Source organism: Pristis pectinata, chromosome 2 (assembly GCF_009764475.1).
Source record: "Pristis pectinata isolate sPriPec2 chromosome 2, sPriPec2.1.pri, whole genome shotgun sequence".
NCBI classification, from domain to species: Eukaryota; Metazoa; Chordata; class Chondrichthyes; order Rhinopristiformes; family Pristidae; genus Pristis; species Pristis pectinata.
In genome coordinates this window covers 24,899,024-25,020,919 of record NC_067406.1, presented here as the reverse complement: position 1 = coordinate 25,020,919, position 121,896 = coordinate 24,899,024, and the positions used below count along the sequence as shown (strand labels likewise).

Below are 121,896 nucleotides of genomic sequence, written 5' to 3'. Positions count from 1 at the left end.
GGAGAAGAGAGAATGTCTGGGGTGGCTGGAGGATTTGATTATGCTTTACCGAGGCAGCAAGAAGTATAAGCAGAGTCCATGGAAGGGAGGCTGGTTTCCATGATGTGCTGAGCTGTGTCCACAACTCTCTGCAGTTTCTTATGGTCATGGGCAGAGCATTTGCCATACCAAGCTGTGATGAATTTAGATAGGATGCTTTCTATGGTGCATTGATAAAAATTGGTGAGGGTCAAAGGGTACATGAAAAATTTCTTTAGCCTCGAGGAAGTAGAGGCGCTGCTGAGCTTTCTTGGCTGTGGCATCTATGTGGTTGGACCAGATAGGCTATTGGTGATGTTCACTCCTAGGAACTTGAAGCTTTCAACCCTCTCGACCTGAGCACTGTTGATGTAGACAGGAGCATGTGCACCAACCCCCCCCCCTCCCTTCCTGAAGTCAATGACCAGCTCTTTTGTTTTTCTGACATTGAGAGAAAGGTTGTTGTCATGACACCATATCACTAAGCTCTCTATCTCCTTCCTGTACTTCAACTCATCATTATTTGAGATATGGCCCACTACGGTTGTATCATCTGCAAACTTGTAGATGAATTAGAGCAGAATCTGGCCATGCAATCATGAGTGTATAGGGAGTAAAGTAGGGGGCTGTGGATGCAGCGTAGTGGGGCACCAGTGTTGAGAATAATTGTGGCAGAGGTTTTGCTGTGTATCCTCACTGATTGCGGTCTGTTGGTCAGGAAGTCAAGGTTCCAGTCGCAAAGGGAGGTGTTGAGTCCCAGATCTTGGAGTTTGGTGATGGACTTGCTTGGAATTATAGTATTGAAGGTGGAACTGTAGTCAATAAACAATAGTCTAACGTAGCTGTCTTTACTGTCCAGATGCTCCAGAGATGAGTGTAGGGCTAGGGAGATGGCATCTGCTGTAGACCTGTAAAGGGAGCCCAAGACCTTGGAAAGGCTGGAAGATAAGTATGAGAATTCAAAATGAAAATATTGCTTAACTAGGTGCCAATATGGATTAGTGAGCAAAAGGGATACATGTCAGTGGGACTAGGTGCAACTTTAAATACAGAGTTTTTGTTGCCCTCAAGTTTTCAGTGGGCGAGGTGCAGGGAGCTGTTTTCTGTTCAAACTGTCAGGTCTCGAGGTAAAAAAAAGGCAGATCAGTGTTTCAGCAACAAACTGAAGCAGGAACAGAGACAGGCAAGTTCTTAAAAAGTTACCTTCACTGAGAGGTATGGAAACTTATTGGTTATAGACCAGTAATCCAGAAGGTTGGACTAACAATCCAGATACAAGTGTTCAAATTCAAGCACTGGAGCTTTGGAATTTAAATTGTAAATTATATTAGTCTGAAAAAAGAGACATTATCAGCAATGATGATCTTGCAACTGTCAGATAGTCTTAAAAGCTCATATGGTTTAAATTTTAGTTATTTTTGATTCTTTAATAGATCATTAGTAAATGCCTAGCAGTTATCTTCCTTCTGGTTTGCATATTCCCCACTTTCTCAAATTTAATCTGCTGCTGTTCAATCTTTTGTGAATTAATAAAGTGTGCAAAATAAAAAGCATGACAAATATTAAAGCTTCTTTCACAAAGTTCCTCTAATAACAAAAATGTTTTGGAATATAATAACCTGCACTGCACTTTCTCTGTGACTGTAACACTTTATTCTGCACTCTGTTATTGTTTTACCTTGTACTACCTCAATGCACTGTTGTAATGAATTGATTTGTATGAACGATATGCAAGATGTTTTTCACCGTACCTCGGCACGTGACAATAAGAAGCCAATTTACCAAATTAGTAAGAAAACATAACCCATAAAGTCAAATTTAATCAGAGCAAAGTATTAGGTATTTTCTATATTACTTTGAACTTCAAGACGTGTACGTTCCTGAAGTATTTTAGTCTGTTTTTATTAATACTTGGAGAGAACTGGCAGTTAAAGGTAGGTTTTGGAAGCTTATTTTTACCAGTAATTCAGTACAAATTAGTGTAAGTTTGAAAAACATCAGGATTGAATCCATGGATTTGACTTTAAATACGAAGATATAATTTGATTTTCCACTAGAATCGGTGTTAGGAATTCACCCCACACAGGCCTGGAGGCAGGACAATTTTAGTTTTACAACAAAGTTTTCAAACCACATTTGTCTTGAGTTAACAGTGAATTATTCGTGAATTTTTCCTCTACTGGGAAGCAACGTGAATTATTATTTTAAGTAAATCTTCATTAACAAACTCTAAATTAAAAAAAAAGTGCATTAAAATCCAAACAATTTCACCTCAGTTGACAATTCAGTTGTGGGGTTTATTTGTATTTAAGGTGGTCTGGCGGAAGAATACCACTAACGCCAATTAAACAATGAGTTTGGCAACTATGAACCTTAACTAAGTGGCCCGAAATAACAACAATAATTTTATACGAACATAATTATTTTTTCTTACTCCAAATCAAGACATTTTCTCATTCAAAACACCCCCGGAATCATTTAAAGATAGTCCCCTGAACTATTTTTAAGCCTGGTGGAAGGACACGCGTCCTGATTTGCTCTCCCTCTTCCTCCCCCACCCCCACAGGGAGAAAAAAAGTTTTACTGCTGCTTCAACCAAACCTCTTAGCCGGACGTTCCCTCTGAGCTAGAATGATTGACGTCGACGCTGTCCAGTAGCCGCTCGCACCCACATCCAATGGGGAAGAAGCCTGCACCCGTGCCCCAATGGACGCGCAAGAAGCGGGTTTAGGGCAGGATTTCCAGCAGGAGCGTTTTGAAAAAAGGGCGAAAAAAAAGACCACGTTGGGTTGAGAGGTCGCGGCGCGGTTGATGCTCGTTTCTGGCCGTCAATCAAAAAAAGGGAGCGAGCGACGCAAGGAGAGAAAAAAAATAAAAAATCAAATCTCCTTGTAGGAGGATGTGATAATTATTAATAAATTGACAGAGAGCAACAGCGACATATTTGAAGGGAAGCCCTGGTTTATCTCTCGCGATTCTAATCGTTTTGATTGATGTAAGCGGCGGTTAGCGAGCAGCGCGAGGCACAATTGTTTGAATTTTTGAATCGTGGTTGCCGTTGTCCCCCCTTCCCCTTCCCCTCACCCCTTTACCTCTGCTGGGACTCGCCTTCAGCTTCCTTTTTATTATTTCCCCTCTTTTGCTCCCTCTTGTTTTTCCCCCCCCCAACCCCCTCCCCCTGCCTCCCCTCTCCTCCGCCCCACCACCCTCCTCCTCCTCCTCCTCCTCCAGTCCACCTTCTCTCTTCCCCCCCCCCACCCCCCCCCCCCCCCCCCCCCCCCCACCCCCTTCCCGGCTCCACCATGTCCATCTTGCCGTTCACGCCGCCCATCGTCAAGCGTTTGCTGGGCTGGAAGAAAGGAGGCGAGTCGCAGTCGCCCTCCTCTCAGTCGCCGAACCAGCAGCAGCAACAGAACAACGGGCAGGACGACAAGTGGTGCGAGAAAGCCGTCAAGAGCCTGGTGAAGAAGCTGAAGAAAACCGGGCAGCTGGACGAGCTGGAGAAGGCCATCACCACTCAGAGCTGCAACACCAAGTGTGTCACCATCCCCAGGTAAGGGACCAACTGCCAGCTCCTGGCTCCCCACCCGCCAGGCCTCCCTTCACTCTCTCTCTCTCTCACACACACACACACCTTTCCTCAAGTTACTGCAGACCTAATTTCTTCCTGTTTGTAGTTAAATCTTTACCTTCAATCACCTGACTAAGGCCAACCCTGGCCCTTTCGGTTTTTTTTCCTGACTTTACAAATTGCAACTCTGGAGAGGTTTGTTGCAGATTAAGAGAATGAGGAGCCGCTGATACGTACCACCAACAGGTAGGATCAGGATAAAATAGTGGGGGAAGTACGGCTAGACGTTGTACACTGGAGCTGAACGATGACTAACAGGGAAAAAGATGACGGAAAACCTAATGTAATTATAGGCCACTCAGTAATCAAGGTTGTCGTAAGGTACCTTGCCCTAATGCCCTGTTGAGGGATATTTTGATATGGTATTGGAGAAGAGGGGCAAAACCTTTGTGTTGTCCATATTGGAACCATTAAACATGATGTTCCTTCCAAACTAGATAATGAGAAAGTAAAATTAGTATTTAAGTGAAGTGAGATAGAAGATATTTTATGGGACAAAGGTATCTGGGAGTCCTGGTGTATGAAATGCAACAAGTTAGCATGCAGGTACAGCAAGTCATTAGGAAGGCTGATGGAATGTTGTTCATTGCAAGGGGTATGGGGTATAAACATAGACACGGTTTGTGGCAAACTTACAGGGTGCTAGGAGACCATCTGGAGTTCTACTTGCAGGTTTTGGTCTTCATTGCCTGTACATCCATCCTTAAATATGGAGCCATGCAATGAATGTTTACTAGATATATGGGTGTAAGGGTTGACATTTGAAGAAAGGTTGAGCAAATTTGGCCTCTACCACTGGAGCATAGAATGAGATGTGATCTTATTGAAACTTACAAGATTATGAGGGTTGATGCTTTGAGGATGTTTCCCCTAGTTGGGGTATCTAGAATTTAGGGTCATAGTTTCAAAATAAGGGGTTCACTGTTTAATTATGAGATGTGGATGAGAATGAATTGTTTTGAGTGTCATGAATCTTTTGAATTTTCAAAAGCTGTGAAGATGTGATTGAATTTGGGCAAGGCAGATATTGACAAACATTGATCTACAAGGGTTAAGGAAAGTGGCGTTGAGGCTAAGCCATGATCTTATTCAGTTGTGGAGCAGACTCATGGGTGGTGGGCCAGAAATAAGTTTTAAGCAAACGTGGAAGGAGACGAATGAACAAAGTTCTGTGATAGGGTCTTGGGAAAGAGGTGAATGGCAAAGGGATGATGTTTCTAGTTAAAAAGGAATGATTTGTTAAGGGTAAAAAGGAACAATAGCATTAACTAACAGTAGCAGTTGTGGAGGAAAAATTGAAAGCAGTGGTTATGATCCAAAATTGTTGAGCTCTGTATTGAGTGTGGAAGTAGTACTTAGCTGAATAGTTCCTTGAGTGTACTTTGAGAATCATTTGAACAATGTTGGAAGTTGAGGGCAGAAATGCAAGTGTCCTTTTGGCATTTAATATTTCCTTCCTAATCAAAGACATAGTTATTAAGGCATAGGAGGACGCTTGTCTTGTTTAATCCTTGCGGCCCTCTTTAGAGCATTTCATTGCTCTGTTCTTTCAGAACTGAAAGTTCATTTCCCCTCAAGAACCTATCCAATTTACTTTTAAAATCATTGATTGTTGCTGTTTTTACCATACTGTTTCAAATCATTACCACATGCCATATTTAAAAAAATCTTTCATTCCACTGTAACTCAAAACCTAAAATCTGTGTCTTTATTTTAAACCACCAGCTAATGGCAATAATTTTGCACACCGCTATTAAATCTCCCCTCATCCTCTTTTGTTTCCAGGAGAACAACCCTGACTTCTCCATCCTTACCATATGGCTAAAATCTGGTAAATCTCCTCTGCATCCTCTCAAGGGCTTGGCAAACTGTTATTTTATTCTTTTCCCTGCTTGCATATCAGATTAAGGGCCATTGAAGATTTCTGTCCAGCATTTTCTGTTTTTATTTCAGATTTCCAGCATTTGTAGTGTATTACTTTAGTTGAATCAATAGGTCTTGTTGGGAGTGTAAGGAGGAAAAATAAAGAAGGAGGACTATAATTTATAATTTCTAGATTATTAAGAGTCATGTGCACATTAATGTCAGAATAATATTAGGGCGCTGAACACATGGCTAAAGGAGTGGAATTGGAAAGAGGAGTCGACTTGACAGTTTCCACCTAAACAGGAATTTGGGTCCTAAAGGAAAGGATAAGTAGGGCAGTTACAAGAACTAAAGTACAAGGAGACACAGGACATCAGCGGAGAAGGGTTCAGAGCACAGGTTCCCCTACTTTTTTATTGCACAGCCTCCAGATTTACCAGCAGTCCTATACCTCTACAAACATTTCAGTTCCTTGAATGCCATTTTGTTTTTAACCACTAAATCTTTAAAATCATCCAGGTTTGTTTTGCTGTTTAACATCTATGTGCAGTGTGCTGTGTCATCTTTTCAATGGTATTGCTTAGCCATCAGTATGATGGTTCATCTGCCTGACCATCTCCCAAGATTCTGTCTCTGATAACCGATGTTCTAATGCATAGTAAATACACGGCATTACAAATCTCTGCCTGTGCACAACTTCTCCTGTATACCACCTCCCTCTGCTCTTAGCTACCATAGTTTAAAAGCTTCTGGTGCAGATGAATAGAAAATGTATAGATGCTACAAGCAAAAAAAACCCTAAACGTATAAAGTAATTAAACCGAGGGAAATGATTAATGTTTTTAGAGAGAAAGAACAGCTTGGGTTCAGTGGCAGGAATAAGTATTGTTGATTCAAATTCATTGGACACACAGATAAATAGAATTTCACTGCATTTTATTCATCTTGGTTGGTATTCCATGGTAACCATTACTGAGACAAGTCTGAGAACTACATATACATGGTCTAAAGAAAATATGAAGAAAACAATAGAGGAGGTAGATGGTTGTGATTAAGGATCACTTCAATGATGAAGACGTGGTGAGGGAGAAGCAGGTAATGAAGATTTTATGGGTAGAATTACAAAGTACAAAAGGGTTTAACATTGTGGGATTTGTGTATTGATTTCCCTGGAGTAGCAGTGAAGTGATATGATTGAGAAATGTGGAATTTTATAAGCAATTTGCAAAAACAGTGGTTTTAATAGGAGACTTTTCCTGAATTTGTTTGTTCTGCGACAGATTTCTTCCAATCAAGGTAGCAAACCATACTAGATTTAGTAATGAGCCAGATTTCACTAATAGGCTACTGCTTGAATAGGCTAATATGTGAGTATTTATCTAATAGTAACCATGATATCAAATAAACATTGTTTAAAAGCAAAGTACAAAATACCCACAAAGTTTCTAAATTTAGGCCAGTTGACTTAAGAGTATCTGAGCTTTGAATATACTCACCATACCGGGGTCAATCTGCTGATTATCCAGTGAGACACAACCTGTGATGACTGACCATGCTACCTTTTCTCTAAATTGGTATCTTAATGGCTGATAAGCCTTTAAGGTAAAAATACCACTAGCCGTAAACAACTGTAATTGAAACTTTCCCTTTGATGTAATACTATTTTCAATTCTATCCCCAGCATGAGGCAATGTGGCTTTACCTTTCCCCTCACCAGTAAGCTGTGCTTTTTTATATATAAAAGTTACAAAGGCTGTATTGAATTACATTTGTGGTGATCAAAGACAATTTCAGTTGTACTGACTTTGGGGGTTTCCACTGGGAAGCAATTTTGAAATTACAGATTCACAATGAGGTTTCATTTCAGGTAGAAAAATACAGACTTCAATATTTCCCTGCATCTGCTTTGTTGTTGAAACCATCTAACTGTGTAGTGACATGAAACGTCATGTGTAAGCAAAAATCCTTCGGATGCACAGCTGCAGTGCTTCCCTGATGATTTATAATTCAATAATTTCTGACTGTGGAGCCTATTCAACAACAATGTAAATGCTATAGCCATGTGAACAGACAAAAACCATGAGGCTAAATGCATGTCTCCTCACTATTTTTTGCGTCTTTTTGCCTTCATAGTCCTTGGTTCTCTCTTGTTGGAATTTTATAGATTTGTCATTTGTTGGGTTTGTGGGCACAAGTCTTTGTCACGTGGCCCTGCTTAATGTATGCACAGTTAGCCACTCCTGCAAGCATGACTGGATATTGGGAACCGCTAATGTTCAAGGGGATCTGGGTGTCCTTGTACATAATACCTAATGCAAATATGCAAACACAAAAGGTATTTGGAAGGAAAGTGGTGTATGGACACTAATTGAAACAGGATTTGAGGTCTTCATAAAATTATTTGAAGACACTGAAGCATTTTGTGTTCCTTGCGGGGGGGGGGGGGGGGGGAGAATGCAGGGGGAAGGAGAGCTCTACCTGTTTAAAAAGTCTATGGTGATGAAGCTCACTGACATTTGAGATGTTCAGTTTGTCTTGCAATGTGGGTATTGCATAAACTTTGTGAAAGTGGAGCAGATTTAACTTTTTTCCATTGAAGGAATAAGATTGTATATTTGCCCAGCCATTGTAGTAAGCTGTTTGTTGTTACCTTTAAGCTGCTCAGCAGCTCTGGTCCATTGTCAGTAATTCACGCTTTTGGAAAAGTTTTTATAATTGTAGGCTTCTTCCACAAAATGAGCTTTGATTCTTGAATACATACGATGAGTGGCCACCTTGTGATAACTAGGCTGTGCCATGCAGGTAGTGGGAGAATGAAAATCTATGGCCAGTATGGAATAATGTGACCTTGGAATGAAGTTGAAAGAAACATGCTGAGATCTTGGCATGTGATTGCTGGCTTATGAAGCAATTAATTGATGTGCTTTCTATATTGTTATATGGTGCAGAAAATACTCTGAAATTAAGAGTTAAATTTCTGTAAATTTTACTATCTTAACAGCTTTGTCCAGCACCATCTTCAGCTTGATGGGAATACTTTTTGGTAGTGAGTACTCTTGCATACAGTGTAATATATTTGCATCACAAAGGTGACAGCTCTTGTAAATATCACTATGCTGATCAGCACTTGGCTATATTCAGTTGGTGCAAATGCCAACCTATTGTGACCAGAAGATGTTATGTTGACGTATGATGTCAAGCAACCAGAAATTCAACTGGAAAAGCATTTTCTACTATGTTATGTTTGTAAATGTATAGAATGTATCACGCCTTCTGCTGTATAAGACAGCTATTTCTCTGGATTCATTTGACTGCAAATGATGTGGTTCACTAATCAAGGATACAGTTTAATCACCATTCATCAATAATTGGTATTAATTCAGTATGCCACTAATTGAATTACATTTTTACACATTTTTAAGTGTAGTTCTTGGGTTTGTATTATGGTGCAGAGGGTATTAGATTATGCATGCTACTTTTTGAATTCTAGAGTATAGACTAATACCATTTGGCCCAATATATCTATACCTGCCAGAAAAGAGGACATAACATTAAAAATAATAGGAGTAGGCCATTTGAACCTTGTCCAACATGTCATGGCTGATCATTTTCCTACAGTGCTGCTTTCTGTAATCCTTTAGAGTCATAAAGTAATACAGCATAGAAACAGGCCCTTCAGCCCAGCCATCCATTGGTGCCTACCAAGCTAGTCCCATTTGGCCCATATCTCTCTAAACCCCTCCTAGCCATGTACTTATCCAGATGTCTTTTATATGTTATTGCACTTGCCTCAACCACTTTCTTTGACAGTTCATACCATCCATTCACCACCCTCTGTGTGAAGAAGTTTTCCCCTCTGGTCCCTTTTGAATCTTTCACCTCTCACCTTAAACCTATGCCCTCTAGTTCTGTCTTTTTCCCTGGGAAGGGGGACTATGGGCATTCACCCTATCTGTGTCCCTCATGATTTTACCACCTCTATAAGGTCACCCCTCAATCTCATTACATTCCAAGAAATTATGTCCTAGCCTGTCCAACCTCTTCCCTACAACTCAGGCCCTCAAGGCCTGGCAGCATCCTTGTAAATTTTCTCTGCACTATTTCCAGTTTAATGATGTCTTTCCTATATCAGGGCAATCAAAACTGTACACAATACTCGAAGTACATCCTCAGTCTTGTACAGCTGGAACTTAACATCCCAACTCCTATACTTGGTGTACTGACTAATGAAGGCCAGTGTGCCATATGCTGCCTTCCCATCCCTATCTACCTTTGGTGCCACTTTCAGTGAACCATGTACTGCTCGGTCCCTTTGTTCCACAACACTCTTCAGGGCCTGACCATTCGCAGTACAAGTTCTACCCTGGTTTGATTTCACAATGCATCACTTGTACTTATCTAAATTGAAAGCCATTTACCTAGCTGATCAAGATCTCCCTGTAGTTTTTGATAACCTTTTTAACTGTCTATGATACCACCTATTTAAGTATCATCTGCAAACTTACTAAGTATGCATTGTGTATGTATATCCAAATTGTTTATATAAATAACAAACAAGGGTCCCAGAAACAATCCCTGTGACACTCCACTAGTTCGAGGCCTTCAGTCTAAGAAACCAGGTGATTAGTGGAGACACACAGATGCTGGAATCTGATAAGTAAGGGAAGTGATAAGGGAACGATGAACCAATTGTGGAAGGGGCTATGAGACCCAATAGGTTTACTGTGTGGGTGATGGGCAGATGGAACCAGGTGGGGGAGGGGAGTATCTGTGTGGATCTGAAGGAGAAAGAAAGGTGCACAGGGAGTATGGGTTACCTGAAATTGAAAAATTCAATGTTCTTACCATTGGGTTGTAGACTACTGAAGCAGAGAATGAGGTGTTGTTCTTCACCCACCATCCTGTTTCCCAACTCCACCATACCACCCTCTTTTTCCACCCCCCCCCCCCCCCCCAATCTTTAGGACCATAAAGATATAGGAGCAGAATTAGGCCATTTGGCCCATTGAGTCTGCTCTGCCATATAATCATGGCTGATTTTTTTTCAACCTCATTCTTCAGCCTTCTCCCCTTAACTCCCTTATCAGAACCTATCAATCTCTGTCTTAAATGCCCTCAGTGACTTGGACTCCACAGCCTTCTGTGGCAATGAATTCCACAGATTCACCACCCTCTGGCTGAAAAAATACCTCCTCATCTCAGTCCTAAAGGGGCACCCTTTATTCTGAGGCTGTGCCCTTGGATCCTAGATTCTCCTTATGGAAGCATCCTCTTCATATCCACTCTATCCAGGCCTTTCAGTATTCGGTAGGTTTCAGTGGGATCCTCCCCTCATCCATCTGAATTCCATCGGATGCAGGCTCAGAGCCGTCAAACACTCCTTGTACGTTAAGCCTTTCATTCCCAGAATCATTCTTCTGAACCTCCTCTGGACTCTCTCCAGGGCCAGCACACTTGGTTCCATCTGCCCATCATCTCCCTCCTCACCTGATCCCACCTATCACCTGCCAGCCTCTGCTTCACCCCTCCCTCTCAGCTCTTTATACTGGCTGTCTCCCCTCTCCACTCAGTCCTGATGCAGGGTCTTGACCTGAAATGTCAACAGTTCTGTACCTCTACAGATCCACTGACTTTCAGCAATTTGCTTTTTGCTCCAGATTACGGTATCTGCACTTTCTCGCGTCTCCATTGTGAGGGTGGGCTAGAATGGTGATGATGCACGGCCACAGCCTTTGGAATAGCAGGAAGGCTCAAGGGATTAAATGGTGTATTTGTGTTCTTCAGGCCTCTGTTCCTGCTGGTTATAAATATGATTGATACCTTCTTTGCCAATATATTAAGTGTTAATTGTTTTAATCTGACACATAAAAGTAGGACATCTATTCTTTACCATAACTATTAGGGCTGTTGAATAACTTAAAGGAGTTGCAATTTTGAACAATACTAGGATACCAATAATTTTGAAAATGCCCCCAAAATATTATAGCACACTAATACCTGGGGTGCTATCTATTTTTCTGCAATATCCAAAGTTGGGGACACATAGCTATCTCTATTTTCTAATTCCCTAAGCCTAGTGGTGCACCTATTATGGGTGATAGATAATGGACAAGATTGAACTGGACCTGGCCTGAGCTTTGTGATCACCTGTTGCAGGATTTCCAGAGCTACATTTGCCTTTTTGCTGCTACTTGGCTCCTCACACACTGCTGACCTCGCTGCTTCAGCCAATCTGATAGGCAAAGTAGCTCTTGAGCAATTTATTTGCAGCTGGGGGATGCCAAAGCCCCACCCAACAACCACACTCTTGGCTCATGCTGTCAGGTTTGTTTCAATCCAGGATTTGTTGATGCCAGGTTTGTCATATGAGGAGAGATTAAGCAGACTGGGACTATACTCTCGAGTTTAGAAGGATTAAAGTTGATCTCATTGTAATGTACAAAATTTTTATAGGGCTTGATGGGGTAGATACAATGTTGGTTTCCCTGGCTGTGTTCCCCAAAACTAGGGGTCACACTCCCAACAAGCAGTTGGCTGTTCTGCATAGACACAAGATTAAATTAATCCACCTGGGGGCTATGGAGTCTCAGTTGTTCAGCAAATGGAAGACAATTTTCTTCAATTATTAAGTAAATCCAGGGATATGAAGTTAATACAAGAAAATAACACTGAGGTAAATTATTAGCTGTGATCATACTGAGTAGCAGAGCAGGCATGACGGGTTAAATAGCCTACTATTATGTTCTTATTCTGCGATTCTGAACGTCTCTGATGCCATATTGAGCATTTTAATTGTTGCATTTGGTAACCACATTGGATATTTGAAACATGTACAGAAAATACTAAAAATAGCTTATAAAGAAGAGCCAAAATATATTTGTAGCTGTAATTATTTATTACATTAAAAATGACAACTATGTTTAAAAGTATATTCAACTTGGATGTTTCTCATTAACACACTAAAGTTTTTTTTTGAAGAAACAAACCACACTTGCCTTTTTTCTGAAGGTCAGCAACCCTATTCAATTGAATGGCACCATAGTAGAACATCTGTCCCTTTGGCACTGTGTTGTGGAATGTGCTTAGACTCTCCAGCTCTGGAACAGAATGGAGCAGGAGGTTAGATACAAAACTAGCTGGAAACTGCTTGCAGGTGTAATTCTGTGCTGAAGTGTGCAGGCACAGAAATCCAGAATTAGCTGACAGTTGCTGGCCAGCAATCCTCAGCAGAACTGCTGGCCATGAAAATTCTGATAGACATTTTCCCTTTTTTTTGATGGGTTTCTGTTGAAATAGTAATTCACTCATTGTATTTGTATGCTGGGAAACAGATTTGAAAATAACACTGCAAATTTTTGTACTTTGCAAACTGAGCATTTTTAATTTTGCATTTGGTGGCCATTATTGGATATTTGAAATGCATTGAGAAAATACTGAAAGTAGGTCGTATGTTATATTTTTAAAAAAGGGTTGTTAGCTCTGAGGAATGGAGTCAAAATTTTTCCATTTCAGCTGAAACTACTGATGTAGTTTGGCACTTTGCATTTTTCCCAGTTGCAACAAAATGAATAATTATTGAAACTGTTAATTATCACTCAAATTTCATTCCTTTTAACTTAGATTCAAACAAGATGCATTTATTATCCTGGATTTGGTGAGCAAGAATTGAATGACAGTGTGCAGCCATAATATGCATTTTGACTTAATGTTGTTAAGAGGCTTGATGTAGTATTGATTCATAAATGCTGTACTGTGGCGACTCACCATCTAGTCGGGCGAACCGGCTCGGCAGTCGGGTCGCGCGGCGTCGGAGCGACGAGGCCCAAGATGGCGGCGGGCCTCGTCTTTCCGAGCGACGGGGAGAACCCGCGCGCGGGAAAGTCCTGATGACGTAGGACTTACGTCATTGCCGGTTTTTTTGGGCGGGAGTTTTTCTCCCTTAAAGGGCCCGCACAAGGCGGGAAAATAAACCAGTTCTGTTTGGCAATCCTCCGAGTAGAGTCTTGTTTTATTCCGCGGTAGCAACCGCTACAGTACCATTTTTTTTATCAGGCTGAAAAAGGGGAAGTGATTGTTCATAATGTATTTTGTGTTGTCTTTTTCTGAAGATACTTGGTATTGTAGTTGGTTCATTGACAATTGTGAATTGGATCTGGTGTAGATGGAATTTTGTATATTTTTATGTAGTGTGAATATTTCAGTTTCATAGAATCATAGAATGTTATAGCATAGGGTATTTGGCCCATCATTGCTGTCCAGCTAGTCCCACACCCTTGCTCTTGCTCTCTCCGTATTTTTAAACCTTTCAAGTATATATCTACTCAGTATTGCCACCCTTTTGTATCTGACCATAACATTTTGCTGTGTAAAGCACTTTTTTTGTTCATTTTGTTTGGTCTTGTTTCCGGTTGCCTTAAAACTATACGCTTGGTCATCAACCTTTCCAGCAAAGAAAATAAATTTTCCAATCACTCGAAGATCTAAGCTCTTCAAATTAGTTTTCCTGATCTCTCCATGGATCAGTCTTTCAACTTGCACAACATTTGAGTAAATTTTTTTGCTCTAAAAATCTTTTTAAAAAAAACTGCAGATACTGGAAATCTGAAATAAAAACAAATGCTCTTATTTCAGCATCTATGGAAAGAGAAACAATTTATGTTTCGAGTTGAAGATTCTTGAACAGAACTGGGATAGTTTGTTTTAAGTTGCAGAGAGGATGCAGGAGGATGGATAAGATAAAAGGAATATCTTTGCGATGTGGACAGAGATGCCATGGGGATAAGTCATGGAGGTCATCTGATAGGCTAATGAGGGCAGTTGCGAATACAAACAAAGCAACATTTTAAACTTGCAAAATTCAGGGCTGCAGGTCAGTCCTGATGTGGGGTTTTGATCTGAAATGTCAACAATTTCTTTCCTCCCACAGATGCTGCTCGACCTGCTGAGTTGCTCCAGATTCCAGCATCTGCAGTCCTTTGGACTGCAGGTCACGTTGTGCTAATGGAGAGAGAGAATCCTGAGCAGAAAGGACTAATTCTGATACAGCGACAATACAGTTCAAGTGAAGTTGTAGAATTTGGTGTTAAGTCCATGGGCCGCTATATGCCCAGACTGAGGATGATGTTCTTTAAACTTGCACTAGGTCTCATTATTGTAGTGCAGAAAGTCACAGACAAGTCTGAGTGGGATATCAAATTAAATTGGCAGGCAAATGGGAGCATAGAATCACCCCTGTGGAGTGAACACAAGTGCTCCGTGTTCACCCAATCTGCATTTGTTTTCTCTAATGTAGAAGAGACCAAGTTGTGAACACCAAATGACAGTACCCTTAATAGCATTGATGTACAGAGGGATCTTGGAATCCAAGTCCATAGCTCCTTGAAAATGGCCGCACAAGTCAATAGGGTGGTAAAGAAGATGTATGGCATGCTTGCCTTTATTAGTTGCGACATGGAGTTAGTCCGGAAGTAATGCTGCAGCTTTATAAAACTCTGGTTAAGCCGCATCTGGAATATTGTATTCAATTCTGGTTGTCCCATTATAGGAAGGATGTGGAGGCTTTGGAGAGTGTGCAGAAGATGTTTACCAGAATGCTGGCTGGATTAGCGGGCATGTGCTCTAAGAAGAGGTTGGACAAACTTGGGTTCCCTCTGGAGCAGCAGTGGCTGAGGGGAGACCTGATAGAAGTTATAATATTATGAGAGGCAAAGATAGAGTGAACAGTTGATATCTTTTTCTCCAGGGTCGAAAGATCTAATTCTAGAAGGCATGTGTTTAAGGTGAGGGGGGGGAAGTTCAAAGGAGATGTGCGGGGCAAGTTGTTACTTAGAGTGGTGGAGGCAGATATGATGGTTATTTAAGAGGCTCTTGAATAGGCACATGAATATACAGAGAATGGAGGGATGAGGACTATCTGTAGGCAGTTTAATTAGGCGTCATTAGCTTAATTAGTTCAGCACAACATTGTGGACCGAAGGACCTTTTCATGTGTTGTATTGTTCTATGTTCAGATGCAATATACTCTCTTGGAAGAAGTGCAAATGAATTGTTGCTTCATCTGAAGGAATAATTGGGTTCCTGAATGGAGGGAAGTGATGAGGTAAAAGGAAAGTGTTGCATCTCTTGTATTTGCATGAGGCAGTAGTTGGTGGAGATGGAGAAGTGGATTAGGGAGTCTTGAAGGGAATAGTCCCTTCAAAATGTTTAAAGGGTAGGGGGAGATCATAAAGGATGATCCATTGAATGGAATGTGAGAACCCAGGTGAACTCTATTCTGTCCAGTTCTCCCATAGTAAAGCAGCATTTTGCATGCATGCACTTGCAAACTAGTATATTTCATTTTGATATTCACAATGTCATATCCTGTAATTTGAAGAAATCAAATGCAGGATGGGTCAGGCAGAGACACAAATTGTGCCCATCAATTGTAGGTGAGGTATTGTAAAATATCCTAAAGGAAGGAAGAATGAAATGTCCATTTCAAGAGGAAGACCTGTTCTAAATTTGTGAAATTCAAGAAATGGGGCCATGTTGACGTATGCAAGAATCTTCAGCAAGATTCTTCGATGAAATGAAAATTGAACATGCCAGACTTGATAAAGTGGTTTAAGTAAAATTGTATTTCTATACCAAAGGATCACAAAAATGATACAGTAATCATTAGGGCCAGTAGAGGACATGGAGAAAAGGAAACTGAGTGATATAGTCAAAGTGTAGTTGATACTGTGATTGAGGTTAAAAGCTTGGCATGGGGGGACAGAATCCTTGGGGCAAGTATACTCAAAATTACTGAGTTAATTGATCTGTGGTGGTATGTTGGAAATTGGCACAAGAAGCTAAGAAAGATGTATTGATAGTTTTGATTTTACTGTTTTATACAGAAACTGGCATAGTTGTAGGATCTATTCACAAGTCGGTGGTGGCAGATAGTGTGAAAAATTTTAAGGCAAAATTAAGCTGTTTGAGAAATTAAGTTTATGGTCTTTGTACAGTGACTGCTTTGGCTAAGGTGCAGAGTCATGGTTTTTCTTGTCTGTAAAGTAACTATCTGAAGCAATTGTATTGATTTGGTGGTTGAATATATTTGAGCACTGTTGTGCTTCAGACTTGCTGAACATAAGTTTTTGAATCCCTCTATCCAATTTCATACTATGTTTTTATTTGTAGAACTTGAATGAATGAAAAGAGAGCTTTGCTTCTACTTACCTGAGACCACTCAAAATGAGAGAACTTACTGTGGTGTTCTAGAATGCAAGTATATTTTATGACCTTGCATTCTTTATAGTAGAGTCTCTTGGATTCTCCAATTTAAAAAATGTTGGTGGCATATCCTTTATTAAATATTTCTTGAATACACAAGACTTCAATTTTAAAGTCATGATTATGGCCCTAAACTCAAATATCAGGATTGTCAGTGCTCAAATTTAGTTTATGATGGACTATTGACCCAAAACAAATGTCTTTTTTTAACCTGATTTTGGTTATTATGTGGTATTCACAAAATATATTTGAAGCACGTTACTTAGGACCAGCTTTTGACAAGTTGCACCTTATTACTTGATACCTAAAATATTTTGAAGTATTTGAATTCTGTTTTCAGTTATATACGATCTCGGATCATATTGTGTCTTTTCACGGGGATGCATTAAAGAGCCTGGCTGATTTGTAATATTGACAACTTTGAAAATTGTTTTTCAGGTTATGGAGAATTGTTTATAATTTAGGCAGTGATGCTACCTTTCGTAGTGATGCATTTTGGGAAGTCAAATAGAGGTAGGACATATAACAGCAAATGGTGGGGCACTAAGGAATGTTGATGAACACAGACCTAGGGGTTCAAGTCCATTGTTCCCTGACAGTGGCAACACAGCTTGATGGGGTGGTGATGAAGGCATATGGCATGCTTGCCTTCATAGGTTGGGACGTAGAATATAAAAGTTGGGATGTTATGTCCCAACTCTGCAAAATACCTGTTGGGTTGCCCTTGCAGTATTGTGTGCAGCCCTGCCTGCCACACTATAGGAAGAATGTGGTTGCATAAGTGCAAAGAAGATTCACTAGGAATTTGCCATTCACCTGGATTGGAGGACTTTAGTTATGGGGAGAGGCTGGAAAAGCTGAGCTTGTCCTCCTTGGAGTGAAGGAGGCTAAGGGGTGACCTGATAGAGAAGTACATAAGATTATGGAGGCATAGATGGGGTACATAGTCAAAATCTCTTTTATCCCCCATGATAAGGGTATCAAAAATCCATAGAGGAAGAAGTTTAAAGGGAACCTCTGGGGCAAGTTTTCTACATTGTGACTAGTTGATATGTGGAACGTGCTGCCAGAGATGGTGGAATCTGATACAATTACTACATTTTAGAGGTTTTTAGACAGTTAAAAAGACAAGGCGTGGAGGATGTGGTCCTAATGCAAGCAAGTAGGATTAGTGTAGATGGGGGGGGGGGGGGGGGGGGGGATGGGGGGGGAGGAAGGAGATAAAGGTTGGTATGAATGTAGTGAACTGAAGGGCCTGTTTCTCCCCTATCTGTTTCTGGTTCCAACTGCCATTCATCTCTCCATCAATGGTTCCCATTCTCACCTTAACTGAATCCAGCACTGGTAGCCATTGTTCCTGCTTACTTCCCTCCAGTAGCTGTCTCCAATTTTTGCTCTCGCGCTCTCCATCATTCACCTGCCACTGTCCCCCAACTCCACCCTTGCTCCCCTCCCCTACCTTGCACAGCCTGCCTATCATCTTGTACCCCATCTCAGTCCACCAATCACTTCTGGCCCATGTCACTGCACTGTGCTGCTTCACCCCCCTCGTACTGGCCATCTTGCCTTTCTGCTCCCAGTCCTGATGCAGAATTTTGACATGAAATATCAACATTTCCTTTCATCCCACAGATGCTGCTCGACCTGCTGAGTTCTTCCAGCAGATTGTTAGTTGGACCCTTTCTGTGCTGTATAACTTTGACTCCAAAGCTACATGTAATATATTTCTTGCATGGCCTAGATTGATTTTTGTTACTGCTTTCATTTTGTAGTTTTTGAAATGAGGCTGCTTTTTGCTACCAGTTTGCAATGTGTTATTTCACCAGCTGAGAACATGCTGGACTCAGCCCATGCCTTGTGGCTGTACTAACCTCCTGAGACAATGTGGCTACTTGTATCCTCACCAATATGGCTACTCGGATGTGGAGCAGGCCATGAGCAGTGAATAGGCTTCCATCAGCATAATCTTGGCTCTGCTCACAGTTGATCCTTTTGGTCATTTGACGGCTTGTGTTGTCAGGCCCATTCACTACTTTCAAATGTCTGTTGATCAGAGGCATTTAGAAATGCCAGAAAAACTTCAAAATAAGTAAAATTTAAAAAATAACAATCTGTTGCTGGTAAGCTGAGAGGCCAGATGCAAAAGCCAGCTAAACCCTCAGCTTTGTGTTACAGAAAACTTCTGATGGGGAGTATAAAAAATTAGTGTTTGATGGTTGGTGCAGACTTGATGGGCAGAAGGATCTGTTTGACAGCTGCAAAATAAAGGGCTGGTCATTTAAAATTGGGTTGTGTAGAAATTTCTTCTGGGGGTAGTGAATCCCTGGAATTCTTTGCTTTGGACTGTGGAGGTAAGGTCATTAGATACATTGAAGGTGTAGATAGATAAATATTTGAAAGATTGAAGAATTGAGGGTTATGCAGAACTTATTAAAAGAGGAGTTCCAGGCATAGATCAGCTATGATTGTATTGAATGGCAAAGAAGGGTTGAGGGACCTAATGGCCTTCTATGTTCTTGTTTCTTGTACTGAATGACTGTAACATCCCTAATATTGAGGCCCAAGTTGTACTCATTTGGTTTAAGCTAGTCATTATCAAATTGCTATGTCCAAACTAGTTGCTGAGTTCCCTACATAACTGGTGACTATAATTTGAAAACACTTTATTCTTGTTTTGGGTGACAGTAGTATGAAGGGTGTTATATCAGTGCAAGTCTCAAGTTTCTTGTTTTCTTTACAGTGTTTTCATCTGCAACATCTCTGAATATTTGGCAAACTAATTACTCTTTAAAATGCAGAAATCAACAGAAGGCAGAAGTGTGTGACTTTGAAGGCAGAGAGTCTAATAATTGATTTGCTGTTTTAGACACTACAACAAAGAGTAGCAAGCATCTTGTTTATGGGATTATGGTGGGAGTACCAGAGTCTCAATGTAATACAGGAGGAGGCCATTTGACCCATCAGTCTTAATTCTGCTCACTCCAGAGCAATCCCACCAGTCCCAATGTGGAAGAAAACAGCACTTGGCACAAACAATATTATCATGGGAAAAACTTTTACCTAGCTGATGGCACCCAAGGTCTGGATTGATTCTTGGTAGTTTTAGCTGTGAGGCAGCATTGTGGAGTGCTGAGCCACTGTGCCAGCATCTGGTCACCTAATCTTATCCGAGGCTAACCCACCCAGTTCAAATTTAATGGAGGCAGGGCAAGTACCTAACTTGTTCACAGGAGGCAATTGGGCCAATACAACTTCCGTATTTAATCTGTTGCAAACATTGCAGCTATCGGAGTAAGAAAAACTTCAGAGAGATTTTGGGCAGACATAACTATCCCTATGCCTGGAGGTTGGGGAATCCAACTCCATTCTTTCAATGACAGTGGTAGGTGAATTGCGTGTCTGAGCTTAATGGAAGCAAGACTGATAATCTAATATTTAGACTGGGAAAATGTTCTTAAAAAAAAATCTTCAAACTGTAGAATCGAAAACCAGCAGTATGTCAGAAATGCAAACTTTCATGTTCTGGTAGAAATACTGCTTATGCAGTCCTTCTCTACTGAGAGTGAGCATAAGGAATTGAGCTTGACATTGTGGTATGTGGTGCTTGAGGTGGGATTTGAGGGTGTTGATAATTAAGCTGAGACATAAAGAACGATAATACCATTTTTAAAACTGTTTATAATAGCACCCTCTACAAGGCCAGCAGGCATTTACACAAGAACCTAGAAACAGGATTGGGTCATTCACCCATCCTGGGTGCCCCTGCCCCCCCACCCCCCTAAATAACTTAGTTAGATTCTGGCTGATCCATATGGACATAAAATAGAAGCAGGAGTAGGTACTTGGCTCCTAAAGCCTGCTCTACCAATCAATATGATCATGGCTGATCTGTCCCAGGCCTCGGGTCTTTGTCTATGCCCCATAGCCCTCAATTTCTGATCTTTCAAAAATTTATCTACATCAAATACCACTAGTGATCTAGCCTCTGCAACACTTGGGGTAAAGAATTCAAGACATTCATCACTTTCTGTGTGAAGTTCCTGTGCGCCTCAGTTTTAAGTAACTGGCCCCAATTTTGTATGTCCCCTTGTTTGAGGTTTTCCTGCTAATGGAAACATCTTGATATCTGCCCTGTTGTGCCTCGCCATTGTCTAAGGATACAAATCTAATTTCAGCTGCTTGTGATAGGACAACCCTCTCTTCCCATGAATTAGCCTAGTGAGTTTCATTTAGTCTACTTCCAATGCCATATAATCATTCCTAAGTAAAAGGATCAAAACTGCATCATACTTCGGGTTTGGCCTCACCAGTACCTTGTATAATCATAACAGTACTTCCCTATTTCTAAGCTCTAACTCCCTTGCAATAAGGGCCAATGTGCCATTTAACCAGTTCCTAACCAGTTGCTGCATCTGTCTGCTAACTTGGTGATTTGTGCACAGCACTTGGAAGCCTTTGTATTTGGCTTATCTGCAATCTGTCAATTTAAATAATAGTCTGTTTAAGATTTCTCTTGCCAAAGTGTAGAATCTCATTTTCCCCACATTAAACTCCATTTGCCAAGTTTTCACCCACTCATTCAATTTGTCTATATTCTCATCACAATGTGCTCTCCCACTTATTTGTGTCATAAGCAAACTTGGGTACCTTGCACTCACTCCCCTCCAGGTCACTAATATAAATTGTAAATAATTGAGGGCCAAGAATCAATCATTGAGACACTTTACTACTTGCATCCTTCCAGACTAAAAAATATTTTATTCTAACTTGCTGTCTTCTGTGTCATAACCATTCTTCCCCCATACCACAAGCTCTTGTGCACCAACTATTTATATGGCGCCTTGTCAAATGCCTTCTGAAAATCCAAATAAACTACTACTACAGATTTCCCTCTATCAACTCTCCCTGTCATATCCTCAATGAATTCTAGCATGTTTGTAAACCATGACGTACCTTTCTTAAAACTGTTGAATTGATATTAAACTTCTCTACATGACGTATTATTTCTTCCTTGATTATAGATCCCAGCATCTTGCCAACACTGTTATCCACCATTTGCCTGCCTGCTGCTTTGAACAATAGAGTTGCATTTGTTTTTTTTCCAATCCACCTGTACTTTTCTGGAACTCTGTTTAGAAAAACTTTGGACAGTGGCTCCACTATCTCTGCAGCTGCTCCTTTAAAATCCTAGGGTTCTGACCACTGGGACCTGATGACCTGTCGGCCTTTAGTCCCATTTAATTTTTCCAATACCTTGTCCCTCATGATGTGATTGTTACAGGTTCTTGCACACGGTTTGAAACTAGCCCATCACATCTCTTTGGATATTGGCAGTGATATCCAGTGTGAAGACAGCTGCAAAGTATTGATTTGACTTGTCTGTCATTTACTTGATTCCTGGCTTGCCAGTTTTCTCTTGTAATCAGTTTTCTCCCTCCTTGTTAACTTAGTCTCTCGCTGTTGGTTCTGTACAATTCCCAGAACTCTGGTCAATCAACCACAAGCCCTTACAACTTTATTTACTGTAGTCTTTATTTAATAGTTGACTGCCTTTAACCACCAGTCTTTCTCATAGTCATACATCACAGGACAGAACCTTGGGCTAACCCCATTTATGCTGACCAAGTACTAATCCATTTTACCAGCACTTGTTTGTCTAGGTTCTTAAATTTTGTTAGTCTTCCCTGGGCAGTGTGTTCCAGATAGCAATCACCCTCCCTAGGTGGAAAAATTCTTCCTCTGATCTCCTCTTGCATCTCACCTTTAAACCTATGCTTTCTGGTCTTTCTGCCATGGGGAAAAGTTTCTTAATCTACCCTATCTATGCCTGTTATAATCTTGTATACCTCTGTCTGGTCCTTCCTTGGCTACCTCAGCTCTAAGGAAAACAAACTCGGCTTACCTAGTCTCATTTTACTGAAACATTACATCCTAGGCAGCATCCCTCTGAATCTCTTCTGTATAACTTGTATGACAACTTCCTTGCTCTTACTCTTACTCTGTTCTCCAGGTAATGAAATTGAGCACCCTCTTGGTCACCTTCACCACTATCTATCTTTGCTGTCACCTTCAAGGGTCTTTTGGACTGGGACCCCAAGCTTCCTTTGTTCCTCAATGCTCCCTATCATTCCTCAATACTCCTACCATGAATGAAAGGCCCTATCATTTATGGTATATGACATGCCCTTATTTGATCTCCCAAAATGCATTATTTCACACTTGCCAGGATTAAATTCCATCTGCTAAAGCTCTGCTCGATTTACCAGCTGATCAGTATCATTCTGTAGCCTAAGATTATTCTCACTATCAACTCCACCACCAATTGTTGTATTGTTTGCAATTTGTTAACAATATCTCCTACCTTTACATCCAAGTTAATGTATATAACAAACAGCAATGGATATAGCACCCATCCCTGTAGTACACTGCTGGTCATAGGCTACCATTAGCAAAAAATAACTCCACCATAACCCTCCCTCCTAATACCAAGCCAATTTTGGATCCAACTTGTCTTGAATACTATGAGTTTTTAATCTTTCGGACCTTGTCTATGTAGTCCATGTAAGTCACATCAACTGCACCAATATATTTAGTCACCTCTTCAAAAAAAAAACTCAATTGAATTAGTTGGACAGGGTAAATCTGTGCTGGTTATACCTGATCAGACCTTGCTTTTCCACATGTAGATTAATCCTGTCCATGGTCTGAAATAACCTGGCTTATCCCTGCTGCCCATTTTTTATAAAGGTACCATATTGCTGTCTTCCAGTCATCTGGCATCTTGTCTTACATTCCCAGGCTGCTGTTGAAGGCAATGGATCTACCTTTTATGCCAGCTAAGACATCTAATACCTTGGTTTTTAACATGTTCAAGAATTTCACTGTCCCAACCGAAATCTCCAACTACAATGTCTTTCTCCTTGGTGGAAAAAGTATTGATTTAAGAACAAATTGCACCTTTGATCCATTATGTGGCCTACTCTTTCCCTGGCTCTATACTTGAGATTTTCCTTAATCTTAAGGTCAATAATCTCTCTAGAGTCAATATGGGTAGAAGTTAGGAACAAGAAAGGAGCAGTTACTCTACTGGGAGTATTCTATAGGCCCCCTGGTAGCAGTAGGGATACGGAGGAGCAGATTGGGAGGCAGATTTTGGAAAGATGCAAGAAAGGGATGAAGTATGAGAGAAACTCAAGTGGCTAAAGGTGGGCAAATCACCAGGACCCAATGGCTTGCACCCAACGGTTTTAAAGGAATGGGCTTCAAGGTAATGACTTATTTTGACCCATTGGTTGAAACTTTTCAAAACTGGCTAAATTCCAGGAGGTTATCAAAAGATTGGAAAACAGTCAATGTGACTCCATTGTTCAAAAAGGGAAAAAGGCAGAGAAGTATAGGCCAGATAGTTTAATGTCTACTGTTGGGAAGATGCTAGAGTCAATGATCAAAGAAGAAATAACTAATCATTTAGGAAAGCTGAATATAATCAAACCTAGTCAACGTGGTTTTATGAAAGGCGAATCATCTACACAGGTAGACAGGGTGGTTAAGAAGGCTTATGGAATGCTTGCATTTATTAATCAAGGTATTGACTATAAGAGTCAAGAAGTTATGATGCATCTCTATAGAACTCTGGTTAGGCTGCATTTAGAGTATTACGTGCAATTCTGGTCACCTCACTACAGGAAGGATGTCGAGGCTTTAGAGAGGGTGCAGAGGAGGTTTACTAGGGTGCTGCCCGAATTAGAGGGCATGTGCTATCAGGAGAGGATGGACAAACTTGGACTCTTTTCTCTGGAGCGGTGGAGGCTGAGAGGTCATCTGTTGGAAGTGTATAAAATTAGGAGGGGCATAGATAGGGTGGACAAGCAATATCTGTTTCCCAATAACAGGGTTATTATAGTGGGAGACTTCAACTTCCCAAATATTGATTGGCACCTGCTTAGTGCCAAAGGTTTAGACGGGGCAGAGTTTAAGTGTGTACAGGATGGATTCCTGTCACAGTATGTTGACAGGCTGATTAGAGGGAATGCCACATTAGATCTAGTTTTAGGTAATGAACTGGGTCAGGTGACCAATCTATCGGTGGGTGAGCATTTGGGGGACAGTGACCACTGCTCCATAACCTTTAGAATTGTCATGGACAGGGGTAGGAGCAAAGAGGACGGGAAGATATTTAATTGGGGAAAGGGCGAATTATGGGGCTATGAGGCGAGAACTTGAGAGTGTAAATTGGGGTGACATTTTTCAAGGGAAATGTACTATGGAGATATGGTCGATGTTCAGGGATCTCTTGCAGGATGTTAGGGATAAATTTGTCCCGGTGAGGCAGAGAAGGAATGGCAGGGTGAAGGAACTGTGGGTGACGAGAGAGGTGGTACAACTAGTTAGGAAGAAGAGGGCAGCATGCATAAGGTGTAAGCAGCAAGGATCGGATAGGGCTCGTGAGGAATATAGGGTAGCAAGGAGGGAACTTAAGGGGCTGAGGAGAGCGAGAAGAGGACATGAAAAGGCTTTGGCGAGTAGGGTTAGGGAGAATCCCAAGGCTTTTTACTCATACGTGAAGAGCAGAAGAATGGCTAGAGTAAAGGTAGGACCAATTAGGGATAAAGGTGGGAAGATGTGCCTGGAAGCTGTGGAAGTGGATGAGGTTCTCAATACTTCTCTTCAGTATTCACCAAGGAGAGGGGCCTTGATGACGCTGAGGACAGTGTTGGTAAGGGTAATGTTCTAGAGTATGTAGATATCAAGAGAGGAGGTGTTGGAGTTGTTGGAAAATATTAGGACAGATAAGTCCTCGGGGCCTGACGGAATATTCCCCAGGCTGCTTTGTGAGGCAAGAGAGGAGATTGCTGAACTGTTAGCTAGGATCTTTGAGTCCTCTTTGGCCACGAGGATGGTACCGGCGGATTGGAAGGTGGCGAATGTTGTCCCCTTATTCACAAAAGGTAGTAGGGATAGTCCAGGGAATTACAGACCAGTGAGCCTTGCGTCTGTGGTGGGCAAGCTGTTGGCAAGGATTCCTAGAGATAGGATCCATGAGCATTTAGAGAATCATGGACTGATTAGGGACAGCCAGCATGGATTTGTGAAGGGAAGATCTTGCCTCACAAGCCTGATAGGGTTCTTTGAGGAGGTGACCAGGAAGATTGATGAGGGTAGTGCAGTAGATGTGGTCTACATGGATTTTAGTAAGGTGTGTGACAAGGTTCCGCATGGTAGGCTTGGTCAGAGGCCAAGGGATCCAGGGAGGCTTGGCCGTGTGGATCCAGAATTGGCTTGCCTGTAGAAAGCAGAGGGTAGTGGTGGAGGGAATGCGTTCAGATTGGAAGGTTGTGACTAGTGGTATCCCACAGGGATTGGTTCTGGGACCTCTACTGTTTGTGATATTTATTGCGGCACAGTAGCGTAGCGGTTAGCGCAATGGTATTACAGCACCAGCGATCGGGGTTCGATTCCCGCCGCTGTCTGTAAGGAGTTTGTACATTCTCCTGTGTCTGCGTGGGTTTCCTCCGGGTGCTCCGGTTTCCTCCCACATTCTAAAGAAGTACGGGTAGGTTAATTTGGGGGTTTCAAATGGGCGGCGTGGACTCGTCGGGCTGGAAGGGCCTGTTACCACGCTGTAAATAAAATAAAATTTAAAGTTAAATTTATTAATAACTTGGGGATGGAAGGGTGGGTTAGCAAGTTTGCAGATGACACAAAGATCGGCAGTGCTGTGGATAGTGTGGAGGGCTGTTGAAGCTTACAGAGGGATATTGATAGGATGCAGAGCTGGGCTGAGAAGTGGCAGATGGAGTTCAATCCGGAGAAGTGTGAGTTGGTACACTTTGGAAGGACAAACTCCAGGGAAGAGTACAAGGTAAATGGCAGGATTCTGGGCAGTGTAGAGGAGCAGAGGGATGTGGGGGTTCATATCCACAGATCACTAAGTTGCCACTAAGTAGTTAAGAAAGCTTATGGGATGTTAGCTTTCATAAGTCGTGGGATCGAGTTTAAGAGCTGCGAAGTAATGATGCAGCTTTACAAAACTCTGGTTAGACCACACTGAGTACTGTGTCCAGTTCTGGTCGCCTCATAGAAAGGATGTGGAGGTGTTGGAAAGAGTGCAGAAGGAGACTTACCAGGATGCTGCCTGGTTTAGAGAGTATGGATTATGAGGAGAGACTAAGGGAGCTAGGGCTTTACTCATTGGAGAGAAGGAGGATGAGGGGAGACATGATAGAGGTGTACAAGATATTAAGAGGAATAGACAGAGTGGACAGCCAGTGCCTCTTTCCCAGGGCACCAGTGCTCAATACAAGAGGGCATGGCTTTAAGGTAATAGGTGGGAAGTTCAAGGGAGACGTCAGAGGGAGGTTTTTCACCCAGAGAGTGGTTGGTGCATGGAATGCGCTGCCTGGGGTGGTGGTGGAGGCTGATAGGTTGGTCAAGTTCAAGAGATTGTTAGATAAGCATATGGAGGAATTTAAGATAGAGGGATATGTGGGACAAAGGGGTTAGAAAGTCTTAGGAGTGGTTTGAAGGTCGGCACAACATGGTGGGCCGAAGCACCTGTATTGTGCTGTATTGTTCTATGGTTTAACTACCAGTGATATTTGGCAGCCCCTCTGCTCTCCCGAAGGCCCTCCCTGGCTTTTGGTGCTTTCTACCTACCATAGAATTTTTTTAAAATCAAGTCCTCTGTCCCTTGACATCCAGGGTTCCCTGGATTTGTCATCTTTGCCCTTCACCCCTACAGGAACATGTTGGCCCTTAACACACTCTCTGGTTCACTTTTAGAGTGCTCTCACTTGCGGAATGTAGATTTACTTGCAGATAGCTGCTCTCAGTCCATGTTTGTTCTGTCTAATGATACTGAAAGTGGCCTTCCCCCAACTTGGACACTTGATTTGCAGACTATTCTTATTCGTTTCTGTAACTACTTTGAAACTTGCCAAGTATTTTGGATGCTGATCATAACTTGCCCACTAACATTCTATCTACTTGCCAGCTTCATTCCCTAGGATTAGGTCTGAAACTGCCCCATCACTAGTGGGACTTTCTAATTACACATTCAGATACCCCTACTAGAAATGGGGTAGTGTTAGACCTCTCTTGGATGCATTTTAAAAATTCTGCCCCATCCTAATCTTTTCAGACTAAGGCAATCCCTGTTAATATTGGGGAGGTTGAAATCCCCTACCACTGTAACCAATTCCTTTTACAGGCACGGATAGGATGAATAGTTAAGTGTTTTTCTCAGGGTGGAAGGTGAAAGGGGGAACATTTAAAGGAGATTTTGTGAGGCAACTGTTTTTTAGACTGGTAGGTGTCTCAAATGTGTTGCCAGGGGAGGTGGTAGAAGCAGAAACAATTACAATGCTTGAGGTATTTAGACCAACAAGCTTAATGGGGCAGGCTGTGAACAGATCTAGCAGCTCTGGACTGGGCATCTGTGAGGCACTGTGGGCATTTGCAGCAGCAGAATTGTACTCAACCACAGTCTGCAACCTCATGGCCCGACTTATCCCTCACTCTACCATTACAATCAAACCAGGTGATCAACCCTGGCTCAATGAAGAGTGCAGCATGTCATGCCAGGAACAGCACCAGGCATACCTCTGAATGAGGGATCAACCTGGTAAAGAACCACGGCAGGACTGCTTCCAGGCCAAACAACATAAATGGCATGCAATAGACAGAGCTTCGTGATCCCGTAATGAAGGGACCATTTGGAAGCTCTGCAGTCCTGCCACTTGCAGTTGTGAATGGTGGTGTTCAACTAAACACTTAGACCAGGCTCCACAAATATCCCCAGTCTCAACAATGGGGGAGCTCATCACATCAGTGCAAAGGAAAAAGCTGAAGCGTTTGCAAGAATCTTCAGCCAGAAGTGCAGAGTGGATGATCTATCTTGGCTCCTGCAATGGTCCCCAGCATAACAGATGCCAGTCTTCAGCCAATTTAGTTCACTTCATCTGATATCAAGAAACAGTTAAAGGCATTGCATACAGCAAAGGGTATGTGATCCAACAACATTCTGACAGTAGTACTGAAGACTCGTGCTCCAGAACTTGCCATGCCTTTGGTCAAGCTGTTCCAATACAGCTAAAGCACTGACATCTACTTGACAATGTGGAGGACAAGAAGCAGGACAAATCCAACCTGGCCAAGTACCACTCTATCATCAGCAAAGTGACGGAAGGGATAATCAATAGTGCTATCAAGTGGCACTTGCTCATAGGAACTCAGTTTGGGTTCCATCAAAGTCACTCTGCTCCTGACTTCATTACAGTCTTGGTCCAAACATGGACAAAACAGCTGAACTCCGGAAGTGAAGTGTGAGTAACTGCCCTTGACATTTGATCGAATATGACATCAAGGAGCCCTGGCTGAACTGGAGTCAGTGGAAATTGGGAGGGTGGGGTGGGTGGCAGTGGCGGTGGGAACCCTAGCACAAAGGAAGTCTGTTGTAGTCAATTATCTCAGCCATAGGACATCTTTGCAGGTGTTTCTCAAGTTAATCCTAGGCTCGACCATCTTCAGTTGCTCCTTCAATCGTAAGGTCAGAAGTAGGGATGTTTGCTGTTGATTGCACAATGTTCAGCACCATTTGTGACTTTTCAGATAATGAAGCAGTCCACATCCTGATGCAGCAAAACCCGGACAATATACAAGCCTGGACTGACGAGTGACAAGTAACGTACGTGCTACACAACTGCCAGGCAATGTCTACGTCCAACGAGAAAATCCAGCTATCACCCCCAGACATTCAATGGCATTACCATTACTGAATTCCCCACTTTCAATATCTCAGGGGTTACCATTGACTAGAAACTGAACTGGACTACCCATATACACAATCTGCCTACAAGACCAGGGCAAAGGCTAGGAATCCTGTGGTGAGTAACTTGCCTCCTAACTCCAAAGCCTGTTCACCATCTCCAAGTCTCACACTGGGAGCGTGATAGAATACTCTCCATTTGCCTGGGTGAGTGCAGCTTAAACAACATTCAAGAAGCTCGATACCATACTGGACATAGCAGCCTGCTTGATAGGCACCCCATCAGCAACCATTCACTCCTTCCACCACTAATGTACAGTAGTGGTAGTTTGTACCATCTACAGGATACATTGCAGCAACTCACCAAGACTCCTTAGGCAGCACCTTCCAAACCCATGACCTCTACCAGTAGAGGGGCAAGGGCAGCAAAAGCATGGGAACATCAACTGGAAGTTGCCCTCCAAGCCACACGCCATCCTGATTTGGAAACATATTGCTGTTCCTTCAACGTCACTGCATCAAAATTTTGGAAATTTCCACACCTCAAGAAGGCATCTTGCCACCACCTTCTCAAGGGCTGTTAGGGGTGGGCAATTGAATGCTGGCTCAGCCTTGAATAAATAAATAAAAAAGGCAGGGAATAGAGAGATACAGACCATGTGCCGGCAGATGGAATTAGTTAGATTGGATCTTGGTTGGCACAGGCACGGTAGGCTGAAGGGCCTGTTTTTGTGCTGTACTTCTTTGTTTTACACCTTTCCCATTACTTGTTGGGAAGCTTTTAGTATAATCCCAGCAAAGTAATCATCCTTTTATTCCTAAACGCTACCCATTGGACATCTAAGACATCATCTAAAAGCCATCCAATACATCCTCTTTGTTTGTTTGATTTCTGGCAACTTTTTTTTTGAATTTTAATAGAAAATGCTGAAAAAGTCCTCCAATTAAATTTTCTCCTTGTACACCCATTTCATCTGCAATTACTGACTTCAGGCTTCCTCTGTAAATATTTTCAAGACCTTTCATTGCTGAATCTCTGCAGCGTCTGCTAACCATACAAGCCTTCAAGATTCCCTGTGCTTTTCCAAATCTGGCTTCTTGCACATCACTTTTTGTTCTTGTTCCATCATTGGTGGCCATGCTTTCTGCTGTATTAGTGCCCAGCTCTGGAATTCTCTCGGTCTCCTTGTTTCTTATTCTTTTGCTGCTTGCTTAGTCTCTTATCTGTCTTGTGACTTGAATGTTAACTTCTGATAATCCTTTTGTGGCTTGTTACATATGTTGCAATGTATAAGTCTTAATCAGTACTGTATTTGTCGATCTTGATAAATTGAGATATGATTTTGAATGCGCACATTTGTGATCTAGTGATTTTAAAAGTGCTTCCATTGAGCCATGACTTAGTGGCTTTGGATGAGTTTGTCCATTTGTTCAGCTTTTTAAAAAAAAAAGTTGCATTTACAGTGTGAAGTGATGTATATTTTAAATGATGTTGCTACAAAGTTGTTTTTCTGTGTCATAGTTAGTGAATTTGTTAACTCGGTATACATTGATCAGATGCAAATGCAATATGTCCATAAAACAGCAGCGAGCAACCTAATGTTCACCAATGGATGAGGAGTAGTTTAAAGAAGAAAATCCCTTGGATTCAAAGATTTTGCAAGCTGTGTCACTAGAATCCACTGATTTAATACTAATTTTGATTTAAAGCGGGTTATTCAGAGATCAAGCTGTTCTCTATCCATCTGTGGGATGAGTGTGTCATTTGAGAAGGCTATCTTTTGTTGCCATCCTCAATTGCCCTTGAGAAGGTGGTGATACAGGTACTCCTACAGTGCTTATTGCCCCTGGAATTTCAGGATTTTGACCCAGCCAGTGATGAAGGAGCTGAGATATCTTTCAAAGTCAGGATAAATGTGACTTGCAGAGAAATCTGTAGGAGGTGGCTTTTCTCATTTGCCTGCTTCCCTTGTCCTTATTGGTGGTTGAGGTCACAGGTTTACCCTATATTGTCAATGCAGACTTGGTGAGTAATTTTTGCATATGGCAAATTAGAGAATGTTACTTGTTGCTTATGCGCAAGATCTGAGATGCATAAGTTGCAGAGAAACGGTGTGTGGTGAGAACTGAAGCTTCTGCTATTCTCTGCAGATACGGCTGTACCGCCATTTTAACTTCTACTTCTTTCAGCTTTAACTGCCTCTTGTTGAAGTAATTGTTACCTTGATGACTTTGGTCTACCTCTATCACAGACATCCCTTTCATTTTCTCCAAACTCGCTCTCGCTCCCTGCAACCTGCCATCCTCCTGGCTAATGTACAGTCTCTGGAAAATAAAATTGAGGACGGCCAAGCAAGACTGCTGTACCTGAGGGACATCAGGGACTGTTGTGTACCCCGCTTCACAGTGACATGGCTCACTCCGGATGCAATGCTCCAGTCCGAGGATTTCACCATCCACCGTGTGGACCGGATGGTGGCATCAGGTAAAGGCAAAGGCGGTGGCGCCATGATTAACCCTTCATGGTGCACAGACATGGCGGTTCTGTCACAGTCCTTCCCTGACCTGAAATATCTGGCGGTCAAGCGTGGTCTGTTTTATCTGCCAGGGGAGTTCTCTGCTTCCACCCTGGTAGCTGTGTACATTTCAGCCTGGCAAATGTCAAGCTGGCACTGGAGGAGCTGAGCACTGTGATCAACAGTCATGAGACAATGCATCCGGATGCCTTCCTGATCATCACGGGATTTCAACCAGGCTAGCTTGAAGTCTCTGGCAAACTGCCACTGACATATTACCTGTGGAACCAGAGGAGCCAACACACTTGATCACTGTTGCACCTCCATCAAGAATGTTTACCGTGCCATCCCGTGCCCCCACTTTGGCAAGTCCGATCACCTAGCTGTACTTCTACTCCCGACATATAGGCAAAGACTGAAGACTGTAGCACCAGTGGTTAGGATTATGAAGGTATGGTCAAGGGAGGCAGAGGAACATTTACAGGACTGCTTTGAATCAGTGGACTAGACCATATTTGGGGATTCCCCTTCAGATCAGAATGAATATGCCACGGCTGTCACTGACTTCATCAAGACCTGCGTGGATGAGTGTGTACCGTTGAGAACATACCGAATTTTTCCCAAACCAAATCCCTGAATGAACCAGGACTAGATCTGTGGTGTTCAAGACCAGCAATCCAGAACCCTACAGGAAGTCCAGGTACCAACTATGGAAGGCCATCGTGAGAGCGAAAAGGTAATTCCATGTGAAGTTAGAGATACAATCAGACGCACAACAGTTGTGCCAGGGTTTGGATGCTATTACTTGCTATAAGACGAAACCTAACAATGTAAATGACAGTGATGCTTCACTCCCTGATGAGCTAAACACCTCTTATGCATGCTTTGAAAGAGAGAATAACACCACACCTGTGCGAATCCCCACAGCACCCGTTCACCCTGTGATCTTTGTTGCAGAGGCTGACGTCAGAACATCCTTCAAGAGGGTGAACTCTCGCAAGGTGTCAGGCCCTGATGGTGTACCTAGCAGGGTACTGCAAATCTGTGCCAACCAACTGGCTGGCATGTTCAAGGACATCTTCAGCCTCTGCTGCAGTTGGAGGTTCCCACCTGCTTCAAAAGGGCATCAATCATGCTGGTGGCCAAGAAGAGCAGGGTGAGCTGCCTCAACAACTATCGCCTGATAGCACTCACATCTACTGTGAAGTGCTTTGAGACGTTGCTCAAAGAATTAACTCCTGTCTGAGCAAGGACCTGGATCTGCTGCAATTTGTCTACCACCGCAACATGTCTGCAGCGAATGCAATCTCACTGGCTCTCCACTCGGCTTTGGAGCACCTAGACAGCAGCAAAACGTGTCAGGCTGCTGTTAACGATTAGAGCTTGCTGTTCAACACCATTATATGCTCAGTACTAATTAACAAACTTCAAAACCTGGGCCTCTGTACCTCCCCTCTGCAACTGGATCCTTGACTTCCTTATCGGGAGAACAGTCAGTGCGGATTGGTAGTAATATCTCCTCCTTGCTGACAATCAACACAGGTGCAAAGATGCGTGCTTAGCCCACTGCTCTACTCTACACTTGTGACTGTGTGGCTAGGCACAGCTCAAATTCATGGATGACACCACTGTTGTTTGCAGAATCTCAGATAGCAGTGAGGAAGTGTACAGGAGTGAGATGGATCAGTTGGTTGAGTGGTGTCACAACAAGAGCTGGTCATTGACTTCAGGAAAGGGGGTAGTGTACATGCATCTGTCTACATCAATGGTGCTGAGGTCGAGAGGGTTGACAGCTTCCAAGTTCCTTGGAGTGAACATCACCAACAGCCTGTCCTGGTCAAATCATGTAGATGCCACGGCCAAGAAAGCTCACCAGTGCCTCTACTTCCTCAGGAGGCTAAAGAAATTTGGTTTGTCCCCTTTGACTCTCTCCAACTTTTGCCGATGCACCATAGAAAGCATCCTATCTGGATGTATCACAGCTTGGTATGGCAACTGCTCTGCCCAGGACCGCAAGAAACTGCAGAGAGTTGTGGACTCAGCCCAGCGCATCATGGACACCATCCTCCCCTCCTTGGACTCCGTCTTTACCTCTTGTTGTCTTGGTGAAGCAGACAGCATAATCAAAGACCCCACCCGGGACATTCTTTCTTCTCTCCTCTTCCATTGGAGAGCCTGAAGGCATGTACCACCAGACTTGTGGACAGCTTCTACCCCACTGTGATAAGACTGTTGAACAGTTCCCTTGTACAATGAGCTGGACAATGACTTCACAATCTACCTTGTTGTGACCTTGCACCTTATTACACTGCACTTTCTCTGTAGCTGTGACACTTTGTACTGTTACTGTTTTTACCTGTACTACATCAGTGCACTTTGTACTAACTCAGTGTAACTGCACTGTATAATGAATTGACCTGTATGATTGGTTTGTAAGACGAGCTTTTCACTGTACCTCGGTACAAGTGATAATAATATACCAATAGCCTCGCACTCAGTGTCAGCGAGACCAAGGAATTGATTGTGGACTTTAGGAGGGGGAAGTTGGGAGAACACACACCAGTCTTCATTGAGGGTTCAGCGGTGGAAAGGGTGACCAGCTTCAAGTTCTTGGGCCTCAACATCTAAGGATCTAAATTGGGCCCAACACATTGACGTAGTCATGAAGAAGGCACGCCAGTGGCTCTACTTCATTAGAAGTTTGAGGAGATTTAGTAAGTCACCAAAGACTCTTGCTAATTTCCACAGAGGTTTCTGTCCTTCCTGAGCTCGCCTTAGGACAGTGGAGAGTATTCTGACTGGTTGCATCACAGCCTGGTATGGAGGCTGCAATGCACAGGATCAGGAGAGGCTGCAGAGTGTTGTAGACTCAGCCAGCTCCGTCATGGACACAACCCCCCCCTGCCATTGAGGACATCTTCAAGAGGCGGTGTCTCAAAACGGCGGCATCCATCATTAAGGACCCTCGCCACCTGGAACATGCCCTCTTCATGTTACTACAATCAGGGAGGAGGCACAGGAGCCTGAAGACCCACACTCAAAGAATCAGGAACAGCTTCTTCCTCTCCGCTATTAGATTTCTGAATGGTCCATGAGCACTACCTCGTTATTCCTCTTTTGCACTGTTATTTATTTTTGTAACTTATAGTAATTTTTGTGTCTTGCTGTCACAAGACAAATTTCTCAACATATGTCAGTGATAATAAACCTGATGCTGAACTTGAAACTTTCTACTTCTGAATGGTTCTTGACCGAAAATATTGACTTCATTTAGGGTTAAGAAAACATGTATTCCTTTTTCATGGAAATATTTGTGGATAAAACATGATAGACATTTTAATGATGGTCTGTGAGTTCATATTCTTGGATGATAAATGTTTAAGAAATGCTTGATTCAGGTTTGCCAAAAATTTGCAAGTATTCATGTTCTTTGCATGTTACAAATGTATGAAGACAGCCAAGATTTGATCATGGCCAAAAAGTAGAAAAAAAGCAATTGTTTGTGAGAGATAGCAAGAATGTGGGCATGAGCAATTAGTGTAAAGCGAACATAGAACTGTACAGCATAGGATCAGCCCCTTCAGTCCACCATCTCTATGCTGACTGTGATGCCAAATTAAACTATCTCAACTGCCTGCACATGGTCCATATCTCTTTATTCCCTGCCTTTTCATGTGTTTGTCTAAATGTCTTAAACATTGCTATCATACCTGCTTCTACTACCTGGCAGTGCATTCCAGGCAATTGTTTTTATAAAATCTCTATACTTCCCCATCACCTTTAAATCCACACCCTCTAGTATTTGACATTTCCACCCTGGGAAAATGATTATCTACCCTATCTGTGTTTTCTCTGATGCTTCTGTCAGGTTGCCCACTTAGCCTTCACTCGAGAAAGCCGTTTGTTCAACTTTTCCTTGTAACTAATACTCTCCAGTCTGTGCAAAATCCTGATGAACCTGCACCCTCTCCAAAGCCTTTACATCCTTCCTATAGTGTGGTGACTAGGAATGCACACAGTATTCCCAAATATAGCCTAACCAGTTTTATGCATTGCAACATGACTCGCTGACTTTTATACTCTGTCTTGACCGATTGGAGACAAACATGCTGTATGCTGCCATGACCATTGTATCTGCTTGTATTGTCACTTTCAGGGAGTCATGGACTTGCATCCCAAGATCCCTCTGTACATCAATGCTTCTAAGGGTCCTGCCATTCACTGTATACTTTCCTCTTGCATTTGACCTCCCAAAATGCATCACCTTACAATTGCCCAGATTTATTTCTGTTTGTATTTCCAACTGATGTATATTGTACTGTATCCTTTGACAACTTTCCTTGCTGTCCACAAGTCCACCAATTTTCATGTTGTCTGCAGACTTACTAATCAGACCACTTTTCATCCAAATCATTAATATATATTACAAACAAGAGGTCTTAGGACTGAACCTTGTGAAATGCCACTGGTCACAGACCTCCAGCTGGAAAAAACACCCCTCTACCACTACCTTCTATCTTCTATGACCAAGACAATTTAGGACCCAATTTCCCAACTCGCTATGAATCCCATGTGATTTAAACTCCTGGACTAGCCAACCATGAAGGACCTTGTCAAATGCTTTAATCCCGTCCATGTAGACTACGTCCACTGCCCTGCTTTTGTCAGTAATCATCATCACCTCAAAACACCAAGCTTGAGAGACAGGACAACTCCCACACAAAGCCATGCTGACTATCCCTAATAAGTCCATGCTTTTCCAGATGCATGTAGATCCTATTCCTAAGAATTCTCAGTAATTTCCCTGCCACTGATGTAAGACTCACTGGCCTATAATTTCATGATGTGTCCTTGTTGACCACTTTAAACAGAAGAGCAACATTGGCTAGTCTCCAGTCTTATGGCACCTTGCTCATGGCTAAACAGGATACAAAGATTTGTGTTAAGGCACCAGCAATTCTTCCCTTGCTTCCATCAGTATCATGGGATAGATCTCATCAAGCCTTAGGGCCTTTGCCACCTTAATGTTTTTCAAGACACCCAACACCAGCACCTTCAAAATATCCACCTGTCTTAGAATACCATTGTACCTCTCCTTTAATCTCACCATCATCTGTGTTCTTCTCCTTGGTGCATACAGATGTGAAAACTCATTAAGGACCTCACCCACTTCCTCTGCCTCCATGAATAAATTCCCTCCTTTGTCCTTGATTGGATCTACTCTTTTCCTAGCTATTCTCTTACACATAATAAATGTATCAAAAGCTTTGGGATTCTCCTTTTATCCTTCTTGCCAAAGACATTTCATAGCTCCTTTTAGCCCTCCTAATTTAAGTTCTTTCCTGCCTTTGTGATCCTCAAGGGCCTTGGCTGATCACAACTTCCTAAACCTTGTTTATGATTCCTTTTTCTTTTTAACTAAACTTGCAATATCTCGAGGTTTATTAACCTTGCTATCCTTGTCTTTCACCTAACAGGAACATGCTGGTCCTGAACTAATCAACTGGCCTTTAGAAGACTCCCATATGGCAGATATGGATTTGTCTTCAAACAGCCACCTTCTCCAGTTTCTGCCTAATACTGTTGTAAATAGCCTTCCCCAAATTTAGCTTTTTCACCTGAGGACCACTTATCCATAACTATCTTTAAACTTGTGGAATTATGGTCAGAAGGAAGGGAGTAATTGAAAGTAAAACTTTAAGCTCACCTCCACACTTACCTGATATCAAAATGTATGATGAAGAGGGGGATGTGGTTGAGATGAGGCAAACAATAGAAGGTTTATACAGAACCAAGCACATTAGTGCTGAGGAGGAAATTGTGCAGTATGATCATCATTTCAGAGAGGTATGGAGAAGGAAAATGTATTCCATGAGCTTTTAAGCAGCTCCTTCTGAATTCACACTTGTCAGAGTGTCACAAATACAGCACTGAAATAGGACTCTTGGCCCACTGTGCTGACCACCAAGCACCATTTTATATAATCCTACCCTAACCCATTTTATTCTCCCCACCTAAACCCCCTGGATTCTACAACTCATCTATACACCTAGGGGCAATTTACAATGTCACCTTACCTATCAACTCATATGTTTTTGACATAATGGAGGAAACTGGAATACCCAGAGGAAAGCTATGTAGTTACAGGAAGGACGTGTAAACTCCACATGGACAGTACCAGAGATCAGGATTGTGGTTGTGAGGTAGCAGCTCTACTAGCTGTGCCACTCATAACTTGTATCAGGAACATAATTGTCTTTTCAATTAAGAAGTTGTCAGTGTACAAGCACTCACCTTACACATATCTCTCATCAAGACACAAAATAATGTTCTCAGTTAGACATTGCTTGCGGAACAAAAAGGAAGCTAGTGAGGTGGGACAGTCTCATTTGTTGCTTGCAGGATTTCTCTGTGATCAAAGGTTTTTGTGCTCCACTGCTCATCCACCAATGTAGACTGGTGCATGTTTGCCCACGTTCCCCTTCCTGAAGTCAGCAATCAATTCCTCAGTTCTACTGATATTGAGTAAGAGGTTGTTGTTGCGGCACCGCTCAACTAGGTGTCCTATCTTGTTCTTGTATGCTGATTCATCGCTGCCTGTGATTTGTCCAACAACAATGGTGTTGTTGGCGAATTTGTATATTGCATTGGAGCTGTGCTTAGCCACACATTGTGTATGTATAGGGAGTGGAACAGGGGGCTAAGCTCGCAGTCTTGAGGTGCACCTGTGTCGATTGTCAGTAAGGAGGAGATGTTGCCAATCCTCAAAGGTCTACCGATGAGCAAGTCAAGGGTTCTGTTGTAGAGGGAGGTACAGAGGCCTAGATCTTGAAGCTTGATAAATTTGGATGGGGTGATTGTGTTGAATGTACACATTAGTCAAATGTTCTGTCTACTGCTGTAGACTAATCTTCAGAAATATGAAGTTCATCAGGCTTGACCTGCCCTTCACAAATCCATTTGGTTTCTCTGATCAACTGAAAAATTTTGAAAGAGTGCAGTCACCGTCCAAAATTATGAGCTCTTAGTCTTCTGGTAGCAATTGTTTGTTTCACTGGCCTGAAATAGCTGAATGATGTGCTTAGTTTTCTAATCTAAGGGGACTATTCCTGAATCAAGAAAATGTTAACTCTCTTCCAGTCTTCTCATCTACTACATTTAAAATGCAAGATAGAAACCATCTTGTTCTTGGGATGTTTCACTCTTAATGCCATTATTTCTTTCAATACTCTTATGTTACTTAGGCTGTGTTGCTGATTTAATAGCTTCTCTGTATCCTGGATGTTGTCATACTCTATTGTAAATACCAAAACAGACTAAATATTTAGCACGTAGACTAAAGTGCCTTTCCACTAATTTTCCACTAATGTTGTGTTCCGCTAATACTGGCCATGTTGTTATGTGTACTATTTTTTGTTTATTTAAAGACATTACTGTACGGTAGGGTTTAAGAATATTTCTGTCTATAATAAATTACTTGAGTGGCATTGTGATTTGGTCTTTTTTGATACATTTTTTGAGTTTGTGATATCATCTGATTTGCCATGCTTTAATAGAAAATTAGAAGAACAAATTATTGTTTGCTTTCTCAAGGGAAGTGTTTATTGTATTTTACATTCTTATTCACAAATTTACTACCTTATGTCGATAGGTCAGATATAATTCAACAGTAGCAAATTAATATATGCTATCAGATCTTTAAATTATATTTGTAATGTATAAATCTCTGAGATGTTTTGTGTTATGACCTGTTCAAATTCTCTATCTTTCTCTATAAAGACTCCAATTGTAAATAACTGAATTTTGCTGAGATACTTGCTGTACTTGAAATATAATATAAATATATAAATGAGTGTAACCCATAATAGTGATTTGCTCTAAACTGCTTACTGCTTGATGTTGTATACAGGCGATCCCTGTGTTACGGCTGTTTGGGTAATAGAAATTTGCCCTTGCAGAATTTGCAAATCACTGCCCAAAAATTTGAGATACGGGGGGAGGGGGGAAGGAAAGAAAATAATAATTTTTTTTCAATTTGAATTTCTTGATTCATGTGCAAATAATGTGGCTTTGCATTCCCAAAAATTGGGATATGGTAGAAACAAGAAACTAGAAAAACTTCTATAAATGTCAGTTGATTGATCAATTGAGAGTTTACTAAGAATGCAAACATGCAAAACCCCCAATCCCCAGGTAATGTAGGGGTCGCCTGATTTCTGCTAAATGTTTTCTAATATTATTCATAATGTTCATTTCACATCAGTAGTGAAATCAGTTGCTTAAAGGGCTGTACAGTTTTTTTGGATTAATAAATTTGGGGTCTTCCAGGAGATTGCATTTGTATAGTGCCTTTCATAGCCCCTTCTGGATGATTGAAGATAATTTGTAAACATTTAAGAAACATTTGACATACTTTCACTGTTGTAATGCAAGAAATAGCCATTGTGAGAATGGGCAGGTAATCTCTTTCAGAAATGTTGAAGTGTAAGTATTTGAAACATTGCTCTGATTCTTTTATGTCCTCCTGAGAGAGAAGATTGAAAATTCTGGCTCAGGACAAAAGTGGTGGTTTCCTACCCTTGTTATTAGCTATTTGCTAAATTTCAATTTGCTACCCTTGGAATTTTGTCCAAATTTAAAAAAATCACTAAGTCACTCCTCCTCCTGCCCCCTTCATTCTCTTATGAAGTCCCACTTTCAAATTTGTATATTACCACTGCGAGAATGAGTGTTCCCATTATTATTATCTCCCTAAGGATGCCATAGTTAGCCCCAGCAACTTCAGTTCTGAAAATATTATCCAGATCTTGATTCTAGTTCCTTATCCAGTGACTCCTCCTTTTGATAATATTTAGGACAAGAATAGAATTAAGAGTTGAAACAAAAGGATTTTATTATCACATATCCCACTGACATTAATGTCAAGCCTTATTCCTGGAGAAAGGCTAACTTGAACTGAAAATCAGGTGCTCCTTGCAGAAGTATATCAAAGCAATTGTTACCTCAGGGTAGTTAGAGTACAAGCAAGGGGGTAATGTTTTGTAATTAATACTTTAGTCATCCCTATTAACTCTGTGGAAATTAATCTAAATTCTAGTTTTTATTAAGTTTATTGTCAAATAAAGGGTATAAAGTTCTTGGATTGAATTAGTTGTATGAACTGGAATACACTCAGTTCAAAGGTGGTGGAAGTTGATCAACTTTGGGGAATTGAATACATATTTGGGGGGAGAAAAGCAGCATCATCATGGCTATGCAGATATGAGTGGAGTAGGTCAATGAATTCTTCCTGTGCTCAGTGGTTTCATTCCTGGGAATGAATAAACTGTTTTTCATCCTTTACTACCTCTTAGCATTTTGCAGCATTTTTAATTGCATTAAGAAATTACATTTTTACTTTGCTTTGTGAATTCAGTGCATTAAAGCTTCATGTGGCAAAGGAAATCATTATCCAGATATTTTAAATTGACAGCAAATTGGGAAGGAGATAGGGAGAATTTTTTTAAAAGTGTGCTTTGCTGACTAATTCAAACTAGTTCTTCCACTTGTAATATTTCAAGCTTTTGTCCTGAGTGGTAAATTTTTCAGATTTTCATTTGAACACTTCAGCTGAGTGCTTGTTAGAGTTTATTTTGCAAGGTGTCATTAGCTCCAGTGCTCCGCACACAAATCAACTGCTATAACTATACAGAAAAGTAAATAAACTAAATTGTATTGTAGAGAAATGCTTTGAAGACAACCTGCATGACTTTTTTTGCTCTCTGGCCTTGACCTTTGGGCATTTGTTTTTGAAGTTCTATATCAAATGCTAATTGAATTGAACATCTGAAAATTGGGTTTTTCTACATCACGGCACTAAAGAGTTTCTTCAAGTAATGAGCTATCTCTTTTGAAATTATGAAATATTTGCAATAGAAACGTGTTTCCCTTGTGGGGGAAATAGTTCTGCAAATCTCAAAATGGATAGTATTTTTTTAAATAAGCAAGTCCAGTTTTAAAAGTAATTGTGGTGACAAAATAGTAGCTTTTGGGAGGCCATCATAATGGGAAGGTTGGTAGAGAAGAAAATTATTTTGTTGCTTGGCTGAGAAATGAAGTAATATTCTGTCAACATGATGGGAAATAGATCTGTTAGGAGAGAATGGAAGGCTGAAACTCTTTTGGAAAAGGCACAGTTGAACAAACTAGATGGTAGAAAGATCCTGCAGCAAAAGGGAGAAGAAATGTTTACATGAACTGTTTTGCTCGTTCCTGCACCCTTTTTTTTGGTTGTAAAGTTAATTGTGTTCATCTAGCATTGCATATGATTTGTTTTTAATCAAATTTATTAGGATTTCAGTTGGAGAACGAGGAAAGTCAAAAAGAAAAATTCTCCTTTCTCCAAGTGCTAGCAACTACCATTTGGATGAATAGCCTAGAATATTCAATGGTATTGCTCCAGAAGAATCGGCAAAGATATTTATTTGGCATATCTATCATCTACTGAAAAAGCCAATATTGATTAAATCTAAGTAAAACTCAGTGTTCAAAGAAGCAGTGCAAGATGCAAATGGAGGAAAAGATACTTGTATGTGTGTGGACAACTTGAACTAAAGGATAAAAATATGATGCACTTCTACAGTTGCTTTCTATTTTAATGTTGCAATTACCATAGAAATCATAGCTTTTATGCAATGTTTCAAAAGATATTTTCATAATTTAACAAAATTTTAATGCCCATTTTTAGTAAATACTTTGTTCAATATTTGGTAGGGTAAGGGTTTTTAATGAAGTGCCTACTTGTTTATGTAAAAAAACATTATTTTGAAGTACATTTGGTGGAAAATATCACTTGTTCCTGGCATGCATTGTTGGTAAAACGGCCAATGTACAATAAACTTCCATGGTAAGTTGAACAAATCAATTTTTTTTGAATAACGTTGTTTGAGTGGAACCTTGACATTTCTTAATTTAAAGAGATTTATTTTTATGTTTGTCTACATGTATTATCCTCCATCAGCTTTTCACTACACCATACCCCATGTTTACCCTTTTTTTTTCTAATTTTATGCACAGCACATGCTCTGAAATTTGGGGACTGAGTACACCTGGTACAGTAGATCAGTGGGATACAACAGGCCTTTACAGCTTTCCTGAGCAAACCAGGTGAATATACAGTGACTAAAAGCTCTTCTTCCACATAGTGGGATGTTGGGATTAACTGGTGTTGGTCATTTAAGAATTGTCAATGTTTGAATTCACTCTTGGTGTCTTTTGGTGGATTAAAAAATATGCAAAAAAAAGCAGTGGTTAAAGTATGGAGGTCCATCAACATCTGAAAAGTGGGTCTACTTTGGATAGTAAACCTGTTGCTTTCCAGATGCAGATGTACCTGATATTTACATAAGATTTTTCTTTTTTTAAAACTCTGAAAAATCCCTATAGTTTATATGCAAATAGTAAGTGTAACTAACAGTTTTTCAAAAAGGACTAAATTTACTGGAAACTTCTGATAACTTTTTGTTAACTTTAGGTTAACTTTTCAAGCAAAATGTTTGCTGGACTTATTTTCTATTTCTGATTAACGGGAATGTATAGATGTAATAATGGACAAACTCTGTTTTTACATAACATTGGCTGTTTTATGAATAATGGGTAAGTCTGACAGTTGTTGGGGACTTCTGTGGTACTTAGACTTTTAATTTGTTCTTTAGCTTTTTCATACGTGCTTAAGATTTTGATTGTTTATCGTATTCCAAGCTGCAACTTTACTAGTGCTCCTTTTATTCCACATTTCGTTCTTTATGGTCATGGTGCAATCTGATTTAAAAAATTTTGGCACAGGTTTAAAAATATTCCACCTTGATAAAATTCTAAAACTAAATCAACATGTAGGTGACCCACATGACTTGTTTATTAGTAGCATTGAGAAAATAAGTAACTTGTGGTGAATCTTGGGTGTATATCATTAAATGTACAATTGCTAATCAATCTGAAATTATAATTATCTACAAAAAAGTGCCTTCAGTGCAAGGAAGGAAAATGTCTTTGTCGAGAAAAATTCTCGTCTCATTTTATTATGGCTTGAGGAGATTTGGACTTTGAGGTTCATTGTTGCTATGCTGATCAACCATTCTTGAATGATCATTGGTAAAATCAGTTAATCTATATCTTTTCCAAAAATATGTCCACATCTAGATTAGCAAAGTTATGACTTGTCTTTAAATTTCTCTACGTGATCTGAAGAAGCAAGAACATTTTCTTGCACTGTCCGTGCTAAGCATCATTCCGCACTTAATTTGCTGGAAGAGGTTCTCCTGAAGAATTAATTTTTTGGAGTAGCTATCTAGTTATTTTAAGGATTATAATTGGAGGGACTGGATAGGCTGGGTTTATTTTCCTTGGAGTAGTGGAGGCTGAGGGGGAACCTGGTGGAGGTATACAAAATTATGAGAGGCATTGATAGGGTAGATGGTAAGAAACTTCTTCCCCATGGCAGAAATGTTTAAGACCAGAGGCCATAGATTTAAGGTAAAGAGTTAAGAGATTTAGAGGGGATCTGAGAAAATAATTTTTCACCCAGAAGGTGGTTGCAATCTGAAATGCACTGCCTGAGAAGGTTGGAGGCAGGCACTCAACATTTTAAGACTCATTTGGGCAAGCACTTGATTTGCCAAGGCAGTTAATGGGCCTGTGTTTGTATTGTATGACTCTGACCAGTATACTTGAGATTATGTTGGAAATTTGATGCTGGAGCTTGTTTGCAATTTGGAGATGAAAATTAAAATTGCTAGAAATTTTCAGCAGGTCAGGTAGCATCCGTGGAAGACAGTTTATTTCAGACTGATGACTACTGGAACTGGAAATTACAAATTCAAAGATCTGGAGAAGAGGAAGGATCAAAGGGGAAGGTTTCTTATAGGGTCCAAAGGAGGCATTAAGGAAGAAAGATGGGTAGAAAGCATTAAGGGATGATAGGGTGACAGCAACAAAAGAAGTGCTTAAGAGGAGGTAAAAATAAGTGTAGCAATAATCATTTGAAATTATTGAGTTAAAGGTTGAATCTTGAAAGTTGGAGTAAGAGGGAGACATGGCCTTGGGAAGCAGCATTAAGGAGAATCACAAAGCCTTTTATAAATATATTAGAAGCAGGAGGGTAGCTGGGGAAAGAGTAGGTCCCCTCAGAGGCCAACAGAGAAATTATGTCTGGAGCCAGGGGATGTGAGTGGGGTCCTAAATGAATACTTATCAAGGGGGAGGATGTGAAGCAAGGAGTTAGGAGAAGGGTACACTGGTATTCTGGAACATGTTTGTATCAGGAAGGAGAGCATGTTAACACATTAAGGTAGATAAATCCCCAAAGCCTGATGGCAACCATCCCAGAATACCATGGAAAGCAAGTGAGGGGATTGCTACATCGCTGACAGAGATTTTTGCATCTTCATTAACCTTTAGTGACGTACCGGTAGACTGGAGGATAGTGATGTTATTTCCTTATTCGGAAAAGGCAGTAGGGATAAACCAAGGAAGCGCAAGCCAGTGAGCATTACATTGGTGGTAGAGAAATTATTGGATATATGTTCACTTAGAAAGGCAGGGGCTGATTCAGGAAATCATCATGTTTTGTGCAAGGAAAATCCTGTTGCACCAATCGGAGGTTTTTGAGGCGACAACTAAGAAAATCAATGAAGGCGGGACAATAGACAATGGACTTAGCAGGGCTTTTGACAAGGTCCATGACAGTAGGCTAATCCAGAAGGTTAAAGCACCTGGATTCAAAATTGGCTTGGTGCTAGGAGGCAGAGCGTAGTAGTGAAGGGTTGTTTTTCTGACTGGAAGGCTAACCAGTGTAATACCAGTCTAACCTGTCCTATGGGGATCGGTGCTTCGGACCTTTGTGTCATAAGAATGTAGGTGGTCTGATGAGTAAGTTTATTGGCAACATGAAAATTGGCAGAGAAGGTTGTCTGAGGTTACAGAGGGCCATAGATCAACTTAAAAGTTGGCTGGAGTGATGGCAAATGGAATTTAATCCAGATGAGTGTGAAATAATGCATTTTGTGGTCATCAAATTCTGGCAGGGCATGTACATTAAATGACAGGAACCTTAGTGGTGTTGATGTACAGAGAGACCTTTGGGTACAACTTTATAATTCCCCAAAAATGATGACAGGTGGATAAGTAGTGAAGAAGGTATTTGGCATGCTTGACTTCATAGGCTGAGTTATTGAGTACAAGTGTTGGGATGTCATGTTGCAGCTATATAAAATATTGGTTAGGCAGCACCTGGAGTGTTGTGTACATTACTGGTTGCCATGCTATAGATAAGATTTGGTAATGATAGAGAGTGCAGAAGAGATTCACTGGGACATTTCCCGGAGTGGAGGGCTGTAGTTATAAGGAGTGATTGGATAGGCTGGGTTTGTTTTCACTGGAGTGTGGGAAGCTGACCTTTTATAAGGGGTTTATAAGATTGAGAGACATAGGGTAGGTAGAGTCTTTGTCCCAGGGTAGAGGAGTATAAAATTAGGGGGACACAGGCCTAATGCAGACAAAATGGATTTGTATAGATGGGCATCACGTTCAGCATGGACAAGTTGGTTGTGTACAGTTCTATGACTCTGCTTTAACGTGACTAATTGAAATATGTGGTGCTGTTCCTGGATCATAGAATACTATAAGAGGTCAAGAACAGTGTAGTTTAGAATGAGAGGAAGAAAATTAAAGCTATAGGGTCACTTTTGTGGAGTGACAGGTGCGTTTCCTTCAAGTCGCCTAGTTTGCATTCTCATTTTTGGAAATATTTAACAATTTTGTTTGTGATACTTGGCTGGATTTGTTATTTGGTCACATGGTAATTGCTGCAGAATACTTGAATGATGAGTTATGCATATTATTCAGCCAATTTACAGTGTCTGGCAGCTACTAGCTTAATTATATTCACATGCCTGCCAACTTAACTTTCAGTCACTATTATTTCTATTGTGCTTTGCAACAGTTTACTCAAAATTCAGCTGATAGTAGAATGAGTGTACAACCGATTTTTTTTTTCCTTTCATTTAACTATTATACAGTCTTGGCATTCTTAGAGACCCCTTGGAAAATGTCCTCACGGAAGGGGTGCAGCTGAATCTCTTGTTTTTTTTTTAAAAAATCGTCCTTCTAATGTAATATCGAAATGTTCTCAGTATTGTAATTCATGTGGCAGGGACTAATATGCTTTTTGCCAAGTTCAAACGTTGAGTTGCAGGATTCATCTGGAGGGTCTGGGTGGAAGTGTTAGGATTTGATGGTATGTTCAAAGAAGCTAAGAGGAAGGAAACTGAGGTAATTGGAAAGGACAAAAGGGGCAAGGGTGGAGATTAGCTGGCAGGCAAAAAATATATGCAAACATTTGACGTTTGTGGGCAAATGGTAGACTCATCACCACTGTACACTTGTGAGCCCCTTCCATAAAAGCATTTTGTATCTGACTGACATTCAAATTCTTTGGTTTCTTTGCTCAGTAGCAGCTAAGTTTGTCCTTTGGTTGCCTATTTTCTTCATCAGATTTAATGTCACTCTTTTTTGTAACTGGTGCAGTGGTTTCAATTCTCTAGTTCTCTCAATATTCTTCTTAAAGTCTCCTAGACTTTCCATATTTACCTTGGTTCTCTATTATGAAACTTGCAATTGTCATGGGCCTCCTTTCATTTGTTTCACATTAACCTCTATATCTTCAGTCATTCAGAGACCAGTAATTATTACTTTCCTTTCAGAGGGTCATGTCCACTCTGCACATAAATTGGTTCCCATTGAAGGCCTTTGATTTGTTCATGCTATTTTGCCTACCAGTATTTGATTCCAGTTTGCCTGAGTCAAATCCTTTAGTATTTAATTGTCCTTTTAATGCCTAATTGTACATTGTCCTTTTTCATACCTACACAAAAATCATAAGATACAACGATGGGTAGGCTTCACTCCTACCATTTGGTGAGTTCTTGGCCTCAGCTCCACTTTCCAGTACTTCATAAGCCTTGACTCCTGTATAGACTCCTCTGTCTGTCTCAGCTGTCAGTATATTCAGTGTTTCAACCTCTAACTCACCGAATAGAGAATTCCAACAATTCACAGTTCTTGAGAGAAGTTCCATCTCCTTACCTTGGATTAGGGCCTTTAAATTCTCAATAGCATATATCTTTGAGAGTTATAAAATGCTTCAAATATCTGCCACACTTATCTGTTGATCTGCCTTTTAATCCATTTTCCCAGTCCACGTTAGTCAACTCTGGCTTCGTATATTTGCTGTGACTTTTTAAGTTTAAAACTCCTCCTCTAGGCAACCTTTGCTAATATCTATTCTGAACCTGATGACATTACAGTTTGCTGTCCTTGTCCCATAATCTCTGGTTTATTATGTGCAAATTAATAAGGGAACAAACGTGGGCAAGATCAGATACAGCTAAGAGAATGGTGTGGGAAGGAGAAATCCTGTTTATTTTTATGGGACACTAACATTGTTGTTGGGACAGAAAGGTGGTTCATGTAGTCTGTAGAATGGAGATTTTGGGAAAAAATAAATGATTAATAGTGAACTTAGGAATCGCAAATTACATCAAGAATCATGGAGTGAATAGCAAACTAAAAATCTAATAAAGGTGATAATGCATTAATGGAGATTGGATGAAATAATAGAGGATATTTCAAAAGAACTAATTAAATTGGATGAATAATTAAAAAGACAAGCTGTTTATACAGCAATACTCAGTATTCAAAACAAATTGGATGAACTAAATGTGTGGAGTGGATTCTGAAATGGTGAGGTTGGTATAAGTAGATGTAAAACTAAATACTGCTGTGTATAACTAGGGCTTGAATTTTTCAGTGTTAATGAATTTTAATATAAAGATTCTTGAAGGCCTACTAGGAAACGTTTCTATTTTCCTTCACAAATAAAATGTGCCAACCCATACAAATTTTACAATTTGAATGCTGCATTTGCTTTCCAGGACATGCAAAGTTCTACTAACCAATCCCATTTGTCTCGAGTGTGTTGGTCAGTACGAGTGTTGGTAGAAATGGAGGGGGGCAATAATTAAAGTTGGGAATCTCTGGATTGCAAGCCAACAGCCCACGCAAGCTACATGCTTGTCTCGATGGTATTTAATAAAGGAGGACAGCATGTCCAATCATCTACCACTTTGGGTAGTAATAAACAAGCATAATCTACGTGAACAGAAAATTATTGGAGTAGTCAGGTTAGTCAGAATCTGTGAAGAGAAGCAGTTACTGTTTCAGAATTAGAATATGTTATGGATGTAAAAAGGTTTTAAGAAATTAGTGATTGGGGCAGGAAGCATAAGGTGGTTAATCTATGGTAGGGTAAAAGGTACGTGGTGCAAGATAAAAGGGTAGGTAATGGGACAAAAAATATAGAAGGTGATGCTGTAAGGTGCAACAGTGAGGTGTAGTGGTTCAGATCTGAAATTGTTGGCTTGAAATTGAGCTTAGAAGGCTGTAAAGTGCCCAGTAAAAAAATTCTGAGCCTTCAGCTTCTATTTATCTAGAACCAAGCCTAGAATATTCAAAATGCATTCTTGAGTGAACAGAAGTGCTCAGAAGTGTTTGGGTGTTTAACAATCCTGCTGAAGATGATGGAGGTGTTTAAAATCTGTTGAACATAGGAGCTGGTGGAGTAGAAGGTAAGGATGCTAGAAATCCATTCATGCTGGGGGAGTGGATATAGAGAGGAGGAGGCAAAAGATTTGATATGTGAAAAATGGTTATGCAGAGGCCACCTTTAATCAGTCTGAATCATCAGAAGCATATGTTTGGAGCATTGTACTGTGGGGAAGCTGGGTGAAGGGATTTGGAATTGGGTGCGAGAAAACGCATTCAAGATTGTTGTGGGAATTATTGAGGTCCTACTGAGCGACAATACAAAAACAGAAAATGCTGGAAATACTCAGCAGATCAGGCAGCATTTATAGAAAGAAGCGGATACTAGTTCAGATGAATGACTTTTCATCAGAACCAGGAAAGGGTACAGCTTGAACATGTTTGAACCTGCAATGAAGGGGGAGGAAGGAGAGCATAAAGGGAATGTCTGTAATAGGATGGAGACTGAATGACAGAAGTTGTGGATATGAATGGTTGTTAATCACAGCTGATTTGTCAAGAGGATCTGTAAATGGGAAGAGGCAATTGAGATAAAGAAAGTGCTAGAACTGCAGATGTTAGAAATACTATTTGGGTTGAGAGAGCGCGCATGCAAGACACAATTATATCGGAAATGGCCAGTTTAAAGAAAGATAACCTGGAAAGACTGATTATACCAATAAAAATATCTGAAATTATTGAATTCATTAAGACCTGAGGGATGTAAAGTGCTAGGTCATGCTGTTCTCAGGAATTATGTGGGTTTCACTGGAACAATGCAAGAGGCCAAAGACAGGTTTTGGACTAGGATGGAGAATTAAAGTGATAGACCACTGGAAGTTCAGAGTCACCTTTGCTGAGTGAAGGGAGGAGTTCCACGAAGCAGTCAATTTAAGTTGTGTTTGATTTCTTCAGTGTAGAGGGGACAATGCTGTGAGGCTAGAATGCAGTACATTAAATTGAAATAAATGAGTTGCTGCTTCACCTGGAAGGAATATTTGGGTTCCTCTATGGTGGGAAAGGAGCAAAAAGGACATGAATTGCATAGGAAAGTGCAGTGAGTAAGCATTGATGGAGATGGAAGACAGAACCAATGAGTTGTGGAGGAAATATTTCATTCAGATTGGTGAAAGTGGAGAGGTTTTAGGGGGATGGGTTGTTGGGTGGCTGTCCAGTTCTGATGGGTGATCATCAACTGGAAATAATTCTCTTTTTCATACGACAGCTCCCTGATCTTTTTTTTGATGGCGAAGTGGAAGATAAGGGAAGAGACTTAAAAACATCTAAAGGGGAGGGAGGGGTAGAAATTTTGAAACAAGGTTGATGGAACTTTCCTTGAAGTCACTTTGTACTTTGCAACTCAACATTGAATTCATCAGTTTCAAATCATAATTTCCATTTTTTTTTACTGATAGCTTTTGACAATGATCCTGGTATTGGCTTTTTGCACCTCTTCTGGAACTATTCAGTTATTTGTAAACTTTAATCATTACTATTTGCTTTGCACCATTAGCCTTTTTATTGTTTAATCATTGCTGCCTTCCCCTTTCTGTTCTTCTAATTTTCCATGCCTCTGTGTTTAAAACTTCATGCATTCTTAAGCATTGACCTGTTTTGACAAAAAAGTGCAATTCTGGAATGTTAACCCTGTTTTTTCACACATGCCAATTGATCTGTTGTGTGCTTGCTGCATTTTCCATAAGTGTTTCTGATTTTTAGCGTTTGTTTTATTTTGCCTTCACATTTGAGTGTGGTAAAGCAGTTTTATCTTTAACCCTCCAATAAGACAAAACAAGTTCTTTTCATTGATTCTGCATTTAACCATGACAAAGAAGTCTACTATCTTTAGCCTTCACGCTTTATATTCAAATCAACTGTTTTAATCAGAAGTAGAGAAAAATGATTCTATGATTCTCCGACTAGAAATAATTTTAGGCTTGTGGGGTTGGATGTTTTGTCTATTGATGGGCTAAAAATGGATACTTTGGTGTTGTTGAGTTACTGTCACATTGATGTCAGAATCCAATCTACATTGTTTAACTGTTTGAGCTTGAATTTTAATTTGCTTTGGGGTAAACCTGTATGTGAATTGAATTGTTTGCTTTCCTGTCCTGGTCTTCCCCCTCCTTTCTTTTCAGTGAAAGCTGCCGCATCCCCAAAAGTTTCCACTATTAGTATCAGTTTGCTGGTAAATGACTGGTGGTCTGGTGAATCATTTTTAATAACCATTCATGAATACTTCATAGTAATCAGGAGCCATAACACAGACTAATCTTTATTTTTCTATCCCTAACTTCACAATATCTGAAATGCAAGTAGAAAATACTGGAAATAATCATCAAATCTGATTGCCTGTGGAGGAGGGAGCAGTCTTAATGTTTTGGGTCAACAACTGCTGTATGAACTGGAATAGAAAAATAGATAAATTTTTAAATTTCTAGAAAAGCAGAAGACCAAAAGGAACAGACGAGAAGATTTGTGATCAAATAAACGAGTTAAATGATGCTGCAAGCGATATTAATGGGATGTATAAAGAAACAAAGGGTGTAATTGGGAGTACATTACCTTGCTAAATCCATTGAGTCTGATAGGCTATAAATTGCATTATTAAAAGAAAAGCTAGATATTCCAGAAGACCCATTCAGTCTTGGAGCCTTGGTTTTGGGAATGGGAGTATAGCTGAGGAGGAGACCAGCGATCAGGGAAAGGGGATGGGTTGGGTGGCAAATGATGTTTGTAGATATAAGCAGATGTGTGTGGGAAAGTGATTGAAGATTGGGAGGAAGAGAGAATCAAGGTCAGGTGGGGAGTGGAGTAATAAATGTTTGGGTCAGAGTGTTGCTTGGAGATCAATGGATATTGGAGGAAGTAATTTTAATTTGGTGGGTAAGAATGTATGTTAATAACTTGCCTCCCATGTTGGCACTGTGGGAGTATGCTGTCTTGGATAGTTCATGATGGGCATCTGCAAACCACCCCCCACCCCAAAATATAATCTACATTCTGCTGCATTGTTGCAAAAGTGTTGTATCAGGGGTTACATCGTTGGGTGAACCCCAAAAGCAGAAAATGCCCTGGAATGTCAAATTTGGCAACAACCAGTTGAATTTTAAGAGTGAAGAGAAACAAATTGGAGCTGATGGTTACCATGTTTAATTCATGAAAAAAAATTCAGTTGCACAATGCTGAAACCAAATCAGCATTTATGCAATTTGAATTTCCAAGTAAAAAGGGGTTTCTCAATTTTTTTTTTGCATTGCTCCAATGAAGTTTATTGCAAAAGACCAAGTTGGAGAGTTTAGAGTATGGCTGAGAATTAAAAGTTATTGGGCAATTGGAAGTTAGGGTTTGCTTGCAGACTATTTCAGCAACTATAATGTTGGCTACATCTTTTTGTGAGATCCAATAATTCATCTGTGGCCAAAAATTAAATCTAGGAATTTCTAGTGTCTTTTACTTACATTGAAGATAAATGATAGTGGTATCATCAAACATAGAAGATATTTCTGTGCAGCTAACTGTAAATGGCAATGAAATAAATGACATTTAATTTTTTTGTGATCTTGGTTGAGAAAAATGGTTCCATGTGCCATAACAGTCCAACTGCAGTTCCTTGTTAGAAATGCCCAGCAATTTGGGCAGCATCTGTGGAAAGAGAAACAAAATGAGTTAACATTTAAGGTTGATGACCCTTCATCAGAACTGATGAAGATCATGCCACGATGCAGTTTGACCTGATTGCTGTTTCCAGCATGTTCTGTTTTTTTGTAACTGGAGTCAAAGATGTCTTTTGAATTTAACCAGGGCAAGGTTGTCATATTTTTTTAAAAAAAACACAATCCAAGTTGTAGTTTTTTGGCGACTAATTTTATCTTCAGGGGATAATTCTAACTTTAGGATGGGTGGAATGATATCTTTTGATGGTTCTTCAGCACATGCTGTTCAGGGAATATTCTGTAATTATACAAATGCAAATTGTGAGAAGCTTAATTATCTTATTTACTCACTACATTATCCCTGTTCCCATCCTCCAGATGCTGGAGAATGGTTGGTTAATTTTGAATTTGAGTAAGTTTCTTCATTAAGAAATTTTGTTAACTGTGATTTAATTCAAAAATAAAATGTATAATGATAAAACTTGTAAACTGTATCCTAAGCATTCCAGATCGTATCTCTTCTTTACGTGCAGATCACTTGATGGCCGGCTGCAAGTTTCACATCGTAAAGGATTGCCTCATGTTATTTACTGTCGCTTGTGGCGCTGGCCTGATCTTCATAGTCACCATGAGCTACGAGCAATTGAAACTTGTGAATATGCTTTCAATCTTAAGAAGGATGAAGTGTGCGTTAACCCATACCACTATCAGAGGGTGGAAACGCCAGGTTAGTGAAAGCTTTTGTTGGACTTGAAGAAAAGAATTTTTAAAACTAAATTTAATTTCCCTTTTGTATATCTAAAGGCAGCACAGCTGATTATTAGGTTCCATGTGGACAATTTTGCTTGTAGAAAAAGTTGAGGCAATTAAAATTCATAAAATATGAACAGCCAAGATGACACTTAAATAGAAAACCTCTTTGTTTTCATGGTGGAAAAAGTGCACACAACATGAAGCAGAAAATATGACTGATTTTGGATGAACTTTAGCATTGGAATGATAGTTTGTGTTAATGCTAAGAGTGTGTCCACAGGTACTTGAGAAAGAAATAGTTGCTTTTCCCAAACTTGCATTTTCAAAGCTTGTATAATTCATGTTGGAAAAAATGGTTTTTCCAGAAGTCACTTTAAATACATATTGCATTGATTGCACAAAGTTCACTTTGATAAACAGTTATGCCAATTGCCTCCTGTGTTAACTCTGCAAATGATGAATCAGGATGTGCTTGAATTAATTGTTGTCAGATGATCCTCAGAAATTGTACAAGCCAAAGGAATTGGCAAGACGACAAAGTTGGTGTCAATAATTGATAAAGTTGGTGCACGGTGACCACATCTGCAGTAAGTGCTTGAGGCTGGAGGAACTTCGGCTCAGAATTGATGAGCTGGAGTCGCAGCTTCAAACACTGCGAAGCATCAGGGAGGGAGAGAGTTATGTAGATGCTGTGCATTGGGAGGCAATCACCACCACCCCCCCCCCCCCCCCCCCCACCCCTTTTTCTTTTAGGGCAGGTACTTCTAGGGTCCTGAAGGCAGATAAACGGGTGACTGTCAGGGAAGAGAAAGGGAACAGGCAGACAGAGCAGAGGACCCCAGCGGATGCTCCCCTCAAAAATAGGTATTCTGCTTTGGATGCTGTTGAGGAGGATGACCTACAGGGATCAAGTGGCAGAAGCCAGGTCCCTGGCACTGGGACTGGTCCTGCTGCTCAGAAGGGAAGGGAGGAGAAGAGAAGGGCAATAGTGATAGGGGACTCGATAGTCAGGTTCTGTGGACATGAGCGAGAATCCCAGATGGTTTGTTGTCTCCCAGGTGCTAGGGTCCAGGATGTCTCTGATCAGGTCCACAGCATTCTTGTGCAGGAAGGAAAACAGCCAGAAGTCGTCGTACACATTGGTACCAATGACATAGGTAGAAAGAGGAATGAGGTCCTCAAGAGTGAGTTTAGGGAGCTAGGCAGAAGGCTGAAGAACAGGACCTCAAGGGTAGCAATCTCAGGATTGCTGCCAGTGCCACGTGATAGTGAAGGTAAGAATAGGAGGAGATGGCAGATGAATGTGTGGCTGAGGAGTTGGTGCAGGGGGCAAGGTTTTAGATTTTTGGATCATTGGGATCTCTTCTGGGGAAAGTGGGACCTGGACAGATTGGATGGGTTACACCTGAACTCGAGGGGGAGCAATATCCTTGCAGGCAGGTTTGCTAGGGTGGTTCGGGAGGGTTTAAACTAGTTTGCGAGGGGGATGGGAACAGGAGGGATAGGTCAGTGGAAGAAGTGCATGGAGTAAAGCCAGATCTGACATATAGAGAGGCTTTAAGGAAGGAGAAGTAGAGTATAGGGTATAAAAGTAGTAAGGTGAATGGGCTAAAGTACATTTACTTAAATGCAAGAAGCATCAGGAGTAAGGGTGATGAACTGAGAACTTAGATAAATACATGGAACTATGATATTGTGGCTCTTGCAGAGACTTGGCTGTCACCAGGGCAGGAATGGATACTGAATATTCCCAGATTTCAGTGTTTTAAAAGGGACAGGGAGGGGGAGAGAAGAGGAGGAGGGGTGGCGTTACTGGTCAGGGATACTATTACAACTGTAGAAAGGGTGGATAATGTAGCAGGATTCTCTCTAGAGTCAGTATGAGTGGAAGTTAGGAACAAGAGAGGAGCAGTTACTCTACTGGGAGTATTCTATAGGCCCCCTGGTAGCAGCAAGGATACTGAGGAGCAGATCGGGAGGCAGATTTTGGAAAGGTGCAAGAATACAGGGTTGTTATCATGGGAGACTTCAGCTTCCCAAATATTGATTGGCACCTGCTTAGTACCAAAGGTTTAGATGGGGCAGAGTTTGTTAAGTATATCCAGGATGGATTCCTGTCACAGTATTTTGACAGGCCGACTAGAGGGAATGCCATATTAGATCTAGTATTAGGTAATGAACCGGGTCAGGTGACAGATCTCTCAGTGGGTGAGCATTTGGGGGACAGTGACCACTGCTCCCTAACCTTTAGCATTGTCATGGGCAAGGATAGGAACAAAGAAGACAGGAAAATATTTAATTGGGGAAGGGCAAATTATGAGGCTATAAGGCTAGAACTTGAGTGTGAATTGGGATGACATTTTTGAAGGGAAATATACTATAGAGATGTGGTGGTTGTTCAGGGATCTCCTGCAGGATGTTAGGGATAAATTTGTCCTGGTGAGGCAGAGAAAGAATGGCAGGGTGAAGGAACCATGGGTGACAAGAGAGGTGGAACTTCTAGTTAGGAGGAAGAAGGCAGCATACATGTTTAGGCAGCAAGGATCAGCTAGGTCTCTTGGGGAATATAGGGAAGCAAGGAAGGAACTTAAAAAGGAGCTGAGGAGAACAAGAAGGGGACATGAAAAGGCCTTGGCGAGTAGTGTTAAGGAAAACCCCAAGGCATTTTTCACTTATGTGAAGAGCAGAAGGATGACGAGAGTAAAGGTAGGACCGATTAGGGATAAAGGTGGGAGGATGTGCCTGGAAGCTGTGGAAGTGGGTGAGGTCCTCAATGAATACTTCTCTTCAGTATTCACCAATGAGGGGGGCCTTGATGACGCTGAGGACAGTGTTGGTAAGGTTAATGTTCTAGAGTGTCTTGATATCAAGAGAGAGGATGTGTTGGAGCTGCTAGAAAATATTAGGACAGATAAGTCCCCGGGGCCTGATGGAATATTCCCCAGGCTGCTCTGCGAGGCGAGGGAGGAGATTGCTGAGCCTTTGACTAGGATCTTTGAGTCCTCGTTGTCCACGGGAATGGTACCAAAGGATTGGAGGGTGGCAAATGTTGTCCCTTATTCAAAAAAAGTAGTAGGGATAGTCCAGGGAATTATAGACCAGTGAGCCTTACGTATGTGGTGGGCAAGCTGTTGGAAAGGATCCTTAGAGATAGGACCTATGGGCATTTAGAAAATCATGGTCTGATCAGGAACAGCTAGCATGGCTTTGTGAAGGGCAGATCATGTCTCTCATGCCTGATAGTGTTCTTTGAGGAGGTGACCAGGAAGACTGATGAGGGTAGTGCAGTAGATGTGGTCTACATGGATTATAGTAAGGCATTTGACAAGGTTCCACATGGTAGGCTTCTTCAGAAGGTCAGAGGACATAGGATCCAGGGAAGCTTGGCCATGTGGATTCAGAATTGGCTTGCGTTTAGAAAGCAGAGGGTTGTGATGGAGGGAGTGCATTCAGATTGGAGGGCTGTGACTGGCGGTGTCCCACAAGGATCGGTTCTGGGACCTCTGCTTTTCATGATTTTTATTTATAACTTGGATGATGGGGTAAAGGGTGTATTGGCAAGTTTGCAGACGACACAAAGGTTGGTAGTGTTGTGGATAGTGTAGAGGATTGTCGAAGACTGCAGAGGGACATTGGTAGGATGCAGAGCTGAGAAGTGGCAGATGGAGTTCAATCTGGAGAAGTCTGAGGTGGTACACTTTGGAAGGACAAACTCCAAAGCAGAGCACAATGTTAATGGTAGGATTCTTCGTAGTGTGGAGGAGCAGAGGGGTCTGGGGGTCCATATCCACAGATCCCTGAAAGTTGCCTCACTGGTGGATAGGGTAGTTAAGAAAGCTTATGGGATGTTAGCTTTCATAAATTGAGGGATTGAGTTTAAGAGCTGTGAGGTAATGATGAAGCTCTATAAAACTCTAGTTAGACCACAGTTAGAGTACTGTGTCCAGTTCTGGTTGCCTTATTATAGGAAGGATGTGGAAGCATTGGAAAGGGTGCAGAGGAGATTTACCAGGATGCTGCCTGGTTTAGAGAGTATGCATTATGAGGAGAGACTAAGGGAGCTAGGGCTTTGGAGAGGAGGAGGATGAGGGGAGACATGATAGAGGTATACAAAATATTAAGATGAATAGATAGAGTGGACAGCCAGCACCTCTTCCCCAGGGCACCAATGCTCAATACAAGAGGGCATGGCTTTAAAGTAATGGGTGGGAAGTTCAAGGGAGATATCAAAGGGAGATTTTTTACCCAGAGAGTGGTTGGGGCATGGAATGTGCCTGGGGTGGTGGTGGAGGCAGGTACATTGGTCAAATTCAAGAGATTGTTAGATAAGCATATGGAGGAATTTAAAATAGAGGGATATGTGGGAGGAAGAAGTTAGATAGTCTTAGGCGCGGTTTAAAGGTCGGCACAATATTGTGGGCCGAAGGTATTATTAGAACACAGAATACTATTTTATGTTCTAATAATACCAGTATGTCACCTTTCAGATTAATAATGCATATTGAGTTAGACCCATGCAGACAATATTAGTACCTGCAGGGACTTGTACTGGTTTATTTTTTAAACTCTTGCAACTGGAATAAAAGTGCCCTGATAAAACAGGAAGAAGCTATTCCCAGGGATAACATCTTAAATTGGACTTGCTGAACATGAAGTTCTTTTTTTAATATTATATAATGTGTTTGTCTTGTATTTAAACAAGGAAACTTCATATTGTGTGCCTTTTTTGTATTTTGATTTGCTGGTGAATACCAGTAATCAATTTTGTTTCTTTTGAAGACCCAATGCAATTTCAATTCATTATACGTTTATACATCTGGAATATTAGACTCTAAGGAGTGTTCCATGGATATATTTGAACCATTTGGGGTTGGTAGGTTGCTCTAAAGGCACTTCAACCCAAAAGGTTCATAGGAATGGAGATGCTCTTTATTTGTCTTCAGTTGCAAGAATTTTGTGCTGGAAGATATTTTACTCTTTTTAAAAAAAAAGTCTCTTAGCAACTAGATTTGCATAGAAATGAAAATGGCTGTTCAGTGCATATCCCTCCTGACACTGGAGTTGGAGAAATCTCTCTTCCTTCCCCCACCACCACCACCCCCCCCAACCACCTCGTGGGGGGAAAAAAGAGAAAACACCTAGCCAATAAATGAAACACTACCACCTTCAGGTACTCTTTGATTTTTCTATATGGCACTGATTTATCATTTATGTAAATGGGAAGAATGGATAAATTCTTTAACTAGATTATGCTGCAGCTATCTTGCTACTGTTACTGTTAAACAGAAAATCTAAGTTCCAGAACAGAATATAAAGTTTCAGCATTATTAATTATTTGTACTATTGGTTTCAGTTTTGCCTCCTGTACTGGTGCCACGACACACTGAAATTCCAGCAGAATTGCCCCCACTTGATGACTACACTCATTCCATCCCTGAAAACACTAATTTTCCATCTGGAATAGAACCACAGAGCAACTATATCCCAGGTATTAATTTTTTTTTAAAACAGTTCCACTAACTACAGTGGAGTTAACTGCTTTGCACTCTGAGCAACCTTGTTTCAGCATGAAGGGAATGCAGCTTGATGTACCACATCAGGAATAGTTATTGATAACTTGAATTCTAAATTCTGTTCCATTTTAAGTTTTGTTAGGTTTTTTTAATGTTAGAAAGGGAAGTTATGGTTTGGATGAAATGGGTCTCTGTTCAACAATGAAAAGATGGACAAAGTAGTGGATGAAAATATTCCAGTGTTTTCAAAAGATGTGAGGGTCTGCATTTGTCTTAAAGTTTTAAAGTGATTTAAATTACTAGCGAAATGAAGGATAAGTAGCAAGTTGATCTTGAGAATTAGAAAGCAAAGGTGAAGAGTTTAACTGGTATGTGCTCTTTTGAGGGACAATGTATGCAACTTTGAGGTGGGTACAATGTTCAAAATTGTCCTTGATAAAATAATTGTTTCTAGTGAAAATCTTTTAAAAAAAAAGCTAAATTATGAATATAAATTATGCAAATGAACAAATGGAAGTTAAATGTGATGAAGTACAAGATAACACATATTATTGGGAAGATAGTATTTCATATGGAATTACTTTCTATTGCTAGAAGTGGAGGAGAGAAGGAAGGAGGTTTGAGATGGTGGAGGGTGGGAATTCTGGTCTGACGTTACATCAAAGGCATTTTGTTGCAAATCATACATTTAGTAATTGGTCATGTAGATTTCATTGCTATCTTCGGTGCGTTGGAAAGAATGAAAATCCATATGATTATACCAAAGGAAATGAAAATGGTTTTTGAAATGCTGAAAATGTATAGATTTTTCTTAAATTTTGATGAAAAGACTGCATTTCTTTAAAAGTTATTTAAAGTTTGGGTAAAGTTAATCCATTCAGAATGCAATTCATTCAGTGTATTGATATATAAAAAGGAAATTTGTTGGTTTGCAGTGACTGTATAGTTGGACAAATTGTATTACAGGTAATGTATCATACCTTGTCTTCCAAATTCCTGTACAAGTTCCAATTCCTGTGTAAACATGGGTTGATGAATGGAAAGAGACATTGTGTGGTGCATGAATCTCCAATGAGAGAATGCAACTACCCCAGGCACTAGTCATGAGCTGAGGAAGTAGAGGGATAGGCAGAGAAAATGGGGAGTTGGTGCTAAGGCCAGGATAGGATCAGCCATGAAATTGTTTAATGGGTGCAGAAGACTTGAGGGGCCGATTGACACATTTCTGTTTCTGACGTTTAAGTGGGAGATGATGGAATATTGTACTCTTTCCTTTTGAGAGTGACATCAACGACACTCTAAACTGAATACCATACAGGAAAAAAAGTTGCCTGCATTATTGGATTCCATTTCACCAGCATAACCTTTTTTCTTCTGTGGCATGGTTAGAGTGTGCTCAGTTTACAGGATGCACTGCAGGAACTCACCATGTTTTTGACAGTACCTCCAAAACCTACAACCACCACCTTGAGTTAATTTAAAACTAGGACCAATTTTTGGAAACTGAGCCTCCAGGGTAAAGAATTCCAAAGATTAATCATACTTTTCATTAAGAAATTTTTGCTCCTCTCAGTCCTACACTCAAACCACTTAGCTTAGTATCATCAGTAAACCTGGAAATATAACAATTGGTTCCCTCAGCTAAAATTGTCAATAACTGCACCTCAAGTACTCCTGCAGTACCCTATTAATCAAAGCCTGAGAACTTAAAGATCTGTCCAAGACACCGCAGCCCAGGTCGAGGACTTCATTCAGGTGCCCCTGGAGGAGGAGAAGTACGATAAGTTCAAGACCTTCCTTCTCGAGACTTTCGGCCTTTCCCGACGCAAATGAGCCTCCCGCTGCCTCTACCTCGGTGGGTTGGGTGACAGACCCCCCCTCTGCGCTCATGAACGAGATGTTGGCTCTGGCTGACGACCACAAACCCTGCCTGATGTTTGAGCAGGCTTTCCTGGAGTAGTTACCCGATGATATCCACCTGCTCCTGGCAGATGCTGATTTCAGCGACCCCCGGAAGGTGGCTGCCCGGGCGGATGTCCTTTGGCGGCCGAGAAAGGAGAGCGGGGTGTCTGTTGAGCGCTTTGCCATGCCACGTACCCAGTGGTCCAGCAGGCCAGACCCGGCTATCGAACGCACCCCACCCGCCACCAGATCTGAGACACCAACCGACCAATGGTGTTTCTACTACCAGCGGTGGGGCGCTGACGCCCGCAGGTGCCGGCCACCGTGTAGGTTTCCAGGAAACGCCAGAGCCAGCTGCCGCTGATGGCTACGGCGGCTGGCCACCTGGATAGCCACTTGCATGTGTGGGACAGGCGTTCCGGACGTCGTTTCCTAGTGGACACCGGAGCTGAAGTCAGCGTCGTGCCTCCCAACAGCCACGAGACTCGCAACTGCACACCAGGACCCGCCCTCAGAGCTGCCAACGGTAGCGCCATTCGGACCTTTGGCACCTGTTTGGTGCACCTCCAGTTCGGCACCTGCAACTTTACTTGGAAGTTCATCCTGGCCGCTGTCACACAACCACTCCTTGGGACAGACTTCCTTCGCGCCAACAGTCTGCCGGTTGACCTGCGGGGTAAGCGTTTGATACATGCCAGGACCTTCCAAATGTTCTCGTTGGGTGAGGCCAAGCTACCAGCCCCACATCTTGACTCCGTCACCACGTCGACCAACGAGTTTGCCAGAGTCCTGGCAGAGTTTCCGTCAGTACTAACGCCCCAGTTCTCCTCCACCTTGCCCAAGCACGGCGTCCAGCATCACATCCCCACCCAGGGCTCTACCCTCCACACTCGCGCCCGGTGGCTACCCCCGGACAAGCTGCACCTCGCGAAAGAGGAATTCAAGAAAATGGAGGAGTTGGGGATCATCTGCAGGTCGGACAGCCCATGGGCCTCTCTGTTACACATGGTCCCCAAGGGAACCAGAGGCTGGCGACCCTGTGGTGATTACCAACACCTGAACGACATTTCTACTCCGGACCGGTACCCCGTGCCGCATATTCAGGACTTCACTGCCAACCTGCATGGGCGGTCCATTTTTTCCAAGGTCAACCTCGTCCGCGGGTATGGCCTGATCCCCGTGCATCCGGACGACATTCCAAAGACAGTGCTGATCACACCTTTCGGCCTCTGAATTCGTCCGGATGCCCTTTGGCCTCGAGAACGCTGATCAGTCCTTCCAACGACTGATGGACGTGGTCGGGCGCGACCTTGACTTCGCCTTCATGTACCTCGACGACATCTTGATCGCCAGCAGCAGCCGCCAGGGACATTTCACGCACCTCCACCAACTTGTTCCTCGCCTGAGGGATTTCGGCCTGACCGTCAACCCAGCCAAATGCCAGTTCGGGCTTGAGACAATCGATTTCCTGGGCCATCAGATTGACAAACACAGCGCCATGCCCCTGCCTGCAAAGGTCGACGCCATCCGCCATTTCACCAGACCCATCTCCATCAAGGGCCTGCAGGAATTCCTCGGTATGGTAAGCTTTTATCACCGGTTCATACCATCCGTGGCCCGCATCATGCGCCCGTTGTCCGCTCTCCTGTCGGGCGGAAGCAAGGACATTGTTTGGTCGGAAGAGGCTCGCACCACATTCGTCGAAACCAAGCAGGCCTTGGCGGACGCGGTCATGTTGGTGCATCCTCGTACGGACATCCCGAATGCCCTCACGGTCGCTGCCTCCAGCACAGTAGTCGGAGGGGTTCTAGAGCAGCTTATCGAAGGGCGTTGGCAACCGCTGGCGTTCTTCAGCAGCACCTTCGACCACCAGAGCTCAAATATAGCGCCTTCAACCGCGAGCTGTTGGCGTTGTACCTGGCCGTCAGACAGTTCCGACACTTTTTGGAGGGCAGGCCGTTTACAGCCTTCACCGACAACAAGCCGTTGACCTTCGCTTTCAACAAGGTCTCAGATCCCTGGTCAGCACGGCAGCAGTGGCACTTGTCATACATCTCAGAGTTCACCACTGACATCCGCCATCTGTCTGGGAAAGAGAACGTGGTCACGGATGCACTGTCACGGCCCACCATCCAAGTTTTGTCCTGGGGGTGGATTTTGGCACCTTGGCAGAGGCACAGCGAACGGACATGGAGATGCCCAGCTATCGCACCACAGTCTCGGGCCTGCAACTGCAAGACCTACTGGTAGGCCCCGGTGAGTGCACCCTGCTCTGCGATATCTCCACAGGTAGACACCGCCCCATCGTCCCAGTTGTCTGGCGCCGACGGGTGTTTGAATCCATCCACAGCCTCGCACACCCATCCATCTAGACTACTGTCCGGATGGTGTCCGACAAGTTCGTCTGGCATGGTCTGCGTAAGCAGGTTTCCGAATGGATTTTCAACCTACCCGCCAGAGGTTCCACCATATCCATGTCGACCTGGTCGGCCCCCTCCCAGTCTCCCGAGGAGCGCGGTACCTCCTCACGATTGTCAACAGTTTTACCCGCTGGCCTGAAGCCATTCCCCTTGCAGACACCTCCACCCAGTCCTGTGCACGGGCCCTTTTGTCAACTTGGGTGGCCCGTTTCGGTGTCCTGGCGCATATCACCTCAGATAGGGGAGCTCAATTCACCTCCGGCCTGTGGTCTGCCGTCACCGACTTGTGGGGTTCCCGGATCCACCTCGCCACGGCCTATCACCTGCAATCTAATGGGCTGGTGGAGAGGTTCCATCGACACCTGAAGTCAGCACTCATGGCCCGCCTTAAGGGGCCCAACTGGGTAGACGAACTCCCCTGGGCCCTGCTGGGGATACGCACCGTGCCGAAAGAGGACCTGTATGCCTTGTCTGTGGAGATGGTCTACGGGACGCCCTTAGTCATCCTGGGCGAGTTCCTACCAGCCCTTTGGGGGCCAGAGGAATACCTGCTGCGGCGCTCGACCGGCTGCGCGAGCGTCTTGGAAACCTGGCCCTGATACCCACCTCGCGACACGGACAGGCCCCGACCTGTATGCCGACTTCCCTCCAAGACTGTAAGTTTGTCTTTGTCAGGAGGGGTGTGCACCGAACACCGCTGCAGCAGCCATATGAAAGGCCATTCCGGGTCGTCAGGAGCAATGGGTCCACATTTGTGCTGGACATTGGTGGGGGGGTGGTGCGCAAGGAGGTTTTTACAATTGACCGGCTGAAGCCGGCTCATTTAGACTTGGACCAACCTGTGGTGGTCCAGTGAGTGCGACGCAGGGGCAGGCCACCCAAGTCATAGTTTATTTAATTCTGGTTTTCGCGACGGTATCGCCGGTTCTGGGGCCGGGGGGGTTATGTAGCAACTCACCACATCGACATGGAACCAGCTCCCGACGTAGCAAACGTCGTCGGAGGCCCCGATCCAAGATGGCGCGGGGCCCTCCTTCTTCCCCATCGTCGGGCTAGGAAAGCCCGAGCGCGGGAAGGTCAGGTGACCCGCGCGTGACGTCAGTGCGGGAACTGTAGCGCGGGAAGTTTTCGGATATTAAAGGCACACTGCGCCCCTGTCGTTCATTCGACTTCTGATTTCAAACCAGCGACTCTGTGTCTTCATTTCGTAATGTGTAGCTAGCCGCTACACTGTCATAAATCCAAGGTGACTGCTCAATCCTCTTGTTCATTTGTGTTCTGTTATGATATGATATGTTATAGATTCCAGCAATATTTTGCTGCCTACTGATATTTTTACTACGTCATTAAATAGTGGGGTTGTGTTTGAGACCCTCCAATCCACAGGGACAATTCCAGAATCTATAGAATTTTGGAAGATGACCAGAGCATTTGCTATTTCTGTAACTCCCTCTTTCAAAACTCTGGGATATTTAATCTAGTTTGATATTTAAAACAGTTGAATGTAATTCGGACTTTACAGGTGTTAATATTGTAGTAAATTGTTCTCTTACTGGACGCAGTTTAAAGTGGCATCTGATCACTTCAACAACAATAAGATAGCTCCTCTTTCACTATAATAGAAACACCACCCCCAGGCTACATCAGTGAAGATGGAGAGACCAGTGATCAACAAATGAACCAAAGTATGGATACAGGTTGGCATCTATTTTCTGTTAGTGAATTTACAATCAGTTTATTTATGCTAATATATTAAGACCATTAACCTTGGTTTTGCATTTAAAAGAAAACTATAGATTGTGGTACTTTTCTGCTAATTCACCATAAAGAGAAATGTATTTTTAACTCTTTGGACCTTATGCTAGACGTGACAAAAATTTAGTTTAAGATACGTAAATTTAATCTGTAATAAATAGTGAAGGAACTGAATTGTATAAAATTGAGGTTGGTGCAATTGCTTTGTTTTGGATATTTCTAAAATGACCAATGTTTTCATCTTTAGGGTCTCCTGCAGAAATGTCGCCAAGTACCTTATCACCAGTTAACCACAGCTTGGGTAAGATCAATTGTAACTTTTCTTTTATACAAACCTATTAATAAAGATTTCCTTCTAACATAGAAAAAGGTCATTTAGCCCTTTGAATCTATGCTGGCTCACTGGGAAATCCCATTTCCTGATTTTTTTTTTGTAATTTATCCTCTCCACATTCCCATTAATTCCACTACCCACCTACATAAGAGGCAAATTGCAGTGGAAATTGGGAAACTGGCACACCTGAAGGAAACCCAGTTGATTACAGGGAGAACATGCAAACTTCAGTCAGTACTGGAAGTCAGGATTGGTCGAGGGTTGCATGAACTGCGAGGCAGCAGCTCCTCTCGCTGTGCCACCTGTAATGACTTGAGTAGTTCAAAGAGACCACATCATGAAATAAGAGTTGAGGTTGTATTTGTTTACTTCTCTACTTAAATTAAATGAAATCTCTATGAGTAATCAGTAAAAAGGAGAGATGATATTTATTCAGTTCTAAATACCAGAATGTTTTTTGATATGAAAGTCATGTGAATTAAATAATCAAATCTATTTTCAACAAATTCAATAAAGGTGATGTCCTCCTGGAGATCCACTTTGCAGTGCACCTGCATTTAAATTAGATGACATGAATTTCTAGAAAGCTGTTGCATTAGTGAGTCATCACAATGTACCCTTGGAATTGAAAATGTTCTGTGGTAATCTCTTTAAAGTGCTTATATTTGCACGTTATTGCTAGTTTAAAGAAAATTTAACTTTAGGAATACTCAAGTTTTTTTTTGGCAAATAGTGTCTATCATGGAAACTGCACCGAACCTGATCCTCTTTGAGGTGGTGGAGATTTTTTAAATTTACAAAGACAAATTTCTTAATACAACTTTGACAATTTGCCATATAACATTTTGGAAATCCCAATGGTTCAGCACCTGCTCATTGGGGCTGTGGTTCCTGTGATCGCCATGACTCCTGCCTTCCCTTTTGAAATCACAGGGTTCAAGAGAAAATATTATGTCACATTTTCTTTAAAACAAAATAACTAAATATGTGGGAGCCACAGTGTGTTTAAAGGCAATCGTGGGAACTGGGGCACCGGCGAGTTGGATGCCAAACCGTCCGGATTTCTGAAAAGTTGGATAGTGGATTGTTGGAGTTTTACGATTTATTAAGAAATATGAACATGGAATGTAGAACAATACAGCACAAGAACAGGCCCTCCAGCCCATGATGCCTGTGCTGACCACAATGCCAATTTAAACTGCACGTTTGACTGTACTTAGTCTACGTCGCTCAGTTCCCTGCCTGCTCATGTGCCTGTCTAAATGTCTCTTAAACATTGCTATTATATCCACTTCCACCACCTCCCCTGGCAGCATATTCCAAGCACTTACCACTCTGTGTAAAACAAAAACTTGCCATGTAAATCTCCTTTAAACTTCCCCCCTCTCATCTTGATGGTGGATTGTTGGGGTTTTACAATTTATTAAGAAGTATGAACGTGGATCGTAGAACAGTATTTGACATTTTCATCCTGGGAAAAAGACTCTGACTATCTCCCCGTCTATTCTTCTTATAATTTTATATGCTTTGGTCAGGTTGCCCCTCAGCACCTGATGTTCCAGAGATGACAATTCAAATTTGTCCAACCTTTCCTCATAGCTCATACTCTTCAATTCTGGCAACAAATACTGGTGAACCTCTTCTGTACCCTCTCCAAAGCCTCCACATCCTTCCCGTAATGCAGTGGCCAGAACTACCAACAATACTCCAAATGTGACCTGACCAAATTTTATCCAGCTACAGCAGACCTCCCTGGCTTTCAAACTCCACACCTTGACTGATGAAGGCAAGTATGCCATATATTTTCTTTACCACCCTATCTACTTGTGTTGTTGCCACTTTCAGGGATCTATGCACTTGCACCCCAAGATCCCTCTGTACATCATTGCTCCTAAAGATCCTGCCATTTACAATATACTTTCCTCTTGCATTTGACCTCCCAAAGTGCAACACCTCACATTTATTTGGATTAAACTCCCATCTGCCATTTCCCTGCCCACTGTTTCTAACTGGTCTCTCTTTTGCTGAATCCTTCAACCTTCCTCACTATTCACAACCCCACTAATTTTTGTGTCGTCTGCAAATCTACTAATCAGCCCATCTACATTTTCATGCAAATCGTTTTGTATATATCACAAACTGATGTCTCAGCACTGATCTTTGAGGAACACCACTGGTCACAAGCCTACAGTCAGAATAACACCCCTCCACTACTACCTCTGTCTTCAATGGCCAAGCCATCTTTGAATCCAATCTACCAAGTCACCATGCAACCCATGCGCCTTAATCATTTATGATGTGTATAGAGTTTAAAAATTCTCCACTGCCTAAAAAAAGATCCAGTTTGGGTCTAGTTTCCATGGCAGTCAAGGTTTATTGCTGAAATCCTCTAGTAGAGTATTCCTAAATATCTAGGAATAGCAGCGTGATATTCCTAGATAGCATGCTGGAGTGAGAATTTTATTGAATGTAAATAATTAAAAGGTTAAAAGCAACCAACGGAGAACTTGGAAGGGAATCTGATTAAGCTTTGTTTTAAGGAAATTGGGTAGAGAAATGTTGGAAGTAGAGTACATGTCTTGGACATGGACTTTCAAAACTCTAAGGTACCATACATAAGCTGATTTTCAGGGCTGGAGGCTGTGGTTTGATTTGTGGAGGGGAATGAATAAGGAGGGAATTTGGATAAGAGTTATAATGCAGGAAACCTTGGGGAATCTCTTGGTGATTGGGTATTCCACATGGTTCTTTTATGGCTGCTTTTGCTTACTGTTGAATTGATATAGGGCTGAAAGGTGTGCAGACATGCAACTGCTTATAAAAGATATACTGAGTGGCAAAGAAAGTATTTTGGTAAGATGATAAAATTGGCAAAAGAAAGTCACAGATCTTTTAAAACAAAAAGTGGGTGGAAATGCAGTTTGTTGAAGAAATTTGAGTAAATAGACTTTGGAGGAAGCCCAAGAAAGAGCAAAAGACCTGAGAGTTTATGGTCAAGTGACATTATGGCAACACTCAACATGGATGTGCTGTTTTAATTGATTATATCTTATGACACATTTATCTTTGGAGAATTAAGCACCTGCTGATTCCCATTTGGGTCGTAAATGGTTGGTAAACTGAACTAAATTAAAATTTCATCTAATGTGGCATTAATTGTAATTGCTTAAATGATTAGTGGCCTGCAGAAAAGAACAAACTTTCAAAAGGTGTTTTTCACAAGTTGAAGGTCTCGGTAGCTAAAATTATATGCAAGTGGAGTCGCAATTATAACAGCAAAAGATTGAAACGGCACTGGAAGATCCTACAAATTAGAATTACATGGTAAATAATCAGGACATTGAGAACTGCCCTGCTGTTTTTTCAAATAATACCACAATCTTTTATTGACACCTGAGAAGACGGATGGGCTTCAGCTTTAAATTTTAAACTGAAAGGAAATATTTTAGACATTTCAGCACTTAAACAATATTGCCCTAGTGTGTCAGTCTAGGTAATATGTTGAGGCTACAAGAATGAGTTTTGAAATTGTTAACTTTTAACTCTGAGAATGTTAAAACTGATCAAGATTTGACACTATCGATGTGTTTACCTTCATATGTACCAGTTCAGAGATTACCAACAGTGGCTATTTCTGGATTTAAAATGTAGTTGCGAGAATGAAGTAATTTGTGATTCTTTCTCTAATTCCCCACCCATTATTTTCCCCATGCTTGTCTCGTGCAATATGCTGCCAAGTTTTGGGAAATGCCACGTCCATCACACTCACTAATTCTATAAAAAGCACTCAATAGGGTTGATGAAGCATGACCTAGCTCTAGATTATGTGTTGGCTGCTTTGAATTAACCAAAAAGATATTTGACCAGTTTTTCAGTTCAGCAGTGTGAATGTGGGTTAAACATTGGGCAATGACTTCACTTACTCAGTGACACTCAATAGAAGCACATGTTAGCAAATTTTATCACCTTGATTTGTATCTGTAATCTTGAATTGATATTTTGGAATCATCAAACAATGTAATTTTGGTTATGTGACAGCCAACTCGGACAAACTCAATGTTTGTATTTTGAAATTGGTTGTATTTGCTTGAAAATCAAGCCTAGTATTCCATATCCTGCTGAAGTGGCACATTTGTTTATCGGCAAGGCGTTTATTTAAAAACACAATCCTTGTCTACGTGCACTTCTAGTCTTGCAACTTGGTAATTTATTTTGCATATTATGCTATGGTTCTTGCCCAGTTTTGTATGTAATTTGGAACTTGTTCACATTAAATTGCCATGTTGTAGTTATGCAATCTGGTTGTAATGGTCCATGAACCAAATCGAAGGTGCTCCTCTATTCTTTGTCACCAAAGTTTTCACTTTCTGAAAAAGAAATAAGTATGCCTAGGTATTTAATCATGTGGTGCTGTTTGTCAGTACAATATGGTTGAAGGTGGACTTAATCCCAAATAAATTGCACTTCCATTTTCAGATGAATCACACTGTTGAAGTGCAACCTGCTGGTAAATCTAAATTTCAACCCCAGGTGTTTGAAACTTTCAAATATATTTTTACCAAATATTTTGTTTGCGTATTATTCCTTTCCGGCTGTCTTAGTCTGGTGGCCAAGCTGCAGTGTGACTGCTGTTGGCTGTACATTGGTCCATAAAATATAATTTTATTGCTCATTTCAAACTCTGTAAAAACACTTGATACCATAATAAAGCCTAATAAAAATTGTTTTTTTGTCACACAATCAGACCATATTGTAACATAACCAGGTATCTTCACTGGGCAAAGTAGAGCAGATCTTACTTTACTGATCCCGTAGATAAACTTCCTAACCGGCTACTTTTCTACCTTGCATAATCTAGCTAAGATGACTGGTGGGACATCTACCTTCACAAGGTTATGCAAAAAGAGTTGAGCATAATTACAGTGGCATGCAAAAGTTTGGGCACCCCGGTCAAAATTTCTGTTACTGTGAATAGCTAAGTGAGTAAAAGATGACCTGATTTCCAAAAGGCATAAAGTTAAAGATGACACATTTCTTTAATATTTTAAGCAAGATTACTTTTTTATTTCCATCTTTTACAGTTTCTAAATAACAAAAAAGGAAAAGGGCTCGAAGCAAAAGTTTGGGCACCCTGCAGGGTCAGTACTTAGTAACACCCCCCTTGGCAAGTATCACAGCTCGTAAACGCTTTCTGTAGCCAGTTAAGAGTCTTTCAATTCTTGTTTGGGGGATTTTCACCCATTCTTCCTTGCAAAAGGCTTCTAGTTCTGTGAGATTCTTGGGCCGTCTTGCATGCACTACTCTTTTGAGGTCTATCCACAGATTTTCAATGATGTTTAGGTCGGGGGGCTGTGAGGGCCATGGCAAAACCTGCAGCTTGTGCCTCTTGAGGTAGTCCGTTGTGGATTTTGAGGTGTGTTTAGGATCATTACCCTGTTGTAGAAGCCATCCTTTTTTCATCAGCTTTTTTACAGACGGTGTAATGTTTGCTTCCACAATTTACTGGTACTTAATTGAATTCATTCTTCCCTCTACCAGTGAAATATTCCCCGTGCCACTGGCTGCAACACAAGCCCAAAGCATGATGGATCCACCCCCGTACTTAACAGTTGGAGAGGTGTTCTTTTCATGAAATTCTGCACCCTTTTTCTCCAAACATACCTTTGTTTATTGTGACCAAAAAGTTCTATTTTAACTTCATCAGTCCACAGGACTTGTTTCCAAAATGCAGCAGGCTTGTTTAGATGTTCCTTTGCAAACTTCTGACACTGAATTTTGTGGAGAGGACGCAGGAAAGGTTGGAGAAAAAAGGGTGTAGAATTTCATGAAAAGAACACCTCTCTAACTTTTAAGCATGGGGGTGGATCGATCATGCTTTGGGCTTGTGTTGTAGCCAGTGGCACGGGAAACATTTCACTGGTAGAGGGAAGAATGAATTCAATCAAGTACCAGTAAACTCTGGAAGCAAACATCAAAAGAGTAGTGCGTACAAAATGGCCCAAGAATCTCTCAGAACTAGAAGCCTTTTGCCAGGAAAAATGGACAAAAATCCTTCAAACAAGAATTGAAAGACTCTTAGCTGGCTACAGAAAGCGTCTACAAGCTGTGATACTTGCCAAAGGGGGTGTTACTAAGTACTGACCCTGCAGGGTGCCCAAACTTTTGCTTTGGGCCCTTTTCCTTTTTTGTTATTTTCAAACTGTAAAAGATGAAAATAAAGTAATCTTGCTTAAAATGTTAAAGAAATGTGTCACCTTTAACTTTATGCCTTTTGGAAATCAGGTCATCTTTTACTCGCTTAGCTATTCACAGTAACAGAAATTTTGACCAGGGGTGCCCAAACTTTTGCATGCCACTGTACATATAAGAAAAAAATGTCTACAATTCAGTTAATGAACAGAATTCCTTTCTGCAAACTGATATGCCATTTGATGAGATCAATGCAATTATTTCAACTGCCTTATTTCACAGAAATTAATTTCTGCAGTTAAAGTTAAATAAAATAACTTCACAGGTCACTCTTTGATTATTCTTCAACCACACCTGGTTCAAAGGCAGTTTTTGATTCTGTCTTGCTTCAGTGGATGGATTCTCTTTTGTTATCAATGTTACACTTCAGGACATAAATTCTAAAATTTGAGTTTTAGCAGGGAAAAATGATGGTATCTGTTAGTACAAACTAGCCCAATGTGAATCCTCAAAATGTGTATAACTGGAAGTGCAACAGTTGTTTAGGTTTGGAAATGAGAATATTTTAAATTTCTGAATGGGTACCATTGCTTTAATTTAGTTTGCAGGCATCTGATATTTGTCAATCCCAATTGGATTCTTGGCCCAAAGTCATTTCAAGATCTATATCAAGTTATATTTTGAAAGATCTGTAACTTGTACATTATAACCACATGATTGTAGCCTTCAACCATGTCTTTATTGATCAGGTCTCCTAGTTTCCAGCATGCTAGTTTAAGCATCTCACTTTCATTTCCAAAATCTTCCAATATGTTACTTATTTATATCCTCCTCATTTTTCTAAACATGAGTATAGGTCACATCTGCTTAATCTCTGCTTGTATAACAAGCGAACATTCCAAGAATAAATCTGGTGAACCTTTTGCAGTCCCTCTTTTGCAAGTATATTCTTCCTTGGTGAGGGAGAACAGACTTGAACATAATATTCCTGATGACATTTCACTGGGACCTTTTGTATTGAAAGCAGTAACGAATTTCATCAGTGCTGTATGTCTTTGCCAGACAGTGGCTCCCAGGACACAAGAAATGGACCACATTTTCAAGGGACTTGTGAATCTTTATTTTTGGAGGGCAGTGTAGTGCATTGGGGAGCAGTTTATTAAAAGAACTTGGTCTCATGAATATGGAGCCATCCTTTTGTGTGTTATGGTGAACTAGCCACAGTGTCTTAGAGTTTGAACAAATGCAAGCAGCCTCTGCATACACAGCTTGGCTACTGAGATTTAGGTGACCTTGCTTCTGGAGTAAAAATGCCAGTCATTGTGCTATTCAGTGTGTCAGCACAGCCTTTGGGTGATTGAAGAAAAGGATATTTGAAGATGGAGATCTCGAATCTGGCAAAAGTCTAGTTTACCGGACCTGCCCTGCCCTCAATGCTTCTGAGACTTGGACTGTGTACAGCAGGCATCTCAAGGCACTGGAAAATTACTACCTATGCTGTCTCCACAAAATCCTCAATTCTCAGTAAGGATAAACAAACCAATGTGGCATCTTCTCTCAGACCAACATCCTGGGCATTTAGCCACTAGTTCGTCATGGTCAATTAGCTTTGGCAGACCATATTCCATTACTGACACCTGGTTCCTGAAACAGCCATTCTATTCTGAGCTGTCATGGGAGGAGACTTCCAAGCAAACAGAAACTGATTTGAGGAATTCAAAGTTTCCTTATTTAGTATTTCTCTTATTTTGTGAGTAGCTGCAAATCTACACCATCTCTTGGGTATCTCCTGGCCAATGACCATTTGATGTGGAGGAAAAACATTCAGCTTGGTATTGACAACCTTGAGGCCATGCATTGGGGATGCACAGAAATGTATGTGTAAGCAGTGGAAGGATCACACCACCTCTTAAACTACCTCATTAGCTACTTCAGATCCCACAAAATGAGTTGTCCTTGATCCTGAAGGACTGCCTAAGGAGAATATATTTGTACTAAAATTTGTGCAAAAAAACCCAGAAAAGCAGAGTACTTTTTTTATGGTGAGAGATGTTCAAATGGACCCAGCTGTCCTTTTGCACAAGTTGCTGAAAGGTAATATGAAGCTGCAGCAAGCAATTAGGAGGCAAATGGCATGTTGCCCTTTACAGGCATATTTGAGTACAGGAGTAAAGATGTTTTGTTGCAATTAAATAGGACCATGAAAGGACAGACTATATAGACTAGTCCTGTATTCTCCAGAATTTAGAAGAATGAGAGGAGGTCTCATTGAAACTGGCAAAATTCAGACAGGGCTTGACAAATTGGATATGTTTCCCCTGGCTGAACCAGGTGTCCAGACCCAAGGTCACAGTCTCAGAATTTAGGGCCATTTAGGTCTGAGATGAGAAGAAATTTCTCCACTCAGAAGGTGTTGAATCTTTGGAGTTCTCTACCCTAAAGGGCCTTGACGGGTCAGTCATTTGAGTTAGTTCAAAGCAGAAATTGATAGATTTCTGGATATTAAGTGATATAGGTGCAGTGCAGCAAAATGGCATTGAGGTGGAAGATCAGCCATGATCTTGATGAATGGCAGAGCAGGTTTGAAGAGTAGATGGTTACTTTTATTGTTTTGTTGGTAGATAGATTATAATGGGGGGAAATTTTACCTCCTTGCCAGTTCGGTTAGTCTGTTGTATACCCTGAGATGCCTCCACATCCTCCTCCTAGCCGATAACGCCACCTAGTTTTGTATTATCAGCAATCGTGGATATATTGCACTTGATTTCCTCATCGATGTAGGTTGTGAATAGCTGTGGCCTTAGCAACAATTCCAGCTGCACCCTACTAATCTCAACCTCCCAACTCTAAAATGACACTTATTCCTACACTAACCAATCTACATTTGTACATTAACCTATCTGTGTCAATCCAATACCAGGCATTCTGATTTTGTTTAATAATCTCTGTGGGGCACCTTATCATATTTGGTTTCCCCTTATTTATTGTGCTAGTTCCAGTCTCAAGAAAAACCCCTCAACAAATTTGTCAAATGTGATTTCTCATTCATAAATCTATGTTGAATCTACCCTATTCTATTATTATTTTTTAAGTGCCCTATCATTACTCTTTTAATGATAGATTCCAGTACTTTCTTTATTACAGATATCAGGCAGTGGTTTCCTGTTTTTCTTTTCTCCTCTACTTAAATAGTTGCAGCTGCTCAAACATCTTTTGGAAGTCACCAATTGCATTTCATTTCCCTTGCTGGTTCTCTGTTACTTAATGTAAAAAGCCATTAAGTTGGACACAATTTTCCTTAAATCCATGCTGGCTTTCTCTGGGCAATCCACTCTTATCCAAGTGATCAGTTATTCTGACCTTTTACTAAGAAACTAGTGTGACATATACAGAACTGTGTATGACCTCTCCAGGGCTGAGGTTATGTTCCTCATGATTAATGCATAGTCTTATTATAACAGCAGTCTGTCCCAATTAGTTTTCCTTAATCAGTGATCAGATAGATCATCTCAGACGTGAAATTCTTTGAAGATCAATTTTTCCATAGAATTGTTAACACACTTTTCAATAAGTGAACAGACATCAAGTTATTGAAGAATCTGATGATGAGCAGGTACAAAGTGATTAGTGCTGAGAATTTTCCTTCATACCTTTTTAAAACAAGCTGTCTTCGGCTTCTGTGATCTCATGTGGGCCAACTAGAGGCATTATATTCTGAGCAATGAGAAGTTTTATATTCAACAAAGCTGCTTATCAGTCATGCGTAACAGGTTCAGAACCTGCACTCAGCAGAGCTTTCACTGCTGACTAGCGAACTAATCATGAACTTCTCCCAGTTCCTTAGTTTGATCTGATCCACAGTTATTCCATTCCAAATTGAGGGGACCTTGTAAGATGATGGGTCCTTGCATAATATAATGCTATCATATGGGAGTGGTTTGCTACAAAAGTCCTGCTCTTGAAGCAGTTTGGAAGAATTGATATGTGCAAAAGCCACGTCTACCAGGCTTTTCCAGCTGCATGTCCTGGCAAGGACTTGAAATACCAGGGATATGTTCCTAAATCATTGAAGCATTTTATTTGAAAATATAAAACATTTTTGTTTTTTAAAAATATATAGTTTAAGGTTTCTTTTTCATAGGCAGTCACTTGGGATCAAAGATAACTTCCACTCTAGTTCTGTTGGATCAGAGGTAGCGAATGAGACCAATGTGGCAGCGTGGACAGATTGGTAGTTTGAGAGGTAGTGCATCCTTTACAGTTTATGTTGGGATTTCATGTGCTCCTGATGCATGGATTCTATTCTCTGTACCAACTGAAATGCTGATTCACTTTGAGCAGTTATGGGCCAGGGAGTTCTAGGAGTTAAGGGGGATGTTGCATTTGTTTTGGAGGGGATTTTGAGCACCTTTGTTTTTAAATTGTTTTTGGGATCTGGATGTTGCAGGCAAGGCCAGTGTTTATTGCCCATCCTATTTGTCCCTGAGAAGGTTGGTGGGCTGACTTCATTTCTTCTGTCTTTTTGAAGGTACTCTGGCAGTGCTGTTGGGTAGGGAGTACCATGATTTGTACCCAGTAGTGATAGAGGACTGACAATATATTTTCAAGTCAGGATGGTCTGTAAGATGGGGAATCTGTAGATGGTGATGTTCTAAAGCACCTTCTGCCCTTGTCCTCCTCTGTGAGGGATCACAGGTTTGAGAAGTACTATCAGAGTTGCTGGGGAGAGTAACAGCAATGCATTTTTTGGATGGTATGCATTCTAGTCACTGTATGCTAGTGGTGGAAGGACTGCATGTTTGGGGAAGTTGATAAAGTGCCAATCAAGCAGGTTGCTTTGTCAGTCGTCCAGGTGAGTGGAGAGCATTCCAAATTCTTGAGGTGACAGCTTGGAAAATGGTCTGTTTTGGGAATCTGATGTGAAAGATGTCGTATTCCCAGTTGAGCCAATTATGTACAATTTGGGTATCACTGGTAATATTGGCCAGCAAGAGGATGCTGACATTGGTACACTTGCTAATGGATTTGGAAAGATTTTGTGGAAACAGTGGTGGTGATACCTTTCCAGTACTGTGCAGTACCTGCTGTGGAAGTTCTTGGGGATCTACAAGAAGGCAGGAGTCATTGCTCTGCAGAAGACCCCAAGCTTAGTTAGGTTGAGACCTTGATCTTCATACCCTCTTCCTCGGTTGACCAAAGCTCGTGCTGGTGTTCTGAGGGCAATGCTTGTATAGAGTGATTGGTGATGTCCAAGATGTGGGAACAAGACCATGTTTTCCAAGGTCTCATCATTAGCTTTATTATTGGAGAGCAGTGTTTAAGAGCCAAGGATCCATGCTTTGTTGACATTGGGTAATAGAGAAATGAGGGTGGTTTTAAGTAATTATTTCTGTTTGGTCTTCATGCTAGGACCATTCTATATTTATAAATATCGGAACTTGGAACAATTTCTATTACTGGAGGGGAAAAAGAGAGGCTACTAAGCAAAATGGTGAGATCACTGGACTTGATGGCCCCCATCCAGTTACCTTAAAGAAAATTACAGATATAACTGAGATCGGGATGCGTTAGTTATAATCTACCAAAATTCCCTGCATTCTGGAGAGGTCCCAGAGGATTGGAAAACTCTGAATCTAACACTCCTACTCAAGAAAGGAGGCTGACAAGGTGGGAAAATATCCAGTAGGGCAAGGTCCTGTGTGGTAGGCTGGTTCAGAAGGTTAGAATACATGGGGTCCAGGGTGAGATAGTAAAGTAGATACAAAATTGACCAGGTGAAAGGAGGCAGAAGGTTGTAGTGGAAGGTTGCTTTTCAGTTTTGAGACCTGTAACCGACAATGTGCTGCAGCAATCAGTGCTGGATCCTTAACAGTTCATCATTATATGTAGGTGGCATGATTAATGAGTTTACAGGTGACACCAAAATTGGTTTAGTGGACAGTGAAGTTTTAAACAGGATGTAGATCACTGGGAAAGTTAGTAAAGGAATGGCTGACAGAATTTAACTTGGGCATGTGAAAAGTGATGCATTATGGGAAGTCAAATGAGACTAGAGCATACAGTAAATGGTAGGATCCTGGGGAGTGTTATTGAGCAGTGAGATCTTTGGGTTACAAGTACATAGTTCCCTGAAATTGCTGACACGGGTAGACAGAGTGGTGAAGAAGGCGTATGGTACACTTGTCTTCATTGGCCAAGATATTGCGTGTAGGAGTTGGGATGTCATGTTACAGTTATACAAATCGTTGGTTAGGCTGCACTTGGAGTATTGTGCAGTTCCAGTTGCCTTACTATAGGAAGGAAGGTTGTGATTAATCTAGAGAGGGTGCAGAAAAGATTCACAGGAATGTTGCTGGGATTGGAGACCTTTAGTTATAAGGGAAAGACTGGATAGGCTAAGACTGTTTTCCCTAGAGTGAAAGGAGGCTGAGGGATGACCTTTATAGAGGTTTATAAAATTGAGGGGCATGGGAAAAAGGTCTACCCATCTTACCTAAGGTAGGAGAGTCTAAAATTAGCACAAATTTAAGGTGAGAGGGAAAGATTTAAAGGAGAACTGAGGGGCAAGTTTATCCAAACACAGGTTAGTGAGCATATGGAACGAACTGCTGAAGGAAGTGGTAGAGGCAGGTACGATTCCAATGACCCTTTTTTTTAAAAAAAAAGGTCATTTGGACTGGTACAAAAACCTGAAAGTAAATACCACCAGGCTCAAGGACAGCTTCTATCTCGCTGTTATAAAACTATTGAATGGTTCCCTAGTATGATAAGATAGACTCTTAACCTCCAGTCTACCTCATTATGACCTTGCACCTTATTGTATACCTGCACTGCACTTTGTAGCTGTAACACTTAATTTTGCATTCTGTATTTTTTTTGTACTACCTCAATGCACTGTACAAGGAATTAATCTTTATTTACAGTAAGCAAGACAAGTTTTCCACTGTACCTTGGTACAAGTGACAATAAACCAATTCCATACCTGGATAGGAAAGGTTTAGAGGAGTATGGGCCAAATGGGGTTAGCATAGACAGGCATCTTGGTTGCGTGGATGAGTTGGCTCAAAGGGCCTGTTTCCATGCTGTATAACTCTATGAATCTATAGGCCAGTTAGCCGAATATCTGTCATTGAGAACATGCTGGAATCCATCATCAGGAAAGTAATAGTAGGACGTGGGAAAATAAGAGTTGAGCAGAGTCAACGTGGAGTTATGATAAGGAAATGATGTTTGACAAATTTACTTGCATTCTCTGAGAGTGTAACAAATGGTGGATTTCCAGCAAGCATTCAGTAAGATGCCGCACTAAAGATCATAGCAATTAGGGTTGGGGATAGTATTTGCAGCGACAGAAAAGTGGCTGTTTAAAAGAAAATGGCTGGGATATATTTTGGGTTGGCAATCAGGAGGGTGCTGCAGGGATCTGTTGGGCCTTCAACTATTTATACTCTATTTTGATGACGAATGATGGGACTGTGTGTATTGTAGCCAAATTTGCCAAAATCTGATGGTACAAAGGTAGATGGGTTAGCAAGTTGTAAAGTGGACACAAATAAAATGTATATATGAGAGAGAGATTTTAGTGAGTGGACAAGAAGTTGGCAGATGAAATATAGTATGAGAAAATGATAATGTGCACAAAAGTAGTGTGCAGGTACAGTAATCAGGAAGGTGGATGGAACATTGGCCTTTATTCTAAGGGGTATGGATTATAAACTTAAGTTTTGATGCAACTTTGCAGGATACTGTGAGGCAACACCTGGAGTACTCTATACAGTGTTGGCCTCCACATTTGGGTAATGCAACACAGAACATGAGGAAATAAGAGTTCCTCAATCTTGCCGAACCATTCAATATATAAATATTTAGGGAAGGATGTTCTAGCGTTGGAAGCAGTACATGGATGATTTATTAGGTTTATTTCTGGGCTGAAGGGATTAATGTATGAAGAATGTTTGAGCAGTTGGGGCCTATACTTGTTGGAATATGGAAGAATATGTGGTCATCTTATTGAGGGGGGATTGACAGGGTTGATGTTTCCCCATTGGATTATCTAAAACTTCTTCTTAAAATTTTTATTTACAGCGTGGTAACAGGCCCTTCCGGCCCAAAGAGTCCACGCCGCCCATTTTAAACCCAAATTGACCTACCCGTACGTCTTTTAGAATGTGGGAGGAAACCCATGCAGACACGGGAGAACGTACAAACTCCTTACAGACAGCGATGGGAATCGAACCTCGATCACTGGCGCTGTAACAGCGTCGTGCTAACCGCTACGCTACCGTGTCGCCCCCCCCCCCCCCCCCCCCAAACCCTTGGGGGAACTTGGGGGAATAGTTCCAAAATAATGGGTTACACATTTAAGATGGATGAGAAGGAATGTTTCTCAGGTCTTTGGAAGTCTATAACCACAAAGCTATGAAGGTGGAGTCACTGAATCTATTCATGGTGGAGGTTGACAAACATTTTAGCCTTTGGTGTGCAAGGAGAGTGGGAAAGTGGTATTGAGGCTAAGATTCGATCAGCTGTGATCCTATTGTACGGCAGGCCAAGCACAAGGGGCCAACTAGCCTAATCTCACTCCTGTTTATGTTCTCTCATAGGTTTCAATAAAAAGAATCTAAATGCATGCATGCACAAGCATATTTGCAGCTATTGAATTGGGGTGACTTTAGTTCTGGAATGGAGGTTAATTTGGACGAATAGTTCCCCATTACTCCTTTTAGATTAGCTTCACTTGCAGCAGGAAGTGAGTTAAAAGGGGAGGTGCAGATTGCCTTGCTTAACCCAAGGAGAACTGGTTGGCAAGTGCAGCAAATTTGTACTCTGCTGCTGGACAGTGTCAAAATCCCCCCAGCATACAATTGTCATTTGAACTCAATCAAGTCTGTATGAACATTGTAGTCCTTTCCTGAACTGTGGTGTTGCCACTTCTGAACAACAGCCCTTCCATAATTCTCACTACAAATGTGTTGAAATTTAACTTTAACCTCATGGCAACCAAGAAATCCAGGTTGCATTTACTGAATTTGGTTCTGGATCACATAGTTGGTCTATTTTATTTGTTTATACAAATTCTGCATGCTGCAAATGAAGACTCTGTGAACAAACATTTATACAGCCAGTCAGTTATCATTGTAGTTGATATGCTCTTAATCAGTCAAAAGATTCTAGGTTCAAATCTGTGTCAGGTTGAGTTTGTAAAAGACAAATGTTGAGAATGTAGTAATGTAGTGTTGTTTTGTTAGTATCTTTAATTTTTGGGAAACAGATAAGCTATTAGGCAGATGTGACACCTCATTATATTAAATGGTTCAAAAGGAGATTAAAATTTCAAGGAAGGGTTTAAAAGGCAAAATTTTGTTTTGGGAGGACTGGTCAAAATTCTAACTTGCATAAGTAAAACAAAGCTTGTCCTTTGACTACATAGCAGCAAGTGCTTTTAAATTTGAAAGACAAAGTTCACCATTAAAAGGTATCAATCAGTGTTAACTTTCTGCTTTCTGTAACTGAATCTCTGATCATATTTGTTTTTATTTGAGTCAAGTGAATTGCTGTTCAAGTTAAGTGAGTTCCCTTTAGGCAAGGAAATAATTCAAAACATTTTTACAAAAATAATTGTTAATATTCCCAGAAGTGCCAAAAATTGATACTTATCATTGTAAAATTCTGTCTTTTACTGTTGCAGATCTACAACCTGTGACCTATTCAGAGCCAGCATTTTGGTGTTCGATAGCATACTATGAGTTAAACCAGAGAGTTGGTGAAACCTTTCATGCATCACAGCCTTCCTTAACTGTGGATGGATTTACAGACCCATCAAACTCGGAAAGATTTTGTCTGGGTTTGCTATCTAATGTCAACAGAAACGCAACAGTTGAGATGACACGACGACACATTGGTAATTTGAGTTTTTAATGTCTGCATATGTAAAACTTAACCTTATAGGATGAGAGTGCTGCGTCAAAGGAAATTTGAATCACAAGAAAACACCATAACTGAACAAAAACTGAACTACTTTCTGAAGTATAGTATGAACAATGGGAACCTGCCAGAAAAAAAGCATAAAATAGTCAAAAGAGAAAACTGAAAGGCAGATGCTGTTACTCCATTGACAACGCTGGCAACCTCCACAAATCATGATCATCTTTTTAATTGTTCTCCACTGCTGCACCCACTTCTCTCCTGCCTCCATCAAAATATCTGCCATAATTCTTCTACTAGAACATTGAGGACGAGTTGATTCATGAGCCAGTATTCCACCAACAAGTGTGTTAATTGCCAACATTTGGAGTCTTTTTTTTTCTTTCCCCTACCTCCACTCTCATGACCTGCCCATCACCTATTCCCCACCTCCTTCGAGCCTTCTCTTTCTTGGAGTAAGCCCCCAGGTACAATCTTCTGCTGGGAAGCTGGCTGTGAGCTGGTTGGTTAAGCCCAATGTAACAAATCAGAAACACAAACTATATAATAAAAACTATTTAAAAATGGAAATTTTAATAATTAAGATGCACTTAAAAACATTGGAACACAACTTCAAAACAAATGCATTCAAATTAATTCAGTTAGAAGAAAATAAGAATGAAGTTAATTTGCCCTAACAGTTCTCTCTGCAGCCTAATTGCTGGGAAAATCAATCAGATTTATTATCACTGACATATGACGCAAAATTGGTTATTTTGCAGCAGCAGTACAGTGCAAAGGTAAAAATCTATAAATTACAAAAATAAATAGTGCAAAAACAAAGGAATAATGAGGTTGGGTTCATGGACTGTTCAGAAATCTCATGGCAGAGGGGAAGAAGCTGTTCTTAAAATCGTTGAGTGTAGATCTTCAGGCTCCTGTCCCACCTCCCTGATGGTAGTAACAAGAAGAGGGCATTTTCTGGATGGTGATGGATGCTGCTGCCTTAAGGCACTGCCTCTTGAAGATGTCCATGATGGTGGGGAGGGTTGTGCCCGTGATGGAGCTGGCTGAGTTTACAATCCTCTGCATCCTCTTTCGATCCTGCTCATTGGATGCTCCATTCCAGCTGTGATGCAACCATTCAGAATGCTCTCCACCATTCATCTAGAGAAATTTGTAAGAGTCTTTGACATACCAAATCTCCTAATGAAGTAGAGTCACTGGCATACCGCCTTCATGATTGCATCAATGTGTTGGGCCCAGGATAGATCCTCTGAGATGCTGAGGCCCAGGAACTTGAAGCTGCTCACCCTTTCCACTGCTGACCCCTCAAATAAGGACTGGCGTGCATTCTCCTGACTTCCCCTTCCTGAAGTCCACAATCAATTCCTTGGTCTTGCTGAAGTGGAGTGCAAGGTTGTTGTTGCGACACCACCAACCAGCAGATCTATCTCGTGTAAGCTTCTTCATTGCCATCTGAGGTTCTACCAACAACAGTGGTGTCATTGGTGAATTTATAGATGGCGTTTGAGTTGTGCTTAGCCACACAGTCGTGTGTAGAGAGAGTAGAGCAGTGGGCTAAGCACGCGTCCTTGAGGTGTGCCTGTCTTGATTGTCAGTAAGGAGGAGATGTTATTACTGATCTGCACTGACTGTGGTCTCCTAATAAGGAAGTTGAGGATCCAATTGCAGAGGGAGGTACAGAGGCCCAGGTTTTGATACTGCAGGAATGATGGTGTTGAATGCCAAGCTGTAATCGATAAACAGTAGCCTGACGTATGTCTTGCGGTTGTCTAGGTGTTCCAAAGCAGAATGGAGAGCCAGTGAGATTGCGCCTGCTGTAGACCTGTTGAGGCGGTAGGTGAATTGCAGTGGGTCCAGGTCCTTGCTCAGGCAGGAGTTAGTTCTAGCCAAGCTGAGGAATCTTGTGCTGTGTATTCCAAAGTAGAACACTATGGACCTAATGTGGGTAAATGGGATTAGTGTAGATGGGTACAACAGCCAGCATAGACGTGGTGGGTTGAAAGGTCTGTGTCTGTGCTGTACACTCTGTGGCTCTATTGGACTTCATGAGGAGTCTGGTGGGGGAGTGCTGGTGTCCTGCAATTATTGAACAGTTGAGGAGAAGTGTGGACTGAAGTAAAACTACCTGCTTTTAAGAAGAAAGTCCAACCTATTTATCCCACCTACCAATGTAAGCCAGCCAGCCAACCAACCAAGCAGGCAAGCTACTCACTGTCGTCCTCTCCACCACTGGGTACAGTGGTATGGTGTCAAGTTACTGGATTAATGTCCACATACCTAAAATATTGATTAGAAGAAACAAGATTGGATCCTACTTTGGCAACTGGGGAGTTTAAATCAATTAAATGTGGAATAAAAGCCCAATATCAATAACAACCGTTGTTATTTAAAAATCCATCCAATTCACATTTGCCATCCTTATCCAGTCTAGCCTTTGAGTGTTTCCAAACCCAGCAGTGGTTGATTCTGAAATAAACCTCCAAAGTGGCCCAGCAAGATTCTTAATTCAGTATGGGCAGTAAATGCTGACACTCATGTTCCAGAAGTAAAAGGAAAAACTCACTTCCCAAGGTCTCTCTTTTCCCTAGCCTTTCTCAAAACAAGTGTATTAATGACCTTTTTCTGCATTAGATAACAATATGAATTAATCCATGCCTAAAAATGCAGGTATTCTAATGCTGGCTGTTTGTGTTATTTTTAAATCTAGTGTCATGCAATTTGAAAATCAATTTCCACCACCTTTCTTCTCCACACCGCCGCGCCCCCCGCCCTCCCCCCCCCCCCCCCCCCCGTGTGTGTGTGAAATACAGCATCATTTTAGGACTGTCTTGCTTCATTCTGGTAATTTGACCAGCCATGAGTCACCACTACAGCAAAGACACTTACCATATTCGGAGGATAGGGAGTAGCATTATGCTGATGCATGCAAATTTGGATCATTGTATGGGAATTGGACTATGTTGAACTGAGTACTTGCCATTGAGCACTGTTGAGGATGCATGGTCTTTGATATACAGCAACATACTTTAGTAAGCCATTAGCAAAGTATGAAAGTTATTTGCATCATTTTTTCTTCCCCCACCTCCCCACACCAAACTAAATGGACCTCCCCATCCCCTGTAATGACCATTTCTGTTATTAGCCATCCACTTAAAGCCTGAGTTGTGCCTGAGGCCATGGGTGTAAAATAATTTACATTTTCAGAGTCTGAATTGGAGGGCATCAGAGACAATCATTTTGTGGGCAGGTGTTGGGAAAATTGTGAGAATGGGACTTGTTAATATCCTCCCCAATCATATTCACATGTGTTGTGGCAATTGTAGAAGTAGAAGATGAGTACTTGAGTTTGGGAGAGGATCAGGGAAGGTTGGTATTTTTATTATGGAGGCTGGAGATGTCAGTTTAATTCAAAGGGAAGAGCAAGAATATAGCTACACAATTTTTTATTTATCAAGTAGCCTTCCCATTGTGGCGCTGTGCAAGAAAAGCCATGTTGTCCTGGCAGTGCTCAATGACCAGCAAACCCCAGTTCATTGTGATTCAAGCTGTCATCTAGAAGGATCACTACACTGAGAATTATTTCATCGCATACACTCCTAATGCAGAAATTACATCATTAGTGCAAGATGACTCATCAGTAAATACTTGGTCAGATAATGTGTGAAGCAAAACAATTCTGAAATTGTTTTTTTACACACTGGCAGGCAAAAAAAAAAGATTTTCAGTTGCATAGCACAGGGGAGAAAGATCAGCATTAAGCAATCTATGGCATGTGCAAATTGGCAGAGGGTAAATAAGAGTCAAAGTAAAACCAATGCTCAAAGATTGGTGTACCAGTGGCACAAGATACTTTAAGGAGTGAATGAAAATCAAAGTGTGAAAGGAAGTGGCAGAAAATATAAGCATGTCTGTATCAGAAGTTGGAATGATTGGTCTAAGGCTTGTCTGAATGCACGGAGTATTTCTAACAAGGTGGATGAGTTGAAGGCATAAAGCCTTTGATCTAATAGATATTAAACTGAAGTGGTTACTGGACTGAACTAGTATTCCAGAATATTCCAGGTTCCAAAGGAAAAGGAGGTCAGGTGGTCTTGTTAATCAAGAGGTTATCTGTGTGCTGGTGTGTAGTGATATACATTCAGTGGATTATTATGTGGAATCGGTGTGGGTGGAAATAAAGAACAGCAAGGAAAAGATGCAAGTGAAAGTGATCTATAGGCCCCCACATTGTTGTCTCACAGTAGGAACAGTAGGTAACTAAGAAAATTGATGAAGGTACAGCAGTGGACATAATTTACATGGATTTTAAGGCTTTTGAAAAGGTCCTGCATGATCCGGAAGGTGAAGGCACAAGGGATCTAAGGTGTGTTGGCAGAGTGAATCCCGAATCGGCTTGGTGACAGGAGGCAGAGGATAGTGGTCGATGGGTGTTTTTCTGACTGGAAGTCTGTAACAAGTGGTGTACACAGGGATTGGTTCTGGGACCTTTGTAATATGTAAATGTATGAGAATGTAAGTAGTCTGATTAAGTTTACAGACAACACAAAAATGGATTGGAGTTGTAGATGGAGAAGGTGGTTTTCCAAGGGTCATAGATCACTTGAAAGTTGGGCAAATGGAATTTAATCTGTGTGAGGTAATGTACTTTGGGAGGTCACATTCTGGTAGGATATATAGATTAAATGGCAGGCACCTTGGGACCATTGATGTACAAATAGACTTCTAGGTACAAGTCCATATCTGCCTGACAATGGAGAAATGTAGATAGGGTAGTGAGGAAAGCATTTGGTATGCTTGTCTTCATAGGCTGAGGCATTGAGTTCAAGAGTTGGGGTGTCATCTTGCTGCTATATTTAAAAAAAAAATTGGATAGACCACATTTGGAATATTGTGTACAGTTCTGGTTGCCACACTACTGGAAGGATATGGTAGCAACAGAGAGACTGCAGAAGAGATTCACCTGGATATTGCCTGTAATAGAGGACTGTAGTCATAAGGAGAGATTAGATAGGCTGAGTTATTTTCACTGGAACATAGGAGGCTCAGGAGTGACCTTTTAGAGGTTTATAAGTTATGAGGGGCACAGATGGGTAAATAGTCGCAGTCTTTTTCCCCAAGGGCATGGGAGTCTATAATGAGAGGAGAGAAATTTAAAGGAGATCTCCGCAGTATGTTCCAGCTCGTTCTCAGCTAGCAATTCGTTCCAGAGAAACAGTGGAACGAGCTGCTAGCTGAGGTGGTAGAGGAAGATATATTTACAATGTTTGAAATGCATTCGGACAGGTACTCGGATAGGAAAGGCTTAGAAGGTTATGGGGTCTAATGTAGGCAAATGGGATTGGCATAGATAGGCATCGTGGTTGGCATGGACAAGGTGGGCTGAAAAAGCCCATTTCTGTGTGGTATGATTCTAAGACGAAGCACGTGTGGTGAAATATGGAAAGTGTTAAGTAGGGAATTGCAATTATCATGAATTTTTTTTTAATCTGCACATTGATTGGACTAAAACTGTCAAGGATAGCATGGAAGAGAAATTTTGTGAATTCGGGGATTGCTTCTTGGAGCAATGTTATGGAACCTACCTGGGAATAGGTTATTTTAGAGTTGGTCATGTGTAATGTGTTAATAAGAGACTCTGTAGTTAAAAGATCCCTTAGGAGCAGTGATCACAACATGATAGAATTTCAGATGCAATTTGAAGGTGAACACTTTGGGTCTAAAATCAATATCCTTAAATAAGGGATGTGAAGGAAGAGATATGGAGTGAGAAAATAGGCCCAAACATAGATCAGCAGATGAGTGGCAGCTATTTTATAATGCTTAACAGAAATTTATTCCAGTCAAAAAGAGGAACTCTATGAGAAAGATGTGCCATCCATGGTTAACAAAGGACAAGCAAAGCATTAAATCAAAATCTAGACTGAGAATTATTCTGGAACTAGCAGCAGAGGACTAAAAAGCTAATGAGAGAGAAAATTGATTTTTGAGAATTAACTGGTGAGGAATATTAAAGCGTACAGCAGGAGTTTCATTGGATATATACAAAGGAAAAGGCAGCTAAGTGAGGGACCTCTGGTGAGTGAGACTGGAGAATCATTAAACAGTAGCAAGGAGATTACAGATACCTTAAACCAGGATGTCACCATTGAAGGAAGTCCAGAAGCGATTCACTCAACTAATCCTGGCACGAGAGACTTGTCCTATCACAAACAGCTAAAATTGTTAGACCTGTATTCTTTAAGGTTAGTAGATAGGTGGTGATCTTGCTGAAGCTTGTAGGATTCTAAGGGGGCATGACAAAAGGTGGGACAGTGTCTAATAAGGGGGCGTAGTTGCAAGATGAGGGGACAGTCTTTTAAACCTGGGAATTTCTTCTTGCGGAGGTTGGTGAAGTTCAGGAATTCTGTACCTTTAGAGGGTTGTGGAGGCTGGATCATGAGATATTTAAAGAAGTGAATAATTTTTTGAAAGATTGCAGAATTGAGGTCTACGTGGAACTGGCACGTGTTGAGGCCTGGGGAATATCAGCTGTAATCATGTTGAATGATGGACAAGCTTGAGGGGTTGGGTGGCTGCCTGCTGCTGCTCTTTTTTTTTGTGTGAATGTCAAGGCATGTATATCCAGTTTGTACTGTTAACTCGTGCCACAAAATATTGCACTTTTGGACAATACTCTGAAAGGAAGAAACAGTTGTTTTACATTCTCTTGAGTGCCCCCAAAACAATCCTCTAAAGAATTGATAACCCAGATAATTTTCATATTGCAAGATTTTTTTTAAAGCTAGTTTGATACTGTCACTGAGAAGAATTGCCCTTTTTGTATTGAGAAGTGTGGTTTGAGATGGGTGATGCTATCTGTCTCTCCTCAGAAGGACCCTGTAATAGTGCAAAGCTCCCTCAGCACTGTAAGGGAGCGTCACTTGGCTTTTGTACTTGCCCCTGTATTGGGATTGGAATCTATTGCTTCTGACCCTGTGTGCTACCACTGAACCATAGTTTAAAAACTTGGACTGGAATAATTGAGTTTGTGTGATGCATCTTGGTATGTAATTAAAGATGGTTCACTTATGTACAAATTTGAAACCTGTTCCAGAGATGGTTCCAAGTTCTTTGCCGTTGTTTCTTTGGAGCAAAATGTTACAAAATAGAAATAAAAGTAGAAAATGCTGAAGATGCTCAGCAGGCAAAGAGAAAGTGGGTTAACCATTCAGCTCAATTACCTTTCATCAGAACTAGAAAAGTGAGAAAGCCAGGTTATTAAAGTTGTAGAGAGAAAGGGGAATGGAGAGAACAACAGGAATGTTTGTAGCAGAGTGGAGATAAGGTCATCCAGGCGACAGTTATTTTTGGTGCCATCTAATTATGGTGGTTCAGTCTGGAGAGCATAAATTAAGGGAGATGAATAAGGGTAGATAGAGCGGGGTGAGATGCAGAACACAATTACTGGAAACCTGAAATAAGAGACTGCTGGAAATACTCAGATCAGGTAATATCTATGGAGAGAGAAAAAACTTGCTATCATTAACCCAGTATTTTAGTTATTTTGTTACATTGTGCTTTGCCATTACTTGTCTGAGATTTCTAGTTTTTCTTTAATTTATCTAAATATTCTACAGTTTGCATTTTTTCCCAATAAAAACAGCTGTCTGTTGGCTTTTACTCTTTTAACATATTAATTTGGCAATGGAGATGCATTCCTAATGTGACTTTGGTAATGCATATGTATTCCAAATATAACTTATTTTTCTTTTAGGAAGAGGAGTGAGGTTGTATTACATTGGTGGGGAGGTTTTTGCTGAGTGCCTGAGTGATAGTGCCATCTTCGTTCAAAGTCCCAATTGTAATCAAAGATATGGCTGGCATCCTGCAACAGTGTGTAAGATTCCACCAGGTAAGAAAGATGCTTGGATGAGATTAAGTTTTGTTTCTAGTTAAAGGAAGCTAATTGCTCTACTAATTTTAAATTTCTGTTTCAAAATGTGTATTGGGAAGGAAGCCAATTGTTCCTAGCATCCAGGTCTTAAATCTCCTCATAGAGGAACAATGCTGAGAGAGCATTTAAAGTCTGCGGGTAGCCGAAATATAGATAAGCAGTTGAAATTTTGTAGTGGTGACAAAATTAATCCAGCTCTGTTCTTTGCTTATTGGGCCTGATTAACAATTTGTATCTGTAGTTTGCTTTCTGTAAGACATCGGAAAGATGTCCTCAAGGATGAAATTGAGCTTTTGAGGGAGGGACAGGTGCCAGGATGGCAATGCAGAGCAGCTTGGAGATGATTGCTCCACCGCATGGTATCAGAGAACAGTTAGTATGTAGTATGCTATCCTATAGAACATAAGAGGTCCAGGATGGACTGCAAGCTGAGCATTTTGAGCAGGGGAGTTCCAGTGCAGTTGGTCAGAAATTGAAATAACCCAAATAAAAGGTGAGTGGAAACAGTGCATTCAGGGGCTCTGATGTGATGTCTGTATGTAGGTTGTATCTTAAAAGGATTGTGGAATTTGTGGCAGAACTAAGAAGAATTCAGATGAACAGGACTACCTGATTTTTTTGGGGAACTTTGGAATCTTAAAAGAATAGTCGTTGACTGTGAAGTGTTTGAAATGAAGTTGCTGTTGATAAACAGCAATGATTCTGAGAAATGGACTCATCACCATCAGGAAAAGCATGGACTTATTAGGGATAGTCAGCATGGCTTTGTGTGGGAGAGGTCATCTCTTACAAATGATTAAGTTTTTTTTGTGGTGATGAAAATGATTGAGGGTAGGGCAGTGAATGTTGTATACATGGACTTTAGTAAAGCTTTTGACAAGGTCCCTCATGATAGGCTAATCCAGAAGATGACGGTACATGAGATCCATGGAGACATGGTAGATTGGATTCAAAATTAGCTTGGCTGTAGTAGACAGGATGTAGTGGTAGAGGGGTGATATTCTGACTGGAGGTCTGTGATTAGTGGTGTTCTGCAGGGATCAATGTTGGATCTCTGCAGTTTGTGAGTGTGCTGATTAGTAAGTTTGCAGTCAACTCAAAAATTGATAGAATTGTGGATGGTGAGGAAGATTGTCAAAGGATTCAGTGGGATGTAGACCAGTTAGAAATGTGGGCAGAGAAATGACAGATGGAATTTAATCCAGACAAATGTGACTTGTTGCACTTTGGGAGGTCAAATATAAGAGGAAAGAATACAGTAAATGGCAGGACCCTAAAGAGCATTGATGCACAGAAGGATCTTGGAGTGCAAGTCCATAGCTCCATGAAGGTGGCAACACAAGTAGATAGGCTGGTAAAGAATGCACGTGGCATACTTGCTTTTGTTGATTGGGGTGTTGAATATAAAAGTAGGGAAGTCATGCTGCGGCTGTAAGGATGTGGAGACATTGGAGAGAGTGCAGAAAAGGTTCACCAGGATGTTGCCTGAATAGGAGGGTATGAGCTATAGGGAGAGATTGGACAAATGGATTGTTTTCTTTGGAGCATCAAAGGCTGAGGGGCAACCTGATGGAAGCGTATCAAATTGTAAGATGTATAGATAGGGTAGATGGTCTTTTTCCCAGGATGAAAATGTCAAATACTGGACAATATAGCTTTAAGATGAAGGGGGGGGGGGGGGGCGTGGGGCAGTTGCAAGGCAAGTTTTTTTTTGCATAGAGCATGGTAGGTGCCTGAAACGAGCTACCAGAGGAAATGGTGAAAGAAGATACGATAGTAATATTTAAGTGTCATTTGGACAGGCATGTGAACAGGCAGGGAATAGTGGGATGTGGACTTTGTGCAGGCAGATTCGATTAGTTCGGTTGGTCTGGTCGACACAGACGTCATGGGCAGAAGGGCCTGTTCCTCTGCTGTACTGTTCTACATTTTTTAATGAGTGCTAAATTCAGGTGCAGGAAGTGCTGGAATGAGAAGGAAAGAAGAACGATGTTGTTGGAGGAAAGGATATGGTCATACAGCATGAAGCAAGTAATTTGGCCCGCCATGTTCATTCTGGACATCCAGTATATTAATCCCACTTTCTAGCAATGGACCCATCGCTTTCTATTCTATGGTGATTCAAGTCTTCACCTAAATATAAATTGAAAACTACCTGCCTCTTCCACCTCTTCACACAATGTGTTCCAGATTTCATTCACCTTCCTGAGTGTGTGTGTGTGGGGGGGGGGGGGGGGCGCGGCAGTGTGGGAGCAGAATTCCTCCTTTCATCCACTATAAATCTCCTTCTCTGAAATGGATGCCTTCTAATTATAGCCACCTGTGTAAAGGGAAAATGTTACCCTATCTATTTATTTATGCCCCTTACAATTTTGAAGATCTCAATCATGTGCACCCCAGTTATGTGGGGAGGGCTAATATAGAACATTACAGCACAGTACAGGCCCTTCGGCCCACGATGTTGTGCCAACAGTTTATCCTGCTCCAAGATCTATCTATCTAACCCTTATCTCCCCCTCCCACATAGCCCTCCATTTTTCTATCATCCATGTGGCTATCAAAGAGTCTCTTAAATGTCTCTAATGTATCTGCCTCTACAAACTCTGCCGGCAGTGTGTTCCACACACCCACCACTCGGGCTGTGTATGTGTATGATTTATGCCCCTTTGTGTTAGCCATTTTCATCCTGAGAAAAAGTCTGACTGTCCACTCGATCTAATCCCCTTATCATCTTGTACACCTCTATCGTCACCTCTCATTCTCCTCTCCGAAGAGAAAAACCCTAGCTCACTCAACCTATCCTCATAAGACATGCTCTCTAATCCAGGTAGCATCCTGGTAAATCTCCTCTGCACCCTCTCTAAAGCTTCCATATCCTTCCTATGATGACACAATACTCCAAGTGTGGTCTAACCAGAGTTCTATAGAGCTGCAACATTACCTCGCGACTCTTGAACTCAATCCACCAACTAATGAAGGCCAGCACACCATACACCACCTTAACCACCCTGCGTGGTAACATTAAGGGATCTATAGATTTGGACCCCAAGATCCCTCTGTTCCTCCACACTGCTCAGCATCCTGCCATTAACCTTGTACTCTACCTTCAAGTTCGTTCTTCAAAAGTGTATCACTTCACACTTCTCAGGATTGAACTCTATCTGCCACTTCTCCGCCCAGCTCTGCATCCTATCTATATCCTGTTGTAATCTATGACAACCTTCTACATTTATCCACTCTACCTCCAACCTTTGTGTCATCTACAAACTTACTAACCCTCCCATTCCACTTCCTTATCCAAGTCATTTATAGAAGTCACAGAGCAGCAGGGGTCCCAGAACAGATCCCTGCTGAACACCACTGGTCACTGACCTCCCGGCAGAATATGTTCCATCTACCACCACCCTCTGTCTTCTGTGGGCGTCTTCTATGCGCTTGTGATAAAAGTTTAAACATCAACTGGTTAATCTTTATGCTTCTGCCTATGTTATTTTGGGGATGAGAAGTTGCTAAAATTAGCCCTATTGTAATTCAAAGTAAATTTTTGCTCAAAATTGAATTGGTAACTAGTTTTCATACAAGTGACAATACAGGAATAGACAGAGAGAGGACACAACTGAGCAGCCACACAGGTACTTTTGGCTATTTGGCAAAATGATTTGAGTAGCATACTAATTTTGTCTGATTATACATGAAGATGAATACTGGAGAGTATTTAGAAATTTTGAAAATATACTTGTACAAATTATTTCTCCATTTACTCTGCCTACCAATGTAAAATCTAATTTGCTATTTTCTAATTTTGTTTCATAGGGTGTAACCTGAAAATATTCAATAACCAGGAATTTGCAGCACTTCTGGCTCAGTCTGTAAACCAAGGCTTTGAAGCAGTTTACCAGTTAACCAGAATGTGCACAATTAGGATGAGTTTTGTGAAAGGCTGGGGTGCTGAATATAGGTAAGAAATATAATGGTAATTTTGTAAATTTCTGTCTTCCCTTTAAAGAGAAGCTAGTGAAGGGCATAAACAGAAAATGATTAGAAGGACATGCAAATAGGGTTAGACAAAATAAGGTTGGAAGGAGTCTCGTATGGAGTATTAACAATTTGGACTTGTTGGTTCTGTTAGTACTACATTAATGTGTACTGTCGAACTTTCACAGCTGATGAAAGACAGATGTGGCTTTACAGTTCCCCTTTGTTCCTTGTCATTTCTTTTTCCACTGTTTTCTCTGTTCTTTAAGCATTGGTAATGATTGTTAATGGTTCCAAAATTTTCAGAAGTTTTGTCTCCCTGCATGAGGTTTTGCCCACTGATCCATCACTCTTAAGTTACCCAATATATTTGTAATTCATGTAAACACAATTTTCCTTTTCCATTGTTGATGTACTAATTTCATTTTTCTTGATCTATGTTTCAATCCATGACTTGTCATACAAATAAGCTGACAGGTAGTTGAGTGCCTCTAATGAGAGAAATTCTAGTTCTCAACCTGTAATGTATATTTGCTGTGAGTGCCATGCATATGAAAATTGCAAGGCACAGTCTCAGCAGTTTTCAAACAAGGAAGAACATACATTTATGATGAAACTTCACATCATAAGTTTACATCCAGTGGATTTCTTTTGATGTACTGTAATGCAGACTGCTTGAGTAATTATGCTACCAATTTTGTAACCATCAAAGTATCAAGAAAATGAAAATATTGCTGTTGGTTAAGGGAGGAACATTGGCCACAGTTTTTAAATCATTGCATTTCAGTCAAATTTTCTATAGTGTTAATTCCTTTTGTCATTCTAGGCGGCAGACTGTGACGAGCACTCCTTGTTGGATTGAACTCCACCTGAATGGTCCCTTGCAGTGGCTTGACAAAGTTTTGACCCAGATGGGATCTCCCTCTGTCCGTTGCTCAAGCATGTCCTAAATGTCCACACACCTATTTCAGTATCAAAACTGGACTTAAAATACAAGTCCAGTCAACAGACTTGAACAGCTTTTCTGTTGCAGTACTTGTGTGTTATCCCAGCTGTGGTTCAGTGAGTTTGTCAATGACAGTAAAAAGTGTCAAAATACTATAACAGACAACATGCACAAGAACAGCTACAATCTTTGCTCTGTACTGGAAATATTCTGAACAGTATCATCAATACTACAATGGCTCTACATGTATTCTGAGGCAAACTAAATGTAATAATAAGCAGCTAAAATAGATCAAGATTCTTGTTTATACATTATTTTGAACAAACATTTCACTGCATACTAACTCTAACCAGCAAAGATTAAATAAAACTGCACCAAGTTGTTCAATCTAAAATCCAATTCTCCAACTATTTGATAATATACTAAAAGATATCCAAATTTTCAATCCAGCAAAGTTCAGTTTTCCAGTTTTAATTGAGCAACATGAAGGAGCAACTTGCACCAACTCTGCACCGTCAGTTGAAAGATAAAGATCCCTACTCATTTCTCTTTGAAAATCTATCCCTGAAAATGCCAATTTTACTTACAGTACTTTCAGTCACGAGTTCAAATTAATTCTAAGTTGCATTGTCATACCCAGGTTTTCCAGGAGCAAAAAACACAAATTGCCAATGATATTTCTCCCAAAATTAAAATAAAATCCAATACCATGATGAAAACTAAATTCATGCTTCCTATTTGCAACTTCTGTTCAGCTGCTCTTTTGAAATTCATCATTATCCAAATGATTATGACTTGCTTTTTGCAATTTGTGCTAACTAAATTATCTGATATATTTTAATCCTTTGCATAAATGTAAGGAGAGGCAAGAACAAATTAATTTGACAATGATTAAATGTTATTCTAAAATATATAGCAAGGGGGTGTGGATCAATGTAGCTGAACTACTATACGTGTTATTAATGAACCTCAGGCACTCTTGATACCTGATGTGTATTCTATATAATACAATGTCTTTATACACAACATTCCCTTCCACCCTCAGTCATAGGCTATATTCAGGTGTTTAATACACTAATACATTTATATCATAATTTGGGTGAGGGATAATAAAACTTAACTAGGTTCTTAGTTGATGAGATCAAGTGCCATTGTTTTTGACTTTTTGTGTTCATTGATAACAACATTTTCAGGGATAGATTTTCTTGTTCCTCTCTTAACCAACAGCAATATTGATGATACTGTTCAGAATATTTCCAGTACAGAGCAAAGATTGTAGCTGTTCTTGTGCATGTTGTCTGTTATAGTATTTTGACACTTTTTTACTGTAATTGAGAAACTCACTGAACCACAGCTTGTGAATTTTTTTTGTGCGGCTGTGTCACTTTAGGCAAACTGTAATTCTTAGAACAAAGGGAGGATCTGTATTTGGTAAGGTTTACAATATTTAAATAGACAGCTGTTATAATGCTTTAATTGGTGAACCTCTTGTATGTAACTGAGATTCTTTCCATCACTGTTGCCTGTGGCTGCTAATTGTGAAATTTGATGTTGTCCTGCAGCTATGTTCATTTTCCAGGACTGAAAATTTGTGAAACTGGATAGTTACTGATCCAGCAACAGAATTTTAACAGAGCAGTTTGTTTCTGGAGTTACCAGGATTGATGTATAGGGCTTGTTTCTGAAAATAGCAGTGCCTCGGGTGTTGTGAATACTTATAAAATTTCTATCAGCTATGTATATTGCTCACAATATAGATTTGGTAATCTGAAGGTTTTTCGTATTCATGGATTATGTCAATCACTGCTCTTCTCTTTTGAATGTCATCTCTAGTTCAGATAATCAGTACATACAAGAAGGCTTTGCCACTTCAGTTAAAGTTTAATTTAGTGACATAATGATAAGGGAGGACAAGCCTATACATAATGTTTTTAAAACCAATTTTAATTGAGTATTAAGCTGCAAGGGTAAAACTGTCTTTAGCTATTTTGTCATCGGGGTAAGCTGTTAAAGGTAATGAGTGTTAGCTGTGAAATGCACAGTGCCCTTCATTACTCTAAATATTAGGATGAATTTTTAGTACTTCCAGAACATTGGATCAAGTAAGATATTACTTTATTTGGTCCAATGAAAGCTAAACAAAAAAAAGTCCAAAAAAGCATTGAATTTCTTCTTCACAACAGTTAAATATTCTGAATTTAAGGTAATCTTGCATATGAATCAAGTGTCTTAATTATTTTTTTTTAAAAAAGCTCTATATGCAAAAATGACTTTGAAGCAGTGTTTTAAGTTGAGTTTTGATTTGCATTTGAGATTAATCCACAAAATGGCACATCTTGCATTTGCTGCTTCAAAATCAGCCTTGTAGCTTCAGAACAATATCAGGATAATTACTGTACATGTTGTTCATGTTCCTCAAACACTACAAACTTGTGTACCCCAGAATGGTTAGAGAATACACATTTTAATGTGTTCTAATTGGAGGGTTTTTTTTGAGGGGCAGTGTAACTTGTAATATAGACACCAAATGTACAACTTACTAATGATTCTGTGATCCAACTCTGTCATAATTTCCTTTTTTCTGTGGCAGTAGCAGATTTTAAATTTATTTTACATTTTTATTTCCTCTATATTACACTAGTGCTGTACTTTGTAAGTGCAGCTAGTGATAGCTTTTTTGAGAACAAAGATGGCCAGTGTTAATGCTTCAAATCGGTGGAGGCTGTGGCTGCCTGCAGGGCATTGAAAAAGGTTACGTTTGCCACAGAGAATTGGAAATGGAAGGAAGCAGCAAATAGAAATTGGGCCAACTTTCTAAAGAAAAATTAGAGTATTTACCATTCTATTTGTGAGCTTGTTTTACCAGTAGAATTCTGTATTGGTAGAACTTGTGAATTTGAAAGGAAAAGGAGCTTCCAGCTTGTTGCATATGCGGACTAAGTGAATACACTAATAAACATTTAATTCTGATGCTCTTAATATTTTTTTCTTATGTTGAGTGTAGTGAATTACTTCAATGATAGCTGAAGAAAGGTTGTTCAATCTCATACCTCTCCATGTTGGAATACCAGTAAAAAAGAAGATGATGATATCTTTATTAGTCACATGTACATCGAAATACACAGTGAAATACATCTCTGCGTAGAGTGTTCTGGGGGCAACTGGCAAGTGTCACCACGCTTCCGAAGCCAACATAGCATACCCACAACTTCTTAACCCATACATCTTTGGAATGTGGGAGGAAACCAGAGCACCCGGAGGAAACCCACACAGACATGGGGAGAACGTACAAACTCCTTACAGCGGCGGGAATTGAACCCAGGTCGCTGGTGCTGTAATAGCGTTACGCTAACTGCTACGCTACCGTACCTGCCCATTCTAAGAAGGACTTAGTCATGAGAACCAAAATGAACTCTGCATGATGAATTGATGTCTATCATCAGTAGTGGCTTGGTAGCATGTCCACTGGCTTGCTGGTTGACACTTGAAGGACATGGATGTCAAACTAGTTGTGGCAAGTGGTGAGTAAATCTGCTTGATGTTGAACTTGTCAGTCTAGCATTTGCAAACCTATCTGTCCACAAAACCATAATGGGAGTGACTATTGCACTACTTTCATAAATTCAAAGTCCTGTATTCACATGGAGGACTCCTTCCATTGTATTGTGTGACCCTGCCCTTGTGCTAAACAGGATAGATTCAGAATGCATTTGTATGCTGGCTAGCATATTCTTGTTCTATTGTTAGAATTAATCGAGGGAACCAACCCTGGTCCATGAGATGTGTGGAAAGGCATGCATAGAACAGCAGATGGCATACTTGAAAGTGAAGCCAAAGCTAAGTGATTCTGCAGCCAATGGATCAAATTGAAATGCTACAGTCTTGCCACATCTATTCATCAATGGTAATTAAACAGCGAATGGAAAGAGGAGATTCCCTAATTTCAGTGATAGTAGAACCCAGTTTGACTGCTGAAGATGACTGCATGTACTTGAATCTTAAAGGCCAGATAGATGGTCCACCTTGACTTTCTCATGAGATCACTATCATTATAGAAGCTAGTCTGGAGTCAATTTGATTCACTCCCTGTGATCTCAAGACATTGAGCACTGAATGCAATGTCTAGACAATAGCCCAACTCTAGTACTGAAGATTTGTGCTACAAAATCAGCCATGTGTATAATGAGCTTTCCTTGTGCTATTTACTAGACAATGTTGGAACTAGTACAGACACAAACCATTCATAAAAAGCAGGACAAATCCAGAGGCAGCCTGATTTAAAAAGAAGAAAATTGTGGTGGGCATATTGAAAATAAATCCACTTCAAACTTGGCAGAAGTGTTCTGTTACTGACTGAGCTGTTGCAGATATACTTTCTATGTTCCTACATGAATATCAATCTTGCCTGAAGTTTTTTAGCAGTATCCTTGGCTTAAATGTCTTAAATTGCATGCTTTCCTTCATAAGAAGGTGTGTGGGATGCTTGTTGATTGCACACTGTTCAATTCCATTCCTCATTCATTAGTAACTAGAGGAGTTGCAGCAAGACCTAGCCAAGGTGGGCTGATAAGGGGCAAATAACATTCATAACATGCAAGTACTAGCCATGACTCTAACAAGAGAAAGTCTGATCGCTTGTGTTCTGCACCATCACCATCCTGGGTGGGTTATTACAGATCAGAAACGTAACTGAACCATCCATCTATTACTGAGGCTGCAAGAGAAGCTCAGAGACAGTATCCTGGACTGAATACCAATCCATCTTCCAAGTATCGTGTGATGGAAAATGCTGCACATACCCATGCAACAACACTTGATTTTATGGGCATCCCATTCTACTGCATAAACATTTACTCTACAAAATGCACTTCACTTCCTTGTCAATGATACTACAACAGCACCTCCCAAACCAATAAACACTACTATTGTGCAGGGTAATGACAGTATTACAGGAATGTGATCACCTGCTGGTCCCTCTGTCCCCATTTACGCTCCCCCCCCCACCCCCAAACATGATTCTGAATCTATTGCTGTTCCTTTAAGTCCAAATCCTGGAATTCCCTGCTCAACAGTGGTAGGGAACTACTGAGAGGTTTGAGAAAGTGGCATATCACCACTTTAAGGGCAATTAGATTTGTCCAATAAATGCTGCCCAGCTAAAAATTTCTACATCCCAACATTTTTTTTCCAAGATGACTTACTGCATTAATTTGATTCCAGTTTCCCAAGATGAATATGTTATTCTGACTGGAGGTCTGACCAGTGATATTCTGCAAGGATCAATGCTGGGACCTCTGTGATTTTGGGCAAAAATGTAAATGGGCTGATTAGTAAGTTTGCAGATGACACAAAAATTGGCAGAGTTGTGGATAGTGAGGAAGGTTGTCAAATGATTCAGCAGGCTATAGATCAGATGGAAGTGTGGGCAGAGAAATGGCAAATGGAGTTTAATCCAGACAAGTGTGAGGTCTTGCAGTTTGGGAGGTCAAATGTAGGAGGAAAGTGTACAGTAAGTGATGGGGCTCTGAAGAGCAATGGAGTACAGAGTGATCTTGGGGTGCAAGTCCATAGCTTCCTGAAAGTGGCAACACAAGTAGAAAGGGTGGTAAAGAAGGCAGATGGCATACTTGCCTTCATCATTTGGGGTGTTAAGTATAAAAGTAGGAAAGTCATGTCGCTGCTGTATATAACTTTGGTTAGGCCATATTTGGAGTATTGCGTGCAGTTCTGGTCACTGCATTATAGGAAGGATGTGGAGGCATTAGGGTGCAGAAGAGGTTTGCCAGGATGTTGCCTGGATTAAATTGGTTTATTATTATATGTACCAAGGTACAGTGGGAAAACTTTGTTTTGCATGCCATCAATGCAAATCATTTCATTACATTAGTACATTGAGGTGTTACAAGGGAAAAGCAACAACAGAATGCAGAATAAAGTGTTACAGTTACAGAAAGTTCAGTACAGGCAGACAATAAGGTGCAAAGCCATAATGAGGTAGATTGTGAGGTCAAGAGAGACAAACTTGGATCATTTTCTCTGGAGTGTTAGAGCCTAAGGGGCAATTTGATAGAAGTATATAAAAATTATGAGAAGCATTGATAGGGTAGATGGTCTTTTTCCCAGGGCAGAAATGTCAAAAACTAGAGGGCATAGCTTTAAGGAGAGAGGGAGAAAGATTAGAGGAGATTTATGAGGAAAGCTTTTAATACAGAAAGTGGAAGGTGCTGCCAGGGGAAGGTGGTGGAAGCATCTATGATAATAACACTTAAATGGCATTTAGACAGACAGATGAAAAGGCAGGGAATTGAGTGATATGTACCTTGTGTATGCAGATGGGATTAGCTGGAATGGCATGTCAGCACAGACATTGAAAGCTGGAGGGTGTGTTCTTGTGCTGTACTGTTCAATGTTCTAACCTCCCTTTCTCCCAGATTCAAGAAATTAGTGCAGGAAGACCTTTTGAAATAGTGACTGATTGGAGAAGACTTGTGCAGTAGTTGTGGACAAGGTGACAGAGTACACATAACTAAAGGGAACAAAGTTGGTATTTTCACATTTCCTGTTCCACTCCCCTAACTACTTGGAGTTGTGATAAATCACTGGAACATTATTTTGTTCTGTGTTAGTCAATTGAAAAATTTTCTTCCTCTGGAGAGAAAAACATAACAATCAATTTTAGGTCATTTTGCTTCAGTCTGGTATTTTGCCCATACCCTTCCTGGAATCAGTCCCCTAATATGATTTCTGTATCGGGGAGCATGAGGCAACGAGCAACTGTGCAGTGCAGGCATAGAAAAGAGGGGCTGAACATTGGAATATCTGGTACAACATAGCTTTTCTTACATGGCACCAGCCTGTAAGTAAATCAATTACTTCAAAATTGGGGTGGGCAGCCTGCCCATTGCAACCCCTGCTTTCAAATCCACAATTCTTCCATTTACCCCAGCCGTTGAGAAGGCTGTGTGATTTATTCTGCAAGCCTGGCCCCATCTATTGATCCCAATCCCTCCCAAACACCAAGGACTTTTTTTTGGTCTAATCCTTGTCCTACCACCAAAGCACAAACTATCCATACCAACCACACCCCAGTATATCCCATCACATAGTTGTCACCAAATGCTGAACTCTGAGGTAGCCTCCTCTTTGAGGCCTTAGAACAGATCCGATTGAAGATGCAGCTGCTATTCTCCCTTGGAAAAGGTAACGTATTTTCCATCCAAAATGCAATGTCCAGTACCATACCATTTTGTGTGAACTGTAGTTTAAGATTTGGATCCCATAGTTATTTCAACTGTTAGCAATTGAAGTTCTGATAATGATCATTCAAGCCAATGTCTGGTCCGTGAAATAATTTAGATGTGTCAAGAGCAAAAGCTAGGCTAAATTCCCACATACTAACCACATTCTCCAAGGTCATTATACCAAGAGTAATTATCAGCAAAACATTGGCTCTTTATCACCCAAGCTGAAAGAGATGATGAAAAAGTGGTACACATGATTGAACAAGTTATGCTGCATTATTTTAAAACCTACTGGTGTTCAATAAGGTAAATGACAAATTAAAATAATTTGGAGTTTGTGCATCTATTTATAGGATGTGTTTTAAATCTGTTTCAACAATAAAACAACATAAAGTCAATATGAGTCATGAGCTTATGCAACTATAAAATGCTACTGGCTTGATTGCATTATAAATTAACCTTTTCCAAAGTGCATTTAACCACCCACACTTGAAACTTTAAAAAAAAGCATTCCTTCACAGATGGCTTTAGAAGTACAAGGAGAGAAGTAGATTGCTACGTCAAACGCAAGTGAAAATTTACCGAGAAGCACTAGGACTGACATTGACGTCCCCCTCCTTTCCTCACTTTTCAACATTGCTTAGTTCAAGACCCAATTATTCTTTAATGCACAGAGAAAAGGGTTGAATGTTGATGGTGGCCTTCCTTACACTATCTTTCTTCATTTGTTTCAATCGAAAGGAGAAACTAGGTGTATTATTTTGGATAGCAGAATGAAACCCCTCTCGAGATGTGAAGCTATTGCTCTTGGCTTAGGCCTGTTGCATATGCTAACTTTACACTTTCACACTTTCCAGGTAAGTGGATAACTGGAGACTGAACAGTAGTTGGCTACTTAAGGTTCTTGAGCTGGAAAAAAAAAGTTGGGTTTAATCCATTCCAGGCAGTGTCCAGTGATCTTGTTTCCCAGGAAGGGTATCTGAAGGAAAATTATCTCTTGCCTTCTGAACATTTAAATTTATTTTTCTTTTTGATCCTTTTCTCTTGTATCATGTCACATTAAGAAATAAATCTAGATTTTATTGTGTCAAACTACTGTGTGTGGCAGTAACCCATCTCTTCTCCAATTCTGAGCACCACACCCTGATTTTTTTAATCCTATCAGAGACATCCGCCTCCCACTCTTACTGCAACTTAAGCTCCTTTAGTCTCCCCAGTTCTGACGAAGGGTTTTCAAGCTGAAACGTTAACTCACAAGATCACAAGACAAGGGAGCAGAAGTAGGCCATTCGACCCATCGAGTCTGCTCCAAAGAAAAGGGGAAAAAGAAATGGGGTGGGGGGGAGTCTGCTCCATGAGCAAAAAAAAACTATTCTAACTCCAATTTCCGGCCTTATCTCTATATCCCTTGATACCTTGACTAATTAGGTATCTATTTCCTCAAACGCCTCCAATGATCTGGCCTCCACTGCTGTACATGGCAAGGAATTCCATAAATTCACTACCCTCTGGCTAAAGAAATTTCTCCTCTCTGTTTTAAACCTGTACCCTCTAATTCTAAGATTGTGCCCTCTGGTCCTGGACTCGCCCACCAAGGGAAATAGCTTGGCCACATCTACTCTGTCCAGTCCTTTCAACATTTTAAATGTTTGTATGAGGTCCCCTCTCATTCTTCTGTACTCCAGTGAGTACAGTCCAAGAGCTGACAAGCGCTCATCATATGTAAGCCCTTTCATTCTGGGAATCATCCTCGTAAATCTCCTCTGAACCCTTCTCCAACATCAGCACTTCCTTCCTAAGATATGGGGCCCAAAACTGTACACAGTATTCCAAATGAGGCCTCACTAGTGCCCCGTAGAGCCTCATCAATACTTCCTTACTTTTATACACTATACCTTTCAAAATGAATGCCAACATAGCATTCGCTTTCCTTACCACCGATCCGACTTGGTGGTTAACCTTTAAGGTATCCTGCATGAGTACCCCCAAGTCCCTTGTACTTCTGTACTTTGAATTTTCTCCCCTTCTAGATAATAATCTGCCTGTTTATTTCTGTTTCCAAAGTGTACAACTGCACATTTCTCAACATTGAATTTCATCTGCCATTTCCTTGCCCATCCTCCTAAACTATCTAGGTCTCTCTGCAACCTTTCTGTCTCCTCAATACTCTCTACTCCTCCACCTATCTTGGTGTCATCTGCAAACTTAGGCACAAAACCATTTACTCCATCATCCAAATCGTTAATGTACAAGGTAAAAAGAAGCGGCCCCAACACCGACCCCTGCGGAACACCACTAGTAACCAGTAGCCAACCAGAACAGGATCCTTTAATTCCTACCCTTTGCTTCCTGCCAACTAGCCAATGCTCCACCCATTCTGTTATCCTACCTGTAATTCCATGACTTCTCATCTTATTAATCAGTCTCTTGTGTGGCACCTTGTCGAAGGCCTTTTGAAAGTCTAAATACACAACATCTACCGCCTCTCCCTTATCCACCCTACCCGAGATTTCTTCAAAAACCTCCAATAGGTTGGTCAGGCAGGATCTACCCTTCACAAAACCATGTTGGCTAGGACCTATCTTGCCTTGCACCTCTAGGTATTCCATAACCTCATCCTTGAGGATCGATGCTCATAACTTTCCCACCACCGATCTCAGACTAATAGGTCTGTAATTTCCTTTATGCTGCCTCCCACCTTTCTTATACAGCGGAACTACATTTGCGACCTTCCAGTCCTCCAGAACCACGCCGGAGTCTATCGATTCCTGGAAAATTATCACCAATGCCTCCGCTATCTCTAAAGCTACCTCCTTCAGAACTCAGGAATGTACCTCATCCAGTCTGGGAGACTTATCAGTCTTTAGTCCATTTAGCTTTCCTACCACCTTCTTTCTAGTAATCTTAACTGAACTCAGTTAACCAAACTCTATTTCACTTCCTGCAGGTGCAGCCTGACCTGCTGAGTATTTGCCGCATTTTCTGTTTTTATATCAGAGTGTGCCTTGACTTTGAGGTTTTAAGCTCGAGTTAGGGACGCATGCCTTTTATGTATCATTATTTTGTTTTTCTGGATAATACTTAATGGTCAATATTTCCACTATTCTCTTCCTCCATACCCAATAATATCTTTGTAATAGTTTTCAGGCTGTTGGTTAACTGTTAAGAGATCTGTAATAGACCCCCAGCAAAGTGATGACATTCTTTTTGTTCCTAATCTGTACCAACATAACCCAGTTTGAGGAACCTTCTAGGATATCATCCCTCTATACTGAAATAATACATTCTTTGATTAACACCACCTCCTCTTTTACGTTCCTCTGTCTTGCCTGAAAATTCTATACCCCTGGATACTGAGTTGCCAGTCCTCAAAGAAAAATTACTCATTTATTAAATCAATCTTGTGAATCTACACTGCACCACCTCCAAAGAAAGTTGTATTCTTGACTGCAATTACATACTGAGTTGTTGGTTGGTCTTGCCAAAACCTTGTACCTGGACATTATCCTGACCCTCCCTCCCAGTCCACTCCCCATCTATGTCCGTGACGCATCACACGCTTTCCAACCCTTCCGTAGCTTTAAGTTCTCCAGCATGCACAATCTCATCTTCACCATGGACATCCAGTCCCTATATACTTCCATACCCCATCATGATGGCCTCACTGCTCTCCACTTTCTTGACCAGAGACAGAACCAGTCCCCTTCCTCCAATGCTCTCCTCCTCCTGGCTGAACTTGACCTCGCCCTTAACAACTTCACTTTAGATTCCTCTCACTTTCTACAGACCAAGGATATAGCTATGGGCACTCACATGGGCCCCAGCTATGCCTGCCTTTTTGCTGGCTACATTGAACAGTCTCTGTTCCAAGTTCCAATCTTCAACTTTCTCCACTGTCTACGACTGCATTGGTGCCACCTCTTGTACCTGTGTGGAACTTGACAGTTTCATAAATTTTGCCACTAACTTTCACCCTGCTCTCCAATTTATTTGGACTATCTGACACCTCTCTCTCCTACCTTGATCTTTCCATCTCCATCTGAGGAGATTCCTTATCCACCAACATCTTCTACAAACCCACTGATGCCCACCGCTACCTCAATTACAGCTCCTCCCACCCTGTCTCTTGCAAGGATGCTATCCCTTTTTCTCAATTTATCTGCCTCTGCCGTATCTGCTCCCATAATGAGGCTTTCCACTCCAGGACATCCGAGATGTCCAACTTTTTTAATCGGGACTTCCCCCGAGTGTGGTCAAGAGAGCTCGCACCCATATCTCTGCCATTCCCTGCACCTCTGCTCTCACCCCCACCCCTCCCAGATCCAACAGGGATAGGGTCCCCCTTGTCCTCACATTTCATCCCACCAGCCTTTGTATCCAACACATCATTCTCTGCTACTTCTGCCGTCTCCAACAGGACCCCACCACCAACCATATCTTCCCCTTTCTGCCTTTTGCAGAGACTGCTGTCTCCCCGATTCCCTAGTTCACTGCTCCCACCCTGGGAACTTTCCACTGCCCCTGCTTAGATGCAACATCTGCCCCTACATCACCTCCATCCAGGTACCCAAACAGTCTTGTCAGGTAAGACAGAGATTCACCTGCACCTCCCTTAATATCATCTACTGCGTTCGGTGCTCTAAATGTGGCCTGCTCTACATTGGTGAGACCACACGCAGACTAGGTGACCATTTCGCAGAACATCTGTGCTCTGTCTGTAGCCATGATCTGCATCTCCCCATTGCCAGTCACTTCAACTCCCCCTCCCACACTATCACTGCCAAGGGAATTACAAGCACAAACTGGACGAACAGCACCTTATTTTTCTGTCTTGGAGCCTTGCAGCCTGATGGCATGAACATTGAATTCTCCCACTTTAAGTAATCCCCACCCCACCATGCTTCCCTTCTTCTCCTCTCCTGGCCTATCTCTCTTCTAGCTTTTTTTTCCCTCTTTCTCTCCTTACCTTTGACCCATTCACCTGGTGGATCTGCTCTCCCCTCCTCCCCTGCTATTTCTTACCTGCATCTACGTATCACCACCTTGTGCCCACCTTGCCTCCCCTCTTTTGTCCACTATCACTGCTCTGCTTTTCCCTCCTGTATATTAGGCTTCCCCTTTTCCTATCTTCAGTCCTGAAGAAGGGTCCTGACCTGAAACATTGACTGCCTGCTTTACTCCATGGATGCTGCCTAGCCTGCTGAGTTCCTCCAGCATCATGGTATTTTTCATTGAGATTCCAGCATCTGCAGTCCTTTGTTTCTCTACAATTGCAACAAGATTATTTTGTCTTCCATCTCATTGCAGCAAAGGCCTATTAACAGGCATGGTAGCATGGGAATTTCTGGATCAGCAGCCAGAGCTCTAAACTATTAATCCAGGGACATGTATTTGAATTGTAGCATGGCAGCCAGGAAGCTTAAATTCAAATAATTAAATAAACTTGGAATTATAACTGGTCTGAGTAATGAGAACCATGAAACAATTGGACTGTCGCAAAAACCCATCTGATTCACAACTGTCCTTCAGGGAAGGAAATTTGCCATCTTTATCAAGTCTAATCCATGCGTGCCTCCAAACCCACCAATGTGGTTGACTCTGTCTCCTTGGTTCAGAAGTAATTAGGGGTGGATAATGAATGCTGGAATTTCCAGGAAAGTCCACATCCTATGAATAAATAACAGAAACCTACAGTTTGTCTTGAATTGTTTTCTATACCTATTGCATTTCATGAGACAGTACATCAAGATTCTTCTGTTCACTACCATGTAGTAGTTTGCATTTTAAAAAATATTTTGTTTCTTTTCCTGCCAGCTTTGCATTTTCTCACATTAAGCACCATCTGCTGCCTCCTTACACACTTGCTTAATTTGTCTCCTCACAGCTCACTCTCATCTTTCTAAAGTCAAAGAAGAGCTTATTGTCATATGCACAAGTGCAATGAAAAACTTACTTGCAGCGGCATCACACGAACATAGTGTCAGATACACAACATTCACAAAAAAGGCATAAGCATAACATACACAATTTTTACAAGAAAGAACACAATTAGAACAAAAAAAAACAAAGTTCATTGTAGTACTAAGTGGTCATAATGTCGCTATACTGGGGTAGTGATTAGGGTTGTGCAGGATGGTTCAAGAACTGATTTGTTGAAGGAAAGTAGCTGTTTTTGAATCTGATAGTGAAGGACCTCAGGCTTCTGTACCTCCTGCCCGATAGTAGCTGTGAGAAGGTGGTGTGGTCTGGATAGTGGGGATCTTCGATAGATATCGTGTTCTTGAGACAGATGCTACCGACGACAGGGAGGGATGTGCCAGTGATGTTTTGGCGGTTTCTTATGTTCTTGCGCATTGATCTTCGATAGATATCGTGTTCTTGAGACAGATGCTACCGACGACAGGGAGGGATGTGCCAGTGATGTTTTGGCGGTTTCTTATGTTCTTGCGCATTCGAATTGCTGTATCAGACCATGATGCATCCAGACAAGATGCTTTCAACAGTATACCTGTGGAAATTTGTAGTATACGGTGACATGCTGAACCTCCTTAACCTTCTAAGAAACTAAAGATGCTGATGTGCCTTCTTTGTGATTTGCATCTATGTGCTGGGCCCAGGACAGGTCATCTGATATTTTAATGCCCAGGAATTTAAAGGTTCTGACCCTCTCCAATGTAGACTGGTGCATGTTCGCCCTCCTTTCCCTTCCTGAAGTCAACAGTCTGTTCTTTAGCTTTGGTGATGTTGAGCAAGAGCCACACAGTAATGTGTGAATCGGGAGTAGAGCAGGGGCCTAAGCATCCAGCTTGAGGTGCACCTGTATCACCAGCAACATGGATAATTTACACTGCCTATCACTAGCAACATGGATATTTTATGCTGCCTTTGCATTTAAATCATTGATATAAATTGTGAATAGCTGACTGCTCAGTGCTGATCCCTGTAGCTGCCCACTGTTGTTGGTCTGCCAACTGAAAAGGACCCTTCTATTTTGTATTATTTTCTGTTCTTAAATCCTCTGTCTATTACCCTCAACAATGTCAATCCCATTTTATGTAACAGACTTTGTAATTTTAATGTACTTTGTGCTGAATTTGATTTTTTTCTTGTAAATTTCTTTAATATTAATGGTAAGCAAATATATAATGTCCTGTTATTCTTTCTTAGCATCTTTTCCATTCACCAGAATTGTGGTTTTAATTTACATTCTTGTATACTTGTTCTTTCTGATGTATATAGTTTTCTTCTTTTTGGAAGCAGAGTTCTTAGCATCTTATTTAGCTTAAATTAATTCATCAGCCTTTTGAGACTCAACTTTATTTTGTCCACATTTGCCAATTGCTATGCACTGAGTCTGCAAAAAATTCTATAGGTGTTTTTAAAAAACAACAGCATTTGACTTAGTCTGTGTTGAAGCAATAATGACCAATCCCAAATTTAAGCTGTTTTTTTTGAAAAGATGGAAATTTAACAATTATACACTTTTTTTATATTGGACCATTCTGCAGTATTTAAGTTCAAAGCAGAGTTTAGATTCTTAAATTGGCTATTAATTTCTTCAAACTAATCTTTTGTTTTTGATGCGAAGACTGAATTGCCAACAAACTGTTAAATCATTGGTTGTTAGAAACACTTTAACATGAAGCAATTTAATCTAAATTGTACCAGATGGTGTTTTAAGTAGCTGCTTAAGTACATTCACACCACAAATTTGGTGTCAGTGTGAAGCAGTTTTGGTTTAACACTAATATTATATTTGTGTAGTAGAAATGGAAGTGCACCTGACTTCTGGTGTGAGGTTATGCTGTGATTGTGATTCTAGCTGATATTGCATTGTAAGTGCAGTGTTGGTGCAAAACCAAAACTGCAGCTTTGGATGTAAAAACTAATTGAGCATAACCCATAAAGTAAATCTGTGTGAAAGGGAAACTGTAATCTATTTGCTGGTAGAGATTTATATTTAAGCTTGGTAAAATAAAAGCCAGATTGTAAAAATAAATGTGTTGTGACCAAAACTGAAGACACATAATCAAGAAAATAGATGAAAATACATGGGAGTTTGATCAGTCTGTTCAGTCCCATTTTCTCTCTATCCAAGCAAATAGTTTAATCTTATTTACTTGCATAGTTCTTGTATTCCTCCTGCCCTCTGGCATTCAGTTTAATCTTGAGGATAGACTTTGTCTCAGTCATGAGCAATAGAAGTTTTGTGTCTCAAATTTTCTTTCTAAATCTGTTAGATTTAATTATGTATTCACGACTCCAACTTTTGTAGTCAACTGCTAGCTACTTTGTCCCATAAAATAATTTGTGTTTTCCTACAATATTTTTCAAATTTTATTATGTACTTGTAGGGTTGAGGTTTTATGTTATATATGAAAATAACATTTGAAGGTACTTGAAGCAACAGGTTTGAAAGAATTAAACATTTCAGACTTGATTGGAATAGTGGATTTATCATAAACAGCTATACTTGAGAGGCTTTACTAGTCTAATAAGTGTGTTTTCTCCATCACCCATTCTATAACCATTTTGATTAGCTGATAGTATTGGGTCCTGATAGATCACCTTTAATCTCTCAGCTTTGCCCGGCCATGGCTCCAGACATTTCTCTAATTAGTAAGTTAGTTTTAAGACTTGATAACAGGCAGTAAGGTAGTTAATTTCGAGGACTGCCATATGGTATGTTAACTTGGAGACAATAGAAATTTGTCATAAGACTGGAGATGTCAGAGAGGCCCAGTACTGTGTCTCTGTGCTTATTAGTACAATGATCAGGCAGCATGGAGTAGGCATATGAGAAAAATTTCATTGAACAAATTCTTCTGTACATTGAGTTAAAAGGTTGAGTTCAAGTTTGTCATTTGGTATACATACAGGGCATAAATGCCATAAATCAGCTTTTTGCAGCAGCATAGTACATTACAAACATGACAAACAAGTTAACAAACTTAATGTAAATTATACACAACTTACATGACAAAATAAACATAGCATTAGTGCAAGTTGAGAGAGAAAAAATATAGGCAGAGGAAGTGTTCAATTTTTCAGGTCAATTCAAGAACCTAATGACAGTGGGGAAGAAGCAGTCCTTGAACCTTGAGGTGTGGGTTTTCAGGCTCCTGTACCTGATGGCAGCATCGAGAAGAGGGCATGGCCTGGATATCACCATTCTGAGATATTGCCTCTTATGGATGTCCTTGATGGTGGGGAGTGCTGTAGCTGTGATGGAAATGGCTGAGTCCACCACTCTGTAGTTTCTTGCATTCCTGTTTCCATACCAGGCCATGATGCAACCAGCCAGAATGCTTTCCAACTTCCATGACTTTCCAATTGTGGATTATACCTTTAGGGCCTTAGCACAATTAATCCCATGTAAACAAAGTTAGAACAGAAAAGGACATCATGGCTTCTCCCACAGAACACCAGGATAAATCTAAAGTGAGCCTTGTATATTGCTAAAATGTAGATTTTTTTCCCCCCCCAAATAGGAGAGAGCTCAAAAAAAAGTTAGACCTCGTTACTATCTGTACTCTGTATTCTATACCTATTCAGAGTTTTTTGTTTTCACCTTTTTAATTGAGGTAATGCTGAGTCTCCTGAAATCCTTCTGGTCTTTCACAGCAGTGAATGGGCTATGTCTTAACCCATTTTTTAAAAATTTCTTATTGATATCCTTTGTCAGCTTCCTTTGATTTTCAAATATACTAAGCATACCTCATTTTAGTATCACAAGCAAAGTACAAATTTTTTGCTCTGGACCAACATCCAAGTTAGAGGTGTACATTATGAAAGAAGTGCATATTAATACAACAGTGTTTGACAAAATGTAAGGTGTAGTTGAGAATCACATTGCCCTGCTATTCATTGGGTAGAAGCTATGACATCTTCAATGTTCCTTCCTCATTCACCCTACAGCAGGTGAATTTTCTACACAGAATGGTTCCAAGGATCCTTGGCTATGATCCTCAAACAGAAGGTTATTCAACATCATAAGACACATCATGTTTGAGAGATAGATATTGTACAATAAGTGGGCTGATTAGCAAGTTTGCAGACAATACAAAAATCAGTAGAGTTGTGGGTAATAAGGAAGGTTGCTAAAGGATTCAGCAGGATATAGACCAGTTGGAAATGTGGGCAGAGAAATGTCAGATGGAGTTTAATCCAGACAAATGCAAGGTGTTGCACTTTGGGAGGTTGAATGCAAGAGGAAATGACTGCACCCTTAGGAGCATTGATGTACAGAGGATTTTGGGGTGCAAGTCCATAGCTCCCTGAAAGTGAAAACACATGTGGGGGAGTGGGGTGGTAAAGGCAGCATAAAAAACTTCAGTTAAGCCACATTTGAAATAGGGCACACAGTTCTGGTTGCTGCATTACAGTAAGGATGTGGAGGCTTTGGAGAGGGTGCAGAAGAGGTTCACCAGGAGGTTGCCTGAATTATTAGCTATGATGAGAGGTTGGACAAACTTAGATTGTTTTCTCTGGATCAGAGGCTATGGGGTGACTTGGTAAAGGTATATAAAATTATCAAAGGTGTAGATAGTCTTTCCCAGAATGGAAATGTCAAATACTAGGGGAAAATAGCCTTCAAGGCAAGAGGAGGAAGGTTTAAGAGGCAAGTATTTTTTTTAAGAAAAAAAAGGAGTGGTAGGTGCTTTGAACATGATGCCAGAGGAAGTGGTGGAAGCAGATATGAAATCTGTTCAAGATGCATTTGGGTAGGCACATGAACAGGCAGGAAATGGAGGAATATGGACCATGTGCAGGCAAATGGGATTAGTTTAAATTAACCATGGTCAGCACAGACAGTGGGTCAAAGGACATGTTCTTGTGCTGTACATTTCTGTTTTATGTAAACCCTTCCTAAGGTATTTTTAAAAGAAAATACTTAACTGAGAAACACTTCAAACAAGTTTTAATCTAGTGTGCCATCCAATTTATATTTCAACATTCAAGTACTTGCTGATTTAAAATGGTTTTGGTCTGGCAGCACTTCAGTTTTAAGATTCTCATCATTGTTTTCAAGTCCATCCACTGCTTCTCTCCCCATCTCTAATTCCCTTGAGTTCTGCAAGCTACAGTGGTCCACACACTTCTCCAATTCTGCTCTCTTGCATATTCCAGATGTTATTCTCTACTCCTGGTACTTTCAGCCTCAGTCCTAAACTCTGACATTTCCTCCAACTCCTTTGATACTCCTTAAATCCTACACTTTGACTACTGTTATTATGTAATAAAATGCACAGAGGCACAAGGAGTTAGAGGATGTGCTAGTGAAGCACTTGAAATATTTATTGTAGGTGCTATTAAATGCAAGTTGTTCTTAATTTGCAGAGAAGGTGTCAGTTTATATATTTCTAGGACTGAGAATAGGAATCATTGGTAATGTGAAGAAAATTGAGTGGAAACTGAGAATGCCTTGCAGGCCATTGTGCTTCCTGTTTCTGTAGACTATTCTCACTGTTATGGACCTAACTGAGAAAAAGTCCAATACATTTCTTAGCACAACTCTTCCTCGGGAGGTGGGGGGTGGGGGGGTGGGGGAGCAGAACTAAACTCTGCTAAGGTAATGCTTGACATCCATATTTCCACATTTACCCCAGTTTTAACTGGCCTTAACTGGGAAATGAAGCAGCAAATACACTGTAGAAGGCTGATTATGTTATAGGCACAATAGGTTGGAATGTTCTGTCCTATTTAGTCATAATCCATCCCTTCATTAAGGGAATTAAGACTTGATTAACTATTGTTTTGCTGGTTAATCTGCAAAGATTAATTTTGTACTTGCATCCTTTAGTTCCAAATTAAAGGATGCATATTATCTCAGCATTTCAAAGATTTGGATTAGCTCCCTCTTAATCTTCTGTAATAAATTAGTTTAATTCTTTCAGCCTCCATAATGTGGATAATTAAATCTTGTAGCATTTTGTTGCTTCTGTTTGACTCTCTCCAATATATTGTCCTTTTTAAAAAGGTAGGTGCAAAATTCAGTTGATATTCTAATACAGAACTGAAATATTCACCATGTTAACAATTGCCTTGAGATCCTGTCTCATTCAAGATCTGTGCATATTTCAGTCCAACATATTGTTTACTAACATTAAAATCTAATTTTTCTCAATCAGATTAGGATCAGGATTAATTCCAGAGCAAGGTTTATGCCATCAACATTCATTAACCTTTTTCATTCTCACTTAGCTACTTGATATCAATAAACTTTAACTGACCCTTCACCCATGGTCTCAGTTTATGATCACATTTTCATATGCACCATCAGCCTTCTCACGTACTGCCTCTGTCTGAACCACCTCAAACTGTTTGAGAGGATTTTGCAAGCCCAGTCTCAGTTTGTCTCATTAATTACATTTCTTTTCTCATTAAGGGTCACTAAAAACCATTGACAGAAGGTGACCAAAGATATGCAAATGCTGCAAAATGAGGGCAGTTAGCAAGAGAATGCTTTCCCCATGCAAGTGCAAGAGATACAACATCTGCTTTTTTACCCCTTCCCACCATTCAGAGACCCAAAAGTCCTTCCAAGTGAAGCAGTGATTCACTTGCACCAGTGTACTGCATTCAGTGGTCACAATGTGTTGTGTATAATGGAGAAACCAAATGCAAATTTAGAACCACTTTGCTGATCACATTTGTTCAATCTGCAAGTGTAACTCTGGGTTTCTGGTTACTTGCCTCTAATTCCCCATCCCACTCCAACCTGTTCAGCTCATGCACTGTTGTAATGAGGCCTGATGCAACCTTGGAATAGACTTGTATCTTCTTTAGCCACAACTGAGGGACCAGAAGACAAGGCTGAAAATAAGAGGGCATAGGTTTAAGACAGAGGGGAGAGGTTTAAAGGGGGAAAAAAAAATCAGGGCATTTTCTTCACTCAAAGAGTGGGGCATATTTGGAATGAGCTGCCAGAAAATGTTTGAAATGGGCATATTAACAACATTTAAAAGCCACTTAGATAAGTACATAGATAGGCTGTGGGCCAAATGTGGGCAGATGGGACTAGCTTACTGAGCAACACAGTTGGCATGGATGAGTTGGGCCAAAGGGCCAGTTTCAATGCTCTGTCAGACAGCATCAATAGAAAGAGAAACAGTTAACACTTCAGGTTAAAGTCAGTTCTGATAAAGGGTTCTGACAATGACAGGTGACACTCCTCTTTCCAAAAATGCTGCCTAACCTGCTGAGCATTCTCTTCTTTAGCTTCAGCTTTCAAAGATCTGCAGTGTTTTTGATTTTCACTTAAAATTCACTTTGCTGCCAAAGTTGGCCCCATTCTCACATTCACATATCCCTAAAATTGTCTCTAATGCTCAGCCTACCTGACTTGCCTCTTTCTAGATTTCTCCACTTCCATCTGAGGATAGTTTAGCAACCAATATTCACTAGCTCAGAATCCCACAGCTATACCTCCACCCATGTCTCAGATACCCACTTCTATTCTCCCAGTTCCCATCTCTGACCTATCTACTCAGATAACAAGACTTTCCATGTAGGTACTTTGTTCCTTAAATGTGGCTCTCCCTATTCCAAAATTGTCAAAGCCCTTGACTGTACCTCATCTTTTTCCTGCACCTTGTCTCTCAACAACCCCCCTCCCCCAGACAGAGCAAGGGTAGGGTTCCCCAGTACTCACCTATCACCTCACCAGCCTCTGCATTCAGTGGATCATCCTTCATAATTTCTGCCAACTTCAATGAGATTTCACCACCAGGCACATCTTCCATTTACTGATCCACATTCCAAAAGGAGTATTCCTTTTGCAATTCCCCAGTCCATTTTTCATTTCCACCAACCATTCCACTTCTCAGGGGACTTTCCAATGAAACTGCAGGAGATGCAATTCCCATCCTTTTACTTCAGCATTTCCACCATCCATGGACCCAAAGAGTCCTTCCAGATGAGGCAGCAATTCACTTGCAGTTCCTCCAGTCTAGTGTATGGAATCCAATGGGGTTTCCTCTACATTGGAGAAACCAAACATAGATGGGCAACTGTTTTGCAGATCACCTCCCTTCAGTCTGTAGGGCTGAGCTCCCAGTTGCTTGTACTTTAGTTCTCCATCCCCAACCTGTTGATCTGTGACATCTTGCACTTTTCTAATAAGGCCCAGCATAAGCTTGGGGTACAACATCTCTCATCTGAACATGTTAGTCTTTAGGACTCAGATATTGAATCCAACAATTTAAGGTGACTCATATGTTCTGTTTATATTGGATCTGGCCAGTTCTGCCACAAAGTTATCCATCCATAACATTAATTCAGTACTTTGCCCTCTCCACAGGCAGTGGCAGATCTGCTGGGCATATCTAATTTACTCCTTTCAGCAATACCTCTGACCTACATTTCACAACTTTAACACATGCCTGTTTATTTTTCTCTTTATCTGCTGTCATTAATGGCATCATACAGCACAGAAATGGGCCCTTCAGCCCACCATGTCTATGCCAATCACCAAGTTGGTATTTTGGTGTAGCCCACTAAGCCTTTGTTAAGTGCTCATCTAGTTGCTTTTTAAATGTTTTCAGAGCACCTTGAGATTACATCTTCTCAGGCAGCACATTCCAGACTCTCAGATCACCTCTACCCCTCTCCTTAAACCCATGCCCTCTGATCTTAGACACCTCTGCCACAGGGAAAAGTTTCTTACTATCTACCCTGTCTATGCTAATCAATCTGTGGTTAAAGATTACCTGGACAACCCCTGACCACTCCCTATTAGAGGGGTTGTTTGTTCTATCCCTCCCTCTCCAATGCTCCCTGCAACATATAGCATTAACTTATTTTCTTACTTTTTCCATTCTGATCAAGGGCCTTCAACCTGAAATGCTAAATTTTCTTTCCACAGATGCTACTTGACTAGCTATTCCCAGTGTTTGGAGAGACAAGATACTGCAGATGCAGTCTGGGGCAATAAACAAACTGCTAGAGGAATTCAGTGGGTCAGGCAGCATGTGTGGAGGGAAATGGACTCAGTCCAGATGAAGGGTCTTGACCCAACACATCATCCGTCCATTTCCCTTCACAAATGCTGCCTGTTATGCTGAGTTCCTCTAGCAGTTTGTTGTTCCTAGTATTAGTTTTTAATTTGGATTTTTCCTCAATTACTATGCGACTTACTAGAAGACAAAACTGTTGAGAATTAAATCTTTGAATGCATGCAAGATTGAATAAGTGATTCTGATTCAATCTTCACATCGTATACTGGCTGTGATCATTTGTCATGCCACCAGATGGCAGTAAAACAATATGATTGCACATTACCACGTGGCGTTCCTGCCAGTATGCACTGTCATCTATCCTAAGCAGCTTTGTACACACCACAAAAAACACTGCACTCCCACAGATTTAAGGTAGCATCACACTTCTACCAGCTGTCAAAAAAAAAAGCAAAAAATACTAGCAATTGCCTTTGCACTTCTCCTTGCACTGATAAAATTAGAACAATGATTTTGCTGAAAGGTCACTGACTTGAGATGCCAACTCTAAGCTCTCCATAAATACTGCCTGAAGAACTGAATAGTTCCTGTGGAAAACAAAAACTTCAGATGCTGGAAGTCTGAAATTGAATATAGAAAATTCTGGAAACAGGTCAGGCAGTATCTGTAGAGAGCATAGAACATAACAGTACAGGTCCTTTGGCCCACAATGTTGTGCCAACCTTTTAACCTACTCCAAGATCAATCTAACCATTCCCTCCAACATTGCCCTCCATTTTTCTAGCATCCCAATGTATCTGCCTCTACCAGCACATTCCACACACCCAACACTTAAAAAAACTTACCTCTGATATCTTCCCCCCCCCCCCCATACTTTCCTCCAATCATCTTAAAATTATGCTCCCTTGTGTTAGCCTTTTCCACCTTGGGGAAAAAAAGTCTCTGGCCATCCACTTGATCTATGCCTCTCGTACACCTCTCAGGTCACCTCTCATCCTCCTTCACTCAACTTATCCTCAAGACATGCTCTCCAATCCAGGTAGCATCCTGGTAAATCTCCTCTGCAGCCTTTCTAAAGCTTCCGCATCCTTCCAATAATGAGGCAACCAGAACCGAACACAATATTCCAAGTGTGGTCTAACCAGGGTTTATTGAACTGCAACATTACCTCGTGGCTCTTGAACTCAATCCCCTGACTAATGAAGGTTTGCACACCATATGCCTTCTTAACCACCCTATCAACTTGCACAGCAACCTTGAGGGATCTACGGACTTGGACCAAAATCACTGTTCCTCCACACTGCTAAGAATCCTGCCTCTATTCTGCCTTCAAATTTGATCTTCCAAAGTGAATCACTTTTCCAGGTTGAACTCTGTCTGCCACTTCAGCCCAGCTCTGCATCCCATCAAAGTCCTATTGTAACCTACAGCAACCTTCTACGCTATCCACAACACCACCAACCTTCATGTTACCTGCAAGCTTACTAATCCACCCTTCCACATCCTCATCCAAGTCAATTATACACAAAAAAACAAAGATCAGGGCTCCCAGAACAGATCACTGTAGACCACCACTGGTCATTGACCTCCAGGTGGAATACACTCCATCCACAACTACCCTCTACCTTCTATGGGCAAGAGAATTCCAAATCTACACAGCCAAGTTGCCTGACCTTCTGAATGAGCCCATCGTGGGGAACCTTTACATATGCCTCAAAGTCTATATACACCACATCCACTGCTCTACCTGCAATGGTGTTTTCTCACATCCTCAAAGAATTCAATCAAGTTCACAAGGTATAACCTGCCCCTCACAAAGCCATGCCAACTATCCCCTAATCAGTGTATGCTTCTATAAATGGTATTGGTTTATTATTGGGACTTGTACAGAGGTACAGTGGAAAACTCATCTTGCATACTGTTTGTACAGATCAATTCATTACACAGTGCATTGAGGTAGTACAAGGTAAAAACAATAAGAATACAGAGTAAAGTGTCACAACTACAGAGGAAGTACAGTGCAGGTAGACAATAAGATGCAAGGTCATAACAATGTAGATTGTGAGGTTAAGAGTCCATCTTATCATACAAGGGAACTATTCAATAGTCTTATAATAGCAGGATAGAAGCTGTCCTCAGTCTGGTGGTATGTGCTCTCACCTCCTGTATTTTCTTCCTGAAGGGAGAGGGAGGAAGAGAGAATGTCCCAGGTGGGTGGGGTCTTTGATATCACTGGCTGCTTCACCAAGGTAGTGAGGTATAGACAGAGTCCACGGAGGGGAGGCTGGTTTCTGTGATGTGCTGCTAAGTGCTCAAATCCTGTGCCCAAGAATCTTTTCCAATAATTTGCCCACTACTGAAGCAAGATTCAGTCTATAATTCCCAGGGTTATCCCAACTCCCTTTCTTTCTTTCCCAACCCATGACAAAGGGATAACATTTTCCAACCTCCAATCATCTGGTACTACTCCTGTGCCCAGTGAGGATGCAAAGATAATCACCAAGGACTCAGAAATCTCTTCTCTTGCTTCCCATAGTATCTTGGGATATATGGCTTAAGGAAGGCTGTGTCCAGGGGTACAGTGTATAGGAAGGATAGGCAGGTAAGCAGAGGGGGTGGCGTGGTCCTGATGGTTAGCAATGATATAAAATCAATAGAGAGAAGGGACATAGGGTCAGAAGTGGAATCCTTATGGGTGGAGCTAAGAAATGGCAAGGTTAAGAGGACAATAATAGCAGTTATATATATAGGCCCCCTAACAGCAGCTGGGATGTGGACTATAAGTTACAGCTAGAAATAGAAAAAGTGTGTCAGAGACAACGTCAAAATAATTATGGGGTATTTTAACATGAAGGCAGTGGATTTCAGGAGAGAGAATTTGTGTAAGGTCTACGGGATGGCTTTTTGGAGCAACTTGATGAGCCCACCAGGGGATTGGCTGTTTTGGATTGGGTGCTGTGTAATGAACTGGAGGTGATGAGGGAACTAAAGGTAAAGGAACCATTAGGAACTAGCGATCACAATATGATGGAGTTCAATTTCAAATTTGAAAAGAAGCTGATATCAGATGTGTCAATATTTCAGTGGAACAAAGGAAGTTACAGTGGCAGGAGAGAGGAACTGGCCCAAACTGATTGGAGGGACGGCAGAACAGAAATGGACGGAATTTCTACAAGAAATAAGGAAACTGCAGGATAGATATATTCCAAGAAAAAAGGTTATGAATGGAAAAATGGCACAAATGTGGAGAACGAAGGAGGTGAAGGCTAAAATAAAAGCAAAAGGGAGGGCATACAAGGAAGCAAAAATTAGTGGGAAAACAGAAGACTGGGAAACTTAAAAACCTGCAGAAAGAAACTAAGAAGGTCATTAGGAAAGAAAAGATGAATTATGAAAGGAAGTTGGCAGATAACATTCAAAAAGGTACCAAGAGGTTGTTTTTTTTTTAAATACAAGAAGAGTAAAAGAGAGACACGGGTTTATATAGGACCAATTGAAAACTGTGCAGGAGAGATTATAATGGATAACAGATGGCAGAGGAACTAAATGAGTATTTTGCATCAGTCTTCACTGTGGAGGACATCAGCAATATACCAGATAGTCAGGGGTCTCAGGGGATTGAACTGAATTCAGTTAAGATTACTAGAGAGAAGGTGTTTGGGAAGCTAAATGGACTAAAGACAGACAAGTCTCCCAGACCGACTGAGGTGCACCCCCAGGTTCTGGAGGTGGCGGCTTCAGATATTGCAGAGGCATTGGTGATAATTTTCCAGGAATCAATGGACTCCAGCATGGTTCCAGAGGACTGGAAGGTTGCAATATAGTTCCGCTGTAATAAGAAGGGTGGGAGGCAGCATAATGGAAATTATAGACCTATTAGTCTGACATCAGTAGTGGGAAAGTTATTGGAATTGATCCTCAAGGTGGTGGTTATGGAATGCCTAGAGGTGCAAGGCAAGATAGGCCCAAGCCATTGTTTCGTGAAGGAAAGATCCTGTCTGACCAACCTACTGGAGTTTATTCTGAGGAAATCTCAGGTAGGGTGGATAAGGGAGAGGCTGTAGATGTTGTGTATTTAGACTTTGAAAAGGCCTTCAACAAGGTGCCACACAAGAGGCTGATTAATAAGATGAGACCTCGTGGAATTACAGGTAGGATATTGGAATGGGTGGAGCATTGGCTGGTAGGCAGAAAGCAAAGGGTGGGAATAAAGGGATCCTGTTCTGGTTGGGTACCAGTTACTAGTGGTGTTCCACAGGGGTCAGTGCTTCTTTTTACTTTGTACATTAATGATTTGGATGATGGAGTAAATGGTTTTGTGGCTAAGTTTGCAGACGACACCAAGATAGGTGGAGGAGTAGGGAGTACTGAAGAAATAGCAAGGTTGCAGAGAGACTTAGACAGTTTAGGAGAATGGGCAAAGAAATGGCAGATGAGATTCAATGTTGAGAAATGTGCTGTTGTGCACTTTGGAAAAAAGAAATAAACAGGCAGATTATCATCTAGATGGGGAGAAAATTCAAAGTACAGAAGTACAAAGGGACTTGGGGGTACTTGTGCAGGATACCCTAAAAAGTTAACCACCAGGTTGGATCAGTGGTAAAGAAAGCAAATGCTATGTTGGCATTCATTTCAAGAGGAATAATGTATAAAAGTAAGGAAGTGTTGATGAGGCTCTATGGAGCACTGGTGAGGCCTCATTTGGAGTACTGTGTGCAGT

The 121,896-nt window shown here is 41.1% G+C and overlaps 1 protein-coding gene across 4 annotated transcripts; it reads left to right on the top strand.

The window, feature by feature from the left end:
• The first annotated feature begins 2,796 nt into the window (after positions 1-2,796).
• On the top strand, positions 2,797-98,038 carry smad2 (SMAD family member 2). Of its 4 annotated transcripts, XM_052037064.1 has the most exons (10): positions 2,797-3,571; positions 43,112-43,201; positions 53,862-54,055; positions 59,435-59,569; positions 65,539-65,613; positions 65,919-65,972; positions 81,883-82,095; positions 89,878-90,015; positions 93,871-94,015; positions 94,859-98,038. In XM_052037064.1, the coding sequence occupies exons 1-10, from the start codon at positions 3,321-3,323 to the stop codon at positions 94,980-94,982; spliced, it is 1,419 nt and encodes a 472-aa protein (XP_051893024.1). In that variant the 5' UTR covers positions 2,797-3,320; the 3' UTR covers positions 94,983-98,038. The 4 variants fall into 4 exon arrangements, with proteins under 4 accessions (XP_051893024.1, XP_051893033.1, XP_051893041.1 ...); XM_052037073.1 differs by lacking the exon at positions 43,112-43,201 and having other exon boundaries at positions 3,290-3,571; XM_052037081.1 differs by lacking the exon at positions 89,878-90,015 and having other exon boundaries at positions 3,290-3,571; positions 94,859-95,135.
• The last annotated feature ends 23,858 nt before the right edge of the window (positions 98,039-121,896 follow it).

Bases quoted from the DNA above. Each gene is read 5' to 3' on its own strand.
- smad2 (XM_052037064.1), top strand. From the start codon at position 3,321: ATGTCCATCTTGCCGTTCACGCCGCCCATCGTCAAGCGTTTGCTGGGC. The intron at 59,570-65,538 runs GTATTAATTTTT...TCACTATAATAG, and splicing joins ACAGAGCAACTATATCCCAG to AAACACCACCCCCAGGCTAC. The intron at 90,016-93,870 runs GTAAGAAAGATG...TTTGTTTCATAG, and splicing joins AGTGTGTAAGATTCCACCAG to GGTGTAACCTGAAAATATTC.